The sequence below is a fragment of the Mustelus asterias genome, chromosome 15, assembly GCF_964213995.1.
Source record: "Mustelus asterias chromosome 15, sMusAst1.hap1.1, whole genome shotgun sequence".
NCBI lineage: Eukaryota > Metazoa > Chordata > Chondrichthyes > Carcharhiniformes > Triakidae > Mustelus > Mustelus asterias.
In genome coordinates, this window is record NC_135815.1 from 51852107 (window position 1) to 51996285 (window position 144179).

The following is a 144179-nucleotide window of genomic DNA, read 5'->3' on the forward strand; positions in this document are numbered from 1 at the left end:
GGTGTCCCTTCACCAAAACTGATTTATTTACAATGATTTGTAATACTCAGGCAGGTATTTCCCAGTACAGAGTGTTCACCCCGAGGGCCAGTGACCCAGACACTCCATATTATATGTCTCTGTAGAGCTCACTGATCTGGCAATCTTGATAGGCCTCAATTAGCAAGCTCATATTCCAGCAGCTCCAACTCATAGATCTCATTAAGTCTTTACAGTGCAAATATGCAGCCATCTTGGACTGTGATCCCAAGTTAATGGAATGTGATGTTAGCCTTCTTTACAGAAAAAAATCAATTAAGGTTTTCCAGCCAATAAATTAAGAAACCATTTTTAAGATAAAGCATGGTTTCACAACAAGGCAGAAAACTCAAGACAAGAAGTATTTCCCTTGCAGAGATCTCAGTTTTTCTTAAATCAAATTTTTGCCTCTCCGTGGTGGCAGAGAGCATTGAAAAGCATGATGCCTAGTTGCAATCAAACTGTTTGGGACAGGTTTGATGGACCAGCTTGTGTCCTCCTGTCCATCAGATTAACAAGAGTGCAAGCTATCTAATCAGTATGTAAGACTGAGTGCAAAGTGTAGCTCCAGCAGCTCTGGATTCTAAATAGTGAAGTAAGCTTTCGAAGGAATCGGCATTATCTACAGAATTAAGTAATAGTCATTTAGATGACTTTTAAATTACAACTTGGACTGATATGTTGCAGCAAGCTTGTGAAAAAAATAAACATTGCTTCCAGAATTAAATAATGGCCCTTTAGATAATATTTAAATTGCAAACTATTGTATATATTGCAACACACTTGTGAAAAATAGACATTATTTAAAGAATTAAATAATGGTGCTTCAGATAATGTCTAAGTTACAAACCATTATATATATTGCAACAAACTGGTGAAAAAATAGACGTTACTTACAGCAATAGATAATGGTGCTTTAGATCATACCCAAGTTATTTCCATAAAACCGTGATAATCATTACTGTCCAGAGTTAAACAGAAATTAATAGAACATAATTCATTAGAAAATATTGCAGATAATCCTGAAATGCCAGTGAGATCAATAACTTGAAGATGAAACGCTCCACATAAATGATTCGCTGAGTGGTTTTAACTATATTGACGCATCAATGGTAATGCTTGGTTGTATCCTTGCCTCCCCCATTAGTTTTGTCTGTTATCTTTTCTTTGCATCGCTGTAAGTAAAACTATGTTGCCTTGGTGGTGGTAACAGTGGCATCACTTTGATAGTAATTCTGCAGTTTAAAAACAGCTATTAAAATGTTTCCAGTTGCTTTGATGCCGCAGCAGCTTGGTGGGAGCAGCACCAAGGAGATTTCCAGCCTCTGTTTCTCTATCTATCAAAAATAATTGCTAGCCGTCTGCTGTCCATGTCTCAAGTTTCGTGCCACTTTTACAAGGAGGGATTAAGCGGCGCAACAAAGTTTGACTAACCTTCTCAGAAGAGTATTAGTATAATTTGTACCCACAATACTGCAAGTTTGCAAGAGAACATGTGCATGTTCAAGGAAGTTCCATTGCAGGTTACATGTAGCTTGTCTGCCACACTTCACCCTTTCTGAATGGGATGTCTCTTTTCTTGCCAGCCATCCTTGTAAAATCTGCCAATATTTTAACTTCAAAGATAAAAATGATCATAATATGAACATTCTCTAATTGCAGAAAGGATATTGCAATACATTGCAATCCTCTACCACTTAGTTAACTCAAATCGAGTTGGTTTACATGAAATTAAAATACTCCTGTACAATCCTCGCATTCATGCAGTGACATTTTGAGAAATAACTAATTCGGTAGCAATTTATGAAGGTCACTTCGTACTCGGTACTTACCTTGGAATTAAATTCCAAGAGAGGATGAGCTGCAGTGTTTGGTAGAATGTTGCATGTTATCTCCAATTAAGATTGTACTTCAAGTATTCTTGGGGAAAATTTACTTTGTGAAAGGAAAAGAAAACAGAATCAATTTATAACAATAATAATTGTGGGACAAATATTTTTTACCTCAAATACAATGTATGTGCCATTCATTTTAAATATGGTAGATAAAGTATGATTGTCAATAACATGCTAATGTTACTAGTAAGATTTTAAGATCCCTTTGCCCATCCTCAAAGAATCTGTGTCCATTGTGCAATGAGATAGGATTAATTAATGACCTCATGGTGAAGGGGCCCCGTTGTAGCAGCAATCATAATATGATTGAATTTTACATTCAGTTTGAGGGAGAGAAAAATAGGTCCAAGGCTAGTATTTTAAACATAAATAAGTGCAATTATAAGGGCATGGAAGTACAACTAGCTAAGGTGAACAGGAAAATTAGGCTCTTGGGGCGGAGTGCTCTTCTCCTGCTCCTAACACAGATGTAATTCAACAATAATCTATCAACAGAAAAATTGCCTGATGAAAGATTCATGAAAATCATGGAAATTTTAATTTTGCCGTTTTTGGGTGCTGTATGTGCCGTTTGGAGACTGCAATGATGTCTGCTGTGCACATACACATTTCTGCTGGACACCAATTGCGGAATTTTTCCATCTAAAACTAGGTCCTGTGGCAAGGGCAGGGATAGTGAATGTTTCCCACTGCGGAGGGCGACAGGAAACCACACCAGAACCTCTGACCCCATGTCATTTGCTCTGTCTTCCATGCTGGGGTGGGCTTGATGGTGCAAATCCTGCCACCATATCTGGGTGCCATAACTAAAAGGCGCATAGGCATTCTCAATGTCAGACCAAAATCAAAGAGATGTCTGCACAGTCATCCACAGCCCTGCTCCAAAGTTCAGTGACACCACCCTAGGCATCCTTCTTGCCTACTTTGAGGTGCGCAGTAATGTTCTATACCCACCTAATGGGAGGAGGAGGCCAAATAGTGAAACCAATGCTGCATTGACGCAGGTGCCAATGCCATAAATGCCCAGAGGGTGCACAGGAGGTCTGCAAAGCAGTGCCACAAGAGGATAAATGACCTTATTTGCTCCGACAGGGAAAGTCTATTTGATGGTCGCATAATTCACAAAGACTCCATTATGTCTGTGTCTAAGACCAATGGCAATGGCATCTCCTGCCTCACAGCCCCACTTAAGTATATCCACGCTCTGGTACAGTGACCACTTTGCTTCCTTCAGCCTTCAGCAGACATGGGACATTGCATTAAGTGGGGGTGTGAGTTGGTCAAGGGGGATGGGGGGGTCCCAGCGTTGGTGCCGAGGGAACCAGCAGCCTCCACATCACATGCATGTATGAGCCTGGTCCCTAATGTAGATGTGCTCAGTGCTCTGGAGGGAGCTGGTCCACAACCTCTGTCCAATTCCCTCCAGTGATGATGTGCCACACAGAGGTGGCCTATCTTACAAGGAGAGTTATGATCAATGAACCAAATTCCAATGCTGCAACCGATGCGATTCCTCTCAAGCATTCCCTTCTTCGAGTAGGAGGAGCTTTGTCACAATCTTGCTGAATGGGAGAAGACAGGGGTGGGGGAAGTAGACAGGGGGGACGGTAACCATTCCTGAGGGCTCCGACCGAAATTGAGGAGAGGGCATCAGAACTCTGGGCGTGGTACACGACAGAGCCATTGGAGGTGGGGAGCTTGGCCTTGCATGTCCACCCGCTGACATTATGGGGAATCAGGGTTGGGGGGGGCAGATTCCAGTCAGGCCTGCACTTACAGCCCATTAGCAGTATACAAGTTGGTTTCACACCAGCCTCCAGCAAAATTCCCAATTCACCGTGGTGGACATCAGCAGAAGATCCCGCTCTGAATTCACACTGATGTGAAACTGATATTTACTTTTCCCTCCCGCTCGCCATTGATCTCCCCAGTGGGGCCGTGGAAGAATTTCACTCCATGTTGCTGAAGATCATAGAAATCATAGAAACCCTGCAGTACAGAAAGAGGCCATTCGGCCCATCAAGTCTGCACCGACCACAATCCCACCCAGGCCCTACCCCCATATCCCTACATATTTTACCCGCTAATCCTTCTAATCTACGCATCCCAGGACAAGATGTTACTGTGCATACAGCTAAAGTCTACTGGAAGTATGCAGGTCAATCAACGTCAAATAAACATTCAGTGCTGACTTGGTGCTCGGATTGCCATTTCAGAGGTCAGGGCTCCAGCTAATGCACTCTCTGAATCTTTAGTTTAAGGTTTATTTTATTAGTGTCACAAGTAGGTTGATATTATCACTGCAATGAAATTACTGTGAAAATCCCCTAGTCACCACACTCCGGCGCCTGTTCGGGTACACTGAGGGAGAATTTAGAATGGCCAATGCACCTAAGGGAGGAAACCGGAGCACCCAGAGGAAGCACACACAAACACGGGGAGAACACGCAGGCTCTGCAGACAGTGACCCAAGCCAGGAATCGAACCCTGGTTCCTGGCGCTGTGAGGCAGTAGTGTTAACCACTGTGCTATCATACCTTGTATTGCTCTATTCAGCAGCAGGTAAGGTCCCTATTAACCCAAGCAGTATTTAAAATAGGTGGATAAAACATGTCCAGAAAATTATAGACCAATCGGCTTAATATCAGTGGTAGGAAAAATCATGGAAACCTTACTAAAGGAGAGAAGAGAAGAACAGCTTGAAACAAAATAAATGATAACAAATTGTCTGCATGGATTTCAAAACTGAAAATCTTACCTGACCAACTTTATAGTCTTTTGTGGAGATAGCATAGAGTGTAGATAATGGCTATGCAGCAGATATAATTTATCTGGATTCTCAAAAAGCCTTTGATAATATGCCTCATACTAGACGATGAATAAGAACACAGAGTCTGGGGACAAGTTGCAGAATGGATTGGTAGCTGGCTTCAAAATGAAAAGCAGAGTGGATGTTAAGGTCCATTATTCAGAGTGGCAGAAGTTGGGAAGTGGTGTTCCACATGGGTCACTGCTGTTCACAATTTACATCAGTAATTTGACTTAGAAATAAAAAACACAATCTCTAAATTTGGAAATGATGATTTTTTTGCTGGAGTGGGTAGATTGAAGAGACATTCAACAAGTTACAAGGATGTGAATAAACTTACAGAATGAACAAATAATTGACAAGTGAAGTTGAAAGGGATGAATGGCACAGATCATGTTGGGTGGAAAGAAAGGTGGAATGGGGCTGGGCAAAGATGGAGACAAGAGGCACCACAAAGCGCTCTGGAACAACATTTTGGGCATCACAAATTCATCCCTGGGTCGCCGCGGGATCGTCCTGTGTAATTCTGGGCTAATCTACGACAAAAGATCCTTTGAATTCCTTTCTTGTCTCCTGTTCCCTCAGAAATAAAAGGGTTTCTTCAGACTGTTTCAAATTCAATGGACATCCCTGGAGAAGTCTTTGCATTTTTAATGACTCTTGTAGCCATCTGTGAGTCTTGATGAGGTTTGAATAAACACTGGAAGGCGCCATATTGTCTGTCCATACTTCCATTTTGAAAAAGGTTTTTAGAACTCAATTTGAAGGTTTGAAAACAGAAATGTGACCTCAAAGCAGCTATCCCTGGAATCTGTAATCTGAAGATATGTTTGTGACACTTGGGGGGGAGGTGCAAATCTAGGTGGGAGAGAGGAACAAAGGGATGTCTGAATACAAATAAACCAGCTCCTCACTCCAGTACACCTTGATCCAAACATGGACAAAAGAGCTGAACTCAAGAAGTGAGGTGAGAGTGACTGTCATTGCATCAAGGCAGCATTTGACTGAATGTGGCATCAGGAAACCTCGATGTGGAGAAGCCGGCGTTGGACTGGGGTAAACACAGTAAGAAGTCTCACAACACTAGGTTAAAGTCCACCAGGTTTATTAACCTGTTGGACTTTAACCTGGTGTTGTGAGACTTCTTATCAGGAAACCTTAGCAAAGTCAATGAAAATCGGAGGGGAAAACTCTCCACTGGTTGAAATTATACCTGCCACAAAGGAATATGCTTATGCATGTTGGAGTTCAATCATTTCATTCCATAAGACCATAAGACATAGGAGCAGAATTAGACCACTCAGCCCATCGAGTCTGCTCTACCATTCAATCATGGCTGATATTTTTCTCATCCCCATTCTCCTGCCTTTTCCCCATAACCCCTGATCCCCTTATTAATCAAGAACTTATCTATCTCTGTCTTAAAGACACTCAATGACCTGGCCTCCACAGCCTTCTGCGGTAAAGAGTTCCACAGATTCACCACTCTCTGGCTGGAGAAATTGCTCCTCATCTCTGTTCTAAAGAATCATCCCTTTAGCCTGAGGTTGTGCCCTCTGGTTCTAGTTTTTCCTACTAGTGGAAACACCCTCTCCACATCCACTCTATCCAGGCCTTGCAGTATCCTGTAAGTTTCAATAAGATCCCCCCTCGTCCTTCTAAACTCCAACGAGTACAGACCCAGAGTCCTCAACCATTCCTCATACGACAAGCTCTTCATTTCAGGGATCATTCTTGTGAACCTCCTCTGGACCCTTTCCAAGGCCAACAGGTCCTTCCTTAGATATGGGGCCCAAAACTGCTCACAGTACTCCAAATGGGGTCTGACCAGAGCCTTATACAGCCTCAGAAGTATATCCCTGCTCTTGTATTCTAGCCCTCTCGGCATGAATGCTAACATTGCATTTACTTTCCTAACTGCCGACTGAACCTGCACGTTAACTTTAAGAGAATCTTGAACAATGACTCCCAAGCCCCTTTGTGTTTCTGATTTCCTAAGCATTTTCCCATTCAGAAAATAGTATTTGCCTCCATTCTTCCTTCCAAAGTGCATAACCTCACACTTTTCCTGGATCATCGCTGCAAGAGTTCCTCAGTGTAGCAACAATAGGTGTAGGGCCAACCATTTTCAGCTGCTTTATCAATGACCTTCCTTCTACCATAAGGCCAGAATTAGGGATATTCACTGATGATTGCATAATGTTCATCACCAATTGCATCACCTCAGGTACTGATGTAGTCTGTATCCAAATACAGCAAGACCTGGACAATGTTCCTGCATGGGCTGATAAGATGCAAGTAACATTTATGCCACAAATGTGCCAGGCAATGATCAGCTCCAACAAGAGAGAATTGAACCATTTACCCTTTACAATCAATGGCATTATCATCACTGAATCCTCCACTATCAACATCCTGGGGTATACCATTGACCAGAAACTGATCTGTACCAGCCATATAAATACTGTGGCTACAAGAGCAGGTCAGAGGCTGGAAGCTCTGCAGAGACTAACTCACTCCCTGACTCCCCAAGGGCTATCCATCATTCATAATGCACAAATTAGGGGTGTGATGGCATGCTGCCCACTTGCTTAGATTATTGCAGCTTCAACCACACTCTAGAAGCTCAACACCATCCAGGACAAAGCAGCCTGCTCGATTGGCACCCCATCCACCACCTTAATTAGAACTACCGAGATGTGATAAAGGTCCCAGCAGCTCTCCTCAACCATGTACCTCTGCACTGAAGAGTGTATGGAAATGGGTTTTTGAGTTGGGATACAGAAGACTATATGAGACAAAATATTTTGCAAATTATTTAAAGGATTATTAAAGAAAAAACATGCAATGCACTTTTGATGGTAATTCAATCACAACATTGACAGTTCTAGGAAAAGTAAATATCTTATTTCTATCCGAGTATTCAACTCTTATCAATGTCACAGAGAGAGATTTATGATATCTATCAATATTTAAAGTAGTATTTATCTTAAATCCCCATGTACAAAATATCAAGTTTAGCAAGATACCTCCATCCAAATGAAGGGGAGAATTATCATCACTACACTAAAGCAGTAACCTTTAACTTGAGAGAAACTGGAGTGAATCCAATGAATTTAAAAATCCTGCTCTGTAGTTCCAATACTTATACTGTAAAATAACTTATTATTTTATGCATTTACGGGATGTGGGCATTGCTGAGGAAACCAGCATTTGCTTCCCATTCTTAGTTGCTCCTCAAAAAGTGGTGGTGAGCTGCCTTCTTGAACTGCTGCAGTCCATGAGATGTAGGTACATCCACAGTGCCATTGGGAGGCAGTTCAAGGATTTTTACTCAGCGACAGTGAAGGAACAACAATATATCTCCAAGTCAGGGTGGTGAGTGGTTCAGAGGGGAACTTCCAGGTCGTGGTGTTCCTAGGTATCTGCTGCTGTTGCCCTTCTAGATGGTAGGGTTAAGGGTTTAGAAATTGCTGCCTAAGGAACCTTGGTGAGTTTCTGTAGTGCATCTTGTAGCTGGTACACATGGCTGCTACTATTTATCGGTGGTGGAAGGATTGAATGTTTGTGGAAGGGGTGCCAATCAAACAGGCTGCTTTGTCCTGGATGGTGTCAAGTTTCTTGAGTGCTGTTGGAGCAGCAAGTTTAGAATATCCCATTACACTCCTTAATGTGCGTTGTAGATGGTGGACAAGCTTTGAGGCGGTCAGGAGGTGAGTTACTTATCAAAGGATTCTGAGCCTTTGACCTGCTCTGGTAGTCACAGTATTTATGTTGCTAATCAAGTTGAGTTTCTGGTCAATGTAACCTCCAGGATGTTGATAGTCGGGGATTCAGCAATGGCAAAACCATTATCTGTCAGGGGTGATGGTTAGCTCCTCTCTGGTTGGAGATGGTCATTACCTGGCATTCGTGTGGCATAAATGCTACTTGCAACTTGTCAGCCCAAAATTGGATATTGTCCAGATCTTGCAATATTTGGACATGGACTGCTTCAATCATGAGGAGTCGTGAATGACACTGAGCATTGTGCAGTCATCAGCAAATATCCCCACTTCTGACCTTATGATGGAGGGAAGGTCATTGATGAAGCAGCTGAAGATGGTTTGGCCTAGGACACTTCCCTGGAGTTTAGATGACTGACCTCCAACAACCACAACCATCTTCCTTTGTACTAGGTATGGCCCCAACCAGTGGAGAGTTTTCTCCAGATTCCCATTTACTCGAGCTTTGCTAGGGGTCTTTGATGTCACACTCTGTCAAATGTGGCCTTGACATTAAGGGCAGTCACACTCGCATCACCACTGGAATTCAGCTCTTTTGTCCATGTTTGAACCAAGGCTGTAATGAGGTCAGGAGCTGAGTGACCCTGGCGGACCTCAAACTGGGGTCCTTAAACAGGTTATTGCTGAGTAAGTGCCACTTGATAGTACTGTTGATAACACCTTCCATCACTTTACTAATGATTGAGAATAAATAGACTGATGGGGCAGTAATTGGCTGGGTTGGATTTGTCCTGATTTTTGTGTGCAGGACATACCTGGGCAATTTTCCACATTGCAGGATAGATGCCAGTGTTGTATCTGTACTGGAAGAACTTGGTAAGGAGTGCAGCAAGTTCTGGTGCCCATGTCCTCAGTAATATTGCCAGAATACTGTCAGGGCCCAAAACCCAGCAGGAAGCATGTTGAGCACTCACGTTGAACAATGTCCATTTTCTAGAACTCACTAAAAAATGTACTTATAGTTATCCTCAAGGTTATCCATAGTTAGACTGTTGTACCTTACAATTTATTGATGCCATGTTGAGGCAATGTAAAGAGCAGTTCAGTTTTGTTTTAGGATTGCCTTGTGTTGTCGAATATGCAACAGGATGTTGTTGTCCTTGGATACACAATTATGCCCAGGCATGTCCCTAAGCTTTTAAACTTTTGTCCCTTTGTCCAGCAGATGAACTGTTTTTTTAAATTTCTAGATCCTACTTCATAGGAAAATCACTCGTTTTAATTTTATAGCTCATTATAGAATCATAGAATCCTACAGTGCAGAAGGAGGCCATTTGGCCCTTCGAGTTTGCACCGACCACAATCCCACCAGTACCTATCCCCATAACCCTAGTTAATCCCCCTGACACTGAGTGACAATTTAACATGGCCAATGCATCTGACATGCACATCTTTGGACTGTGGGAGGAAACCGGAGCACCCGGAGGAAACAACGCAGACACGGGAAGCAAGTGCAAACTCCGCACAGACAGTGACCCAAGCTGGGAATTGAACCGAGGTTCCTGATGCTGTTAGGCAGCAGTGCTAACCACTGTGCCACAATGCTGGATTATTTTAAAGCTCTGTATTGATAGCTGCATTCCTTCACATACCTTCCTAAAATCTTTACTGACTAAGACCAAGCTAAGGAGACTGTGGGTAAGCTGTGTTCTGATGATGGAGGTAAACAACTGGTCTCCGACTGCTCTAGCTCAAGGGGACTGGTCGTCAGACTGGAATTACCCTTTGGCTCCAGTACATGCAGTTCAGGATCTTCAAGCTCCCAGATCTCCTCGCCAAGGATGTCCAGGCTCATCCCTTCCTCCAAGATGAAATTTATGCAGTGGGCATTGAGTAGTTACTTTTTCCATGCTCTCTAACACATACTACAGGCTACCCTCATTTCTTCTAGCCTTTCGGAACCCTGAAAGTCTCTCCACGAGCTGTTTAGTTTGGTAAATGGCCAGGATTTTAATGCTGCTCTGCTGCACATGGTGTCAGGAGTCCTGGCAGCAAGGAGGTGACTTTGCCCCACAGGATTCAATCGTCAATGAACCTACATTCGTTGAATAATTGGGCAATGGCTGAATGCTGAAGGATGGAAGTATAATGGCAATCCCCTATATGCATCGACACACATTCTGCATGTTCAGTGGTAGCAACCCCCCCATCATTGATGTAAATCATGTGGGTTTTGTTAATTGCTTTCTGCATCCTGGGAAGCCAGTGAGCCTGAAGAGTATCTAGTGCTTGTGGCAAACCAGAGGATATGAATTGTGATGCCCTTTGAAAAAGGGCATCTGTCATCTGGTGAACGCAATCCCTAAGAGCTCTTTGTCTGATGATTTGTAAATCCCGCACGGCTGGTGGGAAGATTGTGAGCTGTAGAAAGTAAGGGCTGTGGTAACCTTTAATTCAATGGTTAATGCCAGCCCACTGGTAAATCCACTACAGTGTATTCTACTGACAGAAAGAGGGGAATGAGATGGAGGGGGTGAGGAAGGCTGCCTAGGCTGACAGTACTTCAGTTAAGATTAGTGTCGGTGGCAAATAAAAAGAATTGTTGCTTAGGTTATTTTGAGCGTAACTAATGCAAAATCACATTTACAAAGGTGATTTGAACATTAAGCAGATAAATAGTGTGCTCGCATTTTTAGTACCAGAATGAATTTAACTTTATTTGCATTTGACAGTGAAAATAATTGAAAAGAAATGTTTGTCGGCACAAACCTGTCTATATCGACTTGGTTTGAACTCTTGACTGGATAAATGTTGGATGGATGTTCTGTGGCATTCAACAAATTCACATGCTGAGGCTCAGACAAATGTTAGCTTTTGAACCTGATTTGACAGCAGGAGAAGTCACTGCCTGGCCGGAGGACCAGCAATGGGAATTCGAGCATCAGGAGGACACTGCTGGGGATTTCCTTTGGGATGAGGGTGAAGCTTGGAGCTGGAGTCGCTCAATAAACATAGGCCCAGATCTTCTGATCTCTGCATGATCAGGGACCAGATGCTGCCCCCCCCCCCCCCCGACCCCCCAAGGTGCACTAAGGGACCCCTCAGAATACCCAATGTACTGACTCTGTGGGAATTACCCGGGATGTTTGAACTTCTGATGGACAATTCCCCTAGGACCCACTGGAAAAGTATCCAATTCTGAGTTAGAATCAGAGACTTGAGACAGTTCTTATTTACTTAACTGGGTAGATACCCAGGAGATGTTAGACAGATTAAAATCTAACCTAACATTTGGTAACTATTTGACTCTCCAACTCTCCCTGACCCAACCTGACCCAACCTCAACACTCAAACTCTCCCAAACTTGACCTGATCTGACCTCACATGAGTGAGCCTAACATTGATACTGGGGAAGTTGCTAGAGTCCATCATCAAGGATTTCATAACTCAGCATTTGGAAGGCAGTGGTATAATCAGACAAAGTCAGCATGGATTTACAAAAGGGAAATCATGCTTGACGAATCTATTGGAATTCTTTGAGGATGTAACCTGTAGAGTTGACCAAGGAGAACCAGTGGATGTGGTTTGTTTATACTTTCAGAAGGCTTTTGACAAGGTCTCACATAACAGACTACTATGTCAAGTTAAAGCACATGGGATTGCAGGTAATGTCTTGAGATGGATAGAAAGCTGGTTAGCAGATAGAAAGCAAAGAGTTGGCATAAATGGGTTATTTTCTGATTTGCAGTCAGTGACTAGTGGGGGACCCCAACTGTTCACATTATATTTTAATGATTTGGAAGAGGGAACTGAATGTATTATCTCCAAATTTGCAAATGATACGAAGTTAGGTGGGAGGGTGAGTTGAGGAGGATGCAGAGACAGGCTGAGTGTGTGGGAATATGCATGACAGATGCAGGATAATGTGGATGAATGTGGGGTTATCCACTTTAGTAACAATAACAGGAAGACAGATTATTACATCAATGGGTGTAAATTGAGAGAGGTGAATACTCAGCGAGACCTTGGTGTCCTTGTGCATCAGTCACTGAAAGTAAGCGCACAGGTACAACAGGCATTAAAGAAAGCAAATGGTATGTTGGACTTCATAGCAAGAGGATTTGAGTATGGGGCGTTGGTGAGGCCACACCTAGAGTACTGTGTGCAGTTTTGGTCTCCCTATCTAAGGAAGGATGTGCTTGCTATTGAGGGAGTACAGTGAAGGTTTACCAGGCTGATTCCTGGGATGGCAAGTCTGTCATATGAGGAGAGACTAAATTGGTTAGGATTATATTCTCTGAAGTTTAGAAGAATGAAAGGGGATCTCACAGAAACTTATAAAATTCTAACAGGGTTAGACAGGATAGATTCAGAAAGAATGTTCCCAATGGTGGGGAAGTCCAGAACTAGGGGTCACAGTTTTAGAACTGAGGTGAGGAGAAATGTCTTCACCCAGAAGATGGTGAATGCGTGGAATTCACTAACACTGAATGTATTGAGGCCCAAATGTTGTCTGATTTCAAGAAGAAATTGGATATTGCTCTTGGGGCTAAAGGGATCAAGGGATATGGGGGGAAGGGGGGATCAGGATATTGAATTCGATGATCAGCCATGATCAAAATGAATGGTGAGCAAGCTCGAAAGGTCAACTGGCCTACTCCTGCTTCTAGTTCCTATGTTTCACACCTTATGCAGCTGCCTCCCTACCCTATGATCTATTCTACCCCCTTTCCCACTTACCTTACTGCTGTGAAGTTGAGTTTGTAAAGATATAAAGAATGTTTGTAAAGATGTAAGAGAGTTGTAAAAAAAACTGCTAGAGGGAAAAAAAACATTGCGTGATCCCTATATTACTGATTTTGTGTTCAGTGCTTGAATGTTTAAAACACAGGGTACACAGATTGCAACAATTATAACTAGGACCAAGCACCAGAGTTGCCTCGGTAACTGGCTTTGCCGACAGTTGCATTTTGATAGCATATCAGTTGAAGGAATACACTCAGCGATCAGGGCCCTATCAAATTTGAATTTGCTGTTGTTGACACCATCAGATCAATCATGGTATAGGAAAATGCATAGGTCATCAGGAATATAAAAATAGGAACTCAACTGTCTGCCTTCAGTGCAGTGAGTGCAGAGATTTCAGTGAGTTAAGTCAGTTCAGTTCAATGAAGTTGAACTGTAAAGCTGTCACCTCTCAAGACTCAGAGAGGACAACAACGGCTCTCTGCCAGCTAAAGAAATATCTCAAGATAACTCTCCATCTATTTACCAGAAGGGTACCAAATCAGAAAGAGTTTACTGACAGCGAGGTCGACAAAACAACGCCAAAAGTTTTTCCAAAGCCACAAAACCAGTTTATATGTTTTTTTGAGAGTGACTATGTTAGTGTTCATATTTTTTGGTAATGAATGATCCTTGCATTTATTTGGACAGCATTCTAGTCGAGCTTTATTTTAATTTGATATCTTCCTTGTTTAGTAAAAGTTCCCGGTTGGTGAAATGAATGACTTGTTAATTATTCACTTAAAGTGAGTGTCAGGTCTTTCCGTTAATGAACCTGTAAATGTTAATGAAGAACAGTTAACACCTTCCCAAACAAATTTAATGGGTTACAAAATGAGGTAAAGGAGATTAACCTCTGCATCGTAGCATTTACCCACCCTACACCCTTATCTGGCATATCAACTAACTCATTCTCCCCTCTTACCCACCATACCCTTGTAGCTCACCCACCTTACCTCCTTACCCACTTCTCCACCCCTTTGCTCCTGCAGTCATCGTCATTCCTCGGAAGATTTGGGTTATTTTATTTAAAGAAAACCCCATTGACTTGGGGTGGGGTCCTTACCGCATGCAATTTAAAATTGGAATGAGCTGAATTATGTTGAATAAGGAGCGGGTGAGTCCTCTGCTACATTTGAATTGCCATTGTCTGGTTTCTGCTCAATGTTGGGAGTGGGGATTGTAAATGTCCATGTAGGTGAAGTTAAAATCATGGCCTCTATGTTATTGCCGCCGACATGCTCAATGTACAGCCTTAAATTATAGATCAACAGCAATGATACAATAGGAATAACATAATGTAAGCATGTCTTTCAGAAATCTTGTTGCACCATTCAGGGAGACTTGTGACAAAGAACAATTAAAACAGATTGTGGATAACTTTCTACACTTGCCAATTCTGCATTATTCCGCATTAGCACATTATTAGTTTTAGCTTCAAATAGTTTAGATAAAACGAAGGAAGCATTTTTTTATCTCTTTTCGCTGAGTTAATAGAAAATCCATATTATCTGTCATCGGTTTTTTGACAAGATTACTTTAATTCAAATATTGGATTGATAACTCTGCAAATAATCCATGTGTTTGGCAGAGCATAGATTATCAATGTAACAAGTTCTCACGATAATTGAGAAAGCAAATTATTTCAGCACCATAAACAACAACCTGTAATTCCAATAATTATGGTAAGTATTGCAAAAGTAATTCTTGTCTTAAATATATTAAAATAATGTTATTTTAAAGGAACCGTGTCTGTTAATGATTATTATACACGGTATCAAACAGTTCATTTATTAGAATCAGAAGTTACAACTACAATAATAGAACTGCCAATTACATATTAATAAAATGTTAATATGCCTTTGCAATTTATACACTCCATCCATAACACTTAACTTATACTCCTGCATAGACTGTGCTTTATTACCTTTGTGCTTTACACTTATAAGAACATAAGAACCATATTGTTCCAATACCTCGGACTTTTTCTTTGGATTTCCAAGTTTCCTTTCATCTGAACTCTAAGCTCATTGAAACCTAGAACATTATAAAGGGATTTAATAGGGTGAGCGCTGAAGTTGTTTCTATTGGTTGGGGAATCAAAAACATGGGAACTTAGGATAGGAGGCCTACCAGTTAAGACTTAGATGAGAAGAAATTCCTTCACCCAAATGATAGTGAATTTTTGGAATTTTCTACTCTAGAGCATTGTAAATGCTCCACCGTTGAATACATTAAGGCTGAAATGGACAGATTTTTTGTCTCTCAGGAAATTAAGAGATATGGAGAACAGGCAGAAAAGTGCAGTTGAAGCCCAAGATTAGCCATGATTGTATTGAATGGTGGAGCAGGCTCAATGGGCAGCATGGTCTAAACCTAAGTATCATGTTTCTTATGTTTCTAAGAACATAATAAATAGGAGCAGCTGTGGGCTATATGGCCCACATGCCTGCTCCGCCATTTAATAAGATCATGGCTGATTTAATTCTGGCCTCAACTCCACTATTCTACCAAAACACTTGATTCTTTAAAGTTAAAAAAAATCTGTCTAACTCAGCCTTCAATATATTCAATGGCTGAGGGTGGAGTTTCCAATCTGGAGACTAAGGCTGGAATTGTCTGACCTTACCTGCAGCTATGGGTCTCCAGTCTCGCTGCAGTGAATGGAGATTTGGTTGAGCACCAAATTCTCCGTTCTCGCTGGCAGCAGCAGTGGAACGTGCAAGATTGGAGAATTCCGGTCTAAGGGGGAAATTTTACAATTTTGAGTCTAAGTGCCGGATCTGAACGTCAAAGAGATCCGCGCCTGGAATCCTCTTTGCAGCGCGCCCATACGCGTTTTGCTGGCTCCGGTCTGATTCGCGCTGCGTGCGGGGCTTAGCGCTGGCGGACCGATCGGAGATCTGAACTGCGCATGCGCAGTTCAAAAAAAATCTGACAGCGCGCCCGGGCGCGGAAAAAAAAGCAGAAAGCGGAGAGAGCGGCTCTCTGACGTTCATCCTTTGGTTCGGGGGGGTTCTGCTGCCTGTCTGCGGCCGATCCCTCCTGGCACCATCACTGGTACACTACCAGCCACAGCCATCTCTCCCGCTCTCTCGCACCTGCAGGGAAGAGTAATCTGTGGCTGGTAGTGTACCAGTGATGGTGCCAGGAGGGATCGGCCGCAGACAGGCAGCGGACCCCCCCCCCCCCCCCCCCCCGACCAGAGGATGAGACATCACACCCCCTCTCCTCCTCCCCCCCACCCAGGGGATGATTGGTCACACACCCTCTCCCCCCCCCCCCCAGGGGATGAGACGTCACATCCCCCCTCCTCCTCCCGCCCCGACCAGAGGATGACCTGGGTCTCTGACCCCGCTCTTCGGAGGCTGCAGCGGCGACTTCAGACTTTTATTTTGCAGGTCGGTAACAGCGCGGACGCGGATCGGGCCAGAAGACGGTAAAGTGGGATTTGGCGGTAGAGTTGGGCACGCGGTTCATTAAGTTTATTTAAATGCATTTAAATCATCGGGCCACCCGATTCTGGCGCGCACCGGACCCGCACCCAAATCAGGTGTCGGTAAAGCCGCGATCTGCTCAGAATTGGGTGCAGATCGCGGTATAGGCACGACGCCCAACTTTACCGCGATTTCACGCCCGAAAACGGGTGCGAAGTTTTAGTAAAATCAGGCCCGAAGTGTGGTGGTGGGCGGGAATATCAGTGTGAATCCACTGGACCGATTTTTCATTTTTCATCTCAGTAATTACGCATCATTGAATCACGTGGCCGAACAGGCAGGGATTTGTCTGTCCTGTCAGGACCTTACGGGGTTGAAGATCCGAATGCCATATTTAAATGGCACCGCACAGACACTCACTCACTGCAGGCCAGTTGTGGTCTGAACGTCTGCTTCACCATGGCTCCCAAACGTACAAAGCCCTCCGCTCCATAGTTCACCCGCCCTCCCTAGGGATTCTCCTCTAAGCCATCCAGGAAAGGTGGAAGGTCCTCTTTCCTCGGGATAGAGACAGGAAGCCCTCTCACCTGACCTCCCTGGCCTGGAAGGGGGTCATTAGGGAGATTAGCACCCATGGCCAGTAGAAAATAACTGCATTGCAGTGCAGGAAACAATGAATGATCTGAGGCGGCCAGGATGAGTGAAACTTCTACTCACTCCAAACTCACACTCTAACAAGGGCATCTGGCACGCTAAGTGTTAGAGTCCACAGGGATCTCACACATGACCAACAGATGGGACATTAGCACTGAATGTCTGCCAGCCATTTTAAGATCAACATAGAATAGAATAGAAGAATAGAAGCCCTACAGTGCAGAAAGAGGCCATTTGGCCCATCGAGTCTGCACCGACCACAATCCCACCCAGGCCCTACTCCCATATCTCTACATATTTACCCGCTAATCCCTCTAACCTACGCATCTCAGGACACTAAGGGGCAATTTTAGCATGGCCAATCAACCTAACCCGCACATCTTTGGACTGTGGGAGGAAACCGGAGCACCCGGAGGAAACCCATGCAGACACGAGGAGAATGTGCAAACTCCACACAGACAGTGACCCAAGCCGGGAATCAATCCCAGGTCCCTGGAGCTGTGAAGCAGCAGTGCTAACCACTGTGCTACCGTGCCGCCCATCTCATGAAAGATCCAGAAGAAATGGTGATTTAATCCTTTATTAGGGAGCGCTTAGTATACGGAACAGGCAAGAGTGCTTCTGAAATGCTCTTTTATCAATAATGCTCACTGTCAAACCATCTATCTTTATTAGTCATTTGGTAGCACAGAACTTGAGAAAAGCTCAAAGAGAAGCTTTTTGTCTTGCACCCATCAAGACATTTTGCAAGAATACCAGTAGAAAGGGAAACAACAATTCTTTGACATTGCTAACTTATTCCGCAATGGAAGGAAGCCATAGATATTTGTGCTGCAGCACTCTATCATGGTGTTCTAGACCCATCACCACTGTGTGAATCAGTACTCATTGAACTTATGAACACAGTAACTCATGCAGTTGAATTCAGTTTTAATGGTGCCATGTGTCAAAATAGATGGTGTTGCCATGGAATTCCCTACAGACCCAGCTCCTGCAAACATCTTTGTGAATTCCATGAGAAATGTGTCTTCAGTGGATTGTGGGAGGAAACCGCCTATCCCTCGCATATTTCCAATATATCAATGGTACGTCTGCTATATTGAAATCTGCAGCACGATATGATCATTTCCTTACATATTTTAATGGTCTCCATCCTGTGCTCAAATTTGCTTTTGAAATGGAGCAGTCAGATGAACTTGCTTTTCATACTAGTTGTGAAATCTGCAAGGGAGTTCTCTCCCACGATCTACTGCAAGCCTGCCTTCACTGGTCAGTGTTGGGATTCTTACCATTCCACACACTATAAGACTGGTCTTATCAGCAAACTTGTCAATTGGGCCTGAGCCATTTGCTCACAATGCAATGCTGAAATGGGGTCACCTCAAATACATTAGGGTGGCACGATGGCACAGTGGTTAGCATTGGCTATAACCTTGGGTGCATCCTGCAGAGTACTAGATCATTGCACCTTGATGTCTGATGGCATCTTGGGTTCAGTATCAAGATATGGTCACTGCATTAATTATACACGAGAGCTGGCATTTAGAGAGATAGTGCCATCTGGATGTAGCTCCCTCACGTGGTGATTATTGATGAATGTTTATTGCCTGAGAGCCCCTTGCTAAGCTGCTGTCATACTTGTCTGAATGCTTCAATGCGTGCAGTGACATTTCAGCCTCTTGAAGGATGTCATGCCCACTGACTTGTTGCCATGGCTGAAAGGACTGTACTATGTCTACTCACTTAAGGATGTGCATCAGTGATGTGCTTACCACATTCTACAGCGGCCACATGGTCCCTAAGCTACTTCGCCTTCCAAGGATGATCCTTCATTAGGGTTGAAGGTGGTTCATGCTTGCTCCATGATGAGATTGATGACCTCTCATGACATGTTGAGGTTTTTTTGTGTACCCTGTATTGAAGCCTGAAGAGAACCGTGCTAGTAACAGCTTGCTTTCACCTTTTCTTCTTTTACTAATCTTGTAGCTGTGAGATTTTAATGGGTGTATCTGCTGCCCCATGCTCAGGCAATGGCAATATTGTGGCTCATCTAAATCCATACCCTCTTCAAATTCATCCCCTTCCGAGTCCTCTTCATCCAAAGAGTCATCCAGCTCTTCCATGTTTCCCTTTGGCAACACATCCTCTCTTCGCAGCACTAGATTGTGCAGGGTGCAATAAACAGTGATGATGCAGGACACTCTCAGTGATGAGTATTAGAGAGCCCTGCCTGACTGCTCCAAACATCAGAAACACATCTTTCAAAGGCCAATAGTCTGCTCTATGAAGGAACTTGAGGCTGAATGTGCAGCATTGTATCTCTCCTCAGATGCACTCTGTGGTCAATGAATTCATACTGGTACAAAGTCAAAGCTAGAAGACACTCTTCATGTTCTCATGTCATTTGCTTTAGAAGTTTTACATCAACACAGACTACAAATTATAAATACCCTATAATGTTTCCAAATGAAATGTAAGATATATTGATGTAACTTCACCTGCCTTGCTTTCTTTGTTGGCCCTCAGTCTTATCCTTCAAAAGGCACAAGTGCAGTGGGTTCCCCATTTGGAACCCATTGTAGAAATAATAATATAGTTGGACAGAAAAATCACTGGTCCATTGTTGCCTCAGAGGCACCTGAATAATGAAGTAAAACCAACAGCAGATGAAAACACCTAAGAATGGCTCCTAAATCACATCCCCTTAATCTAAAATTTCTTGATAAAATACAGGTCAAACTTTACAGTGAACTATTTTGGTGCTTTATAAATGTAATCCCCAGATAGTTCAGCAGCTTTATTCAGTGAGTAATTGAGTCATGAATACCATGAAGTCCCAACTTTGATTTCCCCAGCTCTGCTCATTTTTACTCATTCCAATCAAGATGTTGGTAAGGATGGTGTAATTTCTCTCAGTATTCCAGAGCAAACAATACTCCTGGATCAGGCAGAGCAAAGATTAGTCATGCACCCCCTCCTGATCATTTTCATTGAATGAGAACTATGTAGTGTTCAGCTATGATGTCCTTGTTTCCAAGAAGATTATAATCATTCTTCACTACTGAGCTCAAGGTGATGGCCAAGTTGATGAGTTACTTAAGGGATCTGGGGAGCGGCGCCACAGAAAGGACTTAAATAATGCTGTCAAACATCCAACAGAAATCAAATTACTATTGTAAGTAATAAAGTACAGACATCATCTCTCACTCTCTTTTTTACCACATAGACTTCAAATGCTGGCAACCCTTTTCTAGGCTGTAGTATTTGCAATGTTGTAGAATTGAGGAGTATGGCCGATGACATGACCTTGAGCATTAAGGATATCATGACCTGTACCATATACAGAGAGTGTGGCTTCTTTTAAAAAATCCTTTCCACACTGTCAAGAGCTTTAGGATAATAATGTTCAGCATTTATGAAGGTTATGAGAAATAGCTTTGCCTTTCTGAACGACTTGATCATATTGAGAATGAAATCTTCAAAGCTTATACTTGTTATAGTCAGACTATGGGGACGATACTTTAAATTTTACCATTAGCATATCATTCTATTTCAAAAACCCCATGGTATATTTTATGAATAAGCGATCTTGATCTTCTGAAATATTTGCATCTGATTGTAGATGCTTTTAAGTGCCAATCAATGTATTATAATAGCGAAAAATGTAAGGATTTCTCTCTAAGCTCCATCTGTCGATATGTTAATGTATTATAACTGTGCTTGTATAATTGCAGACTAACTTTGAAAATACAGTAAACATTAATTTGGAGGTATATTTTACAGTATAAGATAAAGAACAAAGATCTCTGCTGCATTCTACAGCTGGCAATAGTTGATCTTCTGACAGGTTTTACTAGATCAAGAATTTCTTTAAACAGGAAAACGCCCACCTTGTAATTTAGTACGAGCTTCAGGTGAATTCGGAGTCGGAGGGCTCTGGTAGGAAGGAATGCCACAATGGGAGGGAAAATGCTTCGCTGAGATTGATGGGAGTCGGTGGCAATGTTCGAGGGGTGCAACATGATAAAAGAGATTACCTGCGTAACAGGGAGAAGTACTTCTGTCATTCTGAAGTACTGGGCAGACCATGTTGTGTGTGGTAAAGCAGAATTTTTCTCCAGGGTTGTTCCACCATAGATAATGTGATTCCGGTTAGAGCAGTTCATCTGCCTGCTAACCCAGTATAGTCATATCTCTGACCCATTTGCCTGCATGGGCTGAGGTTCATTACATGGGAAAGATTAGAATCCCAATGGTATCTGTTGCACAGAGGGATTGCCACAATATCAATGAATTAAATCCAACAGTGCTATGCTGAGACACTTAATGCAGATCAGAACTTGAAGGAGTTGTACTTAAGGACACAAGCTGCCCGGTTGGTGGAACTCGGGAAGAACCCACATGGAAGTGCTTGGTAAATTCAGCAAAGGTGAAATGGCCATCTTCTTTCCTTCAGTTCCTTCCGCAAAATTCATGCTGCTGCTTGAGCTTGTACTGCCACCCCTCTTCTGTTCTCGCTTGAACTTAGTGGTACAAGCAAGTTATGTCAGGGAAATCAGTGCTTATCAATATATAGGTGGTACAGTAAGGATATAGAAAAAATTTAGTCAATTGTGATTAAAATAGTTACTGAGATTATTTATGGTGGAACATAATCGTGGGAAATGGTTGATTGTTCTTCTTATATTCTGGAGGCGCTCCTTGTTGGCATGTCTTCCGCAATTGCTGTGCCACTCTTTCAAGTGTCCTACCTTGCTACCAGAATGGCTCTCCCAACTCCTGAGACACTTCTCCCTTGCTTGTGTTGCACACCACTTGTCTACCTAATCAGAATGATATAGGGCAATGCTTGAGTTTCAGCATGTAATTCAGCAAGTCTCCTTCTTAACTCAACCAAGAAGAACAAGCTTTATCTTACCCCATATATAGTATATTTCACTGAATAAGATCAATAAATTCACAAAACATTATGTACAAAATATTGTTAGATCATCTATAAGTCAGATGAACCCAAAGTTAAAATGGTTTAAATATATGGAATCTTATAACTAAGCTAACAATAATTATTATAAATTTCTATTGTATAATTCTTAAAAAGAATATTCATTTTTCTTTAATCAATGGTTTAGAATTCCAGCAATGCAGTGCACCTTGGCATTAAAGAAAATTGAATTGACTTGAATGCCGGTAAACTTTAACAAGCATTGCACAGGTATCTGGTATATTTAAACAGCCTGCATATATGATCTATCATTCATATTTGCATGAAATTGTCTTTCAAAGACCTTGCATAGAAGACGTTTGAAATTTGCAATTAGATAAAGAAGAAGAAGCAAATTTTCAAGAATGGTTAATCACACGATACCCCAAGAGACGCCATCAAGGTCAGTGTACACAGCACATGTCTTATTTTATAAATTATGTGGAGATGCCGGCGTTGGACTGGGGTGGGCACAGTAAGAAGTCTCACAACACTAGGTTAAAGTCCAACAAGTTTATTTGGTATCACAAGCTTTCGGAGCGCCGCTCCTTCATCAGGTGAGTGATTATTTTATAAAGGCAGCTTAACACAGCCAGTAAAGTGTTAGACCAGCAAGAACACTGAATGGAGTTATATGCTTTTGTGTCCTCCATTACTGAATGACCTATTTTGTGTTTTATTTGGCACAAAGTGCTTGTCGTAATTGTAACTCATAACTATATCTATCGCCAAGGTACTGCCTTGTTATCTCCATGCTGGCTCCTGCTAAACCTGACTGCACTCACAGTCTACTTTCATGTGACTCTCTGTATCACATTGTGGGTTGAACTGTTCTCCAGTCCACATTCACCCTTGCTCTGCCAAACACCCTTATACTACACCTGCCCCCCTCCCCCAAGTGCTTACCCAAAATTTTTAGAATACGATCTCCTTTACTTACTGCCCATTCTGTGCTGCTGTCTTCTGTCCATTCTCTGACTTTGTAAATCCATATAGTCTGGAGGCTTTACAATTTTTCCAGATCTTGTTCTGTTGTGTTTGGAGGAAAGTTTGTCTCAGTTGCTTTTGATTGACTTTTCATTTGGCATTGAAATTGTCCACACAGACTGTCACCCAAGGCTGGAATCAAAGCCGGATCCCTGGCACTGTGAGGCAGCAGTGCTAACTGCTGTGCCATTGAGTCGCCCAACTTGGGCTTCATCTGATTTCTTCCTTAATCCTGGTGTACTTCTGTAATATAACAGTTTATTCTCCATGATGCCCAAACTTGTATCTGGTTTGGCCCTTGCATGAGCTCAAATTGGTCTGGTACTTTTAATTTACTGTCCATTGCTGCTTTCCATAAGAATGGAGTACCTCCTAATTCTTTCCTTTGTTCTACGATGGCTCGACAGCAGCCATTTCTTTTCTCTTCTCTTTTTCTCTTCCATCGCCAAGTGGACCTTGGTGGACTCTCAGTGTTCATGGGCCAAGCTGTTCAAACATCTCTGCAGGAATTCTTCAAAACAAGTTGTTGGGCCAGCTACTTGCAATATTAAACCTGGGCATCAAATGGAAAGTCATTTTCTTTAGGTCTGCCTGCTTTTTTAATACTTCTGCTTTCATTCAGTCAAGCTCAGCTACCCTGTGTTATGATGTTTCTGTTGACCCGATGCTTCAAATTTCTTCCAGCTATGTTCGGAATGCCGGTATTGATCCTGTTGCTGCCTGTTTTAAAAGGTCATTCCTATCCTGTTACTATATTTTGCTCACCTTTTTAGTGATCCGGCTCGGTCCCTTGACTCTTCTTTTCATGTGCACAGTGGATTATTCAGTCTTTTTTCTTTTTGAATTACTTCTTAGCCTTTTATGATCTGGCAGTGGGGCTATTTTAGGTGATTTCCAGCTGTGTCTTCAATTTAGGCACTCTTCTCCCAGGCTTCAGTTTCTTTACCTTTTCTTGCTTTCAGCATTTTGGGATGAATCCTTCAGTGCTACTATGTTGTGAGGTTGTTTGGTCTCTCACTAAGTGGCCTGGAGGCTTGTCTGGTTGAACATAAACTGTTTATTTGTAGTGCATAACTATATATATCTCCATGATACAGCCTTGCTTGGGTGCTGTCTCCATGCTGGCTTCTGTTAGACTCTTCTGAACGCCCAGTCTATCATCATGTGAACCTGTACCACGCCACATTAACCCTTGCCCTGCCAAACACCCTTCTACTACAGGAATGGGATTGGTGGCCTGACTATTATTTTCCTTTCAGTATGTTACATATCAGACAGATGCACTTGCTTATTTAAGTGGAAGAAATAAGGAAATACTTGGGAAAATGAATTAAATCCTGTTCTCCAATTTTTACCATATAATATACATTAAAAATTATGCTCTACTATATCAGACTGTAAAAAGCTGCATAAGTTAGTGACAACTCAGAAAATAATTCCTTTCAAAAATGAAGAGAATTATTTTGACAGGTTGGAATTTTGACGAATCCGAGCTGGTCCGGCCCTACTTGTAGCATAGAGATTAAAACAGTGGTGAAGACGGGTACTTTTGTGGGGGAGCTGTTTTTAAGGCAAGGATAGATAAATTTTTGAACAGTGAAGGAATTAACGGTTATGGTGAGCGGGCAGGTAAATGGAGCTGAGTCCATGAAAAGATCAGCCATGATCTTATTGAATGGCGGAGCAGGCTCGAGGGGCCAGATGGCCTACTCCTGCTCCTAGTTCTTATGTTCCGATAAGTCATGCACATGCAGAATCAAAAGCTTGGGCCAGAATTCTCCGACCTCATCTGCAGCTGGGATTCTCTGGTCCCGCTATAGTGAATGGAGATTTAGCTTAGCGACAAATTCTCCGTTCTCACGGACAGCGGGGCTGGAGAATCCCAGCCCTTATTTAATACAATAAATGCTAAGTGTTTGACTAGTCCAATAAATATAATTCACCAATGAATGCACTGTTCTAGTGTGGTGTATCACGACGAGGAAGCCTTGAGTCACAACAGTGATTAATTGAAGGAAAAATAAAACTATATACAACAAGCTGAATGCGGGTACAGGTCTAGGTCTACTAACCCCTGGGTTCACACTGAAGGTTCCCTCCTACCAGAACCCATGCCCTAACACCTGATCCACAAACACCCGCCCCTTAAAAGGAACTTTTTGTGGAACAGTGCAACTCCACACCTGCGTTCTCTGAGCTCAGGGTAAGTGAGTCTTCAATAGTGGATGGTGAGTCAATACATTCAGACATTGAACTAGGGCCAGCAACCTCTTTCTGAGCTTCCGCTGACTGGTGCGGCACTTTGTCAAATGCCTTCTGGAAATCCAGATACACCACATCCACAGGTTCCGCATTGTCCACTGTGCATGTAATGCTCTCAAAGAATTCCACCAAATTAGTCAAACATGACCTGCCCTTCATGAACCCATGTTACGCCTTTCCAGTTAGACAATTTACATCCAGACGTCTTGCTATTTCTTCCTTGATGATAGATTCAAGCATTTTCCCTACTACAGAAGTTATGCTAACCAGCCTATAGTTACCTGCCTTTTGTCTACCTCCTTTTTAAAAAAATGGCGTCACATTGGCTGTTTTTCAAACTATGGGAACCACCCCAGAGTCCAGCGAATTTTGGTAAATTACCACTAGTGCATTTGCTATTTCCTCCGCCATCTCTTTTAATACCCTGGGATGCATTCCATCAGGGTCAGGAGACTTGTCTACCTTTAGCCCTATTAGCTTGCCCAACACTACCTCTTTAGTGATTATTCTTGCCTGCTTCACTCATGAGTTATTTGGCCCCTTTGCTTGTGAAGTATTTGCATGTTCACCTGCTAAAACTCCTCTCCAATTAGTTCATGTGGTAACATTTTAGGAATATTATGGCTGTAAGATGTGATCATTTTTGCTCATGATTTTGTCTCTGGTAAAGATCCCTTAACTGTGAACAACTTTTAATGGAAAGAAATCTACTTCTGATAAATTTTCAATGAAGTCGAAAAGACGTGCTGTCTTTTTGCCCGCATTCCTATTTTGTCGGCGAGTGTTGAATTCTATTTGGCTGATCTGACTTCACTTCCCAGAACATGATTGGTTGCTAATTGCCATATATATTTACGTTGCTGTTTAACTGCAAGCCAAAAAAGTATAAGGTTCTTCTTTGATTGACATCTGCAGGTGTCAACCTACCCGCTAATTGATTTATAAATAGCATTTTTAAATTGAGTTTGACTTAGAGCCTTTTCATAGTTAGTTGTCCTTTGATATTATTTTGCTGCGGAGATTTTTCTTTATCAAAGATGCGCTGTAGATTTTCCTTTATATTTTTGTTGCCTAGTTTCAGATTTCTTTTGTCCGTGTGACAATTTGTATATCAGTATTTCCCTGAATATTTCAATACCAATTTCTGCACTGCCCCAGGGCCATTCGAAGTCCCTCAGTTTCTTAGTGCCATTAGCCAATCATTTGCTGGAATGGCTTGTTTTGTTCAGCTCATTCCTTAGCAGACACCTAGGAGCATTTATCTCACTTGCGTCTCTGCCTATTTTACACAATTATTGATCTTATTTCCCAAATTGTATCTACGTCCAATTAGTTTCTCACAGAGCTGCGAACCTGTATCACTGCACTATAGATATTGTAAACATGTTGACTTGTTTGCTGACACAGTTTTCTTTTTGTAGCCTTTAAGACATGTTTTGCAGCAGACAGGCGCTGGACAGGTTCCAGGGCAGTATTAAAGTTGAAAATCCACGTCTTAATCTGAAAATGCCTTTTATTCGCTTTAGCTCTGCAGCCTTTTCCAACCTTGAATCCTCTCCCATGCCCTCCTGCCCTCTGTGCATCCCCTCCCACTGCTCCATTATTAATCGCAAAGCTTTTCACTGTCTCTGAAACTCCCTTAATAAATCCCTTCGGTTTTGAATTCCATTCTCAATACCCTGCTCATATTAATTTAGCCGTCTCCTCCAAAACCTCACACTCCATTTCCTCTGTGTAACACGTTGGGTGATTTATTTTCCATATTAGCAGTGCTTTATAAATGCAAGTTGTCGCTTCATTGTACAAATATATAATTCTGATCAAAAATAGATTGGAGCTATTGTTTTCACAACCTCTCCAGGCTGGCCAGAGTTTATACCGGTGAACACTTTGATGCTATGTTAATCAATGTTCTAATTACTTGCATTATTGTAATATGTCACAGGAGAAATTCGTAATCTATGTTTATTAGCATTGCAAATCACTCACCTTAGCATCTTGCATCTTTGCCAAAAGAATTAGCTCCAAGTGTTATGCCTGTCCATGTTAATGTAACATGATTGTTTTTAATCTGGCTTCATCAAATAATACAGACTATATTTACTTCTTTCCTGTGAGGGAAGAGATTTCGGCCACATTTTAAACAAGAAAGTTAATATATTTTGTTATCTTTTTAGTTGTCACTGGCAGTGTTACTGACAGCTGTTTTCCCAGGTTACAGATTTTACATGGTAGCGGAATGCAGGAGATAATTTCGTTGTCATTGATTGGTGAATATATTTATTGCTGCTGCTGTTCCTCAGTGAGGAGATGTCTGGCAAGTATTTTAATTCCCAAGAAGTGTCCAGGCCACTCAATCCTTTGGGTCTCTTTAAGCTTATCTTTGATTGACAGCTATATCTGAATGGGAGAGAAGTGAGGTGGATTTTCCAACAGAGTGGTATCTGGACAATGAAATCCCTACAAAATGCCCATTCTCTAATCTCACCATTTGGTTTGTTACTTCTCCCTAGTAATCCCATGTATATGTCTGGACAAGAACACAGCACAGGCGGAAGGAAAGATATTGATTATGTAGCAGTCCAGTGCACACTTGTTAAGCGGTTTTGTGATGTTTATGGAATTAAGTCTATATTATTAGGACTATTTACTTCAGAAGGATCAAACTGCTGTGTTTGCTGTCATGATGATAACTGATAGTTTGCACGTGGACTTGAGTATTAGATACCATACAGCACATGGATAAGATACAGAAAGTTACATATGGGGTCAACTGACCTGGGGGAGGGTGGAGGTCCGATAGCACATGTGAGGGAGTTGGCCAGTTTGGAAGATTAAATTATGTTGTTATTGCAGTTAAATTGCGGGCGGCACGGCAGCACAGTGGTTAGCACTGCTGCTTCACAGCTCCAGGGACCTGGGTTCGATTCCCGGCTTGGGCCACTGTCTGTGTGGAGTTTGCACATTCTCCTCGTGTCTGCGTGGGTTTCCTCCGGGTACTCCGGTTTCCTCCCACAGTCCAAAGATGTGTGGGTTAAGTTGATTGGCTATGCTAAACAATTGCCCCTTAGAGTCCCGAGATGCGTAGGTTAGAGGGATTAGCGGGTAAAATATGTAGGGATATGAGGGTAGGGCCTGGGTGGAATTGTGGTCGGTGCAGACTCGATGGGCCGAATGGCCTGTTTCTGCACTGTAGGGTTTCTATGATGATTCTATGAAATTTGTGACTTGGAGTGTTGCTCTTTCAGCCTGAGATGTGACATTGGTAATGAGGATAGATGCAGAGATATTCAGGATTGTGTCATGGTACTTGCTGGAGCTGAAACATCTGCAGTGTGGGATTGAGCTGGAGTGCAGCTGGAAGAGTTTGAGGTGTATGCTGACAGTCGCAGTCTGTTTTTGGACAGGGTGACAGTGACACAGAGAGCATGACAATGGGCCACACAGGGGCTTGGGTGACTTACAAGGCATTACCAGACACGGGAGAAAAGGCAGATTCTAAATGTGCAGTAAAGCTTTGAAAGGACCATTATATGGTGAGGTCAAGTGCCACATTCCAAAGGCATGCTTTCTGCCAGATAAGACAGAAAGAGGGGGTAACAGTAGCCCAATTTGTGACCCATTTGAAGCAGGCATTGGATCGATATAATTATGTTGCTACAGAGATGAATAACCAGGTAATGGATCAGGTGGTCCAATATTGCATATTAGTTAAGCTGGATAGAGGAGGTAAGTTGACGTTCGATTACACTTTGAAAATAGTAGCTGCATTGGAAGCAGTGGACGAACAATTTTGCAGCATGAAATCTGATCCCACCTCTACCATTAGCAAGATAAAAGTCGAGGTTAACCAAGTGGCACAACAGAATCCAGGTATGTGTGAATCGTAGAATCCCTACAGTGAAGAAGGAGGCCATTCAGCCCATCGAGTCTTCACTGACAACAATCCCATCCCAGCCCTGTCCCCGTAACCCAACGTATTTACCCTGCGAATCCCCCTGACACTAAGGGGCAATTTAACTTGGCCAATCCACCTAACCTGCACATCTTTGGAGTGTGGGAGGAAACCGGAGCACCTGGAGGACACCCACACAGACACGGGGAGAACGTGCAAACTCCGCACAGTCACCTGAGGCCGGAATTGAACCCGGGTCCCTGGCACTGTGAGACAGCCGTGCTCACCACTGTACCACCGTGCTGCCTTATGTAAATGTTAACCACAAAAGTCTGAGAGAGAGTGTTTCAGATGTGGCAATTCGGGGCACTGTGGAAAAGATTCTTGCTGCCCCAGCAAGGGGAAGATATATAGAAAGGGAGGGAGCAGAGATCATTTTGCCAAGAAATGCAGAAGCAAAGCTGAACAGAGAGGAAAGCAAAGCAAACCATGTCAAGGAGAGAGAGATAAAAGTAACCAAACTGTGAGAGCAGTTGAAGATGATGCAGAGTGAAGACACAGATAGCTACGGTGGATACATGTTTTCTGTCAATGGGAGTAACCAGGAGAAAGTTTCAGTGATTGTTGGTGGTGTTGATGTGAGCATTATTGCAGATTCAGGCAGTGACAGTAATGTCATCAACAGAGCATTGTGGGAGGAATTGAAGACAAAGAGAATCAAGTGTACATCTAGAAAATGTGTCAAAAAGTTCTCTGCTTACATCTAAAACTCCACTTCAAACTGCTGGATGCTTCACTGTGGATGTGAGAGCTGGGGAATGGAACGTAGAGGCAGAATTTGCAGTGATTGAGGAGGGTGATGAGTCTCTTCAGAGCAGAGAAACTGCACAAGCCTTGGGGGTGCTACATATTGGAGTGAAAGTGAAATCTGTGAGAGACTATCTTAGAGGAGCTTGTACCAAGGATTCAAGGAATCAGGAAGTTACACAACAGCCAAGTGTGATTAACCATTGAGAATGAAGCCTGTAGCTCAGCCTGTACACAGAACACCTTTTGGTCTGAGAGAGAAAGCCGAGGTGAAGATCAAGGAACTGATCGACCAAGGCACAATAGAGCCAGTTGAAGGGTCAGCTCCATGGGTGAACCCTGTTGTGGTTGTGCCTAAAGCAAATAGTGACTCAGACTCTGTGCTGATATGCAACAGCTGAATGAACAGTGAGAGAACTTCACCCAATTCCTACTGTGGACAACATCTTTCAGAAGTTGTCACATGGTGGCACAGTGGTTAGCACTGCTGCCTCTCAGTGCCAGGGACCCAGGTTCGATTCCTGGCTTGGGGTCACTGTCTGTGTGGAGTTTGCACGTTCTCCCTGTGTCTGCATGGGTTTCCTCTGGGTGCTCTGGTTTCCTCCCACAGTCCAAAGATGTGTGGGTTAGGTGGATTGGCCATGCTAAATTGCCCCTCAGTGTCAAGGGAACTAGCTAGGGTAAATGCATGGGGTTAAGGGGATAGAGGCTGGGTGGGATTGTGATCAGTGCAGACTCGATGGGCCGCATGGCCTCCTTCTGTACTGTAGGATTCTCTGATTCTATGATCTATGAAGTAAAATATTGATCAAATTAGACTTGAAGTGGGGATGCAATCAGCTTGAACTTCAGCCTGATTCAAGTAAGATGACAATTTTCACCACTCGTTATGGACTTTACAGAAACAAGAGATTGCTATTAGGCATCAATGTGGCACCAGAAATTTACCAACACAAAATCCATAAGATGATACAAGGAATCCCAGGAACAGCCAATATCTCAGGTGACATCAATATTTATGAAGCCAATAGAGAGGAATATGACGAGAGTCTGATATTAGTATCAGCTGATTGCAGTCAGCAGGACATATGGTAAATGCAGACAAGTGCTTGCTGGGAGTGTCAGAGCCAATGTTCATCGGGCAGAAATTCACAAATGGTTCAATCGGTCCAGCCAAAGACAAGATCAAAGCGCTAGCAGAGGCACGTCAACCACAAAATGCTGGTGAAGTGAGGAAGTTTCTGCAACAGATGAACCTCTGCGCGAGGTATATCCCAAATTTTGCTACCCTGCTAATCCATTGAGGAAGTTGACCACTCGAGCCAATGTAGAGTGGACAGGGATGGAGAAAGATGTGAAGCAGGTTGTCAAAACATGTCACGGATGTCAGCAGACCCAATCCACCAGAAACAGTAGTTGGCACACTGTTACTGGCTGGGCCAGGGGAGGATGTAGCAGTTGACCCCCACTTTGGCCCATTTCCATCAGGAGAGTCCACACAACCAGTGATTGACTACAACAACCGTTACTATGAATTTGCTGTAATGAAGTGTATAAAGGACAAAGAAAAGAGCTGAAGATTTTGCCCAGGTACCTTTGCGTGTGCAAACAAGAAATGGCGAAAGCTTTTTACCCAGAGAAGTTTGCATACACAAGGACATCTCTGAACTTAACTAAAGACAGATGGACATTACTTATTGCTTTAAAAATCCACTGGAATTTGTGAAAAGCCTTTTTGAATACAGGTACCAGGTACAGGCTATCCCAAAAAAACAGAATAAATAAACTCTGTCTATTTCATAATCCCTAATAGTACAGACGTGAGCAAGATGGAATGTTAAAAGGATGGTAACTTCCATTCGTATCAATTTAGTCTCATTGAAGTTTTTAAAATTTGAAGGAAAGAATTTTTTGAGCTTGGCACTAACCAACACCAGTGGCTTTCTGGACTCTTATCAAAGAAATTGAACACAGAAATGGAACATCTCATATCACTGACAAAAGGCAACCTTTGAATGAACTGTTAAAAAAATAGCTGTAGCTGCTGAATGACCTCATTGAAAACCTGATGCTGATCATTCTGTATAAAGTTTAGAAACCATTTTATAAAAATACAGATTTTGAAAGTAATAAACCTGTAAAAGATATAGAGGTTGTTATTGGAAGACATTACAAATATTTTTTGACCAGATAAAAACTCACTACGTAGAAAAGCAAACCTCAACAATTCAATAGCTGACCAATAATAAAGAATGATAAGAAGATAAAAAGGGGTGGATCTTACACAGACAGGCAACACCCATATTTGCCAAAGATGATCTGATTAGTTAAAACTGTAGAAAGATACATTGAAAACTCAGAAATATTGAAATCCTCAGATCAATGCTTCTCACAAGAGCTGTCTGAATAGTTGGACACTTCCATGTTGATTGAGAAGACCTGTCCTTCTAGGTGGGCAACCTACTGTCCGGGGCACTTAAGGTATCACTTTAGATTTTTGATGGATATTCTAAGATATTTTGGACTGTAACTTTCCATGTTTTTATAATCTTTAACGTTGCAGTGTACTTATCCACTTAAAGTGTATTGCATGCTTCGGTTCTTTAATACAATATAAGGGGGGAATGATTCTCCCAGCCTGCTGTACTGATCAAGCAGGGAAACATCAGCGGAAGTTTCAATATGCACTGAGGTCTCTGGCCCCGCCCGCGTCTCTTCCCCCCACACCTCCTCACTAGGAGTGGTTCACTCCAACAGGATTTACTCCTGCTCCCCACTAACGGGGGGACAGGTGGCCAACCCTGCCAGAAGGAAGAGAGGCCCCCCAGGAGTTTGGCGGTAGAGCCAGCATGGCACCCTGGCAATACCCAAGGGGCACACTGACACTGCCCACTGGGCATCGGGCAGTGCCAAGCAGGCGGGACCAGAGGGGGTGGGGCCTATTTGGGGGGCAGGGCTTACTGGAATGGGGCCTATTGGGTGGGCGATCAGTGAGGGAAGTCCCGCTGCCACTCTGCAATCAGGATCGCAGGCAGAGGGAGGGAAGACGGCGATTGGGGCTGGCCATCCGGGTTGGGGGTTTGCTGAGGGATCAGGGTTGCTGGAGGGGATGTCAAAAGTGCCGGGGGGCCGGTTGGGACTGCCTGGGGGGGATTGAGAGATCGGTGCTGGCCAGTTGGGGGCTCGGCAAGATTAGGACTGGCCGGAGGGGTGGGGTTACCAGCGATCGGGGGGGTGTGGGAGGTTCGCAGTGCCAGCCATGGGGGAGTTGCAGGATTGGCCAGTGATCAGGCTGGCCAGCGATCTGGAGGCCGGCAATGTGGGGCCACTGCGCATGTGTCGATCTCGTCACTGACAGATTGGCGCAGGCGCAGTGGCCCACTCAGTGCTAAGCTGCCGACCTCTCGGGCAAGAATAGGCCCCGCCCCCAGATTGTCAGAGCGAATCAGGTTGGGGCACTCTGTGATGCACAGATTGTCAGAGATTCATTCTGAAAATCCCACTGAAAACACCAGATGAACCAGATGTTGCGGCTCAGGTGAAGCTGACATCCAGACGTCCAAGCCAATGATGCTGATAGAATGCAGCCGGCTGCTATTCAGAGGGTAAGACATTGATTCCAGAGAAGGTGATGATACTTCTTAACCCTGATGTGGTGATCAAAGTTCCTGAGTCAGCAGACAGATCACAGCCTGTGAGTAGACCACCAAAAGCGATATGAAGATTTTGTGTGGATTTAGCAACGGAACATGAAATTGAAAATCAGTTTGGAGCAAGTTTGTGATTTAAAACAAGTCGATTTTAAGTTGAAAAACAGCCTAGATATGAAGTTTTATATGTTGTGGTTATGTTCAAAAGTAAGTAGTCTCACAACACCAGGTTAAAGTCCAACAGGTTTATTTGGAATCAGGAGCTTTTGGAGCACTGCTCCTTCATCAAGTGAGTGGAGAGGTAGGTTTCACAAATACAGCATATACAGACAAAGACGCAACTGCAAGATAATGGTTGGAATGCGAATCCAAAGACCTGTCCACTCACCTGATGAAGGAGCAGTCCTCCGAAAGCTCATGATTCCAAATAAACCTGTTGGACTTCAACCTGGTGTTGTGAGACTTCTTACTGTGCCCACCCCAGTCCAACGCCGGCATCTCCACATCATATTCAGAACAAAAAGGTTTATACACCGAATGTTGCTCTTGTGATTTGGAAGTTTCTGTTTGTGATGCTTGTAAGGACATGAGAAAGCAATTATATTAGATCAGTGAGCAGCAATGGTCACGCATTAATGGTGATCATAAGGGATGCCCCAGTTAAATAGTGAGAGAGAAATAACAATTCCAGAAAGAGAAATTCTGAACTATGAACTTATATGACATTTGTATTTCAAGAAGCTCATTTACTCAGCGAGTTAGGGAAATGCTGATTGTATGCAAAATTTATTTGCAACATTTATTGCAGAATGTGTGGGAAGGAATGGACTCAAACTACACACACCAAACAGAAATATCATGGACATGTTTTTGGTCTATTAAGGGAGGGATGTCATGATTATGCATTTGAATATGAGTATCAGATACTATTTGGAACTTGGATAAGATACTGTAAGATTGACTCTGTATGAGATATGTGGGGGTGGGGGGGGGAGGGGGGGGGACAGTGGCGGGTGATGGGGAGGCTGTTTGTCGGTCAGATAGCACATATTAGGGAGTTGGCCAGTTTGGTAGCTTAAATTATATTATTTAGCAACTAACTCCCCAGGGATCTGTTCTGGGACCCTTGCTGTTTGTCATTTTCATAAATGACCTGGATGAGGAAGTGGAGGGATGGGTTGGTAAGTTTGCTGACGACACCAAGGTAGGTGGTGTTGTGGATAGTTTGGAGGGATGTCAGAAGTTGCAGCGAGACATAGATAGAATGCAAGACTGGGTGGAGAAGTGGCAGATGGACTTCAACCCGGATAAGTGTGTGGTGATCCATTTTGGCAGATCCAATGGGATGAAGCAGCAGTATAATATGAAGGGTACCATTCTTAGCAGTGTAGAGGATCAGAAGGACCTTGGGGTCCGGGTCCATAGGACTCTTAAATCGGCCTCGCAAGTGGAGGATGCGGTCAAGAAGGCGTACGGCGTACTGGCCTTCATTAATCGAGGGATTGAGTTTAGGAGTCGGGAGATAATGCTGCAGCTTTATAGGACCCTGGTTAGACCCCACTTGGAGTACTGCGCGCAGTTCTGGTCACCTCATTACAGGAAAGATGTTGAAGCCATTGAAAGGGTGCAGAGGAGATTTACAAGGATGTTGCCTGGATTGGGGGGCATGCCTTATGAGGATAGGTTGAGGGAGCTTGGTCTCTTCTCCCTGGAGAGACGAAGGATGAGAGGTGACCTGATAGAGGTTTACAAGATGTTGAGAGGTCTGGATAGGGTAGACTCCCAGAGGCTATTTCCAAGGGCTGAAATGGTTGCTACGAGAGGACACAGGTTTAAGGTGCTGGGGGGTAGGTACAGAGGAGATGTCAGGGGTAGGTTTTTCACTCAGAGGGTGGTGGGTGAGTGGAATCGGCTGACGTCAGTGGTGGTGGAGGCAAACTCGTTGGGGTCTTTTAAGAGACTTCTGGATGAGTACATGGGATTTAATGGGATTGAGGGCTATAGATAGGCCTAGAGGTGGGGATGTGATCGGCGCAACTTGTGGGCCGAAGGGCCTGTTTGTGCTGTGGCTTTCTATGTTCTATGTTCTATGTTAACTCTTTGAATTCAAATGTTGTTCTTTCAGCCTAAGATGTAACCTATGTTACCTTTGATCTCTTGCTGCTGTCATTTACCTTCAATTCATCGAAAGAGGGACAGCTACTTACACACCAGAACTGACAGACAGCTGTTCACCCTTACTCGCCTGTAGATTCAATATAAAATAATGCTTCATCCTCATCAGAGAGTTGCCCTCTGCCAATGATGCCACATTAGCACCTTCAGCAACAAATAAACTCTCTCTAATGGCTGTTAAGAGTTTGGGTTTGATCATCAGCATCAAGAAGACAACTGATTCAGGACATCGCCATACTGCTATCTATCAGCATTGAAATATGAGGATGCTGATAGCTTCTCATATCTCGGCTGCACAATCACCAGTAATGTTACTTGATGCTAAAATCAACACAAGCATTGGAAAAGCTGCAGGAGAAAAGACTGAATAATTTCCACCTTTGCTGTTGAAGACATATGCTCAGCATCTCTTAGAGAATAAGATCACCAACCCCTGTATGTCCTAGAGCATGCTAATTCCATCAGCATGCACTCATAACTAAACCAACAAAATATGCACTGGCATCTGCATGTTCATTGGATGGGTGACAGCTCTCTACCTAAAGACCTTCTTCGATCTGAACTGGTCACTGGGTCACGGTCCACACCTCTGCAACAAAGACACCTGCAAATGAGCCAAGAAGGTGGCAGACATTGACACAAACAACTGAGAGACAGTTGCTGACGGACATGATCTCTGGAAGCTGACTGTCGGAGGGACACTGGAAGGAACGAGGAGAAACAAAAGCTTCAGCTGGCAGAGAGGGGGATCCAGTGAAAAACAGAAGCCAGCAAATCCTGCACCTTCTCAGCCCATTGTATTCATCTGCAGCAAATATGCCAGTGATTGGCCGTTGCAGAGTGCGGCTGCTGAGCCACACCAAGTGATATCTAACGCTGAGTGGACCACCATGGAACAATGCACTGTCTCAAAGCCTGGCAAAGAATACGTAAGAAGAATTGAATTGCTGAATGTGGTACCTTTAATTTGGGGGGGTAACAGTACAGTAGATCACAGTATATATTTACTCTGCCGATGAACAGCTTCCAGACCGGCTTTACCAGTGGATAAATGGAGCGTAGACTGTGAATTTGTACACTTGAAAGAAAATGATCTTGAGGAGCAGGACAGGAGCAGCTTCAGGTTGTTTGAGAACAGGTGTACAAGTTGTTACACAGGAGAAGATTTGGGTTCCCATGCTGGCCTCAAGCAGAGTCTTTTGTCTGATATGCTGTGCAGCTATTACATGCCATCTGTTAAACATACTGCTCGGTCCCTAATATCTGTCAATTAAACATTTCAGTTGACAGCAGACTTCACCAGTCCAAGAACAAGTGTTCAGCCAATGTCAGTGTTCCTGTTGTCCTCTACTGACACCGACAAGCTTTCACTTACTTGATTCATCTCCATGAAATATAGCCACAACAACTTGCATTAATGCAACAACTTTGATATTGAAAACATATCCCTATGTTTAACCATGGTGGCAGAGTACTTAGCACTGCTGCCTCACAGAAAGTGGCCTTTTGGCCCTTCTTGTCTGTGCCGAACCATTTTTTGCTACTCCCACTGACCTGCACTTGGACCATATCCCTCCACACCCCTCTCATCCATGAACCCGTCCAAGTTTTTCTTAAATGTTAAAAGTGATAAGCATTTACCACTTTATCCGGCAACTCATTCCACACTCCCACCACTCTCTGCGTGAAGAAGCCCCCCCTAATATTCCCTTTAAACTTTTCTCTTTTCACCCTTAACCCATGCCCTCTGGTTTTTTTCTCCCCTAGCCTCAGCGGAAAAAGCCTGCTTGCATTCACTCTATCTATACCCATCAAAATCTTATACACCTCTATCAAATCTCCCCTCAATCTTCTACGCTCCAGGGAATAAAGTCCCAACCTATTCAATCTCTCTCTGTAACTCAGCTTCTCAAGTCCCGGCAACATCCTTGTGAACCTTCTCTGCACTCTTTCAACCTTATTTACATCCTTCCTGTAACTAGGTGACCAAAACTGTACACAATACTCCAAATTCGGCCTCACCAATGCCTTATATAACCTTACCATAACACTCTAACTTCCGAGTTCAATTCCCGGCTTGGGTTACTGTCTGTGTGGAGTCTGCACATTCTCCCCGTGTCTGCGTGGGTTTCCTCCAGGTGCTCCGGTTTCCTCTCACAATCCAAAGACATGCTGGTTACGTGTATTGGCCATGATAAATTCTCCCTCAGTGCACCCGAACAGGTGCCGGCGGGGATTTTCACAGTAATTTCATTGCAGTGTTAATGTAAGCCTACTTGTGACACAAATAAATAAATTTAAGCTTAAACCATGGGCTTTAGAGAGGGAACATTACTCAATTATGATGGACTTTCCAAAATGTTCTGTATGGGGAGAGCCACACAGAGTGGTCCAATAATTCTATAAACAACAACATCAACTTGCAAAACATCCTGGAATGTTTCACAGACCATTAGCAAACACAATTTGATATGAAGTCACATAATTAGGATGTTTGAGAGGGAGCTTTGAAGAAGAGTCCTAAAGGAGAAGAGAGGTTGAGAAGCAGAGAAGTTTGGGGATGGAATTCCGGAGCTTAGGGTCGAGGCACCGAAATGATCAGCCACTGATGGTGGGGCAATTAAAATAGGGGATGCATAAGAGGTCAGAGTTGGAGGAACATAAATATCAAAGAGTTTTGTAGGGCTGGAGGAGCTTACAGAAATAAGGAGGGGCAAGATCATGAAGAAATTTGAAAACAAGAATTTTAGAATGGAGTTGTAGCCAGACTGTGAGCCAATAGGATGGGGTGATGAATAAACTGGGCTTGATGTTTAAATTTACTGTGTTGAGAAACAGATTTCCTCTTCCACGTCAACATAAGGAATGAGATTCCCACCTGCACACATCTGCTCCTGACATTTGTCTGTGAGTGGACTCCCGGCTGCGGAGGGAGCCTATCAATAAGAAAAAGAGGATCCCAATGGGGTTTCAGTGGGACTACCAAAAGCAGAAATTTTGAAAATGATTGCTTCCTTATGAAGGGTGGTTCAGGCAGGTTTGAGCAGGGCAGTGATGTGCTAGAGTTTCCAGCAGTGTGATAGAAATGTCCTTTCTTTTGAAGTGGGTGTCTGCCACCTCATGATTCTTGAGGGGGTCAGCCTTGGAAGGAGTTGGCCCGTGGATTTTTCAGTCTGAATTTCCTTTCTGTTCACTCTTTATAGATAACAATCATATGTAAAGATGCCAAACTTGACTCTGGGGGCCATTAACACTTCATTAAAAATTGGGTGGAATTCTCCCAAAAATGTCTAAGTGTCATAACAGTGAGAATAATGGAGTGATCCGCGCTGACCTCTCAAGCACGCACCGCACCGCAATCCACTCACACTCAGTCACTTTTTTGAAGAGCTAGGAGTTTTGTGCCGGTACTGGACAGGAGTAGGTGAGGCCAAAGCACGTTGGTGAGTCCAGCTTCAGAGCGCTTGGGCACCCCGATCTCAGAGTGCACTGAGAGACCCCCTCCCCCACAGACATCAGGAACCCCCACGCTCATCGGTGGCGTGTTTCCCCATCCCCTCCCTGACACAGCTCTTCGGCATTGGGGCATCGGGGGCCTCCCATGGGTCTCCTGCCTGACCCCTGGCATTACCCCCATCAAAAGCCCCGATATGACCCCCAGTCAGATCCCCCCCTGCATAGCCCGTGCCAACACTCCCCGCCCTGTCATGGCCCCCCACCCCTTTGGCACTGCCACTGGTACACTGGTGGTGTCCAACTGGCACCGCTGCTTTGTCCGCTGGCCACTGCCATGCCATCGACCATCAGGAGACTTCAATGGCTTCCAAGCACCTCAGCATGACCATTGTGCCAGGCCTCCGCTGATGGAGACGAGTAGTGATTCTTGCCATTATCACACCGTGCCCGAAGGCTGGTGAATTCCTTGCGCTGGGATTCAAATGGGCTCTGCATATTTAAATGCAACTTTAAATATGCTAATCGGCCTTGTGCCCTTTCTGGGTGCAATCCGGTTCGCACCATTAGGAAGAGGTCGGGAGAGTCACTATGGCACAGGGTGCGAGACTGGTCTTTCGGCCTGCAGGATCGGCATGATCTGCTAACAAGATGGCGAGGTCTGAGCATCGCCCTCGTTGTGTGCCCTGAAAAGCCTTTCAAATAGATGGAATCGAAATTCTTGTAAGGAGTTGCCTAGTGTAAAAAGTAAATTACTTTAAAATTCTTGCCTGATTATCTAAAATGAATTATATAATGAAATCCAAATTTTAATGTTTTAAGATTATTAATTGAAGGCATATTAGGTATTGCACCATGCTGGGATAATGAGAGATGACACACAATCGATTCATATTTGGGCAAAAGAGTATATCTACAAAGAAATTCAGCTTACAATGGCAGGAGTCAATGAGATGTCTTCTAATTTGGCTTTGCATTACCTGGAAAAACATGCAGGATGATACTGGTCTTGCTTCTTCAAATAAAATCCACCCAAATAGTTGCCTCTAATTAATGTTTTTGCTGAAGTGTGGTATTCATTTACAGCTGGCTTTAATAGGATCTGCAGCAAAATGGTAATTACTGCTGGTCTAGCACAGTACAGTTTGCAGTCAATAAATGCTAACATAACCCACACAGGATGAATTGCATTATTAGTTGAATGTATGCAGCCAGCAACTGAAAGTGACGTGAAGTCAAGCTCTTGTTTGTATTTATTCATTTTTATACTTCACAAATTTCATCAGAAGCCACTAATAATTTCAGCAGGGAAATTGCAATTATTAAAGTGTGGCTGAGAACATTGTGAAATAATCGTCATGCTAAGAATGTGGGAGACTCTAGTTTAGGTTGCCCTGATGGCAATAAATCACTTTTTTTCCCCTAGTCTCCGAGGCAAACACAGAACTTATTTATTTGCATGAATAATTACGGTTTGGGGTAGGAGGTTCAATGCGACGGCTTTTAATTAGAAAATATTACTGTGCTTGTTTTGGGGGAACTGTATTTTCATGCTAATGTTTCGAATTAGTGTCTATATTTTATTAGGACTGTTAGCGAGATTAGCTGAGTGGAGATCATATTAAGTCTCCATCCTCATTTGTCACATGACTAAAATCACTTCTTGCTTAATTGCTTATTATATTCTGTCTCTGCCTGCATCTGTGTGTGGATTTGAAGGAGACATTCATTTTGTTAATTTTATGCCTTTTGAAACTGGTGAAGTAGTTGCTTCTTTTGTCTTTAAGGTAGTTTTTTTTTTAAAGGGACACATCTTGATAAACAGGTTTTCTGGCCGTTGCCACCGGCGGGATTTTCCGGTCCCGCCGATGGTGACACCCCGCTATGGGTTCTCCAGCAGTGGAGGGTGCGAACAATGCTGACAGTGGCAGGACTGGAAGATCTTGCCACTGACCAATGGTGGGCTACTTCTGCTGCCACAGAACACGTCACTGGGGTGGGGGTGGGAGGGCATGGAAAATCCCACCCATGGCTCTGAAATTCTTTGGATCACAATCCCAGTGGATATGATAGGAATCTGACCGACAGTGCCCTGCAGTGGTGACTCCGAAAGAATTTGTAGGGTCTGAGAGTGGACACTTCAAGCTCAACTTCAGGCTTATTTTCTGCTGAAAAATCTGGTGTCTGCTATGCATGGTGGTGGAGATTATTTCTGCCCCTATTCCCCCAAACTGGCTATGTGCCTTTTGATGTATCTATCTCTTCAGTGGGGAACACATCTGCCTTGTGGAGGCTGACATGCCTCCACCCATTTGATATACTAGTTAATACAACTACACCAGGTTCCCACTGAACATCAGTGGCGTGGTGGTATAGGGTGGTTAGCATTGCTCCCTCACGGCGCCAGGGACCCAGGTTCAATTCTGGCCTCAGGTCTGTATGTGTGGAATCTGCATATTCTCCCCATGTTTGTACGAGTCTGCGTGCTCCAGTTTCCTCCCACACTCCAAAGATGTGGAGGTTGATTGGCCATGCTAAATTGCCTCTTAGTGTCGGGGGATTAGCGGGGTAAATGCATGGGGTTAGGGGGAAAGGGTGGGATTGTGGTCGGTGCAGACTTGATGGGCCAGATAGCCCCCTTCTACACTGTAGGGATTCTATGATCAGGTGGAGGAAGTCCTGGCTAGTCAATCTCTTGCCCCTGACTGCTAACTGACTTGTGAAAAGTAGGTAGAAGGCCATACCTTTCCAAGCAGCCTTGAAACTCTGGAAAGAAATGTGACCCGGCACAACTGGGTCTCCATTGTTTTCCTGGATGTTCTATCAGAGTTATCGGGGCAAGCTAATGGAACCTCTGAAGAATATTGAGGGTGAAGTGAAATTAAATAGAAATGAACAAGCTTTATGTGGATTTGGCCTTAGGCAGATTAATGCTTAATCCATTTCTATCACCGTATTTTACTATTTCAACACGGGTGCTAACTCACTTATTTTAAACTGGACAAAGCTTTTACCAATGCAGAAGAGAGGAATGCCTTCTGAATGCATTTAGCATTCGTCCATTCATATTACCAATAATACTTGCCTGGTATCTCTCTGTAACTTCAGAGAATGCCCATCCTTCCCAAGCAAATGTGCAGAATGATGGATGATTTCACTTAGCCTGTCTTTCCTCTGCTTAGGCTCCTCTTTATTACCATTTTCAGATGTTGCTCTAGAGGCAATTACATTGAACAGAAACAATTAATTAATACACAGGAATGTAAGTTAATGAACCCTGCAGCCAGACCACACCTTACACTGGGAGCAATTTAAATGCACCATAGTTGTGTCTGTTTCCTTGTCTGCATTCTGTATAAAGTAAGGTAAGTACCTTACCAGAATCAAGTAATTATTTGTGTTTCATACTCAGGTGTAAGTTACTGGCAGGCACTCTACCTGAATGTATCAGACTAGTTATACTGAATAATCTTTTTCCAAGTTGCCAATTAGATTGTGCAGCTGCGTCAGAGATGGTTTCTCATTAAAAATGTCTAAATTTGGAATGTTTATAATGGTAAGGAAGAAAATTAGCTGTTTTCAGGAAATTTGTTGCCTATCTACCATTATAATTGAGATGGAATGAGCTCAATTAGATTTTCTGTCAACATTAGAGTCAGCTATGATTGGCTGAATCTAAACCTAAACATTTTTGAGAGGGGTGCAGGTTGTGGGCTGGGCCAGGGAGATTATCACACCGATTTGAATTATTTAGTTTCTGGAAGTATTCTCTGTTGTTTTGCCAGTCTTTAACAGAGTTACACTAAATTCTTCCTTGTTACATACATCTGCTTCAGTTCAGACTCCTAGAACGATGAACTTTCACCTCAAATTTGAAAAAGAGTACATGGGGCGAATTTTCCCATCCCGCCCGCCATGGTATCGGAGCGAGCGAGGGGCAGACCATGGAAAGGTCCGTTGACCTCGGGTGGGATTTTCCTGCTTCGGGGCGAGCGTGGCAGGACAATCCTGCCCTATGTGTTTATTAGTTTAACATTTCTATTTCTTAGACAAGCATCCAAATTTTCTATATCTGTCCCATCATTATAATTGGGATTCTTAATGCACATCAGTGAAACAGCACTGATCTGTCCTCACTGCATCCAAATGTGACTCCTGCGGAGGAAACATTTGTACTGAAATCCATCCAAAAATCTAATGATGCTGACTGATTGAGATGTCTCGTTCTTCTGTTGTGTTGATTTAAAATACTATTTTACAATATGCAATAAAATTAATTTAATTAAATTTTGGATTGCTTAAAATCCCAGTCTACAGCTCATTAGAAGAGACGCTGGCTCGAATTTTAAAGAGCCAGCGTAGCCATGGTTCTCTCTAAGCAGATACATCGGCCTTGACAGCCTCCTGGAGTCTCATCATACTTTTCAGTCAATTTCCATATTTTTCTTCCATTGAAATCCTTTGGGATAGTGATGTCAAACAGAGAACAGAACTTGTCTCTGAAATGCATTTTACCATGCCTGAAGATTAAATTCATCACTGTAAGAAAATAAATGTTTATATGTATTGTTATGGTCAAGAGGGGGTTTAATTCAAAACAGCTTTGATTTCTCGCCTCACCACCACAGAGGTTTATAAAATCATGGGGGGCATAGATAAGGTAAATAATCAAGGCCTTTTCCCCAGGTTAGGGGAGTCCAAAACTAGAGGACATAGACTTAAGGTGAGAGGGGAAAGATTTAAATGGGACCTGAGGGGCAACTTTTTCACACAGAGGGTGATGCGTATATGGAATGAGCTGTCAGAGGAGGTGGTAGGGGCAGGTACAATTACATTTAAAATACATTTGGACAGATACATGGATAGAAAAGGTTTAGAGAGATATGGGCCAAAAGCAGGCAAATAGGATAGTTCAGTTTAGGAAACCTGGTCGGAATGGATGAGTTGGATGAAGGGCCTGCTTCCGTGCTGTATATCTCTATGAGTCTATGACCACCTGTAAACAGGTGATTTTTTGATTTTTGATTTCCCCTTTTATAGGTGGTGGCATATTTTCTCCAACCCTTCAGTTTTCGAGTGATCCAATCTTTTATTAGTAACCGCACAGCAAACTTGAGATAGGGTAAGCTCAGAGAGTTTCTTTATTTTACACACACTTAAAATACAGGAAGAGGATTCACAACATCCTCCTCTTTTTGTATCCATGCAATGAAAAGGAGATAAGGGAAGGAAAGCGGAACAGGGCAAAGACCACAGAGAGAAAAAGACATATAGGGCCCAACTTTACCATCGTGTTGCGCCCGTTTTTGGGTGCGAAAACTTGGTAAAGTTGGGCGCGAGGCGAGTAGTGCGATCCGTGCCCACCTCCACGCCGGTTCCCCCTTTACCAAGGCCAGAAAATGGCCGCGATTGACCATGACACCCCATGCATGCATTTAAATTGACTTAATGGGCTGCACGCCCAAACTTATTGGCACTTCCCCCTTTACCACCGCGTTCACCCATCCAGAATCGGCATGAAGCAGACATGTTCTACAAAAGTCTGATTCGGGCACTCCAGTTGGTGAGGAGGTAGGTGCCTAGTGTCAGATGGCTCTCTGCTTGAGATTGGTGGAGGAGGGGGAAGATGGGTCCGCTGCCACTCTGCCTTAGATGAATGGGGGGGGAGTGGCGGGGGGGGGGGGGGGGGCTGCGATTGGTCTGGGTGGTGGGTAGATAAGGGGGTCAGCAATGTTGTGGGGGGTGGGGCAATGTCTGTGGGGGCCAGTGGGAGGCTTTATCCGGCCCGGGAGGGATGTGGTAGGGAAGCAGCATTCTATCTTCTTTTTTGCACATGCGCAGTTGGAGGCGCTGATCGGAGCTACAAGGTTTTGGGCGCGTTAAGCCCCGCCCACAGGCTTGTGCAGCACGATTCGGATTCACTGATATTTTTTCAGGCAGAGTGCGTATGGGGGCACCTGAGAACGGGTCTAAAAGTCGGATCTGAAACACTCCCAATTTCAAGTCCGCCCAGCACTTAGAATTAAAATGGCAAAGTAGGACCCAATGTTTCACATGAATCCAGAGCCCAGAATCAAAGGTCCAATGGTGTATTCCTTCAGGGAGGTTAGCAGATTGCAGGGTAATCCATTTTTCCAGTACTGCTGATCTCCATAGTTGGAGAAGCATATAAAGATGAATTAGTCTTGTAGTAGACACTGGTACAGAAGTTCAGACATTTCTGTAGAAACAGTGTAGATGAGGATGAGGCAATTTAAACCTGGACAGAACTCTAGTTCTGCTTTTGTTCGGTTGATGGAAGATGGTGTATAGACTGTTTTAGCTTCACAAGGCAATATTACAGGTTCAAGCAGATTGGCATGTCATGTGACATAACTCTCACTTCTTCCCCTTGGTTTGGATAAAGGATGTATTTTCCTGGTCTGAATTCTTGAGATGGTTAATGTTTCACCCGTCATTGATACTGGAGGTTTCAAAGTCCTTTGTCCTCGCAGGCTCCATTGTCCAGAGCTTTGCCTTAGAAATGTGAAATGCATTTGTGGCATTTCCTTGGAATTTCCTTCCCTATTGATAACATTACAATTGTCTCCATACTCTTCATATCCTGTATAGAACTGATGCATTTGTACCTCTGATTTTGATTTGATTTGATGTATTATTGTCACATGTATTAACGTACAGTGAAAACTATTGTTTCTTGCACGCTATACAGACAAAACGTATCTGCACATACATGTATACAAATAAAGTATGAATTAAAGTGCATGGGGGATACATTTTCAGTTGGAAATGTTTTTGACAGTCTGAAATCACACAATTAAAATGAAGTTGCAACAAAACAGTAATTTATTGTCGCCGAAGGTGAAATGATTCCGACTTGTGTTTCAGTTTGTGGTGAACCATAGTTGGTTACCACTATGGATACTGAACCATAGATAGTCAGCACTGTGGGTGTTTGTAGATATGTTACTGCTGTCACTGTTGGTGTTAGGGTTGGGCTGTTCTACCTGTTGTTATTGTTCTGTGGTACACTCCAGTTGGCTCCGCCTACCTGGAGGAGTATAAAGGTCACTGCACTGCCTGGTGACCCTTTAGTCTGGGATTGTATTGTATATAGTGTGCTCCATTCTTGTTAGTAATAAAAGCCTTTATTTCCCGGGTACAATCCAGCCTCCCGAGTGATTTAATCGCGCATCACAGTTGTTGGATGCACTTTTCTGCAATTGTCACCCAGATTCTAATTAAGCTTATTAACTGACACCTGAATCCAATTAAAGAAACTGGATGTATAACTTTGCCCACGTTGCCCTAACCCAAACACAGATTACCTTGAGGTACAATGCAGAATTTTGGCTGATAAGGTGGAGAGTTTGTGTAACGGTGCATGATCTAAAAGCCTTGTGGACACTTTGTTCGTAGGTTAGAGAATTTTCTAAGCCCTGCACAGCATTACTTTTCTCACCCGTCATGGCTGCCAACATTCTGCCTGATGAGCAACAGGAGACGTGACTGTTGCGGACACAAAGGTTCAGAACTCTTGGAAAAAAATATCTTACTGCAGGTCGAAGGCACACAGGGCGAGACTTACTGATGATATTTTTAAAGAAAATTGTCTGTGGAGCCAAAGGTTTTCCAAGAAAGTAATCGTTGACATTTGCTAATGTGAATTGATAACTCAAGAGTATCCTTGGTAATTAGGATTGTATTCCCCAAAGCCTTAAATGTCACTCAGCTGCTGGCTGTTTTTATAGCACCTGTTCTAGATGTGAAACATAAAGCCAAAGGAGATTTCCACTTTTATAGTTAAAGCACCCAATGCGCTGCTTGAGAGGGTTTACAGCCTAATGTTTTGTTGAACGTGGAGAGAAAGCAAAGTGTGGAAATCGGGATGTTTAATCCATTTTTATTCAGTGATGTATGTCTGCAATAATCTGCCTTCTAGGTTGGTAAACACAAAATATTCAAGATGCTTAATGGAGTTATATTCTCACTTGAGAAAGCTGGATTGCAGAAGGATAAATGAAGATGAGCATATTAGCTTATTCTCAGCTTTGATTTGTTTTGTTCCATGTGTAGACATTGACCATAATGTGCCATTTTGAGCTTTGTACTACAAGGACTAAAGTCTGGCCTGGCCTTCATGGAAGTACAAAGAAGGGTCACTGCATTAATAAATCAGAGCTAGGGATAAATACAATTGAAAGAGTTGTTCATATCAGAAAAAAGTGCTTTGAGGTGATGTTACTGAAGTAAATCCCAGAAGTGAATCTCTGTCTGGCCACCATTTTTTTCCTTCTGGCCTTTTGCCTTTTCTGGCTGGGGGGACTGCGAGGTGGGGGCATTCACTCTGTCTAATGAAGTATTGATGGACCAGACATCCTTTTTGTAGATGTTTTTCATATGGTCTTATTTACTGTAATCAAGAATAACAAGCTCAACTGCATCCACTGTGACAATTTAAAGACCTTGTAATGTAGTTTCAACCCCATAATATTACAGTAGTAAGGAGGAGACTGTCAAAATTTGTACTCCCTGATTTAATCCCTCGAATATTTAACCTAATACTTAGGTTATGATTGCTGTTTCTAATATTTATTTTGTCACCTGTCGAATTTAAATCTCCCTGAAATGTTTATGTGTTACTTACATTAAGTCTTCAATATTTTGCCATAATACTCATACCACAAACTTGACAAACTTCTTGCTTGAAGGGGAAAACCAAATAGCCTTTATTTTCAATAAACCTGCTGCTCTAAAGGAAGAGGTAATAGAGAGATTTGATCAAAGAAAAATAGGAGATTTAAATTTTGCCATTGTTTAAAATTGAAATGTCACCCATCCCAGATAGAATGCTTCCAAAGTTGTTGAGGAAATGAAGAAATAGCAGAGACTCTGTCCACACTCTTCCAATGCTTCTTCGACATGGGAGTGGGGCCACAGGACTGGAAGATTGCAAATTTATAATGTTAGAGTTTCTTGATCTTTACCCTCTGGCAAGGTAAATATATTTGGTCAGTCTGTAGCCTCAAGGTGATGGCATACTGGTATTATCACTGGACTATTAATCCAGAAACTGAGCTAATGTCCTGGGGATCCAGGTTCGAATCCTGCCACAGCAGATGGTAGAATTTGAATTCAATAAAAAAAGTATCTGGATTTAAGAATCCACTGATGATCATGAAACCATTGTTGATTGTTGGAAAACCCCACCTCATTCATTAATGTCCTTTAGAAAAGGAAATCTGCCATCCTTACTTGGTCTGGCCTACATGTGACTCCAGAGCCACAGCAATGTGGTTGACTCTCAACTGCCCTCTGAACAAGGGTAACTAGGGGTGGACAACAAATGCTGGCCAGCCTGTGACACCCATGTCCTACGGATGAATAAAAGAAAACTGAGGGAAATTTCAAATCATTATAAGCGCTTAGTCAACTATGCTAGCTGTAGACTTGGTCTTAAAATAAAACATCCTTGCTGCCAGGAGTATGTAGACTAAACAATAATATCTCAGAATAAAATATACAAGGTATATTATAAGAGAAATAACTCTCCTGAAGAGTTAACATCTTTCAGAATACAGGATCCCTCAATGAAGAATTCTAGAGAATTTAGGGTCTTGAGGTTTTACAGATAGAGTCTACAGCTTTTTTATAATGGTTACTTAATAATACTTTATTATCAGCTTAAATATTGGAATACATTATATTAATGGTTGGAATATTACAAAGTGTAAATGCATGATAATCTAATCCAAAAATGAAAAGTACGACTCTACCCAAAAGTAAAGGCAAACTACAAATCCACTTAGAAATGCATGCAAAATATTCAAACAAATCATAAACTAGTTTATTCTTAAAATCAATGTATCAATTGTAGTTTATGCCTTTGTCTCAGCTATGGGGAGACCTCATTAGAACCTCGACCCTACTTCAGTCAACAGTTCTGACTTCCTTGTAGAGCTGAACTCTGTGCAAATCTAACAGTCAAATTTAAAGAAAATCTGTTGCTTTTAGAATAACTTAATCACTGTCTAACATATTTTAAGGCTCTTTGGTTGAGAGAATTATTGACAGATGAAAAATATGGGGGGCATTTCTCCCAGCCCGCTGCGCTGATCTAGTGGAGGCCGTGTTGCGAGCTTCCTGCTGAGCACCACAGCCTCTGTGCGACTCTGGAAATCAGCACGGAGCTGAATAAGCTAATGTGTGCCCCCCCCCCCCCACCCCACCAGGAGTGTTTCACTCCAGCTGGATATACAACAGCTCCCCACTAGCGGGGAGCTGGTGGCCCAACCCCGCTGGAGTGACGGGGGGGGGGGGGGGTTGGCGATGGAGGCCCCCCCAAGGAGGTCAGGGGTATGGGGGGGGGTGTGCCCCCTGGGCATTGCCAGCCTGGCCCTCCAGCACAGCCCAAGTGGCAAAGTGGCACTGTCCAACAGGCAGTGGGCAGTGCCAAGGGGGTGGGGCCAGAGGGGGCAAGTGGCCTATTGGGGGCAAGGCCTCTGGGGTGGGGGTGGGGGGTCCTGTTGCCACGCTGCACTGGGATCAGTGACAGAGGCAGGAAGGCCAGTGATCAGTGGTGGCCATCGGGGTTGGGGGGGTGGGGGTCGGCCTGCTTGGGGGGCGGGGGGCAGAGTTGCGGAGAGGGGGGGAGATCGGGAGATCAGGCCTGCGGGGGGAGGGGGGGTAAGATCGAGGCCAGTGATCCGGTGATGGCTGGGGGGGCGGGGGGGGGGGGGGGGGGTTGTGAGGGGGTGGAGGGGTGGGGTGGTTGAGGGTGGTGCCGCACGGCCGGTGATTGAGCTGGCCAGTGATTGGGAGGCTGACTATGCAGATCAGTGCATGTGCAGTGGCCCACTCAGCGCCATGCTGCCAGCCTCTCCAGTGGGAATAGGCCCCACCTCTGGATTTTTAGCATGATTCACGCTAGTGCACTCTATGGTACAGAGTGTGGGAGATTCATTTTGAAAATCCCACTGAGGAAACCAACAGGATTTACTCCAGTTTTTATGCGAATTTGGCACTTAGAATTTTTTTGGGAGAATCCTACCCATGTTCTTTTTCTCAAAGTAAGAAGTCTCACAACAAGCAGGCTTTTTATGAATTGTCTCAAGGTCCTTTCTGAAAAAAGCCTGGGAAAGCCTTTTCAAGGCCTTTGCATTCTGCATATGTTTTTGTCCGTTTCTGATAGTGGCAAAAAATTTTAGCTGAGTAAAAAGGAGTTAATTTTTAAAAATCTTTCATTAACTGGGTCAAGTCCTTAACAACAACCCTGTTCAAAGCCCAGCAACTACAGATCAGACAGTCCGATGGCCATGCTTCAGACTATTTAAAGACAATAGTCAAGAAAAAAAAAAATTGACACATGGAAAAATAATGGTCATTAAATGAAGGTCAACATGGATTTGTAAAAGGAAAGTTGTTTCTGACTAATTTTATGAAGTTCTTTGAGAAAGTTAAAGTTTATTTATTAGTGTCACAATTAAGCTTACATTAACGCTACAATGAAATTACTGTGAAAATCCCCTAGTTGCCACACTCCGGCACCTGTTTGGGTACACTGAGGGAGAATTTAGCATGGCCAATGCACCTAACCAGCACGTCTTTCAGACTGTGGAGGAAACCGAAGCACCCGGAAGAAACCCACGCAGACACGGGGAGAACATGCAGACTCTGCACAGACAGTGACCCAAGCCGGGAATCAAACCCAGGTCCCTGGCACTGTGAAGCGGCAGTGCTAATCACTGTGCCAAATGAAGAGGATTGATAAGGATGATATAGTTGGTGTTATATATATGAACTTTCAATGAGTGCCGCAATTAACTCATCTGGCTTGAAATCCGTGGGATTAAAGGGGTAGTGTCTGCATGAATACATAATTGGCTAAGGAGCAGAATGGTAGTGGTTGTTTTTCAGACAAACAGGGATATATTGTATTTGGTGTTAGTGTGAGGACCGCTCTTCTTTTTGATGTGTGGGTGAACTGATCTTAGTTACGCAGGGTAAAAACTAAAGACACAAAACTCAAGAATGTACAAAAAAGCGAGAATAGTAACAAACTTTAGGAGGATATAAGCAGATGGGCAAACACATAGCAGATCACATTTAAGACAGAGAAGTGTGAAGTGATACATTTTAGTGGGAAGAATAAGGAGAGGCAATATGAAGTAAATATTGCAATTGTAAGTGGGTGGGGATGGCAGAAAATTAGAAACTTGGTGGTGTACAAACACAAATCTTTGGAAGTGGCAGGATAACTTGAGAAGGCTGTTATAAAGCTCTGTTGATTTTATAAGTAACGGCATGGAGTACAAAATTAAGGTATAAAAATTGACTAAACCTTTAGAAATCAATGGTGAGACCCTGGCTAGAAAGTTCGGACCTGTAGAGAGAGAAAAACAATTAAAGTATTGAATTCACTTAGAAACATAGAAACTAGAAGCAGGAGTAGGCCATTCGGCCCTTCGGGCCTGCTCCGCCATTCATCTTGATCATTGCTGATCATTGAATTCAATATCCTGATCCCCCATTCCTCCCATGTCCCTCGATCCCTTTAGTCTCAAGAGCTATATCTAATTCCTTCCTGAAACCACACAATGTTTTGGCCTCAACTACGTCCTGTGTTAGTGAATTCCACACATTCACCATCCTCTGCGTGAAGAAATTTCTCCTGACCTCAGTTCTAAAAGGTTTACCCTTTATCTTATATGCTCTACAGTAATATGTATGCTTCTGCCATACAGGCTGCCCCTTTCCAAATGAATTGGTCACAATGATTCTCCTGTACGTAGTCTTCACAGAATCGCTGGATTGTTACAGAACAGGAGTCCATTCAGCCCCTCATATTGTGATTGAGTGATTTCCATCATTCAGACTGTCTCATGATTCACTGCACTTTATTGGGGAAGTTCTTAAATAATGTTTAATCGCAAATATTCACACTTCTAGATACGAAGCAGAGGGAGAAAGTTGTGCTTCCTTTGGGAATCAGAACTCATTTGAGATCCAATTTCAAACAGGGCGGCAGGGTGGAGCAGTGGTTAGCACTGCCGCCTCACAGCGCCGGGGTCCTGGGTTCGAACCCCAGCCCGAGTCACTGATCGCGCAGAACCTGCACGCTGTCCGCGCGGGCGCCCCGGCCTCCTTCCACAGTCTGAAAGATGCGCTGGCCAGTTGCTAAATTCTCCCCCAGTGCGCCCGAACAGGCTCCGGAGCGCGGCGACCAGGGGACTCCCACAGCAACCTCACCGCAGTTTCAGTGTCAACCTACTTGTGAGACTAATAAATAAATTTTAATAGGCCCAAGCAGTGACATTTAGATCTCCCTTGTGCTGTTAAATATCATCTAATAACAGCACCTACTTACCATACCAAACCCCTGAGCATTATCATCTAGAAGGACAAGGGCAGCAGATACATGGGAACACCACATTCTGCAAGTTCCCCTCCAAGCCACTCACCATCCTGACTCAGAAATATGTCGCTGCTCCTTCACTGTCAAATCCTGGAACTCCGATCCTGTGGGTGTTCCTGGGATGTCAGGTTGAGGAAAGAGACCTGTCTTCAGAACTGAGTTCCAGCTGTTACGAGCAGCATTTTTTGAAAACATTAATGAATACGGAGAGCTGAATTTCCTTATTTTTGTGCTGGTCAATTGATGTAGTCTGAGTGTGCACAAGGGGAGGAAAAGTCAGTTGGAAGCTGTTCTGCCACTTTCCTGACACCTGATCCCATGCCCAATATTTAGTACCAGAAATTAGACCAGCTGTATAGTGCATCCACCCATGTATGGACTTGTATATTAGTATAGGAAGCAAATTACAAAAAGATGTCAAAAGAAGGTCTTCTGTCTTTACCTCTCAGGTAAAGACTGCAATCCAAATGAAGACAAGTTGTGAGTGGATATCCTCTCCGGCCAAATATCCACCACCATTACAGAAAAGATGAGATTTGCCCCTTTGGAAATCTGTTAGAAGAGAACTGAGAAACTCATTGTAAGGAAAGCTGATCAGCCTTGCTTTCTTTTATGACTAATAAAATAAAGATTCACATTATATGGAGTGTACAGATTAGACCAGGGAGGACCAAGTTAAGAGGAGGTCTTAGCTTGGTGATTCTGTGGGGTATCCCTTTACACCTTGTCCTGGGACATGTTTGTGGGAGGATAGGAACTGTTGTAGGGCAATATCGGAAATTGTGTCTTTCATATTTTAATTTATATGTCCTTTCGTATTTTATTTAATTACAGTATAATACATCCAGGGCTACATAGAGCAAGCCCAGAGAGCCAGGCCTCACCAGAGGGAAGGCAGCTCGAGGCCTGCTCTGCCGGCAGATAACGATTAATGCATGCTATCAACTTCTGATGTGCAGGAGATTACTCTGAATTATCACAACAATGGAAGAACCGGCATGAAAACAGCCAGGCTCCATATAGTCTAGAGAGGGTATAGTCTTCTATAAAACACAATCATCTAGCAGAGGGGGATATCGATTAACACATCAGTGCAAATTGGTTGGACAAATACAATGCTTTGACATTATAATCGGATAAACAGAACTGCCCAAGAAACTGATTAACGAAGTTGTACTGAACAATGCAGTCTGCACAATGAGATTAAAAGAACCATTTTGTATCCAACTCAAGGAATTAAGATGCTAATATAAACCTTTGTGACTCAAAACAGTATATTAACCTGTACCAATCTATCAAGGGCAGAGAGGACTTGCAGGCAACCTGAGATTTCAGGCCCGAGTCCAGCTCTCCCTCATGCATGTGAAATAAAAACTTTTCTTGAAGGTCTCTAAGGCTTGACTCATTGTATTTCCCTCCTACAAGAACTCTTTAGGATTATTAATAGGAGAAATGATTGCACACAAGAAGTACATAAAAAGCTTGTTTGAAATGTCAAGCTGTCAAGGAGCTGTGAAAAAACTGTCAAGCTGTCAAGGATCTGTCAAAGATGTCAAGGAACTGTCAAATGATACCAGTGAGTTGGTATGGAGGGATTATGGGCAAAGGATGGATGGGTGGGGGTGGCATGAGTTGGCACTAAATTGGTCTGGGGCTAAAAATGACTATGAGGATATATTTCCAAATTGAGATGGTGAGTGGCGTGGAGTGGAATTTCCAGGTGATGGTGTTCCCATGTATCTACTACCCTTGTCTTTCTAGTTGCAGTTGTGAGTTTGGAAGGTGCTGTCTCAGGAGCCTGGTGAGTTACTGTAGTGCATCTTGTCAATGGTATACACGGCTACTACTTTGCGCCGGTGGTGCAGAGAATAAATATTTGTAGATGGGGCAGGTCCAGTTCAGTTTTGTTGTGTTTGTGGCTAGTCCAGTTCAGTTTCCAGTTAATGGTAACCCCCCAGGATGTTGATAGTTAGATAATTTAAAATGAGTAAACTAGGAGACAAAGGAATTTCCAAGCACTTTTCAACTTGAGTTTAGAGCAGACTGCACCTCCAGTGAACTAAAACCTGTATCACTGACTTGATTGGAATAGTGTCCCAAGGGACGGATAATTATGGTTTGTTGTACCAAGGATCTCATGGTATACCCATTCTGTTCTCTTCATTTCTGCTCTGAAAGACAACAATGAACATGTTATCACACGGTTCTCTTCACCCAGATTTATCAATCAGATGAGGTCATTCACAGCAGTACAAAAATATACAAATTGGTGATGGCACAATACTAGAAAGCACTAAAGATATAATTGCACCACAGGAATTCATAGAATCATAGAATTAACATGACTTTCCAGACCCTACCTCATACACAATCCAATAATTTGCAGGACATGTAGATAAAAATATTTCACAAGCCTGTGGATGCAATGCCATAGGTAGGTGACATGATTGCCAGGTCAACAACATAGAATTCAACTTCACAAACAATCTGAGCTGATAAATATTGTGAAAATCCTGCAATATTTATCCAAGTTCATAGGCCACTGAATAAAGAGCTATCAGTCAACCGAGATCATAGGTATAGCTGAGCATCCAGTGCTTGACCTCAAGTGATCAGCAATTCTTTTTTAAAGTTTGTATGGCTGGGGAAACAGTTATAGTTTGATAGCGAGGTTAACAATCCACTCAGCGGGCTTCAGCTGCAAAGTGTGAACAGTTGTGATTCCACTAGGGGGAATGGATCTCTCAGGGCAGAAGATCAGCACATAAGAACATAAGAAATAGGAGCAGGAGTAGGCCATCTAGCCCCTCGAGCCTGCCCCACCATTCAATAAGATCATGGCTGATCTGAAGTGGATCAGTTCCACTTACCCACCTGATCCCTATAACCCCTAACTCCCTTATCAGGACTCCATCTATCCGTGATTTAAACATATTCAACGAGGTAGCCTCCACCACTTCAGTGGGCAGAGAATTCCAGGGATTCACCACCCTCTGAGAGAAGAAGCTCCTCCTCAACTCTGTCCTAAACCGACCCCCCTTTATTTTGAGGCTGTGCCCTCTAGTTCTAGTTTCCTTTCTAAGTGGAAAGAATCTCTCCCTCTCTACCCTATCCAGCCCCTTCATTATCTTATAGGTCTCTATAAGATCCCCCCTCAGCCTTCTAAATTCCAACAAATACAAACCCAATCTGCTCAGTCTCTCCTCATAATCAACACAATGATTAGACTTCGTCCAGGATTTGAGCATCTGTTGCTGTTTTGACAATATATAATTTGATTAGTACACAGGACGATTTTATTGTACATCTTGTCTAATTTTCAATTGAAACAAAGTGTGGAATTTTCCCATCCCACAGGAATCATAGTGAGTGGGACGCGGGCCATGCAAAGGTTTGTTGACCTCGGGTGGCATTTTCCGACCTTGGGGTGATCGTGGCCAGAAAATCCTGTCTAAAGTGTTCCATTTGTCAATATACAAATATTGCAAGGATTCTCCACAAAACCAATCCCATCTACAGCCAAAGGAAATATTTTACAACTCATGTTTGCCATGCTTCCAAAGACTTAAAGATTACAACAAAGAATTATTATATGATTATTTTGCGAAATGTGTTTAGTGTTTCTGATCTAATATAGCTCTCATGCTTTATGCAGAATCTAGTCAAATCAACTGCAAATCTATTGAAAAACCCATGCAAAGCGTTTTAGTACTCGCTGGTGCATCCACTTGCTGTGATTGTCTGGACTCTTTCTCCCATAATTGACACTTGATTTTATCTTCCATGTTAGCTATAACAAATTACAGGCTCATTACCTTTGAATCTCAAGCATCTGGCCTCCTTCAACCGGTTTCACTGATGATGGTCTTGTCAATAAACATTTCTTCAGAGAGAAAACACCAGAATATTTGCATAGAAACAACTGCTTTTCTCTCTTTCCAGCCTTAGGAGCATAGTGCAGGCATAAATGTTTATGATGTGCTTTTGTGGCAGTTTTTAGGATAATCTTAAGAGTTTGTGTTCATGAGTGTCATGGGTGGAATTTTAAGGATAGTGAACACTCGGTACTTGCCACCCTGAGAATCAGCACGTAACGCGCTATCGTTCACTCTCCGAAGCCCACTGCCATCTAACACTTGCTTGAGCATTGATTGCCAGTGGGTGGGACTTCTGTCCATCTTTGGAAGGAGCACCCACCTGTGAGAGCTGTTGGCCAATCTGATAGGCCGACGGTTTCCAAGCCGGCCAGGTACAGCACTGCAGTGGCCATAAGAAGTACTGCAGCCCTCTGCCTGGAACTAAGTCCCAGGACCTTTTCAAGGCAAGTCCCGGAGATCCAGGGGAATGGAGGTATGAAATGCCCTGTGGCATGGGGGGGGGTGGGAGGAAATGGGCGGGAGCGTCGTAATTCCAAGATCCCAGAAGGGAGGGCACCCCAAATCTGAAGGGGCCTTCAGATTGAGGCACCCATCCTCTCCCTTCCCACCTTTGACGTTTCCCACCCTACTCATACCCACGCCCACCAGCCCATAAATTGAGGCTGGGCGAGTAAAGGCCCTGAAAGCCCGTGAAGTGCCCATTAAGTGTCCACTCAAAGGACTTAACAGATGAAAGGGCAGGTTTCCCACCCAACTGTGAAATTGTGTCTGGGTCGGGATGGGCAGAAACCTGGTTGGAATTCAGCCTGTGTAATTTTACATTCCGCCTCTGAATCCACTTTGGGGGGAGCGTAAAATTGTGCCCATGAAGTACTGCTGGCTGTTGTTGTTATCCTTTGCTTCACATGGACAGCTCCCAGACTTTTCTCCAAAGAAATTCCTTCATGACACTTTGTGACATCATCATAAATCCCTGATTAGATTGTAGCTTTGTAATTTGTTTACAGCTATATATATTCCATGTTATAGGTCACAATTCCAACTTATACAACTCAATTAGATCACCCCTTAGCCTCCTCTGCTCTAAGGAAAACGACCCTAGCTTATCCAGTCTCTCCTTATAGCTGCAATTTTCAAGCCCTGGCAACATTTGTTTGATGTAATATTTAACTGTGAGTTGTTGGTGTTCTGTATGAACTGTCCTATAGTCACTTTCTACCTCGGTTTTTGTGTTATACAGTATATGACTGCAGTTAGTTAATACCCAAGCAGACTTGAAAAATAGCTTATCAAAACCCCATTAACTGTAAATGTGATTTTTGTTTCAACATATTATACAAATAGTTGAATGAGGGAGTTATTTTTAGCGCCTACTATAAAGATTGAAAATTTATGCTAGTCATATAATCTCATTCAGGAATTGCTAAAGGACCTGGGACAGTTATTTAGTCATTTTCACGAATGATATTCTTAGTTGAGTTTCGCATTTTTATCCTCCTTCAGCCCACATTCTTTGGGCTGCCAGGGCTACAAAAAACATTTTACTATCCACATTATAGTAAACTTTACAATTATTATTTGATTCAATACTATCTCTGTGGGGAATCTTACCAAAAGTGCTAGGCTTAGACAGAAAATCTGTGTGAAACTCCCCAGCTCCACGGACCAGTTTCCTCTCCAGATCTTGAGCCTTTTAGTCCAAAAGAAAATGAGTGGGTGTCGTTTACACTTTCACCCTAGCAGGTTGGGGCCTCACAGAGCTGGCAAAGCCCACACTGCAGAGATTGGGGCGCCATCTTTAATGGGCGCCCCAATCGGAACTAAAAGTAAACTGGGGCTCTTCGCCTGCCCTCCACTCCCATCATCACCGGCATTAGCAACCCCTCTCAGTGCCACCACCACACAAGAATTGACTCCCCCCACCCCATGGGGCTCCCACTAGGGCCTGCTCCTGGCACTGCCTCCTGGCACAGGTTGGCACTGTTAGGTTGCAGTGCCAACCTGTGCCAGGGGACAGTGCCAGGGCAGTGACCAAGCATGTCCCTCTTCCCCCCCCAGGGGCTATGCTTACCTCTGCACCTGCGGAGGTAAGCATAGCCCCTGGGAGGGCTATTGTTTTAGCCAAACCTGCTGTGAACCTCGCCGACGTGTTATTAATATTTAGCCAGTGGGGCAGGGAGGGGGGAGGGTCATTTGGCGGGGAGGTAGTTAATATTTAAATGCATTAAGATCTATTTAAATGAGGTTCCCACCTTTTGTGGGCATGAACCTCATGATGTCACCGGCGAAGGGTGGGGAAAATCGGGAAACACCATGTTCCGGAGAGAATCACGTTTACTGAATCTCTCCGGATTTTGCCCCTGCGCTGGCGATCATACACATGGAGAATGCAGGCTCAAAACTCCCCCCATTCCAGCAACAGCGACTGCCCTGATGGTCAGGCAACTTATTAATGCTGCGTAATCTTAAAATTGTAATTTGTTTTTGAAGACGCTAAAAAGAAGCGTTTGACATCCAAATGCTCGATTGAATTAATGAAATGTGATGGTTTATTCTTTGTTTCAGAGCCAGCACTTACTTATGTCAAACAGCTGGAGACCAGGGTGAAACAACTTGAAGAAGAAAGCCGAATATTACCCCAGGTAGGTCCATGTCCTTGTTCATTCCAGCTAGGAAGTGACATGCTCTTAGCACTCCTGAACAACTGGAGGTGGTAAGTGATGGTATTCTTTACACACGGCCCCATTTAGGGGCATTCTTCAACACGAACAGGAACTCAGTGCCACAGAACAGTGACATCTTAGGGAATGTCTATGCATCGACTGTGTTGCTTTCAGAACCTGCTTCATGGTATATTCATGATCAAATCTAGACTATCTACTATGGTTGATTTTAGTACAAGTTTACATGACTTTGGTAAAAGTACCAGAAACAACATCGACATAAAAGTGCAGGGTGACACGACTGGAAAGAGCAGGAACATGCAAGCTGCAACCTTAAGGCCACCTGTGGACTTCCAGCTCTGCATAATTTGACTCTAGAAGCTAGGAAATTAAGAAAAGAACTTTTATTTATATAATGCCTTTCACAATATCAGGACATCCCAAAGTACTTCAGAGCCCAGGAAGTACATTTGAAGTGTAGTGACTGGTGTAATGTAAGGAACATGGCAGCCATTTTGCACACTGCAGTAAGACTGGCTGATTAAATGGCCCAGATTCTGTGGTGATAATGACAGCAAAAACTGATAGCATTCACCATCATTACTCCACTGAAACTGACAGCAACCTTTGGAGCCCACATAGAATATGGCAGAAATCCAGATGTTATTGTCAGTGGTTCTACCCGTCTCTGGAGAGTGCACTGCTGAGGCATGGACACTTTATGATCAATGGGAAGTCAATTGAGTTGATGAGAATTTCCTCTAGTCTTGTAACAACCCTTGAAAAAATCATGCATTGTTGAATGAGATGTAACTGGGATTTTGACAGCATACAATGCTCACAATTCCTGCTGAACACCCACAAAGCCCTGAGAAGCCAATTTTATAATTGTGGAATGTCAAATTTTGCCATGGTTATTTAAAAAAATGTATTTTGTTTATCTTCATTTTAGTTTCTATGCTGTGATAACCCCCATGTCTTGCATTGGGAATCACTGATTGATCTCCCTGTAGGACTTGTTGAAAATGAGCTCCCTGGGATTTGGTAATTAACTCACCAGGTGGAGCTTGTATACCGAGCCCTGTATAAAGCAGACCCCTGAGTAGGTCCATTACTGAATTGTTCTGGTTGGGACCTGTTGTGTTCGCCATAGGCTTTTGCTTTTGCTTTTGCTTTTGCTTTTGCTTTTGCTTTTGCTTTTGCTTTTGCTTTTGCTTTTGCTTTTGCTTTTGCTTTTGCTTTTGCTTTGCGCTGCGCAATAAAGCACTGTTCCTTTACAACTGACTCCTGGAGTTATTATATATGCTAATCCAATCATAAGTATTTATTTTGCTTTCTGAAAATTTAAATGAAAAGTGAAGGTTAGTAAGTGAATTTTACTTCTTGGTTTGCTATGTGTGAATACTTCAGTGGGATTGGCTGCTTACCTGTTTGCTGATATCACTGCTGCTGTACGCTAACACATCTCCCTGGTTTGTTGCCAGCTTCAAGCAGAAATAGAAAGATTGCTGAATCTTTGTGGGCGGCTTTCTTTGAGGTCAGCAGTGAGTCTTTTTTGCTGCTGACTGCAAAATCCAGCATAATTTGTTTGGTAATGTTGGTTGAAGAATAAATATTGAGTACAATAGGAAGAATTCCCTGGTGTTCTTTGCATAATGCCATGTGATATATTTTTTTTCTTAATGCCTACCTGACAGGGTAGTCAGAGCCTTGATTAATGGCCTAGATTTACAGTCAATGGCAATGGACAGAACTCATTGCTGGCCACAAAGACTTGATGGTCCCTGAGCAGGTCTTGTGGCACATTGAATGGTGTCCCTGCCTCTGAGCCAGAAGCTTCAGGTTCAAGACCTACTGAAGGACTTAGCAGCCAAGGAAGATGCATTTATAACACGGCAAAACAGGTTGATTAACAACTTGTAAATTCTTCTGATACAGCTGTGACAGATGGTAAGCGCAGGACAATTTCTTGCTGAACCTTGCTTTCTGTGGAGTGGTGCCCCTCAAGTTGTAGGCACTGGTGACAGGGTGGTGACCTGTTCTGGGGAAAAAATAGCCATGGAAACAGATATAAGCACTGTTTTGTGTGACTCATGTGCCAATAGGAAATAAATAAAGATAAAAAGTGTTAGTTCAAAACTGGAGCCAAGTCAAGGATCACCAGACATACAACAACTGTGATGACAGTGGATCAAGAACCTATTTGTTTCAGTAGTTGGCTTTGCCCTGACTTTTTAACTCAGCCATGGCATTACCATCCCTGGGCTTCCCGGGTACAGAGAGTATGTATGATAACAATCCCTACTTGTCAATGGAAGGCTCTGTGTATTTGAAAGGTTCTTGGTAAGGGCCAGAATGGCTGCAGCTCACATTCCTTGGGAAGGCAGAAAAAAGCAGAACATTGACAGGGAGTCATGGGGAGATTTCCCTCTAGTTCTTTGATTGTTCTCTGGTAGTCATGCTGGAGGGGATGAGGGACACAAGGAAGTTTTGTTTCCCATGGACTGGAGCAAGAGCCTAACTAACCAAGCAGGTGTGGCTGGAGGTGGGAAAGTAGTGAGCAGCAGAAGGGTAGACCCTCATTGAATGCAGTGCTGTAAAAAGGTCTAATGACCTAATAAGGTGAGTGGCGTAAAAAATTTAGGTGCCAATCCCTAAACTCTTCCTTCCCCAACACACACCTGCACAAAACTTCTCAGAATAACACACACATTTACAGCTCCACTCTTTTTCAATTCCCCATTTCACATTTCATCTGAATGGTCAACTCTCAGGCTGGAATTTTACTGACACGCCCGCCTGAGGCTTGTAAGATCGCGCCTGAGGCCCACAGAGAATGCTGTTCTGCAAGCCTCGCCCACCCCGAAATTGGGGCGGGTGTGTCTTCACGGCCTCAGTCTTCTTCATCTTGCTGACATCTCACACCCTTCCCTCAGTGTCACCCTCCACAAATATCATCATTCCATTTTTCTCCCTGATAACTGCTTCTCACTGCAGGAAAAGCAAGTGCACAACTCTGAGGGAAGGCATAGAACCTGCAGGGTGGATTGTAGTTGTATCCATGGTGCCAACTGTGGAGAAATAAGCTTGAGAAATTGGCATAGTTCTTGGGCACAAGTAGTGGAAAAATGGCAGACTCCTGGAAACTGGTGCCAGCATTAGGCATCACTCTACCACTTGGCACATAACACATGCTTGTGCTGAATTAATGATACTGTTAACTGAAATATTTGCAACACAGAGTTTGAACCCTTTCCCCATGTCAGTCATAATTTAAGCATTTCAGTTCCCACAGGTCCGTCAAGGATGACAAAGGAGCAGGACTATGTAGATGAAATGACTCCTAAAAATGTTGGGAACCGCTTAAAGTGGTAGCATGGCCGAATGGCCTAAGGCGCTGGATTTAGGCTGCGTCTCTATGCAGGCGTGGGTTCAAATCCCACCACTGCCAACGTTTCGGGCACAGTGGTTAGCATTGATGCCTCATAGCACCAGGGACCCGAGTTTGATTCTGGCCTTGGGTGACTGGAGTTTGCATGTTCTCCCCATGTCGGTTTCCTCCGGGTATTCTGGTTTCCTTGCACATGCCAATGGTGTACGGGTGAGGATGATTGGCCATGCTAAATTGCCTCTTAGTGTCAGGGTAAATTAGTGGGGTAAATACATGGGGTTACGGGGATGGGGCCTTGGGGGGGGGGGGGATTGTTGTCGGTGCAGAGTTGACAGGCCAAATGGCCGCCTTCTGCACTGTAGGGATTCTATGATTCTACGATTCCCAGGACAAGTGCTGTGATGACAAACCTTTCACATAGGCAGACTTAAAGCTGTGCAGTTTCAGTCTTCAAAGCTTTCAAACCTGTTAGTTTCATCCGTCAATCGCTCCATACTGTGCTCTCACTTTGTTAACCCTGGCAAGTTCCACACAGCTTGGCAAAACCGTGTGCTGGTTATTAACGCAGAATGCAGGGTTAAAGTCACAATTAATTGAAATAAGGATATGCTTTTACATCGCAGTAAGATGTCTCAAAACACTTTACAAGCAATGGAGTATTTCTGAAGCCGAGTCATTGTTTCAATGTAAGAAGCAAGGCAGACATTTTGTGCACAGCCCGCTCCCAGAAACAGCAATGCAATAATGACCAACTAATCTGTTTTGTGATGTGGATTGAGTGATTTATCTTGGTCAGGACACCAGGGATCACTCCTTTGCTCTCCTTGAAATAGTGCAATTGATTTTGTTTGCGTTCATTTGAGAGGATGGGTGTGGTCTCAGTTTAACATCTTATCCAAAATATTGCACTTCCAACAGTTCAGCACTCCCTCTGTACTGCACTAAGGTGTTAGCTTTGATATATGTGCTCAAGTCCTGGAGTGGAACATGAACCCTAGACTTTTTGGAGGTAAGAGTGCTACTAACTGAAACTCTAAAGAGTTTTTGCATATTTAAATAACTGACGTGATATGGGAGGTTTTCCACTTGCATCCAGAAGTACTCTGGAAAAACCAAAAGGTGAGTGGGATCATGTTGGCATTTTTCAGGAGAATGTTAAGTTCTAAATAGCTGTGCTCTCAGTTGTCCAGTCCAAACTAGAGTTAGAGTCTCAGGCTTAGCATTTCCACATGGATGCAAGGCCCATGTAATTCATGTTGCTGTGGAGAAGAGCTTTGAGAGGTCTAAGATATCACTTTGGTGCTCAGTACTTGATCTAACAAAGTTTCCCAACAATGTCCAGCTGATTTCAAGTGTGTTAACCAGGGTTCAGGGGAAGCACATTCCTCTTAGAGTGAAAGACAAGGCTGGCAGAAGTCGCGAACCATGGATGATTCGGGATATTGAGGCCCTGGTCAAGAAGAAGAAAGAGGCACATGATATGCATAGGCAGCTGGGATCAAGTGAATCCCTTGGAGTATAGGAGTAGAGTTAAGAGAGAAATCAGAGGGACAAAAAGGGGACACGAGATTGTTTTAACAGATAAGGCAAAGGAGAATCCAAAGAGCTTCTACAAATACATAAAGGGCAAAAGAGTAACAAGGGAGAGAGTAGGGCCTCTTAAGGAACAACACAGTCATCTATGTGCAGATCCACAAGGGATGGGTGAGATCCTAAATGAATATTTCTCATCAGTATTTACTGTTGAGAAAAGCATGGATGTTAGGGAACTTGGGGAAATAAATAGTGATGTCTTGAGGAGTGTATATATTACAGAGAAAGACTTGCTGGAAATCTTAAAGCTCATGAAGGCAGATAAATCCCCAGGATCTGATGAAGTGTATTCCAGGATATTGTGGGAGGCTAGGGAGGAAATTGTGGGTCCCCTAGCAGAGATATTTGAATCATCGATAGGGTGAGGTGCCTGAAGATTGGAGAGTAGCAAATGTTGTACCTTTGTTTAAAAAGGGCTGCAGGGAAAAGCCTGGGAACTACAGGCCAGTGAGCCTCACATCTGTGGTGAGTAAGTTGTTGGAAGGTATTTTGAGAGACAGGATCTACAGGCATTTAGAGACGCAAGGACTGATTAGGGACAGGCAGCATGGCCTTGTGAGTGGAAAATCATGTCTCACAAATTTGACTGAGACTTTTGAAGGGGTAGCCAAGAATGTAGATGAGGGCAGTGCAGTTGATGTTGTCTCCATGGATTTTAAGCAAGGCCTTTGACAAGGTACTGCATGGTAGGTTGTTGCGTAAGGTTAAATCTCACGGGATCCAGGGTGAGGTATCTAAATGGATACAAAATTGGCTCTTGACAGAAGCTAGAGGGTTGTTTTTCAAACTGGAGGCCTGTGACCAGCGGTGTGCCCCAGGGATCAGTGCTGGGTCCACTGTTATTTGTCATTTTATATTAATAATTTGGATGAGAATATAGGAGGCATGGTTAGTAAGTTTGCAGATGACACCAAGATTGGTGGCATAGTGGACAGTGAAGAAAGTTATCTCCGATTGCAATGGGATCTTGATCAATTGGACCAGTGGGCTGACGAATGGCAGATGGAGTTTAATTTAGATAAATGCGAGGTGATGCATTTTGGTAGATTGAACCAGGGCAGGACTTACTCAGTTAATGATAGGGCGTTGGGGAGAGTTACAGAGCAAAGAGATCTAGGGGTACATGTTCATAGCTCTTTGAAAGTGGAGTTGCAGGTGGACAGAGTGGTGAAGAAGGCATTCAGCATGCTTGGTTTCATTGGTCAGAATATTGAAAACAAGAGTTGGGACATCTTGTTGGAGTTGTACAGGACATTGGTAAGGCCACACTTGGAATACTGTGTGCAGTTCTGGTCACCCTATTATAGAAAGGATATTATTAAACTAGAAAAGATTTGCTAGGATGCTACCGGGACTTGATGGTTTGAGTTATAAGGAGAAGCTGGATAGACTGGGACTTTTTTCTCTGGAGCGTAGAAGGCTGAGGGGTGATCTTATAGAGGTCTATAAAATAATGAGAGGCACAGATCAGCTAGATTGTCAATATATTTTCTCAAAGATAGGTGAGTTTAAAACTAGAGGGCATAGGTTTAAGGTGAGAGGGGAGAGATACAAAAGTGTCCAGAGGGGCAATTTTTTCACACAGAGGGTGGTGGGTGTCTGGAACAAGCTGCCAGAGGTAGTAGTAGAGGTGGGTACAATTCTATCTTTTAAAAAGCATTTAGATAGTTACATGGATACGATGGATATAGAGGGATATGAGCCAAATGTGAGCAATTGGGATTAGCTTAGGGGTTTTAAAAAAAAAGGGTGGCGTGGACAAGCTTCCATGCTGTAAACCTCTATGACTCTATGATTTTGTTTATCCTTTCACTGAACCATCCTGAAACCTGCCAATGCTTGCCTGCCAACCCCCTCTACACCTTCAGTGGAAGTATGTGAATACAGCCCATGAGCTGAATTTATGCTTCACCCACAATAGGTTTGAAAGCAGGGGAACACGTAAAATCCAGTATTCTCAGCCATTCCCCCTCTACCACAATTTTACCACTGGAAGGGCTGCTGTTCAGTCTCATTCTTGGCTGAGAAGCCAGACATCCATCAGAGTGTTGAAATCGCAGCAGCCGAGAAAATATTGCTTGATCAACAGCTCTTGTTCTCTGATATATTCCATCAATTGCAGAATGCTTATTTACACAAGATAAAGAAATCATAGAAATCATAGAAACCCTACAGTGCAGAAGGAGGCCATTCGGCCCATCGAGTCTGCACCGACCACAATCCCACCCAGGCCCTACCCCCACATATTTTACCTGCTAATCCCTCTAACCTACGCATCTCAGGACTCTAAGGGGCAATTTTTAACCTGGCCAATCAACCTAACCTGCACATCTTTGGACTGTGGGAGGAAACCGGAGCACCCGGAGGAAACCCACGCAGACACGAGGAGAATGTGCAAACTCCACACAGACAGTGACCCGAGCCGGGAATCGAACCCGGGACCCTGGAGCTGTGAAGCAGCAGTGCTAACCACTGTGCTACCGTGCCGCCAAGAGATGTCAAGTGTCTGCAGTTTCTGCTATTGACACTTCAAATGGTCTGGATGATTGACATTTTTATTAGATCATAGCTAAGGGGATGGAAAAAAAGTAGAAAGTTATGATTGTCTCTTTTATCACATCCCAATGTCATTATTGGTTCTGTACAGTCATTGGTTCAATACAAAGGGTGGAATTGTCCTATCCCACCTGCCAAGGGAATCATAGCAAAGAAAAGTGGGCTGAAAAATGGCAAATGGAATTTAACGCAGACAAGTGTGAGATATTGCACTTTGGAAGGACAAACCAAAGAAGAACGTACAGGGTAAATGGTAGGACTCTGAAGAGTGCAGTTGAACAGAGGGATCTGGGAATACAGGTACAGAATTCCCTAAAAGTGACGTCACAGGTGGATAGGGTCGTAAAGAGTGCCTTTGGTACATTGGCCTTTATAAATTGGAGTATCGAGTATAAAAGTTGGAGTGTTATGATAAGGTTATATAAGGCATTGGTGAGGCCGAATTTGGAATATTGTGTACAGTTTTGGTCACCTAGTTACAGGAAGGATGTAAATAGGATTGAAAGAGTGCAGAGAAGGTTCACAAGGATGTTGCCGGGACTTGAGAAGCTGAGTTACAGAGAGAGATTGAATAGGTTGGGACTTTATTCCCTGGAGCGTAGAAGATTGAGGGGAGATTTGATAGAGGTGTATAAGATTTTGATGGGTATAGATAGAGTGAATGCAAGCAGGCTTTTTCCGCTGAGGCTAGGGGAGAAAAAAACCAGAGGGCATGGGTTAAGGGTGAAAGGAGAAAAGTTTAAAGGGAATATTAGGGGGGGCTTCTTCACGCAGAGAGTGGTGGGAGTATGGAATGAGCTGCCGGATAAAGTGGTAAATGCGGCGTCACTTTTAACATTTAAGAAAAACTTGGACGGGTTCATGGATGAGAGGGGTGTGGAGGGATATGGTCCAAGTGCAGGTCAGTGGGAGTAGCAAAAAATAGTTCGGCACAGACAAGAAGGGCCAAAAGGCCTGTTTCTGAGCTGTAATTTTCTATGGTTCTATAGCGGGCGGGAGATGAACAACGCAAAGGTCTGTTGACCTGGGGCGGAAAATCCCACCCAAAGTGCCTAGTGAGTGAATGGATATGTAAATGAAATAGTTAGGCATGGAAGGATGAGGGGCCATGCGGGTGGGTGGGGGTCAAGAGGTAGCGTGGAAGGTATTGGGCACCATGGGGGCTGGGTGGGAGGGGCGAGGATAAGACCATTTGAACTTCCTTTTCAAAAGGTTCCCTCATCCAGAGTATGGTTCACACCACCCTGAGGTCCTTTAAAAGCTGGCCTGACTGCATGAAAGTTGCAGAGGACATGCCTATTGCTGCAATGTAGCTGGCCAGGTTGGCAGTGCAGGATGTGGGCTTGCGATCCGCACCCTTAGCCCACACTGGCGAAAATTGGTAACACTGGGAATGGTATCGGGAATCCCGGATTTGGGTCCCGGTCACTATTTTCACACCTCTCCCAGACTCCATGAATACCCAACCCAACATCTCTATATAAAGTAAAACAGGCAAATTATGCACGCCGGAAATAGATTCTACTCACTTTGTTAAACCATGACTTTGATTTTATGCTCAGCGTTCTCATAGCAACTTCACACAGGCCTAAAAGGAAGTAATGGCTATTTTCATTACTGCCACTTCAAATTGCATTTGCTGTTTTAACATTTGGAAAAGAAAAATCACCAATCAATCTGACAACACAACTATTTTCAAGTATTCGTGTTGATCAGATACTGGATAGAACACAAGAAGAATGATATTTCCATATTCAGAATTCTGCTTACACCAACTGTAGATCTTGCTGCTAAGTCTGGTAAAAATATTCAAACATTAAGCAAAAACTGACAATTAAAATCAAAAGTTGAGACATTCAACCAGCAAAAAGCCCAGAGTTAAAGCACTGACACTCCACATTATCTGGCTTCATTAGATACATTAACTTCTTGTTATGCTAAATCATGCCAGAGCTGATTTCCATCTCTTTAACATTGATATTACTATTAAAATGAAACTCCTGCTCCTTTTATACAGCAGCAGTTTAGGCCGTAGAAATAGCTGCTCCAAGTGGGTGGAAGTGGAGACCACACAAAAGGAATTTCCACCCTATCCAAAGCCCGTAGTTAGCCAACCCACTCACGCAACACTGACAAAGGTGAGAACTGAATTAAGTTTCTGAATGGATAAGAAAAGGAGGCATTTCAGGTTTATTATATTGCAATTATCCTTCAATTGTAGTTTTTTCTGTGCACAAAGTTTCATTATGGATCAAGAACATTTGAGTGCAATTTGCTCTTGTGTGAGCGCTGAAGTTTTCCAATCTATGTTGCCATTGAGTGAGAATCTGTAGCTCAAAATAAATCTATCAGCATTTAATGGTAAAGTGACTGATAGAAGATCAGCATTGAACGCATGGGATAAATTTTCATCTTCATTGGTAATCTGGTGGAGATGATTGTAACTTTTGTGTTTCCACCGTATCATTTGTGACACTGTAATATGTCATTGTAATTGGGAACTATGGCAATAGAAACTGTACGCTTTAACTCGGCACCACTGCACATATTTTCAAGCAATATCTATGCCTTCTGAAGTCTGTAGGGATGAGCAGTTTTTGGTCTGTGATCAAGAAAAAGAGCAGTGATGTGCTTTCGGTGACCTGGTTGGGAGCCTGTGATGAATTCCAGTTTGATGTGCAGCACTGCAGAGGAAGCAAAGGAAGGAGCTCAGAAACCTTCAGAAATATTCCTCAAAATCAAAAACTCAAATTCAGTTTAATCTGAGCAGTTACTTAATGAGTGCTTGGCCCATTCATTTGCCTACATAATGGTGGGGGCAGCACATCAGAAGTAACTAATTTGATATTTTGAACTTTGAGATTTCCCAAGGACGAGATTTCAAGCTACATAAATGCAAATTAATTCTTTCCACCCCTGCTGACATAACACCGAGTGTAAAATCTCTCAAGGATACTTGTAGAAAAACTATTGGCCTCAGCAGGGAAGTTTTGAACATTTTTCACTGGGTAACCCTTAACCCCACAAACTAAATAATTGCTGTCTGGCGTTGCTTCCAGTAAAAGGAATATTTTTGTTTGACATCCTTTGTCTGCAACTTGACATTGACAATGTGTATAATTCGAGTCCAGGTCCAGTGTGCTATTTTGAGTGATAGGTTATGGTCAATGTGCACATTTTAACCCTTAACATCACACAACAGCCATGAAATAGTGTAGCATTCAACTCCCACTTCATTTTCATCAATATTCTTTGAGGTATTCATAGATTCATACACAAATGCTGAATATTTTAAGTATAAAATATAACAACATAATAACTGAATAAAAATGGATTCCACTAGGAGTTAATTGCTTGAGGTCTGCATTCATCATAGAATCATAGAAACCCTACAGTGCAGAAGGAGGCCATTCGGCCCATCGTGTCTGCACCGACCACAATCCCACCCAGGCCCTATCCCCATAACCCCATGTATTTACCCTAGCTAGTCTCCTGACACTAAAGGGCAATTTACCATGGCCAATCAACCTAACCCGCACATCTTTGGACTGTGGGAGGGAACCGGAGCACCCAGAGGAAACCCACACAGACACGGGGAGAATGTGCAAACTCCGCACAGACAGTCACCCAAGCCGGGAATCAAACCCAGGTCCCTGGCACTCTGAGGCAGCAGTGCTAACCACTGCATTGCACAGGGAAAAGAAATATCATTTAATAAACTGAGACTTATGATAAACCGACATAAAACAGAGTTGTCCTATTTGATTAGTTTCATTTCTATCAATTTAGTACTATGCTGTTGGTATTGATAAGTAGCATCCAACAGTCAGGCTTGTCAAAGCAAGCTCTTCCATTTTATTATTACTAAATTTAACCTATCCTCTCAAGCATTGTTGGCTCATATTTTGTGTTGGTTTCATACTGTATAAAAGATGTTTTGATGAAAATTCTCACATCATAGCTCCAGCTTTGCTTTTAAATAAAATCTCTATCCTAATTATTCTTATTGGCAAGTTAAATGTTGTACAAGAACATTAAATTTTATTTTAATTGAAATCCATTGTCCACTGCTTATTTTTGGCTATAAATAGAATGCTTGTGTGCTGGAAACTTGATGGTTGCACTCACCACTTGCCATTGCTTTATATCTCAATCAAAACACTTGCTTTTTGTCAGATGTACTCACTGAAATTCAGGCAACTACTTCGAGCTGTTAATCAGTGGCTGCTGCAAAATCATTGTCTTTAAGAAATGAGTCAAATTAGAATGAAGAACTTACTTATCTGATGCACCCTTAATTTGTATTTTTCCATCTCTTTCTCTATCCTGTCTCATAGATGTTGGTAATTAGAATCTTTGAAGGAAATTTTACCTCAAATTGCCAGACTCAATGGGCCAAATGGCGTATTTCTGCCCCTATGTCTTATGGACCTTTGGGCGACATTTTCCAGCTGCACTCATCCCAAGGCCTACCAACCACACAAATGTAATTTTAGATTTACCTTTCTTGCCTCTTCCAGACTCGCAGATTTTACTGAGCGGGCCATCCACAATGTGCCCCCTCTGCAGTAGGTGCTCTGAATTGCGTCAGAGTGCCATGCATGTCAAAAGAGCCTCATTCAGGGAAATTAATTAGGGACCCATTTGATTAAGGTGATATCTGGATTGTACAGGAAAGGGCCTACGTTAAAATGGTGGTACAGCCAGACTTCTCAATTCTAACTCTACTCACTATTTCTGTTGAGTGGAGCATGTTAAAATCACCACTGTTCTTTTTACCCTTCAAAACTTTTTCTCTGACCATCCATCCATCCATCTCTCTCTCTCCCTCTCCCTCTTTCTATCGCTCTCCCTGTCTCCCTCTCCGTCTCTTTCTCGCTCTATGTCTCCCTTTTGGATTTTCAGATAGAGATGTGACACCCTCTGCCCTCTTAAAAGTCCCTTCACCTCCAGATTGCCCACCCTGGCAGCAATAGATTCTGTCCATTGTATTCGGTTTCTGCCAGAAACTCCACTCCATCGGCACTGACTCCATTTCCCCCACTTCTCCAGCAAGTAGCCAATAACAGCAATTAATATTTATGAAGTGCCTTGAGACATTTCATCATGTTAAAGGTGCTTTACAAACATAATTGTTGTTGTAGAGTACTTCTGCCTGTCCCTGAGGTGGCCCTCTTATCTCAGCTGGGTTTCTGGCTTCGGGTACTCACCCTACCATGGCAAAGATTGTGTTTCCCTTTTTCTCTACAGTATTATCATTTACCTACCCACATATGGGCAGGTACAGGTTTTTGGACAGCAGGTGGCCCATTGAAAGAAGCAGAGATATAACAATGCAGTCATACCTTGCACAAAGGAAGATGGTTATGATTGTTAGAGATTAATCATCTTAGTTACCAGACATCGCTACAGGAGTACCTTAAGATATTCTTCTAAGCCATCTTCAGCTGTTTTATCAATGCTCTTCCCACCATAATCAGATCAGATGATTGTCAGTAAGTTCGCTGATGATTGCACAATATTCAGCTCATTCATGATCCCTCAGATACTCAAACTATCCATGTCCATATGCAGCAAGAACTGGACAACATTTAGCTTTCGACTGAAAGTGCCGAGTAACAGTCGCAATACACAAGTGCCAGGCAATAATAACCATCTCCAGCAAGAGAGAATCTAACCATCATTCCTTGACATTCAATGGTTTTACCATCATTGATTCGTCCATTATCAACATACTTGGGTCACTATTGACTAGAAACTGAGCTAGATCAGCTATATAAATACTCTGGCTACAAGATGCTGGAAATTCTCTGGAAAGTAGCCCACGTTCTGACTCTCCAAAGCCTATCCACCATCTTCAAACTGTGATGAAATACTCTCCACTTGTCTGGATAAGGGCAGCTCCATCAACACTGAAGCTTGAGACCGTGCAGAACATAGCAGACATTTCATTATGTTAAAGATGCTTCACAAACATTACTGTTGTTGTTGAGTACTTATATATTTAAAGGGTTGCAGGTTGCTTTAAGAGCTGATCACATGATTTGATAGTGATGTCATTCGGATGGTTCGCTGAGGCTGCTGTTTCACTTTCAGTTTGTACTCTATGCAGTGCAGAGAACATCTTTCAATAACATGTGTTGTGTGTTAGTTTGAATCTATGCATGCAAACTAAGTTATTTTCTTTCTGTTAAAACTCACAGCCCCAAACGTAGTTAGAACATTACAATTGGCACCACATCCACCACCTTAACCCTTCACTCCTATCACCGCTGACCCTCAATGGCAGCAGTGTGTACCATCTACAAGATGCTCTGCAGGAACTCACCAAGGCTCCTTAAACAACACCTTACAAATTCATGGCAATGAACATCTCAAAGGACAAGGGCAGCAGATGCATTGGAACACAACTGTAAGTTCCCCTTCAGCCACTCACCATCCTCACTTGGAACTATATCGCCGTTCCTTCACTGTTGTTGGGTCAAAATCCTGGAACACCCTAACAGCATTGTGGATGTACCTACACCACATGGATTGCAGTGTTCAAGAAGGCAGCTCACCACAATTTCCTGAAGGGCAGTTAGAGATGGGCAATTAATGCTGGCCCAGCCAGCGATGGCCATGGCCATGGTCCATGGAAGAATAAAATAAATGCCCAGTGCGCCACTGAGTTGCTTTCCATCTCCACTTTCCCCAAACGCACCAAAGAATTGGAAAAGATGATGAAAAATCTAACCAGTCAGATCTAAGTCTTTGGTTATCTTTTTAGATAATGCCACCATTCTCAGTCCCCACCCCAGGCCCTCCAATATCCCATCTCCCACAAACCCTTGTTGGGCACCATCTGTCAATTGATGGGTTTATATTAATGGTCTAATTCAAAACCATGAATATAATAGTCAAGAGCAATGATCCCTGGGGGTTTCATTCAACATCTTCCAGCTCTGACATTACTACCAATCTCCCAGCTCTGACATCACTACCATTCTCTTTATTATTAAGTTTGCATCTCTCAAAGTACAACCTTTGGAAGTCTACATATGTCAGGTGAGAAATTGGGTTTAGAAGCCCTCATATTTTGCCAGGTGAGTGCCCTTAACATTCCAAAATGGTTGCCTGTGGCTTGTGCCACACATTTCTGATGTGAAGCATGCCAGATGCCAACTTGTCAAAAACATGAATGCACACATACAGTACATACCCCCCCATGGAAATATGCAGCGCAGACAGATCACTCCAATGTGCAAAGCTGGTTTGGCACCAGTGTTTCCATATTGGAGCTTGATGCTCAGGTTAACACCCTCTCAGCACAGCTGAACACATTGTAAACAGCAGGAAGAAACCCACCATCAACACTCGTTAGTGGCATCATCATCACTTACAGGTTAGTTGCTCGTGGATTTCTTCTGGCTGTGGTTATAATTCTAAAGGGTTTGGGTGCTTTCTATTGACATTTCAAATTTATGTCTCGAGGGGATGGCGTGGCAGGGGTTGAAGTACTCTTGCACTAAAGAGGTTGTCACTGCAAACTGTCACCTGTTGTAGCCACAGCTGCTGCATCAGAGCAGGACGTGATCACCATCACCTATGGCTGTAAAGGTGAAATTGGAAATGAACTTAGCTCCTTCCGGCTACTGAAAGCAGTATCTCACAGTTTGCCACCTATAGGGTGGTCACTCAAGCTCTACTCACTTGGAGCTAACTCCATTTCCTTCTTCCTTGTAGACACAAGAGGGTTGAGTGAGCATAAGGGTTTGCTAGTTTGTAGCTACCCCATGGTGCAGGGTGCCATTGACTGCATGAACATTGCTTTATCACCATCAACTCTGCCATCGTTTGGAATTGAAAGGGATTCCATTCTCTCGCGCATCATGCAGGTCATGCCCAATATCCTGACAACAGTGCCTTCATTCTGCGGCAGTCCACTGTGGCACCTTTATTTCAGCCGCCAAGACAAAGCAAGGCTGTTTCTAGACAATGAGGGTGATCCACTGATGACATGGTCCAGAACTCTGTTTTGCAATCCACATTTACAATATGTACGCAATAGGAACCATGCTTCTGTAAGAAATGGGATCGAGCAGTCAGTGGGCTAAGGCAATGATTCTGCTGCCTGTGCTGCTCTGGAAGGATCTGGCACTACTCAACCGAGTAGGTCTTAAGGTTTGTGGTTGGAATGGTTCATTCTGTGTAATGTTTCTGAAATGAGGGCACAGCCCTTGCCACCACCTATCAGGTGAGAGGCTGACGAACAGGAGATGGGGAACCTGGAGGAGAAGAAGGCATTAACCCAGACAGCCCCTTTCTGACAGGCTGCATGTGAAGAACTAATGCAAGTGTGTAAATGGTCATTTCAAACCAATTTCCCATTCACCAACAAAGTCACCCTCTTTACCTTGGGGAGGTGGGGTGGGGGGGGGGGGGGGAGGGGGGGGGCAGGGAGGTGGGGGGGCGGGTGGGGGAGGGAGGTGGTGGGGGCGGGCGGGGGAGGGAGGTGGGCCACATCATACTCTGGTGGGAGGGGAGGGAGGAGGAGGCGGGTCAGATATATCTCTGGCGGGGGGGGAGGGAATGCCAGATGGTTCTCTGGTTGGGAAGGGGGAGGAGGGAGGGCCAGATCATTCTCTGGTGGGTGGGGGGGAGGGAGGCCAAATGTTCTCTGGTGGCGGGGGAGGGGGGGGGGGGGAGAGGAGGAGGCCAGATGGATCCCTGTTGGGAGGGGGGAGGAGGAGGAGGGAGGCGGGCCAGATTGTTCTCTGGTTGGGGGGGGAGGAGGGAGGCAGGTCAGATGGATCTCTGGTGGGGCAGGAGGGAGGAGGGAGGCCCGATCGTTCCCTGGTTGGGGAAGGGGGGGCGAGGACAAAGCCAGTTGGATTTCTCGTGGGGTGGGGGGAAGGAGGGAAGCCACATCATTCTCTGGTGGGGGGGGAGGGAGGCCAGATGGATCTCTGGTGGGGGTTGCGGGGGTGTAGGGGCAGGGGGGACCGCTGCCCCTCTGCGGGCGAACGGTGGGAGGGGAAAGGGGATCGTGATCGGTATGGGTAGTAGGGGGGTGGGTGGACAAGGGGGACAGTTATGTTGTGGGAGTGGGGTGATGTTTGTGGGGGCCATCGCTCCCGCTTTTCGCTCCCGGGCCGCTTTATCCACTTTTTGCGGCCTACGTGTGATGTGACAGGGATGCGTTTTTCAATATTTTTTTCACTGCACATGCGCAGTTCAGAGCTCCGATCGGAGCTGCAGCGTTTCGGGCGCGATAAGCCCCGCCCACAGCTCGATTCAGACTCGCGATTTTTTTTTCAGGCTGAGTACGTATGGGGGCGCCTGAGAGCAACAAGTCGGATCTGAATTGTGCCCAGATTCAGCCCAGATTGAAGGGATTGCAGATAGATTTGATTTGATTTATTGTTGTCACATCTATTCATATACAGTGAAAAGTATTGTTTCTTGCGCGCTATACAGACAAAGCATACCGTTCATAGAGAAGGAAAGGAGAGAATGCAGAATGTAGTGTTACAGAAAAGATCAACTTAGTGCAAGATAGGTCCATTCAAAAGTCTGATGGCAGCAGGGAAGAAGCTGAGGAAGGGCACTGGTGGAGTGCCAGTGTTGGGAGCATGGATGTTGTCATCCTGAGATAGGACAAGAGGTTAATGCTCCATGGATCCATTGCCATTCCCCCAGGGTGGCACCTAAGCAATCTTGATAATCTCTTGAAGACCAGATTGCTGGGTGACTGTGTTGCCCTTCAAGCCCCTTTGAAAACTGTTACCCAGAATTTGATAGCAGCAGTATGAGTTTGAATGATTTGAGTCTGAACCTCAGCTCAGATTTTGGAGGGGGGTGGCTGCTGCTTGTGCCGCAGTGGAGGCTGAGACATCAAACAACAAATGCTGCAGCACGGGTGGGTCGACAAATGTGCAAATGGAAATAGCTATCACTGGGAAGGTTGGGATCCAAGCTCTGCACAAAGGCCCTGTGCCAAGTAGGCACTGGATTGCTCCATGCTGCTTGCCATTGAAGACAGGCTTTCTGGCAGGCTTCCCAGAACACCAGGGATTTTGTTGCATACACGTATCAGCCCTGTTTGGAAGACTGCCCCATTTAACGCCTCAACTGAGCAACAGAATTAATGTGTGACCTGGCACCTGCGCTACTTCTCCCCCCTCCTTGGGCTGCAGTGCACTCAGGATTGGTTCTTCAACACGGGTCGATCCCACCTCTAATCTACTCTTTACCGTGTGTGCAGTGCCAGCCTTTGAGCTGGTGGCTGCCATTATTAAATCATTTGACAATATGCCTTCTTCAATCACTCTCTTCTTGGCTTTCCTCCACTGCTTGCCCTGCTGGCCCTTTTTAGGTACCTTAAAGAATAAGGCATAAGAGTGATGATGGGGTGAAGGGAGGAGTGAAATTAAGAGGTGCACTCTTACACCATCTGTAGCTGTAACTCAGTGGGGATTGTGGGAAAGGCAAGTGAGATTTGAGATGGAGGTTTAGTTCTGAGCACGTTGTCATTTTCAATGCAATCAGCCTCACTGCTGGCTATGGCCTCAGCAATAGCCCTTGCAATAATGATGAGCTCCATCTCTTCCATGGGAGGAGGACATCTGGGCATATCTGTCCCCCTCCAGTGAACTCCTGCTGCCTTTGGTGTGTCATCTTCTCCCTCATGAGAGGAGGAATTATGTGGTTTAACCTTGTCCAATGTGTTTGGGTGATGTGGCTGTCATGGTTGAATAGCTGGCAGTGTGTACAACTGTGAGATGTGAGTGTGAGGTTTGCAGTTTTGCTTAGTGTGTGAGGGTGAGATGAAATCTATATACATTAAGTATGAGTCATGATTGACAGCTGATAGGATATGGCATTTAAAGATACATTCTGAGCTAGATCACTCATGTGAAGTTATTAAACACTATGTAGTACTGCATCAAGACTCTTGGGGCTAAACAGCTGCAATTGATCCCCAATGGCTATTTACTGTAATTGTTTTCCACAGGAGGTGTGGGATAGAGGGAAAGTTGGCCGATTGGATAGGTAACTGGCTGTCTGATCGAAGACAGAGGGTGGTGGTCGATGGAAAATTTTCGGATTGGAGGCAGGTTGCTAGCGGAGTGCCGCAGGGATCAGTGCTTGGTCCTCTGCTCTTTGTGATTTTTATTAATGACTTAGAGGAGGGGGCTGAAGGGTGGATCAGTAAATTTGCTGATGACACCAAGATTGGTGGAGTAGTGGATGAGGTGGAGGGCTGTTGTAGGCTGCAAAGAGACATAAATAGGATGCAAAGCTGGGCTGAAAAATGGCAAATGGAGTTTAACCCTGATAAATGTGAGGTGATTCATTTTGGTAGGACTAATTTAAATGTGGATTACAGGGTCAAAGGTAGGGTTCTGAAGACTGTGGAGGAACAGAGAGATCTTGGGGTTCATATCCACAGATCTCTAAAGGTTGCCACTCAAGTGGATAGAGCTGTGAAGAAGGCCTATAGTGTGTTAGCTTTTATTAACAGGGAGTTGGAGTTTAAGAGCCATGGGGTTATGCTGCAACTGTGCAGGACCTTGGTGAGACCACATTTGGAATATTGTGTGCAGTTCTGGTCACCTCACTGTAAGAAGGATGTGGAAGCGCTGGAAAGAGTGCAGAGGAGATTTACCAGGATGCTGCCTGGTTTGGAGGGTAGGTCTTATGAGGAAAGGTTGAGGGAGCTAGGGCTGTTCTCTCTGGAGCGGAGGAGGCTGAGGGGAGACTTAATAGAGGTTTATAAAATGATGAAGGGGATAGATAGAGTGAACGTTCAAAGACTGTTTCCTTGGGTGGATGGAGCTATTACAAGGGGGCATAACTATAGGGTTCGTGGTGGGAGATACAGGAAGGATATCAGAGGTAGGTTCTTTATGCAGAGAGTGGTTGGGGTGTGGAATGGACTGCCTGCAGTGATAGTGGAGTCAGACACTTTAGGAACATTTAAGCGGTTATTGGATAGGCACATGGAGCACACCAGGATGATAGGGAATGGGATAGCTTGATCTTGGTTTCAGATAAAGCTCGGCACAACATCGTGCGCCGAAGGGCCTGTTCTGTGCTGTACTGTTCTATGTTCTATGTTCTAGTATGTTCAGGAGGTCTCTAGGCCCCTTTCAGATAAGCGATATAAACCTTTATTTCCACCACCTTCTTCACAAAGAATTCCAGCCTCAGAAAGCCTGGGTGTCTGTTTTTCCCCATGTTCAGCCATTCTCTCTCTCTCTCTCAGGCTACAAAGGATGGCCAGCGCCTGCTCCAGCCAGAAACGGACTACTTTTTGAGATGCAGTCTGGCTTTAAGCAATGCCGGCGAGCTTTAAATAATGCTGGAAAGTATCTGTATTGGATCCCCTGCTTATGTGGTCAGGCAGCCAACATCACAGTTAGTGCTGGCAAGCAGCACAAAGATGCCATGCTGCCAACATTACAGCAAGTGAACGTAGGTAATTGCAAGTCATTGATCCCCATGCCCTTTATCAGGGGCTTTCCAGTTTAGTGCCTAACTTAACAGTGTTTTCCCCAGTCCACTTCAGAGTTCACATTCACAAAAATGTCAAGGATAGGATAATATAGGATTTTCTGTTCTGCAAACTGTTTTGGCCACTGTTTGATGAGGTAAAAGGTTCTTTCCAGGGACCTAAACAGATATTGAAAGGGTGTAGCATTGTTGGAGGTTCCATCTTTTCGATGAGATGTTAGTCCAAGGTCTCATTTGCTTGTGCTGTTATACATAAACGATCCCATGGTTATTGCTGAAAGAACAAGGGAGTTCTCCTGGTTCAGCCATCACCGCAATTCTTCCTGACCTACACTGGCTCTCATCCTTGTTTTCAAATTCCTCCATGGCCTTGCCCCTCCCTTTCTCTCTAATCTCCTCCAGGCCTCAATCACCTGACACACCTGCACCCTTCTAATTTGAGCCCCTTGAACATCCCCCAATTTCAATCACTCAGGGGCGAATTTTACAGTTGCACCCGCCACGGGAATTATAGCGGACGGAGGGTGGACCATGCAAAGGACTGTTAACCTTCACCTGGATTTTCCGGTTTTGGGGCGAACGTGGCCAGAAAATCCCGCCCTCAGTCTTTGGTGGCTGCACCTGGAGCTGTCTGGACCTGAATGGTGTGTAAGCTAAAGTTGGGATCTCTGGGTGTGCATGTCTATGTCGATATGGCATTTGCTACCAAATAAACCTGTTGGTAACCTGGTGTTGTTAAAACTCTTACTGTGCATGTCTAACCAGCACAGCATTTCCAGAACTTACCACCATATTATCAAGGTAGATTACTCTTTTGTATAAAAAATAAACTCCACAATTTAAAAAACAAAGAAACTTTAAACGATTTTGAAAATACTTGTAATTTTTTTCTCCCTAAAGTGGGAAGAGATATTTCAGGATGCTTTCAGGAAAAGCAAAGGTCACCTCTTTATGAAGAAAGACCCAGAGACAGTGAGCAACCTCTGATACCAGCTGGTTTGCTTAGCCAAGCGCCATTAATAAAATCTGTGACAGCAAGTGATGGTCCAGATAGTACATTTTATTGGAAGATACAGGAGCTCCATGATTTTAACAAGCTTTGGAGGCAAATCTCTCAACACCATTATTTAATTGGACAAAAATAGATAGTGACCATCCCGATAAGTGACCTTTTAGCTCAACTACAGTGATTCTGTCTCACAAACCAATTTTCCAGCCCAATGAGCCTGCTCTGAAGTTGTTGGTGCAGCAGATATTTTGTGTTAAGACCGAATATTGTATAAATGGCTATAAATCTTAGATAGAGATTAATGCCATCCAAGATGCAGTTTCTTCAAACCTTTATCTAATATGGGTGCCTTTAAAATGGTTAAAATTGTTGCATGCACGTTCTAATGTTTCAGCTCAAATAGCTGTATGCATTCAAGCACATCACACTCACTTTCTCTCATCCTGGAACAGTTCATTGTTCTTGGATACAAGATGTGACAAATTTTACTGCATGATGCATTCAAATGTATACATTTTACTATTCTAGACATCAGGTATATTTTGGGTTTGTGCAATTAAAAGAATCAACATCTTGATTTTATGTGCAGTCCAATATTCCTGCTTCTACTGATTGATGATCTGTTTAGGATTAAGCTTTGTGTGTTATCATTTATTAATGACCAAACACTGAAGTTTAAATCCTCTCTTACAGTCCAAATCCTGTGATTCTTATCACAGCCTAAATCGATCCATTGTTTTCTCCTTCATTGATTTTGAAATGCCAAGGTCCAGCTAGAAGATGTAGCTGTTGAGGATAAAATAGATGTTTAAATGATTTCAAATGCCAGACGGCAGCATGTCCCACCCAGAGTCACTTTTAATCACTTGATTCAATCTTCATCCCGGAGACTAAGAATGAACAATAAAAGCAGATCAGAGCCACCAGTGACTTTACCAGTTTCAGGAAAACTTTTAGCTTTGCCTACACTGCAGCAAAATCTTAAAATTATTTTCCATGATCATCATTTAGTAGTTCAGTTAACACCATTTACACATCCAAACAGGACAAAAAGTGAGTCAGCGTAAACTATAAATCCATAATGATTTCTGTCACACGTTCTACCTTGAAAGGATATTGATGAGAGAAGCCTTTAAAAATGGCCGACAGGATATCATGTCCCCTGGATATCATGTCCCCATTTCCAACAGGTCCCATTTTGTCAATAGGTTGAAGGGGCGGGACATGCATCATTCAGGCTGGAAACCCAAACCCATCATGGCCATTTGAAATTAGTGCCGAATTCAAACAGCACCCCATTTTTGTCGTTCCTAAGGGGATAAACCCACAGTGTGGGAGTCACAAAATATGGAGGAAATGCAAACATGCTTGAAAGGTGGATAATACCTGTTTAGATGTCATGACCTGAAGTTATTTAAATCCCCAGACCTTTAAACATAAGACACAGACTGCAACTGTCATTTAAAGTAAAAAAAAACATCAGTTGTTGACTCTTTTGATTGACAGGCCATCTGGTGTGGCTTAGAAAAGCCTACTACCATATGTTCCTGCAGTTTAATGGCAATTGACAAGTACAGTTATCACAGCTGAGCCCATCATGATTAGTAAAATCTCAAAGACCTATCATCACAGCAACGGGGGAGGGAGGGTGCAGGGCGGTGGTGGGGTGGTGCTGATTTCACATTTTGGTTGACAGCTTTAAGAGGCTATTAAAGGATTAGCTGCCTTTGATATGGTTATTGAATATAAATCTGTTTGTTTTTATAACAAATTGACACTTCAGGGGATTTATGCACCTTGGTACCTTGGATGGATTTCATGAATAGGAGTTTTATTTCTGAATCAAGTGTATATGAGTGAGAATTCTCTTAGTTTATTAGACTTTTTTATCATCCCCATATGGCTCCCATGGTGGATACTAAATAAGTAGCTAAGGAGATGACATATTTGGAAATGGTGGCATGGAGGTGGCATGGTGAGTATGTGAGGAGTAAGGATGAGAGGACCTAACAGTTTTCTCTGGGAATCGTTCCAATTGTGATCCAAGACGGGTCTTTGAGCCAGCCCACTTTGGCACTCTCCCACCTTCGTGGCCACCTCAGATTTGCTTTACAGGACAGTGAGCCTGCCCATGTACCCAGAATGAAAACTGTGAATGACAGAGTCCTCATGTTGTGATTAGGATGAGGAGGCCTTTCATTCGAACGATACAGAATTTCCTTTTAACAACAGAACACCACATTATGACAGATTCATTCAATTTTCTTCAATGCTATGGATTCATAATTTATGGGAAAAAATCATACTCAACTACTGGCCATGGAGGAAGGGTGCAATTTGTGCTGAGGTTAAATGACCGCCGGAATCTAATTAGGTTGAAATTGTCTACTTGAAGGGATTTCCAAAGAGATTTCCGAACCTTACATTCAGCCATTGTTGCCCTCTCCTTGAAAGTGCACAAAGCTATCCTCGGGATGTAGACTCAGGTTCCAACAATGGATAAAATCCAATGTTTGCCATGAATATCTGACTTCATTGCCACATTCCTCTACACATAAAATCAGCTATAATTAGGATCACAACTTGAGGACCACTTCAGATTTCAGCAGTGCAGAGGGCTGAGACCCATGGATGGTTTTGTAGATGAGGATATAAAGTCAATATATTGGGAGCCAGTGGTGGTCAGAAAGGTTGATGTGTGCAGCAAGTTGTGAACTGCAGGTTTCCACATACGTTGGGGTTTGTGCAGTCTGCAGCTTGGAAGACAACTGAGAACAAGAGTTGGAAAAATAGGCTTGAAGATGAAGAAGATGCAGATGAACAACCAAGTAAGTGAAGTAGGAATGTGTCAGGAAGTGGAAGTGAAGTAGGAAGGTGTCAGGAAGTGGAAGTAAATGCTCTTGACCACGGGACTGATATAGATTTTGAAGTTTAGGTCAAAGTCGATCAGGACAAGAACGTGTGCCTACAGGCTCAGTCGGCCAGGGATATTCAGGGAATTGGCAGCTTTGGCACAAGGTTTCTGGTGGGAGGGTCTCCGCTTTGCGTATGTTGAAATGCAGCAAACTCTAATTTGTTTTACATTTAGTCAGTCTGCATGAAAATGCTCATGTTTTCAAGGGTGAAGTCTGAACTTACGGTTAGGCTTTGTCTTTGTGTGTGTGGAATGCTTTCAGAAACGGCAAGTAGTGAAGGAATAGGAGGAGCTGAATTCCTCGCCCTATGCCATGGCTTTGCAGACATTAGTGAAAAAGCCAAAAAATTACATGGAGACACATAGACCTGGGACTGTAGTAGAGGAAGATGAGAGATAAAGATGGATTTTAACTTGTTATATTAGAAACTTAATAAACAAATTTCAATTCAATATTAATGTTGCAAAACAGTCAAAGTAATTTTACATTGTTAACTGGATAAACATTGGAAAAAGTATCACCAAATTACTGTACTGTAAAAACAAGAAAAAATATCTGCTCCTCTGATAATTCTAGCAGTAAATTATTTTGTCTTAGCCTAGCTTCAAGTTCAGACCCACAGATAGTAAACAGTTTTCCCAAAGCAGGAGATGGTGAAAGATTTACAGAATGCCAGATATCCTCAAAGCATCTTTGAGGTGGCAATCAGACAGTCTTCAGCAACATTAATCATTCTGTTCGACCCCCATCTCGCACAGCTACACTCACAGATTGACAGTCAGGTCATAGGTCCACCGCAGTCTCCTGTGTTCTCAAATTCATTCCTATGTTCAGCTCTACATTTTCACATTGCTCCGCATTGTAGTCAGTTTGATTGTTGCTGGTTTCATCGTATCCTGAGTAATGATCAGCATGCAAAGTGCATCAAGGATGTTTGACCAGTTATGATTCTGTCCTCTTTTAGTCATCACAAATGGCACAAAAAATTGATTCACTATTATATTCCTGTTCAAGTTTTGAATTATATTTTGACCGATCAGCCATATCTACAAAGTGTTTGTGGAGAGAAAAATCAGTTAGACATTTGTCAAACTAAGATGTATAAACCTCCTGTGCAACTGCCTAGACTGATGAAGATTTTACAGTGCCTGTGGACTTCATTGATCCCTTTTGGTCACTCTGTCAAATTTACTTTCCATTGAAGTATATTTGCAGCAGATTATGAGGTTACTGTAGAAACAATTTTGGCAAGAAACAATAATTTGGAGTATTGTGAGCAGTTTTGGGCTCCATATCTAAGGAAGGATGTGCTGGCCTTGGAAAGGGTTCAGAGGAGGTTCACAAGAATGATCCCTGGAATGAAGAGCTTGTCGTATGAGGAACGGTTGAGGATTCTGGGACTGTACTCATTGGAGTTTAGAAGGATGAGGGGGGATCTTATTGAAACTTACAGGATACTGCGAGGCCTGAATAGAGTGGACGTGGAGAGGATGTTTCCTCGAGTAGGAAAAACTAGAACCAGAGGGCACAACCTCAGGCTAAAGGGACGATCCTTTAAAAGAGAGATGAGGAGGAATTTCTTCAGCCAGAGAGTGGTGAATCTGTGGAACTCTTTGCCGCAGAAGGCTGGAGAGGCCAGGTCATTGAATGTCTTTGAGACAGAGATAGATAGGTTCCTGATTAATGAGGGGGCCAGGGGTTATGGGGAAAAGGCAGGAGAATGGGGATGAGAAAAATATCAGCCATGATTGAATGACGGAGCAGACTCGATGGGCGGAGTGACCTAATTCTGCTCCTATGTCTTATGGTCTTATGGTCTTCATTTTGCCTGTGTCCGTCATATTGGCACGACTGGACTGAATCTTTAAATGGCCAGAGATATGGGGGCCACTGGCCTGTAATTTCCTGATTTTGGTCAGTTTCCTGGTCTCCCGCAATTGGACATGACACAGGTTATGATACATGGCAGCCAGTTCCACATTTACTACTGTTCTATATGAATTCAACAACAATGCCACTGCTCTTTAATTGCTCATTGTGTATGTCTATCACGCATGGGCACACATTCAATCTGCAATTTAAATTTGTCAACAGGGCCTACTCACATTTTCATCTGCTTCTCATTTAAAACTGTTCAAAACTATTGCAACTACTTGCTGAAAATAGCCTAAATGTACAGTAGGATCTATTGTAAAAGCTTCTGAAGCTGGAGAATTGCTTCAGCTCAGGAGGTAGCTTACCGGTTCTTCTATATTCTGTTGTGCCTTTAAGTTGGGGAGGGAAGGTATTTATTTCCATTGAGTGAAGGTTTGGCTATTTTTTTCTGTTTAAAAACTCCAGCAGTCCCCCTATTCATCCTGCAAAATTTCTCTGCCATCAATGCATAGATGCGTAGTTGTAATAGCTACTGTGGTAAGTACCAAGGGAGCAATGCTAAACACAGCACTGCCAGTAAATGGAGTAATACATCAAAAACTGCATCTTGCTGCCCAGATAAATCAACCAATGTTTAATCGATCTAACCGAGCGATGTGCAGAATTTGGAGATTTTGAGCCAGATTTTGCAGTCCTGATGCAGGGGTGGGGGAGAATGAACTGGGAAGGACCTCAGTGCAGGATTCATGATCCCATTCCCATCCTCTGCGATACTCAAGGGAGTGAGATGATGGTGCGGGTCACAATTGTGCACAGAGCAACCCCATGCAGCTAGTTCCAATGCAGGGTTTGTGATTTCAGACAATATTCATGGAGTTGGGAGGACTTTGGAAAGCTTTTGAAGGAAATCTGGTTCACATGAGAATCATAGAATCCCTACAGTTCAGAAGAAGACCATGCACCTAACCCGCACACCTTTGGACTGTGGGAGGAAACCGGAGCACCCGGAGGAAACCCATGCGGACACGGAGAGAACATGCAAACTCCACACAGACAGTGACCCGAGCCGGGAATCGAACCCGGATCACTGGCGCTGTGAGGCAGCAGTGCTAACCACTGTGCCACCGTGTCGTGAGGTTAAAGGAGTCGTGAACCATGGTGGAAGCCTGTGCTGAAGTTGAGAACTTTTGACAGGTACGCTTAAAAGTAAAAAACAAAGTACTGCTGATGCTGGAGATCTGAAATAAAGAAAAGTGCTGGAAAAACCCAGCAGGTCTGGTAACATCTATGGAGCATCTTTGGAGAGAGAGACAGAATGAATGTTTTAAGTCTAATATGACTCTTCTTTGGAACAAATTTAAAAGATGGTGGCAATTTCATATGTCATAATTCAATGTTCTTTGATAATTTAGATATGTTTTCAATGCAGTGATTGATGATAGGGTTTTGTTCTTAAAAGGTAAATGACTATTAAATTGACCAGCTTTGTGAAAGGGGTCAGATATATTAGAATACATTACCAGTGGATAAAATACTACCCGTCATTCAACAGCATTAGGATTCAGAATTGAATATGTCACTTGAACTCTGTTCTTTGATTTTTTAATCGATGAATAGGTCAGCCAACTGTTCAGCCTTTAAAACAATGGGACAGATGGCTGAGTTGTTTGATTGAGAGGTCAGTCACCTGTTCAGACTTTGAAACAGTGAGCGGGATTTTCCGCTCCCAAAACTAAGTGTGGTGGCAGGCAGGAAGAATGACACATTTCCCTCGGCCATTACGGTGGGTTTCCACAACAGATCGCCCAATGTTCAGCTCATTATTTGTGAAAGTGAAGCAAGCTGTATCTTGTTGTGAAATGGCCTGGGATCAGTCCGCCCCACCATTGCCTCGTCAGTCCTAACAGAGATGGTGGAGCTGCAAGGACAGACACAGGAATATCAGCAAGAGTTGTCAGATTCTGTCACTAGATTGCAATGGACAATTAGGAAATGCCAGTATACCAAGGTCAACATTGGTAGGGTGGCAAGTGCCATGGAGATATTGGACTTTGTGCCTGATCTGCACCAGGACTTCCACGCCAATGGCAGGATGCATCAGTAACCAGGTGAGAAGGGAACAGAGTACCTCAACTTGACAACAGTTGCCCTTTCTCCTCAAGTGTCAGGTAGAGATCTTTGGGCACCCTTTGGCAAAACCCCCCCGAGAGTGTGTTCAGCTGCACCCAATCCCCTTTGCTTTTGAGCCCATCAACTACAGCTCCACAGGCCGAGGAGGGTATACCGACTCCACAGCAGGAGACCCAAAGGAGGCCAGATCTCTCCAGGCCTTGGCCCTCCAGAGAATGCCTGCAAGTTACAGGGGACAGCAGTAAGCAGTCTGTTTCCTCCTGTACTCTGTGTGTCGGGGATGCACCGAGGCACAGCAGTGGGGGAAGAAAAGTTCAGAAATATTAAGTGCACAAAGGTAGCTCGGGTGTTTGGACTTAAATGTCACAATTGTAGATACAATTCGATTCAGTCTACTTCTCATCTGTCTCTAGTTTCCGATGATATCCTCCTTCATTAGTCAAGTGTAACAGATGCCCTCACCTTCTCTCAGATGTCCCATCGTCTGCCACTGCTGTCTGGTGTCTAGAACCATCACATGACAGTGCCTGACCGTGCTCTGCACAATGTCGACATGAGTGAAGCCTCTGGCTCTAAGAGCTTGGTGGTTGGGCAAGGCATCTCTGAGACCTGCTTCAGAGGTTCATATAATGTTCCAGGTGAGTTTAGAAGCTGTAAGCTGGTTTAGTCTGCACTGAAGAATGTTCAAGGTGAATCTTAGAGAACTGAATGTCAAGGTGCATTGCAGTCAATCCCAGTCAATCCCAGTAATTCCAGTCAGTCCAGTCCTGAGTGGGCTTTATATATGCAGCAAACATGGGGCTGTAATGCATTCCAAGCAGCCTGCAAGGTTTCTGTTTGTACATCCAAATAGCACCTCAATATTATTCCCCCCTTCCCATTTCCATGCGGCAGAGCTATGGACCTCACTGACACATGTTGAGCCTTGACTAATGTGCTAGGTGATTAAAACTGTGTGAGATAGGAAGGTTGTGTAAAGGCCCCAGATGCCAGACTTTGGCATGGAAGGGTGCTGCATTGGGCCAGAAGGTCTGTCTAGCATCTCTTGACATTAACCCTGTGTCAACTCTCAGATGGTCAGTCGAGATGGTTATATGCTAGTTACAATGACATGGTTATGTGTTAGTCACAATGGCATCAGTGTGACTAGTTTCTTTGTGGACATGTCAAACTGGTGGAATAAAAATGTGGAGATCTCAAATGGGATTGGAATGAAGGTCCAATACATCTGATGTCTGCTCTTTGTTATCAAGGATTAGAGTATTTAATGCCTAGATAGAATGCCAACATTTTTGGGCCTGCAGATGTCTAGGCTAAACTCTATGATAACCTGGGAGACTCCAAATGGAGCCATGGTCATGAGTGTTTGACAAGAGCAGGCTCTGCTGCTGTAGCTGAAGCTTTCACAGTCCACTGAAGTGTAAGCTTGCATTTATCACTAAAAGTTGTAGATGACTGCCCTGAATTTAGATCCTATGACTGGGTACTGAATATGATGATGAGGCCTGAAGACTTGTCTCGTATGACCAAATGGCTGTGCAGAAATGCCACAGTGTGGATTGAGAGTAGACCTCAGAAATCAGGGTGAGGACCACTGAGTGATGATTGTCCTCCTTGAGGCACCTTGCTACACTGCAGGCATGCTGCCATGAGTGCACTGAGGATTGCAGTGCTGCTCCTGTCCCTTGGCAATGGAACCTTAGTGAACTGCTCGAAGAGTCTTCACCATTTCCTCTTGGCTCACAACATGTGCTGATGCCATAATCATCTCAGGACAGAAAAGCCACATGCTCCAGAGGCTATCTTACCTTCCAGGGATGAGGACATTGTGATGCAAGAGAATAATTACTCATTCAGAGATTGGTGTGCTTCGTTGAGATGATGAGGATCACATTAAAGACAGTAAGGGCTCAGGGTGGAGGACACTGGTGTTAGAGGTTTGTATGAGCCAGTTGTCATCATCCTCCTGGAAACTTGTGGCTACAAGCATTTCACATGTATACCTGTCTCATTTGGCCTAGTGTTACGATGCGAAGGTTGACCCCCTTTTGAGAAGTAATGCCGAATCCTCCAAATAGGAATACCTTACCTCGTAATCTGTTAAAAGTATGGGAAGGTGTGAACTGTTCTTCAGTAACGTTTAGTGGTTAACCAACAGAAATACCTGACACTCACTTTAAAATGAACAGTTAACAATTTATTTATTTAACTAATGGAACTTTAACTAAACAAGTAACGTACTGAATAAAATAAGATTCTAATGGAATGTTGTTCAAATAAATACAATGCCCATTCATTAAGGAAAAAAAGTAATAATAGAATTTAGTCAGTCTCAAAAATATACAACCAGGTTTTGTGTCTTTCAGAATCTTCTGGAGTTTCTTGTTGATTTCTCTGTCTGTAAGTTCTTTCTGATTTGGTACTTTTTGCTGGTTAGATGGTGTGTTCTCTTAAGACATATATAAAGCTGACAGAGTAGAGTGCTGAGAACTCCTATCTCTTGGCAACTGGCATTTGCTCCCTCCCTCTCGAGACTTGAAAGGTGGCAGTTGCTAACTGCTGTTCACTTCTGTTTCCCCCCCCCTGCACTCTCTTTTATACCTGTGATGACCTATCAATTTTCCTATAACAGGATTGGTCTGATGTTGTTAGCACCATCAAATTCAAATTTTATAGGTTCCTGGTAGCTGAGTGCTTGCTTTAAATTGATTGGGCTAAATTTAAAAAAAAAACAAGTTGCCTTTGTCAAGACTACTGTTTGACTTTTTGATACAGATGTTTCAGCTTGGACTCTGTATGTACTTTGCATTTTAAATCTCTAAGCACTGAAACAAAATACCCGCTTTTAAAAGGATTTTGCAATGTTTTTTTTCCCTCTCGCATTTTTACATTCTTTACATCTTTACAAACTCAACTTTGCAACATTATGCTCTGGCCACTTCTTCTGGGCCTCAGCTCTGTCACCCTCATTGAGCTCAGCCCTCTGGAGATCATCCCAATCAGAGGAGATATGCAGCTCCTCCATTTCTTGTTCAGGGCAGACATCTCCCCATTGTAGTGCCAGGTTGTGTAGAGTACAGCAAACGACAATCAAGTGGGAGACCCTCTGGGTAGAGTACTGGAAAGTTGTGCCTGACCTGTCTAGACATCAAAAAACACATCTTCAAGATGCCAGTCAATCAATAAGTGTCTTGTAGAATGAACAGTGTTATACCTTTTCTCTGAGGCACTTTGTGGCCTCCGAGCAGGCACCATCAGCCATGCCTTCTTTTGAGTAGCCTTTGTCACCGAGGAGCCAACCCTGATTGCATTGAGGGCCCTTGAAAATCTGTGGCACCTGCAAGTGACTCAAGATGTTGGGGATTGCAGGGTATCTCACACACCTGCATTATCTGCTTCTGGTGGTTACACATCAGCTGCACGTTGAGAGAGTGGAGCACTTTCCTGTTGAACTGTAGTTCCCAGCTGCTGCCAGGAAGCTTTTAAAGCCACACAAGTGCAGTCGATGACACCCTACACTTGCGAGAAATGGAAGATCGCTGCTCTGGCAGGCTGACCAGCTTCACCTAGGGAGAACTGGATGTAATTGTGCACCCTCATCAATAGGATGTTGGTAACCTTTCAGATGCACTTCTAAACAGATGCTTGAGAAATCCTGCCGAAGTCCGCAGTGGAGCCCTGGAAGAGAGCCTTATAAAGAAATTCAGAGAGTCACTTAGAGAGCCACTAGCAATGAATTTGGCCCCTCGAGTCTTGGACTCACCCACAAGAGGAAACATCCTTTCCATGTCCACTTTGTCAAGGCCATTCATCATCTTATATACTTCAATATATTTCAGCATCATATATACTTTTATATACTGAAGCATCTTATATACTTCAATCAAACCCAGCCTGTACAACCTTTCCTCAAAAGGCAACCTGCTAATTCCAGGTATACTTCCTGTGAATCACCTCCAATGTACTTACATCCTTCCTTAAATAAGGAGACTAAAACTGCACACAGTATTCGAGGTGCAGTCTCACCAATGCCCTGTATAACTGAAGTAGAGCATCTTACTTTTATGTCCAATCCCTATCGTAGTAAAGGATAGCATTCCATTTGCCTTCTTAATTACTTGTATTTGCATACCAGTCTTTTGTGACATGTACTAGAACACCTAGATCCCTCTACACCTCGGAATTCTGCAGTGGTGTTCCTTTGAAGTGAAGCTCCGAATATTACTCTCGGCAACATGAGTTAAGGTGTCTCAAATTCTCAAGTGACATTTGAATGCACTTAACATGTCTCAGCTGTTCCGTACCCCATTGGTTACAGTGGAACTTAGTTGGGTATCTTTTCAGTCAGACCAATCGTGCAGACTCCTTCCACAAATCCTGAGAGCTCCACCCTACCCTGGTGATTCTTTTCATAGCTTGCTTCTCAACTGTATTATTGGAGGAGATTGATGTGGTTTTATTAAAATCATGTGGTTTTATTACAAGACCAGCTCCTAACCCCTGCCTGTGACTATGGAAGTCCCTCCCATTGTACGGGAAGCATAATGTGCAGGCTTCCCTCCCTCCAATCACTCTCCTTCTTCCCCTTCTAATCCTTGATCCTACTATGATTGTCATTGATATCCCAGTCCTCCCTCCTGAACTGTTAATGTAGATATCCCATGCCTCATGTAGACCTGAGCCCTCCCCATTTTGAGGCACGTTGCACTGTAGCTCACCGAGATCCCCCCCCCCCCCCCGCCCCCCCCTCCCCCCCGCAAATCTGACCATTGAGTGCCCTCCTCACCATCAGCCCTCCCCGCAACATTATCTGTTCCCCATCCCCAGGCAGCTGATTCTTGCCCTGACTGTGCCATTTGCAGTCACACGATCAAACCACCAACCCCCATGACTGACGGTTATGAGGGGCTGACCTTGCCCTGTGCACCATGCTGGGCACGACTGATACAGGACTGACAGACCCTCTCCCTCCTTGGACTGGGACCAGGACAGGCATGCCAAGTACAGCTTTATGTGGTGGCACGGTGGCATAATGGTTAGCACTGCTGCCTCACAGTGCCAGAGACCCGAGTTCGATTCCCAGCTTGGGTCACTGTCTGTGTGGAGTTTGCATGTTCTCCCCGTGTTTGCGTAGGTTTCCCCCGGGTGCTCCGGTTTCCTCCCACAGTCCAAAGGTGTGCGGGTTAGGTGGATTGGCCATGCTAAATTGCTCCTTAGTATCAGAGGGACTAGCTAGGGTAAATGCAGGGGGTTATGGGGATAGGGCCGGGTGGGATTGTGGTCAGTGCAGACTCGATGGGCCGATTGGCCTCCTTCTGCACTATAGGACTCTATGATTCTATAAACATGGTACATGCTTGTCCAGCATTGGCTCTGCTTTCTGGCTTCGACTACATTGCACTCACCCCACATCCCCCTGCCCCCACAGTCATGTGTCTCCATGTTCTCTTCCCCAGTTATTCCAATTATTCCCCCCAAATCATGTGTCTTTGTGCACTCTTTCCCCCAGCTTCCATTCCCCCCACCCCCCAGTCAAGCCACGCCTTCCAACCCATTCCCTTGCCTCTGTCTTGTCTCCTCCTCCCTCCCCCCCACCCACTCTGTTGAGATTCTCTATTGCCCTCCCCCGCCAATACTAAGGTTGAAAAGCAAAACCCAATGATTTTATAGTTATGTACCTTTGCAATTGAAAGGAGTTGTGTTTTTTTTTGGTGGAAATCTGCCTTTGGGTTCACACTGAGAAACTAATCTAATGAATGCAGCCAAGTTTCAATGAAAGGCAAGGCTGGCATTGAACAATGCAGTGATCTAGTACAGACTATGGGGTCACCTTTCGAATGGGCTGTAAACTCTGCAATCTCAGTTTGTAGCATGATCTCTGAGGTTAGGCACTTCCAGAGCAGCTGCCAGACTGCTTTGATATTTTATCCTGGCACATCTCAGATATTTATCAGTAAGAAGTAACGGAGAAACAAGGGACCGCTGACTCCTGAGTCATCATGTTGTGAAGAAAGTGACTGAAAAATTGCCAATGCGATTTACGATTGGCTTATTTTCTTCCTTAAAAAATGGGAAGTGATAGTCTTCAAAGAAAAATCGCACCTTGGGGACTTATTTCTCCTTTAAATCAAAATTTTGAACGACTAGTACAGTAGCAGGAAATTGTGGAGCTCAGCAGAGATGGGTTAATCTGCTGCTTCAGTGCTTCAATTGACCTCGATTTTCTGTTACAGTACAAGCAGAGACCATTATTATTACCTTGATCACAGTGTCTGCTGCTGTTTCAGGTATAACTGTGGTTTTCTGGCAGTCAGGAACTTTGAAGAATTGCTGCTTGGGTTCAGTCACACAGAACCAGCGCTGACGTACTGAATCGGGTAATGGATCGACCTGTTGCGAATGTATTTTCAATGAGAGCTGACTGTCCTTTGTTAATAACTCAGCTCCATAGTGACTCTTGTGAACCATTTTATGAGCACACATAATCATGAATCAGTTATGAATGTATAGTCTCAAACTCAAGACAAACAAATATTATGGGAGCAGTTCTCCCACCCTGCCAGGAGTATTTCACTCCAGCGGGGTTCAGACTAGCTCCCCACTTTTGGGGAACTAGTGGTCTGACCCCGCTGGAGTGAGGGGGGGGCAATCGGGACATCCCAGGGGGTCAGGCGGTGGGGTTGGTGCCCCCTGGGCATGGGCACCCTGGCAGTGCCAGCCTGTGCCCCCGGCATTGCCCAAGGGACAAAGTGCCCATGTCCAGGGGACACCCTGGCACTGCCTACTGGGCATCGGGCAATGCCAAGGGGATGGGGCCAATAGAAGATTTGGGCGGCACAGTAGCACAGTGGTTAGCACTGCTGCTTCACAGCTCCAGCGACCTGGGTTCGAATCCCGGCTCGGGTCACTGTCTGTGTGGAGTTTGCACATTCTCCCTGTGTCTGCGTGGATTTTCTCCGGGTGCTCCGGTTTCCTCCCACAGTTCAAAGATGTGCGGGTTAGGTTGATTGGCCATTCTAAATTGCCCCTTAGTGTCCTGGGATGCATAGGTTAGAGGGATTAGTGGGTAAATATGTAGGGATATGTGGATAGGGCCTGGGTGTGATTATGGTTGGTGCAGACTCGATGGGCCAAATGGCCTCTTTCTGCACTGTAGGATTCTAAGGCGTGGCCTAGGGGAAGATCGGGGCATGCTGGGGGGGGGGGGGCAATCGGGACTGCTGGGGGGGGGGGGGTGAATCTGTTTTGGAGGGGCTGAAGATCGGGGTAGGCTAGGGGGGTGGTCGGGACTGCTGGGGGGGTGAATCTGTTTTTGGGGGGCGGGGGCTGAAGATTGGAGCAGGCTGCGGGGGGGTGCCGGCTGGGAGTGCAGGATCTGCTGGAGGAAGGGGGTGGGGGGCAGCACTGCGGGGGTCCTGGGATGGCCAGAGATTGAGCTGACCAGCAAACGGGGAGGCTGCCAGTTTGGAGCTATTTGCATGTGCAGAGGCGCGCTGGTTTCAGCCTCCCCAGTGGGAATAGGCCCCACCCCCTGAAATCTAATGATAATCATGCTGGTGGCCTCTGTATTGCACAGAGTGTGGGAGATTCTAGTGTGAACTCGCACTGAAAATAACTGTGTGAATTATTCCAGTTTTCCTGTGAATTCCTGTGAATTAGAACATTTTTGGACGAATTCCACCCTCAATCTATTAGACGGTTATGTTTCAAACTGTTGATTTTGTGAGTACTTATGTTATTGATATCTCATTTATCAAAGTTTTTGTTTTTGCTACACTGTCCCCGGTGGCACAGTGATTAGAACTGCTGCCTCAGAGTGCCAAGGACCCGGGTTCGATTCCCAGCTTGGGTCACTGTCTGTGTGGAGTCTGCACGTTCTCCCTGTGTCAACATGGATTTCCTCCAGCTTCCCCTCACAGTCTGAAAGACGTGCTGATTGGGTGCAGTGACCATGCTAAATTCTCCTTCAGTTTACCCGAACAGGCACCGGATTGTGGTGACTAGGGGATTTTCACAGTAACTTCATTGCAGTGTTAATGTAAACCGTCTTGTAACACTAACAAATAAACTTTAAAGTGGAAAAAATATGACATGATATAACCTCTATGTATTTCTAATACAGAAATGGGCCTATCCAGCATATATTGTTCAGCCTCCACACAAACAAATAATCATAGTCACATTTATCCACCTAGTTCCCTTATACTGTTATCACTGCTTCTTTTATCCACCTGGTCAATCATCCTTTTATGTTGATACTGTTTCTGCCTAGTGTTACGGATCAGATCAGAAACCCCAAAGTATGTTATGAAGCCCAACTAGATTCCGACTATATTTTATTTTGGCATTAATGTGATGGTAAGGTGTTTCGCTCCAGGTGTGATTCTAATGACACACTAGGATGCTTTTATCAAAACAAACTTTATTTTTAACAATACAGATTTAATATAATAAATGTATCAGCATAATTTTTAACACTTGAAATATTTAAGCATGACAAGATACAATTCTTAACTGTTAACCTATCTCTATTAGTTCCAATTTAAGCAATATTCCTCAGAGACTTAAACTCCCATTCAAAATCATTTACTAAACAACACAGGCTTTTGTGCTGGTACATGGGCTGCCAGTCCTCAAGCCTCCAGAACACCTCTGAAGTGACAGACCTATTTTCAAGCAGGTCCCAAACAGCAGACTCCAGAGAGAGAGAAAGAGAGAAAGAAAACGATCTTCTGTTCCTTGCAGACCCAAGCAGAATCTAACTTGTTTTGCCCTGTGAGCTTAACCCCTCCCATTAGCACATGACTTTGTCTCTTGTCAATCAGCCTAATTAAACCCTATTCTGAAACGTCAGGGGAAAAACCAAAAATGCATTAGCTCAGATTAAAACAATTATCCCATTATCTAGGATCAATTGTGCTTCTGCATTCTCAGCATGTAGCAGCCTAGTTTGCAGACAGATTAGCACCAGCTAAACCAGAGCTGAATTTTAAACACTACCCCTCACAAGAAACATAATATAAATGCATTTCTTAAAGGCACAGTATTGTCACACAAGACCACTACCCCAAAAATGAACCCTGCAAACTTACAACTCATTAAAAAAAAATGTCTCTTGCATTCAGAATCTGCAACTTTTACCATTACTTCACCTCACAATGTCCAGCCACATAATAGTGATATTGTTAATATTTAACCATTTTTGTAATGCTAGTTAGCATGCAGCTTTTTTCATATTTTGTGTCATTATACAAATGTTGATATGCAGTGAATTATTTGACACTGGAAAATGTGTGTTACAGTAGCCATATTGCTAAATGCGTTAAATGACTAGTTAAATAAATTAATTGCGATAAAGACCCTGTTCCCCCATTGCTGCTCAACCAAGGAACTACGCCATCTACATGCACACCAAGAACAGAAAACTTGAGAACCTTGGCATCACCACCAGCAGCAACCAAGCCTCCCCCGGTACCACAGTAGAAAACAGTACCACTGCAGGGAAGTCCATTGTCAACTTGTCGGACTACACACTTCAACCAGATGAAATCGAAGTTCTCAGCCATAGGCTCAATTTCTGCCCCACCACCAAAATAGATCCCATCAGTCTCGCAGCAGACACCGAGGAATTCATCAGGCGAATGAGGCTGCGGGAGTTCTTCCACAAATCCCAAGAGGCCAACATCGAACACAATGAGACAGCCAATGAACCGGAACAGCCGACAGAGAGAGCCGCAGTGCAGCAACCGACGAGGAAAGAGTCAAATTGGACTCCTCCGGAAGGCCACTGCCCTCGACTTGACATGTATGTCCAAGCTGTTAGGAGGTGCGTCAATGCCAAATTCATCAGCCGCACTCACAAGACAGCCTCAAACATCACCCAAGCACAACGCAATGCCATCTGCTCTCTCAAGACCAACCGCAACATTGTCACATCAAACTAGCAGACAAAGGAGGGGCCATCGTCATACTGAACAGAACAGATTACTGCAAAGAAGTGTACCGACAACTGAACAACGAGGAACACTACAGACAGTTACCCGCAGATTCAACCAAAGAACACACCCGTCAGCTCAACAGACTGATCAAGACATTCGATCCGGACCTTCAGAGCACCCTCTGTACTCTCATACTACGTACTCCCCGCGTTGGAGATCTCTACTGCCTCTCGAAGATACACAAGGCAAACACACTCGGCTGTCCCATCGTATCGGGCAATGGGACCCTGTGCGAGAACCTCTCCGGCTACGTCAAGGGCATCCTGAAACCCATTGTACAAAGAACCCTCAGCTTTTGTTGCGACACTATGGACTTCCTAGAGAAACTCAGCACACATGGAGCAGTTGAACAGGAGCACTCCTTGACACAATGGATGTCTCGGCACTCTACACCAGCATCCCCCACGATGATGGCGTTGCTGCAACAGCCTCAGTACTCAATGTCGACAAATGCCAATCTCCAGATGCAATTTTACAACTCATCCGCTTCATCCTGGACCACAATGTCTTCACCTTCAACAACCAGTTCTTCATCCAGACACATGGAACAGCCATGGAGACCAAATTCGCACCTCAATATGCCAACATCTTCATGCACAGGTTCAAACAAGACCTCTTCACCGCACAGGACCTTCAACCGATGCTATACACTAGATACATCGGTGACATTTTCTTCCTTTGGACTCATGGTGAACAATCACTGAAGCAACTATATGATGACATCAACAAGTTCCATCCCACCATCAGACTCACCATGGACTACTCTCCGGAATCGGTTGCACTCTTGGACACACGCATCTCCATTAAGGACAGTCACCTCAGCACTTCACTGTACCGCAAGCCCACGGATAACCTCACGATGCTCCACTTCTCCAGCTTCCATCCTAAACACGTTGAAGAAACCATCCCCTACGGACAAGCCCTCCGTGTACACAGGATCTGCTCGGATGAGGAGGATCGCGACAGACACCTCCAGACACTGAAAGATGACCGCATAAATACAGGATATGGCGCTCGACTCATCGATCGAAAGTTCCGATGCGCCACAGTGAAAAACCACACCGACCTCCTCAGAAGACAAACACGGGACACAGCGGGCAGAGTACCCTTCGTCGTCCAGTACTTCTCCGGAGCGGAAAAGCAATGACATCTTCTCCGGAGCCTTCAATATGTCATTGATGAAGACGAATATCTCACCAAGGCCATCCCCACACCCCCACTTCTTGCCTTCAAACAACCGCACAACCTCAAACAGACCATTGTCCGCAGCAAACTACCCAGCCTTCAGGAGAACAGTGACCACGACACCACACAACCCTGCCAGAGCAACCTCTGCAAGATGTGCTGGATCATCGACACAGAAGCCATCATCTCATGTGAGAACACCATCCACCAGGTACACAGTGCATACTCTTGCAACTCGGCCAACTTTGTCTACCTGATACGCTGCAGGAAAGGATGTCCTGAGGCATGGTACATTGGGGAGATCATGCAGACACTACGACAACGAATGAATGAACACCACTCGACAATCACCAGGCAAGAGTGTTCTCTGCCTGTTGGGGAACACTTTAGCGGTCACGGGCATTCGGCCTCTGATCTTCGGGTAAGCGTTCTCCAAGGCGGCCTTCACGACACACGACAGCACAGAGTCACTGAGCAGAGACTGACAGCCAAGTTCCGCACACATGAGGACGGCCTCAACTGGGATATTGGGTTCATGTCACACTATCTGTAACCCCCACGACTTGCCTGGGCTTGCAAAATCTCACTAACTGTCCTGTCTGGAGACAATACACATCTCTTTAACCTGTGCTTAACGCTCTCTCCACTCACATTGTCTGTACCTTTAAGACTTGATTACCTGTAAAGACTCACATTCCAACCATTATTTTGTTAATTGAGTTTGTGTCTTTATAAGCCCTGTTTGTGAACTGAAATCCCACTCACTTGACGAAGGAGCAGCGCTTCGAAAGCTAGTGGCCTGTGCTACCAAATAAACCTGTTGGATTTTAACCTGGTGTTGTGAGACTTCTTACTGTGTTTACCCCAGTCCATTGCCGGCATTTCCACATCATGGCAACCATGGATATCCAGTGTTCATATGGTTTCCCCTTTTTGTTCATTTCAATAAAAAAGTAGACATGCAGACAAAGATTTACTTAAATTTGCTGTTTGAGGGAGAGCTTCATAACAGAGGAGCTATTATTTTCCAATATTTACAGGTCAATTTTCCATTACCTGAAGAGACTTGTGATAAAGGTCTATTCTTGTGTTTAAATAATCATATTCTATCATATTAATGAAAAGAAAGTTAAAATTTTCCATTTTCAGGGCACAGTATTAATGGTGGCACAGTAGTTAGCACTGCTGCCTCACAGCGCTAGGGACCTAGATTCAATTCTGGCCTTGAGTCACTGTCTGTGTGGGTTAGGTGGATTGGCCATGCTAATTTGCCCCTTAGTGTCAGGGGGATTAGCAGGGTAAATAAGTGGGGTTATGGAGATAGGGCCTGGGTGGGATTGTTGTGGGATTGTTGTCAGTGCAGACTTGATGGGCCAAATGGCGGCCTCCTGCACTGTAGGGATTCTGTGATTCTATGATAAACATCATAAAACAAAGGGCCACACATCATAGAAAAACCTTAGAGCAACCGTATTGAATAAATTTCATTGAATGTGAGAAAAAGGTAAAGGGGACACATTTGTTCATATCATGGTGGTCTTCATTAATATTACTGAAGAACGCCAAGTAGTCCACACAGATAGTGACACGTGGCTGCCTGTTCTCATGGAATCAATTGTCTAAATCTTGCTGCCGTTCACGCCGGCAGGATCTAATGGTCCCGCTGATAGTGCATCCGCGCTGAGCGTTTCACGTGATGTGGGGTGTGTTCAATGGAAAACCCAATTGACGATGGTGGGACCATAAGATCCTGCCACCAGCGAACAATGCACCTCCTCCTGCTGTCGCAAAACACACCGTGGAGCGAGAGAAAAATCCCACCCAATGTATGTCCTCCATGAACAGTTATGGGGAGAAAGATGGCAAGTGGATTTAAGTCCACAACAGATCAGCCATGATTTTATTGACTGGTGCAGCAGGCTCAAGGGGCTGAATGGCCTACTCCTGCTCCTAATATGTTTTTCTATCCCACTCTTTAACTCCTGAACTTTCTTAACAGAAAGGGATATAATCTTTGAATGCCCATATTGTGTGTCATCACATGTGAAAAATCCTTCACAAAAACGTACTCTCTCGGAGCTCTTCAAAGAAGATAGTTGAGTGAACAGATAGCTATGGGTGATAAAGCATGTTGCTTGCTGCCATTGCCTAAAGCCCCTCTCACAGTTGCAGGAGCAACAACTGAGCATTGCTGTAATGAATTAAATACCTGCATTAGAGTAAATAAAAACAGAAACAAGAACAGGAATACGGGAAAAACACAGCAGATCTGGCAGCATCTGTGGAGACAGAAACAGAGTTAATGTTTAAGCCTGTATGACTCTTCTTCAGAGCTTGTATGAGAATAATTATTGAGAGAAACATCAGGGTCATTAAGGAACACTTTTTTTGCCTTGATACATAAAAAAGGGGCTTTGAAAAATATTTCAGGGACTGTGTGCACAAAGTTGCTGTTGTCTGTGCTCTGTACAACTTTTGCATCCAACAAGAGAGAATCTAACCATCACTCCTTGACATTCAATGGCATTACCATTGCTGAATCCTCCACTTCAAAATCCTGGTAGTTACCATTGACCAGAAACTGAACTAGACTAGCCATATAATTATTGTGGCTACGGTTTTAAGTTTATTTATTAGTCACAAGTAGGCTTACATTAACACTGCAATTAACTTACTGTGAAAATCCCTTAGTCGCCACACTCCAGTGCCTGTCCAAGGACACTGAGGGGGAATTTATGGCCAATGCACCTAACCAGCATGTCTTTCGGACTGTGGGAAGAAACCAGAGCACCTGGAGGAAACCCATGCAGACACGAATAGAACGTGCAGACTCGGCACAGACAGTGACCCAAAGCAGGAATCGAACCCAGGTCCCTGGCACTGTGAGGCTGCAGTGCTAACCACTGTGCCACCGTGCTGCCGATTCTCGAAGAATATCAAGATATTTAACCGAGTTTAAGTTAAGGTAGCTGTTAACTGAACAAATTCACAAACTAGTCATTAGAATGGTACGTTAAAGCAAAAGAAAAACATGCTTTGACTAAATCTATAGCTCTGTGACTCACGTGTACATTTTGGGAGGAAGATGTGCAGCATTTAGAGCTACCTTCCTACCATCTGTAATCTGTGAGCTCTGGCTGCAATGCAAGTGGAATGAAGTGAAATGAAGAACAGCCATGGGAGCACGGGTCTTGATACAAGTCCTTAAGATTAATGTACCGATCAATAGCGCTGTTACCAGTGTCATATTCTGGCAGCGGTTCAACAGTTGGCCCTAGTGAGTGGCAATGTGCAGTCCAACAGCTAATGATAAGTACAAGCAACCAACAGCTTGCAATCGGCCAGCAGAATCAAATGCTTCATTGAAAAAAGGACATGTTCATTTTGACTCAAACTTTGGGGACCAGCCAGTTGACATTTATTTAGAAAGTAGTAGTTCGGGGAAGTTATCTGATTTCATTATTAAAAGAATAGACTTTGTAAATTAAGATATTTTGTCATTGGGTTTTTAACATGGTAATTTTAACTTCATTAAATATATTTGATATTAAATCAAAACAAAAATATCACAATACTTATCGTTCCCTCTTCCAAAACTGGTTGCATCAGCCTTTGTTTGCTTTACACCTAAGGCCACTCCTACCCCCTGGTATCAGGTGGTATCCTGGTGAACAGTACGTTCCCAACAGGTTTTTGTGACAGATGATGGGCTAAAGTATCCACAATTAAAAGAAGGCGGAATGGAGGTTAAATAGTTCAGTAGACAATTCCTCCATGTTTGGAGGGATGGCCATCTGTCCTACCCTTCTGAAAAACAAAACAATGAACATTAACAAGACCCAATTGGTCCCTCAAGCCAGGCGTTCCGCTTCTGCTGTGTTGTCTTTAAAAAGATAATTACCACAATCACCATGGTTACATAGTTTCCTGTTAAAAGGCACATTGCCAACAGTCCTTTGAAATTCCAAACATGCAATACCAACTGGGTCTTCATTCATCAACCTAGTAATCACCATGAATAATTCAATCAGCATGGTAAGACGTGACCTTTTTGATCAGAAGATGTGGGCAGTATTCTAAAACTCCTTCTCTATCGAGATGGTTGTGCAGAGCATCCCTAGTGACCCATTCTAACAACTGCCCAGCACTGATTTCAAGCTAATTGATTTAATTTCCCAGGGATCTGGGTGTGCAGGTCCACAGTTCCCTAAAAATGGCAACACAGGTGGCTGAGGTGATTAAGAAGCATATGACATACTTGCCTTCATCAGTCAGGGCATTGAGTACAAGAATTGGGAAATCATGTTGCAGCTATATGAAACCTTGGTTAGGCTGCATTTGGAGTATTGCGTGCAGTTCTGGTCACCACACTATCAGAAGGATGTGGAACCTTTGGAGAGAGTGCAAAGAAGGTTCACCAGGATATTGCCTGGTCTCGAGGGTGTGGACTATGAGGAGAGGTTGAATAAACTAGGATTGTTTTCACTGGAAAGACGGAGGCTGATGGGAGACCTGACAGAGGTCTACAAAGTTATGAGAGGCATAGACAGTGTGGATAGTCAGAGGCTTTTTCCCAGGGTGGAAGTATCAATTACAAAGGGGCCCAGGTTCAAGGTGAGAGGGGGAAAATTTAAGGGAGATGTGCAGGGTAGGTTTTTTATGCAGAGAGTGGTAGGTGCCTGGAAAGCGCTGCCAGAGGAGGTGGTGGAAGCAGGCACATTAACAACATTTAAGAGGTATCTGGATGGGTACATGAATAGGGAGGGAACAGAGGGATGAGGACCGAGTAAAGGCAGAAGGTTTTTTTTGTAGTTTATTTTGGGCATCATGATGGGCACAGGCTTGGAGAGCCAAAGGGCCTGTTTCTATGCTGTACTTTTATTTGTTCTTTGTTCTGTTTGTTCAATAATCTCCTGACTCCAGTTGCATCCTTTTGAATATCAGACCAAGATTGGCCTCCCTCTGGTTGATTCCAGCCTCCAGCTTACGACTGAGTGACTCACATAGCATCTCTTCCATTTCTTGAGACAACTTTGAGTAAGTTCTGTCTGGGCCAACAGCTCAATCTGACTTTGCCTCACTTATTCTCTCTGAGGTTAGTTCTGCAGTTACTATAACGTTCACAACTCCATTGCTAAGTTAGCACCAGTGGTAACTGAATGCTATTTACAGAAGCAAATGTTTTATACGGAGTTGAAATTTTAAAACCTTCACCACACCCTAGATTCTGCCTGAAGGAAGCATTTAGTGATCCCAAAGGGTCCTTTATTGTCCTTGAACTAAACATATTTTACTCTCGCTGCCTCAGTTATCCAAAGCCTTCTCTTCCTTTTGGCCATATTGGTAGTAGCTTTTGTTACCCAAGGCTGGACATAATGTTAGCTCTATTCTGCTGAGAGCTGTTTTCCTTTGTAACATTTATTCCTTCTTGGGATGTGGGCAACACTGACAAGGCCAGCATTTTTTGCCCATCCATAATTGCCCTTGAACTGAGAGGCTTGCTAGGAAGCCATTGCAGGGGACGGTTAAAAGTCAACCGTATTGCTGTGGACCTGGAGTCATATACAGGCCAGACCAGGGTAAGACTAAGCCAGCTCTGACGAAGGGTCATCCAGACTCGAAACGTTGGCTCTATTCTCTCTCCACAGATGCTGTCAGACCTGCTGAGATTTTCCAGCATTTCCTGTTTTTGTTTCAGATTCCAGGATCCGCAGTATTTTGCCTTTACTTTAGGGTAAGAGTGACTGATTTCCTTCCTTAGGAGACATTAGTGAACTAGTGATTGTTTCATGACCAGCATTACTGTGACTAGCTTTCAATTCCAGATTTTATTCACCGAATTTACATTCCACCAGCTGCCCTAATGGGATTTGAACACATCACCCCAGAACATTCCTCTTGGCCTCTGGACTATTCGTCCAGTCACATTACTATTATGCCACCATCTCCCCTTATAAAATGTGGAATTATTTATGATTAACTTTGATTAGTCCTTGGGCATAAAGTAGCTACTCTTTACTGCACATGGAAAAGCCATTGTTAATTAAGTATTCTCCTGCAATAGTCCATGGACATTTTATATATCTCTTTTGGAGAAGCTGGAGGTTAATCAGTGCACAGCAACTGAAAAGATTCTGCTACAGTTCAGGAAACTTCCCTATGGGGAAAAAATGAATTTCAGTAACACAACTAGAAATGATCGGAGATTCTAAAGTGGATGGACATATCAATGCTGGGGGTTAATTCTTCTCCCCCCCCCCCGAAACCCCCCCAGTCCTGACTAACGTGTCTGTTAATGTTAACTTTTAGGGCCTTGCTCTTGAGATAAGAGTACTGTTATTTCTCATGAATACTCATTCACAAATTATTACTCTACAGTGTTCCACTGGCTTGTTCTTTTAAGTGTTCAGCAATTTGAGACATCATCCTGTTTGTGATAATTACAGAATTGCAAGTTGATATTGTGGCCTTCCTAGTTCTCAATAACTTCTCATACTCCCCTATGTGCAATTGCAACAAATTGCTGACTTGATTTGTGTAGTAAAGTCGAAGGCAACTTGTTGTGGCTTCAACAATGGATGATTCATTATTAATTTCATGTGTACAAGATAAGTGTCTGACAGAACTGCAATACACGTCTCCCCACTTCTCCTTCCTGGTTCCAACTGAGGTTCCTCCCCATCCCAAAATGCATGCCCTTGCTCCTGATTGGCTCAGCTTCCCAAACAGCCCCTCCATAGTGTCCGGCCGATCATATGGCCCTCAAAGGATTGCCACCTCAAAGGGGTCACGTTACCACAATTTGGATTAATTGTGTCATGCTACTGAAACAAACTACGTGATGCTGTAAACTGATTCACATTTGTATTATTCTGTGTATTTGCAGCCTATATTTAGCTTTGGATTTTTGTTTTGCTTGGGTGCTTCACTTGAGGCCAGATATCTCCATGTGGTTATCTGTTGTTTCCTCCAGATATATGACTTTGCATTCAGTTTCAAAGAGATAAGCTCTGATACCTGTTTTACCCTCAGCTTATCAGCATTTCGTTACAAAAAGCACTTTTCCATGCTGCATGCGATCTGCCAGGAGCTGCAGATCTTCATCAGTAAATCCAGGTTCACCTCATCCAGCATTTAAAACTCAGCAGCGGTCAGTTTTGAGGGTGGGGAGTACGGTGGGTTTGACTAAAGCTGGGAGAGCTGGGAAATCTGAGGGTTGTGCAAAAAGTCGTGAGAAGGATGGAATGCAGGAGAGTTAAAGTGAAAATTAGTTTTAAGCCAAACAAAATGATATTATCATATTAATTATTTTTGTATCATTGCCCTGCTGCTGCATTGCTAGAAATACGTGAGCCTGACCATAACAGTCTCTCTTTCATTTTCAATGTCCTGTGAAGTAAAGCAGCTTAATGATTTTTATCACGCCTTGCCTCATCTCAAAATAACTCAGACCCACGGTCATACAGATGGAAGAAATACACATATGAAAGACATAAGAACCCAGTCCAAGTCACAAGGGGATGCTAATATGCTATGATATCACTCACATAGCTACAGGGCAGTGGGAGTCAACTCCCACAAAATTAAGACAGTGATATGTGTGGAGTTTGCACATTCTCCCCGTGTCTGCTTGGGTTTACTCCGGGTGCTCCGGTTTCCTCCCACAGGGTCCAAAGATGTGTGGGTTAGGTTGATTGGCCATGCTAAATTGACCCTAAAGTCAGTGGGATTAAGAGGATAATATGATATTATCATATTAATTATTGTTGTATCATTGCCCTGCTGCTGCATTGCTAGAAATAAATGAGCCTGACCATAACAGTCTCTCTTCATGTTCAATGCCCTGTGAAGTTAAGCAGCTTAATGATTTTTATCACGCCTTGCCTCATCTCAAAATAACATGGAGATACCTGGCCTCAAGTGAAGCACCCAAGCAGCAATAGGGCCTGGGTGGGTTTTCTGGTTGGTGCAGACTCGATGGGCCAAATGGCCTCCTTCTGCACTGCAGGGATTCTATGATTCTATATGGCCTGAGAGAGTGACAAACACCAGCGAATCTGAGAATGTGTATGCTGGAAACCTGAATTCACATGAATACATTATGTCACTTCCCTTTAATTGTTAGAGGTTTTGAAGCTGTGGTAACATTTGTTCATTTTCTAAACTCAATACTGTTCTAAATTTATTCTGACTACTTCTACTAATTGTATCGGCCACTGATAACAATAAAGAATTGCCCCTTCATCATTGGGTGATAATCACTCTTTTTCTTGATTTGCAGGATGTGAGCGTCGCTGGCTAGGCCAGCAATTATTGTCCATCCCTAATTACCCTTGAGAAGGTGGTGGTGAGCTGCCTTCTTGAACCACTGCAGCCCCTGTATTATAGGAACACCCACAATGCTATTAGGGAGTTCCAGGATTTTCAATCAGCGTTGATGAAGGAATGGTGATATATTTCCAAGCCAGGATGCTGTGTAACTTGGATTGGAACTTGTAGATAATGGTGTTGTAAATTCAAGTCAATGTTTGGGACCTTCAGTTTGAGCATTCCGAGTATGAAGCCTTTGGTGTAAGCAGTAGTTTATTGAGCAGAAGCACAGGTAGTATAACAAAATAGTATTTAGCAAGGCAGTCGTCGCAATCTGTTCTTATGAACATCAGCTCCAGATTCTATACTTTATTGAGGCACTGACTCCTGGTCTGTTTCTGCTGTGTTCCTGTTCACCATAGTCTATTTCCTCTTCTCTTGGCTGTGTATTGAGGGTCACAAAACTCTTCTTAAACCCGTTTTGAGTTTAGCTTTGTGCCATATTAAGTGATTGATTAGTTTACCCTTGAGTAGGGTGAAACCTTATCTTAGCCAACCTGACTGCTATTATTTTATTATTGATCTATTATCATAGAATCCCATAGAATCCCTACAGTGCAGAAGGAGCCCATTCAGCCCATCGAGTCTGCACCAACCACAATCCCACACAGGCCCTATTTCCATAACCCCACATATTTATCCTACTCATCCCCTGACACTAAGGTCAATTTAGCATGGCCAATCAACCTAACCCGCATATCTCTGGACTGTGGGAGGAAACCGGAGCACTCGGAGGAAACCCACTCATTAGTTTATTTCATTATCGTGCACTACTATATTTTAAACCTACACGTCCCTCATGCATAGCATTTTTGTTTATTTCGCGTGAGACCCTTTAGCTAACATATTTAACATACTTTTTTGCTTTTGTCTTATTATAGAGCTCGCAGACAAAAATGCTTCTCCAAGCTGCCATTCAGCCAAAGGTCAGAATAGTACCTGACCTAAACTTTCATAACAGTCTGACATTTCATTTCACCATCCTCCATACATTGGAATCTTCCATTCACTAAATTACTACAAAACTATGCTTTCTTCTCAACATTTTCCAAATTCATGCTTCCATACTAACCTAGTGTGTCCCCATGCACTTGCTGTCCTTGTTCTTCTAAGTGGTGGAAGTGCTTTCAATGAAGTCTTGTCTAGTTACAGCAGTGCATCTTCCAGGTGGCACACACTGCAGCCATGGTGAGCAAATGGTGGAGGAGGTGAATGCGGCAGATGGACTTCTATCAAGTGGGTCGATTTGTCTTGACTGTTGAGGCTATTGAGTGTTGATGAAGTGGCACTCATCCAGGCAAATGGAGAGTATTCCATCATTCTGCTGACATGTGCCTTGTGGAAGATGGACAGGCTTTGGGAGTCAGAATATGAATTAGTCGCTGCAGAATTCCCTGCCTCTGACCTACTCTTGTAATCACAGTAAGAAGTCTCACAAAACCAGGTTAAAGTCCAACATGTTTATTTGGTAGCACAAGCCATAAGCTTTCGGAGCGCTGCTCCTTCATCAGGTGAGTGGGAGTCGTGTTCACAAACAGGGCATATATAGACACAAACTCAATTTACAAGGTAATCGTTGAAATGTGAGTCTTTACAGGTAATCAAGTCTTAAAGGTACAGACAATGTGAGTGGAGAGGGGGTTAAGCACAGGTTAAAGAGATGTGTATTGTCTCCAGCCAGGACAGTTAGTGAGATTTTGCAAGCCCAGGCAAGTTGTGGGGGTTGCAGATAGTGTGACATGAACCCAAGAATCTGATTGAGGCCGTCCTCATGTGTGTGGAACTTGGCTATCAGTTTCTGCTCAGCGATTCTGCGTTGTCGTGTGTCGTGAAGGCCATCTTGGAGAACGCTTACCCGAAGATCAGAGGTTGAATGCCCATGACTGCTGAAGTGTTCCCCAACAGGAAGAGAAGACTCCTGCCTGGTGATTGTCGAGCGGTGTTCATTCATCCATTGTCGTAGCGTCTGCATGGTCTTCTCAATATACCATGTCTCGGGACATCCTTTCCTGCAGCGTACCAGGTAGACAACGTTGGCCGAGTTGCAAGAGTATGTACCGTGTACCTGGTGGATGGTGTTCTCACATGAGATGACGGCATCTGTGTCGATGATCTGGCACATCTTGCAGAGGTTGCTGTGGCAGGGTTGTGTGGTGTCGTGGTCACTGTTCTCCTGAAGGCTGGGTAGTTTGCTGCGGACAATGGTCTGTTTGAGGTTGTGCAGTTGTTTGAAGGCAAGAAGTGGGGGTGTGGGGATGGCCTTGGCAAGATGTTTGTCTTCATCGATGACTTGTTGAAGGCTCTGAAAAAGATGTCGTAGCTTCTCCGCTCTGGGTCCAGTACTTCCTGCCACAGCAACCTCTGCAAGACGTGCCGGATCATCGACATGGATGCCATCATCTCACGTGAGAACACCATCCACCAGGTATACGGTACATACTCTTGCAACTCGGCCAACGTTGTCTACCTGATACGCTGCAGGAAAGGATGTCCCGAGGCATGGTATATTGGGGAGACCATGCAGATGCTACGACAATGGATGAATGAACACCGCTCGACAATCACCAGGCAAGAGTGTTCTCTGCCTGTTGGGGAACACTTCAGCAGTCACGGGCATTCAGCCTCTGATCTTTGGGTAAGCGTTCTCCAAGGCGGCCTTCATGACACAGGACAACACAGAATCGCTGAGCAGAAACTGATAGCCAAGTTCCACACACGAGGACGGCCTCAACCGGGATCTTGGGTTCATGTCACACTATCTGTAACCCCCACGACTTGCCTGGGCTTGCAAAATCTCACTAACTGTCCTGGCTGGAGACAATACACATCTCTTTAACCTGTGCTAACCCTCTCTCCACTCACATTGTCTGTACCTTTAAGACTTGATTACCTGTAAAGACTCCCATTCTAACCATTATTTTGTAAATTGAATTTGTGTCCATATGTGCCCTGTTTGTGAACATGACTCCCACTCACCTGATGAAGGAGCAGCGCTCCGAAAGCATGTGGCTTGTGCTACCAAATAAACCTGTTGGACTTTAACCTGGTGTTGTGAGACTTCTTACTGTGTTTACCCCAGTCCAACGCCGGCATCTCCACATCATGGCTACTCTTGTAATGACAGTATTAATAAGGCAGGTTCAGTTTGGTTTCTGATCAATGGTAACTCGTAGGATGTTGATGGTGCGGAAATTTAACAATGATAATGCCATTGAATGTCAAGGGGAGATTGTTGGATTGACATGTGTTGGAGATGGTCATTACCTTGTACTTGAGTGTTGCAAATGATACTTGTTGCTTATTGGCCCAAGCCTGAATGTTATCCAGGTCTTCCACACAACATGGATGGTATCCTTCGTGTGAGGACAGGACTTCATCTCCACAAGGACTGTGTGGTGATCCCTCCTACCAATACACTTATGGACTGATGCATTTTGATTTGTTTTGATTTCATTTATTATTGTCACATGTATTAGTATCCTGTGAAAAGTATTATTTCTTGCGCGCTCTGCAAACAAAGCATACCGTTCATAGAGAAGGAAAGGAGAGAATGTAGAATCCAGTGTTACAGTCACAGCTAGGGTATAGAGAAAGATCAACTTAGTGCGAGGTAGGTCCATTCAAAAGTCTGATGGCAGCAGGGAAGAGGTCAAGTAGGTTTATCCTGCTTGATAACTTTCTCAACACCTGCTGCATGCCCAGTCTGACAGATACATCCTTATGCTCAGTCAGTCGTGGAGGGTATTCCATCATCTTCCAGTTTTGTGCCTTAGGATGCTAGAGGTGAGGGGAGGATTAACATACCATAGGATACTCAGTACCTCACCTGCTCTTATATCCACAGTATTTACTTTGTTGCTCTAGTTAGGTTGCTGGTCATTGGTGATCCACTAGGATGTTGTTAGGGAATGGACAATGGTACTGTCATTGAATTTCAAGGGGGGGTTGTTGAGTGCTCTCTTGTTGGAGATGGTTATTACCTGCCATTTGTATGGTGTGAATGTTACTTGCCACTTATTAGGCCAAGCCAGGGTCTGGCACAGTGGCTGCATGGGGCAGCACAGTGGCACAGTGGTTGCCACTGCTGCCTCACAACGCCAGGGACCCAGGTTCAATTCCAGCCTCGGGTCGCTCTCTGTGCAGAGTTTGCACTTTCTCCCTGTATCTGCATGAGTTTCCTCCGGATGCTCCGGTTTCCTCCCACAGTCGAAAGATGTATGGGTTAGGTTGATTGGCCATGCTAAATTGACCCTAATGTTAGGGGGTTAGCAGGGTAAATGTGTAGGGTTACTGGAATGGGGCCTGAGTGGGATGTGGTCGGTACAGACTTGATGGGCCGAATGGCCTCCTTCTGTACTGTAGAGATTCTATGATTTTAAAGGGGTTAGGAATGGAACTGAACACTGTGCACAGCAAACATCCACACATATGACCTTATGTTGGAGAAAAGGTCATTGATGAAGTTGCCGAAGATGGTTGGGCCGAGGATACTGCCCTTGTATCCTGCCGCGATGTCCTGGGGCTGAGATGATTGGCCTCCAACAACCAGAACCATTTTCTTTACCTAGGTTTGAATCCAACCAGTGGAGAGTTCAACTCCGATTTCCATTGACCCTGGGAAAAACCTTTTCTCATGTCGGGGGTCCCGATTGTGGGTCCAGAAGTGCGTGATACTCGTGCTCAGAGGTGGAGTGACTGGCCATGCAGAATCACATGGTGGCCAACCAGTTAGATATGCAGAAGCGAAGGTCCTGGCCAATCATGTAGCAGGATTAGGCAAGAGGCTGATGGCCCATTGTTACCTCATGGGATTAAATGTCCAGTTGCCTTTTAAATGGCACCTGATCTTCCCTGTACAGCCCTCGATCTCCCTGCAATTATGCTTTACCTACCATTTCTAGACATTGATCTTTCTTTTTGGTTCTGATTCCACTCTATAGTCTTTCTTAAGTAAGGAGAACAAAACTGTAAACTGTACTCATGATCTCACTAAATGTAGTTCATCTTTCCTACTTTTACATTCTATTCCCCTTACAATAAGGGCGGCACGGTAGCACAGTGGTTAGCACTGCTGCTTCACAGCTCCAGGGTCCTGGGTTCGATTCCCGGCTCGGGTCACTGTCTGTGTGGAGTTTGCACATTCTCCTCGTGTCTGCGTGGGTTTCCTCCGGGTGCTCCGGTTTCCTCCCACAGTCCAAAGATGTGCGGGTTAGGTTGATTGGCCAGGTTAAAAATTGCCCCTTAGAGTCCTGAGATGCGTAGGTTAGAGGGATTAGCGGGTAAATATGTGGGGGTAGGGCCTGGGTGGGATTGTGGTCGGTGCAGACTCGATGGGCCGAATGGCCTCCTTCTGCACTGTAGGGTTTCTATGATTTCTATGAATAAATGACAACATTCCATTTGTCTTCCGATTCATTTGCTGTATCTGCATAGTAACTTCATGTGATTCATATACCAGGGTACTCAGATCCCTCTGTACCTCAGAATATTGCAATCTATCTCCATTTAAATAATATACTGCTTTTCTATTCTTCCTGCTGAAATTGACATGTTCACATTTTCTCACATTATACTCCATCTGCCAAAGTTTGCCCACTCACAATCGATCTAGCACCCCTTGTAGACTCTTTGACCTCTTACTTACTTTTCTACCTATTTTTCTGACCTAAAAAAAATTGGCAACTATATATGGGGTCCCCTCATCCAAGTCATTGATATAGGTTGTAAATAGTTGAGGCCTTAGTATTAATTACTGTAGCACTCCACTGGTTACAGCTTGCCAACTCAAAATGTGACCCATTTATTCCTACTCTCTGCTCTCTGTTACACAAATAATCTTCTATCCATAAATACTACCCCCCAGACTATGAACTCTTATTTTGTGTGACACCTTATCAAATGCCTTTTGGAAATTCAATGCACCACATCTACAAGTTTGCCTTTTATCTATGTTACTTGTTACTTCATCAAAGAGCTCCAATCAATTAGCCAAACATCATTTTCCTTTCACAAAACCATGTTAACTCTGCCTAATTGCATTAAGATTCCCTGCTATGACCTCCTTAACAATGAAGTCAAGCATTTTCCTTATGACAGATGTTAGACCAGCTGGCCTGTAGTTTCCTGCTTTCTGCTTCCCTCCTTTCTTGAATAGAGAAGTTTAATTTACTGTTATTCAATCTGATGGGGCTTTTCCTGAATCCAAGGAATTGCAAGGGTTAATTGCCCTAGAGAATATATTTTTATACTCACATGCTGAGCTCCATCACTGAGGATGGGGATGTTCAGGGAGCTTCCCCCTCACATTCTGTGGCCTTCCTACTATCAGTGCTTCTCCCAAATAGTGTTGAATGTGAAGAAATACTGACTCATCAGGCCAGCGAGGGCAGTAGATGACAAGGAGGTTTCTGTCGCATGTTTGACTTGATGCCATGAAACTTCACAAGGTCCAGAGCTGTAGGATAACTCTGTCCTGGCCGTAAATCACTATGCTACTATGAGATAGGACGTTGTAAGCTTCTCATTGAAAAACATTGAAAAAGATCTGGATAGAGTGCACGTGGGAAAGATGTTTCCATTGGTAGGCAAGACTAGGATCTGAGGGCACAGCCTCAGAATAAAGGACGACCCTTCAGAACCGAGATGAGGAGGAATTTCGTCAGCCAGAGGGTGGTGAATTCATGGAATTCATTGCCACAAAAGGCTGTGGAGACCAGGTCATTGAGTACATTTAAGACAGAGCTAGATAGGCTCTTGATTGGTAAAGGGATTAAAGGTTACAAGAAAAGGCGAGAGAATGGGGTTGAGAAACATATCAGCCATGATTGAATGGTGGAGCAGACTCGATGGGCTGAATGGTCTGATTCTGCTCCGATATCTTATGGTCTTATAAACCAGGAATGGTGATGGGGGAGTCTGGGACTTTGGCTGAAAGGTAAAATTTTGTGAGGACGACTGTTGCTGACTAGTCTGTGGATGAGCTTTCCCAATGTTGGTGCAGGTCTCCAGTTGTTGGTGAGCACGATGGTACAGTAGTTAGCACTGCTGCCTTACAGCGCCAGGGACCCGGGTTCAATTCCTGGCTTGGGTCACTGTCTGTGTGGAGTTTGCACATTCTCCCGGTGTCTATGTGGGTTTCCTCCGGGTGCTCAGGTTTCCTCCCGCAGTCCAAAGTGGGTTTGGTGGATTGGCCATGCTAAATTGCTCCTTAGTGTCAGGGGTATTAGTAGGTTAAATACGTGAGATCACGGTGATAGGGCCTGGGTGGGATTGGTGTTGGTGCAGGCTTGACTGGCCAAATGGCCTTTTCAGCACTGTAGGGATTCTATGATTCTGTTCTATGATTCTGAAGCATTGCACACCCATTTTGATCCCTCCCAATGTTTACTGCAATGAGATGGAAATGGGCAGGTTGTAGTGCAGGTGATCTGCTGCACTAGATTGCAGACACAAGAATTATCCCTTAATTGTTTCATGTAAGTGACAATCCACGGTAAGTTTAACATTTTCCACAGCAAGTGATCTTTGCCTCAGGCTAACTATAATCCAAAGAAATGCATTCTTCTTTATTTCCTGCTTGTTTTAGATATTACCCTTTTTTAACAACGTTGCCAGAAGTCATGCAATAATTTTTAAACAACAACGGCATATATTTATGCAGTATCTTCAAAGTAATGAAGTGCCTCAAGGCACTTGCTGTGAGCGAGAATGGAACATTTGGCATTCCAGCTAAAACTCCATTAACTTTCAGCGGCATTGGAAAATCCCAGCTGTGAATGGAGACCAAAGATTTCAGCCATTAGGCCAGCTAACCAGAAGCTAGTTAAAGTTTTAAAGTTTATTTATTAGTGTCATAAGTAGGCTTACATTAACACTGCAATGAAGTTACTGTGAAAATCCCTCTGGCGCCTGTTTGGGTACACTGAGGGAGAATTTAGCATGGCCAATGCACCTAACCAGCACGTCTTTCAGACTGTGGAGGAAACTGGAGCACCCAGAGGAAACCCACACAGACGCGGGGAGAGTGTGCAGACTCCACACAGTCAGTGACCCAAGCTGGGGATCGAACCTGGGTCCCTGGCGCTGTGAGGCAGCAGTGCTAACCACTGTGCCACCGTGCCACCCCTGAAATAGGCATATTTTACAAATTGTCTTAAAGGAGGAAAGCGAGGTGCAGATGCAGATAATTATAGGGAGAAAATTCCAGAACTTGGAGCACAGGCCACTGAAGACATAGCCACCAACTTTGGAGCAATTAATATTGGGGATGAAAAGAGACCAGAATTAGAGGAGCACAGGTATCGCAGTAGTTTGTGGGACTGGAGGAAATTACAAAAATAGAGAGGGGCAAGGCCACAGAGGGATTTGAAAACAAGGATGGGAATTTTAACATTATGAGGTTGCTTGACTTTGAGCCAGTGTAGATCAATGAGCACAGGGGTAAAAGGGGAACAAGACTTGCTAAAGACATGGGCAGCAGAGTTTTGGATGACCTCAAGTTCACAAAGGAAAGGTTGTGGGAGAGCAGCCAGGAGTGGACAGGAATAGTCAAGTCTAGAAGTAATGGAAACATGGATGAGGGTTTCACCAACAACCTGTCCAGGTGCTCGAGTTAAGAAAACCCACCAATGCCTCTACTTTCTCAGGAGGCTAAGGAAATTGGGCATGTCTGCTACCACTCTCACTAATGTTTACAGATGCACCACAGAAAGCATCCTTTCTGGATGTGTCTCAGCTTGGTATGGCTCCTGATCTGATCAAAAGCGCAAGAAACTACACAAGATTGTGAACGTAGCCCAGTTCATCACGCAAACCAGTCTCCCTCCCACTGACTGCGCCATCATTTCCCGCTGCCTCAGAAAAGCAGCCAGCAGAATTGAGAACTCTACACCCCCCCTGGACATTCTCTCTTCCACCTTCTTCCGTCGGGAAAAAGATACAAAAGTCTGAGACCACGTACTAACCGACTCAAGAACAGCTTCTTCCCTGCTGCCATCAGACTTTTGAATGGACCTACCTTAAATTAAGTTGATCTTTCTCTATACCCTAGCTATAATACTATATTCTGCACCCTCTCCACTCCTTCTCCCATGTGTACTCTATGAACGGTATGCTTTGTCAGTATAGCGCAAAAAACAATACTTTTCACTGTATCCCAATAACAATAATAATTCAAATCAAATCAACAGGAGATGACCTGAATCATGGGGCAAAGGCAGGTGATGTTATGAAAGTCTTAGGCAGTATAGTGCCAAAGAACCAAAGAAAAATGCATAGGCAGTCTTAGTACCAAAGAAAAATCTTGCTACAGATTCCACTTCTTGTTTTTTAAGTGTGTGATAAAGGAAAGATTGCTTGCAATTTCTTTTCCGTTGGAGGAAATCTGAGTAACATATTGAGTGCTCTAAAGTAGATGTTTTGACATTTCAAAATGAAGTAGAAATTGATGGAAATAGGGAAAATTATTCCACAGAACTGTCTCCACACACATTAAGTTGTCCCTTTGTTTAGATGCTGTCTAATGTACTGTATATTTCCAGTATTTTTTATTTCTTTTTCAGACATGCAGCATTAGCAGAAATATTTCTTTGCGATCTCTATTATTTTATATTCCTTTTCTTTTCCTTTTAAGCCTGTTCTAAGTAGGAATAATTTAACTGTTACATGAGCAATATCTGGTCAACCGCCAATCAAAGAAAATGGGTTACAGATGTGGCTGCTTGTTACTTCAATATCCTTAATTTATTTTAGTTGCCTCAATTCATGGATGACAATAACATTGTTCCACTCTATAATGTTATTTTGCACCAGTATTCTACCTGGCTGTCCTTGAACTCTCTACTTAGTCTTTGATCACTAGATGTTTAGACTATCAGTAGAAAAGAGGAAAAAATGATATGGAAAGAAAGGGGGAATAAAACATACATTTGTCTAACACCTTGTATAACCACTCGCTGTATCAGAACAATTCACAGCCAATGATTTTTGAAGTGCCTTTACTATTATTATGTAGGGAAATATGTTAATCAAATTCTCATAGCAAACTTCGAGCAATGAGATAAATGACTAGATATAAAAATGGAATATGTTGGATACTCTGAACAGGTTAGGCAGCATCTGTGAGATGAGAAACAGAGTTAACGGTGGAATGTACATCCAGGACTCAAGAGGGGGCCCTCAGGGACCAACAAGGAGATTGAACATCAGCTGCACATCCTGGAGGCCTCCTCTCATGGCTTGTGACTCAATCCACTCCAGCTGCTCAGGCCACCAAGGGCATCTCGGCCCCCGAGCAGGAGACCCTTATTAGTCCGGGGCCCTCCAGGCCACGGGCCACTAGAAGATGTTTTCTGAGATCATCACAGATATCAGGACATAACAGCCAGCATGGCGAGTCCACCTCTGTTGCAGATGTCATGCCTGCACCTAGACATAGTGGTAGGATTAGGAAAGTTAACAAATTTTGATGATACTGTTGGGTCACAGGTGTGCTATCGCTGTAAAATAAATTGCACTTTTGTGAATATATTTGATAGTTATGTGAATGTTTTGAAGGAGATGTGAATTTGTACATTGGAATGCTCTTTTGTCGAGATTTAGCCATCTTCCCATTCAGTAGTCGTGTCCCACTGTGATATGGTCAATCTCAGCTGAATTCATCTCCACACCCTTGTGTGATGTCAGCGAGTTGTGTCTGAATCTTTACTTGTAGTGTCTGATATAAACGTTCCCAACCCTTCCACAAGCAACACCATTTGAGTCTCTACAGTGGTAATGGCAGAACATACGATATGCACAGGAGGAGAAGATCCCTCGGCATGTCTTCATCTCAGGCGCAGCAGCGTTTGCATCATTAGATAGCGGTGAAAGCTTCAAGGCTTCTTTCACATTGCTCTAGCCTGGCTATCTTCATCCAGAGCAAACCGGACATCATGATAGGCCTTCCTGTAAAGGGTATCTGTGACCTCCTTTATGCATCAATGTTTTACGGACAGAGAGTTGCCACACAGGTCCCCTGTTGATCCCTGGAAAGAGCCAGAGATAAAGGAATTGAGAGCTGTGATCACCTTCAAAGCCACTGGCAGGGGATAGCCTCCAACCCCACGTTGCATCACATCTTACAAAGATTGTGGCATTTGTGATATACTAAACCTTGGACAAGAGCAGATGTGCCCAGCACTGCCTCTCACTCTTTTGTTAGATGATAAACCCTAGGTAAGCCGAGTTACCTCCATTGCCTGGGTCTCTTTTCTTGACCCTCCTGCTCATTCTCTGGCTCGTCTTGACCATGTCCCTCAGGTGGGGCTTCTTGTTGGAGCTGCGCTCAGCACCACCTCCCCTTGCTTCACCTCCTCTGTTGAACTAGGACTCTGACAAAGGCGGCATTGAGCCCTGGATCCATTTGTCCTTCTGCCTTCTCGCTGAAATAAAACATAGACGACAAGAATGATTAAAGGGTCAAGAATGTGAAGATCTGAATATGAAACCTCTGGAAAATGTAAGGGTCTGCAGCCTTTCCTGCCTTACTTGCATGGTGACCGATACAGCCTTGCCCCTGAGACACTAGCACACACATTGAGGTGATCAGGATGGCATCCCAGAAATGCGAAATCTGGAACCTTGCTTGGTATAAATGAGGTGAATGACCCCAACTTGCTGTGTTCCATGATGTGACATATTAATGACCAAATGAGATGCTCGTGGCCAATGCCTGGATGCCCTTTGGCCCATTAGGAATGCTAATTCTGAACAATGACTGACCGTCATTGATGGAATGCCACGATGCATCTGTGCCTCCTTCACTATTGCCTGCATTCACAAAGGTGTTATTCTTAAGATGCAGCAATTGTGATGTGAAGCCATTGAGTTCTGATATCCCTTCAACAACACTAATAGGCCTCCAGTGGCTTTCTTGCCAAAGGAGGTCTTCTTCCTTTCTAACTAAGCGGACTGATGTTCACTCCTGCATCCCCAAGAAGTGGCCCCTTAGCCCAGCAGTGCACTTCTCCCACACTGTCTCAGACCTCTCCTGATCAGATTCACTGTTATGTTTGTTTGAGCCAGTGCCACTCCTGTATTGCAGCGAGATGGTGATTCTTTCATTTCCAAACAGAATTCAACTCTTCCTCTCTCACTGTCCATATGCCCGATATATAACTATACTCTCACAATGTGAAGATGGAGATCCCTCTTGTTGTTCATCAGCCTCCCCCAATAATATTGGATGCCATAGTTGTTGTTGTGGACATTCCTTTCCTCCACACCTCGAGCCTGTGAAGTGCTCGTGCCCCATGTGGACCTTTACCCATCTCATCTAGAGGCTGTGTGTACAGTCATCTACTGCGGTGAACCCCTTTTGGGCTGAGCACACCAGTGGATGAACTTACATCCAGATCCCCCTCAAGAAAGCTTCACATACCCTTTATTGTGTTTCCCAATCTACAGGCTGCAGATGCCACCAGTCACCATTACCATTCCCTTTGCAGTCTAATACAGAACCTGGCAAGCCCCAGAGACAGTGGCTGTGACACAGCCCTGCACACCAAGCTGTGTTCTTTCCCTCTGCAGCACACAATCTTTGCCCTCCCCGCAGCTGAAGGACACCATGCTCCCAATGATCCTGCTGCATGCCCACTGCACCCCTGGACTGTCTCCTATCTCTGACTTCTGACTCTGATGTCTGCATCGCCCCTGAATTGCCAGTAATCTGTGACTCCTTCGCCAGGAGTGTCTGTATTCCAAGATTCCGGTCTGTAAGTGACAGACCAAGGAATTGGACTTTCACAGAGATCTCCATTGTCATGAAGACTTAAGGACTATAGTGTCTTCTCCCAAACCACACCCCCTACCTTCTGAATCTCCATGTGACCCATTCCTCATGTGCCACACTCACAATACCACCCCATCCCACCCCTCCCCACCCCCAAATCTGGAATCTGCATGCGTCTCCTTCCAGTCAAAAATGTGTTGTCACTTTGGCTCCCTTGTCTGGTCAGCATTTCACGTACACTTGTCAGGCTCCAGTTTCCCACCCCTTAGTCTGCCCTCTGCCTGCCATTGTGCCCCCTTTCCCCCCTAACAACTTTTGCACAGCCTTCCTTCCCCTTTGACCCCATTGGGTTCTTGAGCCCCACCCTCCCCTCACACCCCATCCTCCCGATTGAAATGCTCATTTCTGAAAGTAGAATTCTTCTCGAAATCATTGCACGGTGGTGTCCTTGTGGACAATGGTGTCAGCCACCAGGAGTAGAAGATCCCTGAACTCTCCAACCCCGGCCGCAGTACTGGTCAGTGCCTGAAGGTGGAGGCCTGCATCAGTACCGCAGCACAGTGGTGTCCTTCTGGACAACGTGGGTGAAAAGCAGGAGCAGACCAACCCTACAGCCCAGCATTTCACCGCAATACTATGGTACATAGACTGTACAGGTTGCACTTACCTCCAAGACACGAGCGAACTAACGTCCAATTTGTGCATGTCACTTCTTTTCTAACGGATTTGAGACTGAAGTAATTTCCTGCTGGCATGACGCAGGATTGGAAGGCATGAGGAGACTTCCATGAGCAGTTGTTCTAAAGAACATTCATGAGATTTAACTGAATGTAAGTTGTGCTCATGCCGCTTGGCATTGGGCTACAGACCACCATTAACTCGCCATCGGAAGAATTACAAACTGCTTTTACATTGGCGGGTTTCCGACCTTTTGCCTGCCGTTGCATTCTCTGCCGTTGCCCACCACCGAGCCTGTCATAGAAATCATAGAAATCATAGAAACCCTACAGTGCAGAAGGAGGCCATTCGGCCCATCGAGTCTGCACCGACCACAATCCCACCCAGGTCCTACCCCGCATATTTACCCACTAATTCCTCTAACCTATGCATCTCAGGACTCTAAGGGGCAATTTTTAACCTGGCCAATCAACCTAACCCGCACATCATGGTCGAAATGGGAGAATTCCACCCAACATGCCAAATTGATGACCTTTCATTTTCCATGTTTTATTTCGGTGTTTGAGTAATTTACTTCAATAATTTGTTTTTATTTAAATCTCTAGATTATCTGTTTTAGGTGTTAGCTGAAGGATAGGTATTGGCTGAGGAATGAGGAAGAACTCCCCTCCTCTTCTTTGAATTTTACGTCCATCTAAGAGGGCAAGCAGGGCCTAGAGGTCAACCTGGATTTGCAGTGAAGCTTGAATCACCACCTTCTCTTCTCGCCACTCGAGAGCCAAGTTTGATCTCATCAATTTTTTAATTAATTAACTAAACATGTTAAAATTGAATTCCAATGATGCTTCTTTTGTCTAACAAGTGGTAAGCTGGTGTGAAGGGTTCAATATGGTCGGTGGCATGCATGTGATCATTCCATGCTGCAAGTGCTGTTCATTGGTAGAAGCTTCTGTCTGTACAAATAGGGGCTAATTGTCTGTTTGAAGATACTCAGCAAAATTTGTTAAGAAATAACCCAGGCTTAAGTGGAAGGGTTACAGTCAAGTGTTGACAAACCTCAGGATTTCTCCCTACATCTTAGAGAGGTGTATAAGATCATGAGAGGCATGGATAGGGTGAATGCACTCAGTCTTTTTCCTAGTGTTGGAGAATCGAGAACTGGAGGACATAGGTTTAAGTTAAGAGGGGAAAGAATTAATGGGAACCTGAGGAGCAACCTTTTTACACAAAGGGTGGTATGTATGTGGAATGAGCTGCCGGAGGAAGTGGTTGAGGCAGGGACATTGACATCATTGAAAAGGCATTTGGACAGATACATGGATAGGAAAGGTTTAGCGGGATATGGGCCAAATGCAGGCAAATGGGGTTAACTTAGATGGGCTTTTTGGTCAGCATGGACCAGTTTGAGCCAAATGGCCTGTCTCCGTGCCATAGATTCTATGATTCTATGATCTGCCACATGTTAATATGCTTCCCAATGCAGCAGAATCAAGGACCCACCCCAGTATTACCAGCCCCCAGGGCAAGCCCTCTCAGTACTCGTAAGGCTTGGAGCCCCTCACCAATGAGATCATACTGCGAGACCAAATGTTGCACCCTTGTTCAAAAAAGGGAGGAAAGATAAGCCTTGCAGTTTCAGACCAGTCAGTTTAACCTGGGTGGTGGAGAAGCTTTTACAAACGATAGTTTGGGACAAAATGAATAGTTGCTTGGGCAAATGCAGGTTAATTAAGGAAAGCCATGTGGATTTGATAAGAACAAGTTGTGTTTGACTAACCTGCTGAAGTTTTCTGATGAAGTAACCCTGATGACGGCAATGCAGTTGATGTGGTCAGCCCTTGAGAAAATTGTTCTGGAGGATGGTGGTTGGGTAGAACACTGCTGCAGTCCGGGAAAGAGGGAGGTGGTGAGATGGGTAAAGGGGAGTGCTGCATAAGTTATAGGTTATGAAGAAAAACATAAAACTAGCTTGTCAAACCTCCATATATGTTGAAATAGAGTCTGATATTTCTACAGTTAGCTCTGCCTTAGGATGTTTGAAACTAAAGAAATTCAGAAACATGGAGAACAAACTATATGATTGTTTTTGGTGTCAGAATGCTTAAGGTAAGTATAATTTTGCTCATCAAAAATGTTTGAATGCTGCAGTTTGATGGTAGTTGATGACAATAATGCCAGTTGCACTACTTACAATGTCACATGAAAGCTAAATGATCAATTTAAGTGCAAATGTTATGAAATGATACTAATGATTGCTTTTGAGCAAAATTTTGTTTATTCATTCATGGGACATGGCGTCGCTGGCTGACCAGCATTTATTCCCCATTCCTAGTTGCCCTTAGAGGGCAGTTGAGAGCCAACCACTTTGCGGTGGCTCTGGAGTCACATGTAGGCCAGACCAGATAAGGATGGCAGTTTTCCTTCCTTGAAGGACATTACCGAACCAGATGGGTTTTTTCAACAATCGACAGTGGTTTCATGGTCATCAGTAGATTTTTAATGCTGGATATTTTAAATGATATCAAATTGTAGGTAAATGATTGGTTTGAATGCAAATTATATCAAATAATGGCTAAATGATTACTGAGTACAATTGATGTCAAAATTAGCACAACTGAATACCATTGGAAGCAAATAATATCACCATTTTCTAGTAAGGACAATATGTACACGGATAAGACTAATAATAAGTAAGATATTTTTCTTAGCATCCATAATCAACGTCTTGAAGCCCAGCGCGTAGATAATATTTTAATATACTTCATTATTTCTCGGCATTGAGTTAGTGGAGAATTGGGATTTATATTGCTGAGAAGCAGGCCCAGATTAGATGTCTGTAATTGGACACTTTGGGACTAAACCATAAGACATTAGTATCATCTCAATGCTGAATATTGCTGACAAGAGAGACAAGCAAAACATGTTTGTCCTGATGTGTGTAAGACAAAATAACATAAGCAATATATCTGTCTTTTCAGCAATATTCAAGTTCTGTACTCCTGACTGTTTGAATACAGTGGAGGTTAATTTAATTTTCTATTCATATAATTAAAAATTAAGCCCATCTGAAAGGGCCTTTCAACTCCTCATTTCAGGAGAATGTTAGGTAAGCCTACACATCATATTCCAGAAGTACTTCATTAACAAATGGTCTCTGTTCATTCCATAAAAAAATTACTTAATGAAAGCTATCAAATGCAATGGCTATCCCTTGTTATTCAATTGAATGCTATTACAATTTAATATCTTTGACCTATCGCTGATCTAAATTAATAGCTGCACAGTTTCCCCCGCTATACTTTATTAACATCCTCAGCGCCAGGTTGATAGAAAGATCATTGCAAGTCTTGGACTATGCCAATACTGTAATCGTTCTGCAAATATCATCCTAGTAGAATGCTACATCACCGTACCTTTCATTCTCAGACGGTCTGGATGGGACTTTCCCATCCTGCCCGCCGCAGGAATTATAGAGGGCAGGACAGAATACTTGGTGGGACCAGTTAAAGGTCTGTTGACCTCGGTCAGGAATTTCCATTCACGGGGTGCATGCAGACGGAAAACCCCGCCCTATGAGACAAATAATGTAATGAAAAAATATCCTACTTCATCTTGAAATTGTATTATTCTGAAATTTCCTGACAAGATGTTACTATAACAACAGCAACTTTTCATTTAAATAGTGCCTTTACTATGTCTCAAAGCCCTTCAAAGAAGCACAATCAACTAGAATACTGAGATTTAAACAGTTGGTTTCAACCTGAGTTAGTGGTTGAGGAGCGCAGATAGGATCAGCATCAAGGTATGGAATATACAGCCTGTGCCAGGGCTGATGGCATCAGTCCTGTGGAAGGCTTGAGAAAGGGGGAGGAAGTGGAGAGCTGAGACTTGTCATGACCCCCCCCCTTGGACCAGATTTTCCCTTTCTGATCGGAATCATGAGTCATGGGAACATGATTAGACCATTCGGACCATTGAGCCTACTCCACCGTTCAGTGTAGCCGTGGCTGATCATGTGCCACTTTCCTGCACTTTCCCCATATCCCCTGAAGTCATTGCCCTCCAGAAATCTACTGATTGAGCATGTTCAAAATAGCAATGATTGAGCTTCAACAGTCCTCTGGGATAGAAAGTACTAAAGTTTCACCACTCTCTGAGTAACATGATTTCTTCTCATCTCAGTCTTAAGTGGCCTGCCGCTTACTTTAAGATCATGTCCATTGGTTTTAGACAGGGCAAACGTCTTATTTACATCCACCCTCTCATGCCCTGCAAGAATTTTGTAATTTTTAGTGAGGTCATCCCTCATTCTTCGAATTTCTAGGGAATACTGACCCAGTCTCTTCAATCTCTCCTCGTAAGACAATCCCGCCATCCCAGGGATTAACCTGCTGAACCTCCTTTGCACTCCTTCTATGAAAAGTATATCCTTTATTGGATAAGGTGACTAAAACTGATCATAATACTCCAGGTGCAGTCGCACCAAGGCTAACTGCAGCAACAGATTTTTACTCCTGTACGCAAATCCCCTTGTGATGGAGGCCAACATATCATTTGCTTTCCTAATTGCTTGTTGCACCTGCCTGCTAACTTGTGATGACTACTGATCAAAGATATCCAGGTCACTTTGGACACCTGCTTTTCCAAAATTCTCACCATTTAAGGAACACTCTGCCTTCTTGTTTTCTTTTCTACCAAAGTTAATAATTTCACACTTCTTTGCATTATATTCCATCTGCCATATTCTGGCCCATTCACTTAGCCTGTCCAAATCCTTTTGAAGCATCTTTGCATCCCCCTCACAACTTACATCCTCCCCGCGGCTTGGTGTCATCAGCAAATTTGGAAATACAGTGCGGCCCCGTTATAACGTGATGGTTGGGGTCCATAAAATGTTATCGCGGAAAAAACGGGGTCGCACTAAATTTGCCAATCATGAGCGGAAAAAAAGGGTCCAATGATTCATCGCGTTATATCCGAATTTGCGCTAAATCGGGTCGCGTTAAATCGGGGTTCCACTGTATTACAATCGGTTCCAACATCCAAATCATTTATATAAATTGTGGACAGCAATGGATCTAGCACTGATCCTCACAATACCTCACTGGTAACAACGTTCCGACCCGAGGGTGAATCATTTATTCCTACTCTCTGCTTTCTATCTGTTTCTCAAATCCATACTTGTATGTTTCTTTAAATTCCATGTGCTCTAATTTTATTTACGAACCACCTGTGTGGAACCTTATCACAAACCTTCTGAAAACCCAGAGACACCACATCCACTGGTTCACCTTTATCTAAGCGACAAGTAACATTCTCAAAAAGCTCCAACAAGTTTGTCAAACATGATGGGTGGGATTTTCTGGTCCTGCTGCCATGGGACCGGAAATTCCTGCTCGAGGTGAATGGACCTTTGGTTTGTCGGTCATATTTACTGTCCCACCTTTGGCGATTCCCATGGTGGACAGGATTGGAAGATTTAGGCTGATTTCCCTTTCATAAATCCATGTTGATTCTGCCCAATTTTACCATTCTCTTCTAAATGTCCAGTTATCACATCCTTAATAACAGATTCTAACATTTTCCCTATTACTGATATCAAACTAACAGGTCTGTAGGTCTCCATTTCCCCTCTTCCACCCTTCTTAAATAGTGAGGTTACATTTGCTACCTTCAAGTCCGGAGGAACATTTCCAGAATCCAAAGAGTTTTGAAAGATTACCATCCGCTCTCTAGCCATCTCCTTCAAAACCCTGGGATGAAACACAACTGGTCCAGTGAATTAGTTAACCTTCAATCCAGTCAAGTAATACCTCTTCACTGATACTAGATTCTTTTAGGTCCTCAGTTCCAGAACTCCCTTGGTTGCTTAGTAGTTCTGGGAGATTTTTCTCTATCTTCTTCCGTGAAAGAAGGCACAAAGAAGCAGTTTTAGTTTCTCTGCTATTTCTCTGTCCTCCACGATAAATGCTCCTATTTCCCGTAAAGAGTGCACATTTGTCCCAGCAAATCTTTTTCTTTTCACATATGTAAAGAAACTTTGGCAGTCCATCTTTAAGTTGCTCACTAGTTTGTGTTCATATTCTATTTTCCATTCCTTAATTGGCTCCTTTCTATTTCCTCTTTCTTAAACACTTTCTTAGGTTAATAGAAATTTCCTGATGTTGCAATCCTGCTTCATGTTGGGTAGTGCCTCCCACACTATTTTCACACTGGCGGGGCAAGCTAAATTTGGGGCTGCTGCCTTCCAGAGCAGACCCAAGGTGGGTGGATTCTTAGGCAGGCTAGAAGGCCTGTCTCCATTCACTGGGACATTGATCCAATTCTATTCATGATTCTTAGATACCCAAGCCCTCACCCTCCCTATACCCCACTAACCCCTTTGACCCTAGCCAGCCCCCTGCATCCATAACCCCCCACTTGCTTCATAACCCCCCCCCCCTTTGCCCCATATGCCCCATACCCACTCCATATCCCTAATATCCTTCCATACTCAGTCATCCAGTATCCACTATGGACAGAACTCATGAACCCCTTTGAAATGCTCATGATACAAATAGCCAATCAAAATCAACCTGTAAAAAGCTTTAATCCTATTCAGCGGTTTCCTCACTGCTCACTGCTGCCTCACAGTGCCAATGACCCGGGTTCGATTCCCAGGTTGGGTCACTGTCTGTACGGAGTCTGCATGTTCTCCCCATAGCTGCATGGGTTTTCTCTGGGTACTCTGGTTTCCTCCCACAGTCTGGAAGACGTGCTGGTTAGGTGCATTGGCCATGCTAAATTCTCCCTCAGTGTTCCTGAACGGGTGCTGGAGTGTGGCGACTAGAGGTTTTCACAGTAACATCATTGCAGTGTTAATGTAAGCCTACTTGTGACACTAATAAGTAAACTTTAAACTGGTTCAGTCTTTGAGAATATGAGAGGCTATGTTTACCAGGGACACATGAAGACCATGAGCAGATGAAATACACGCTGGCATGCAGCCAGCTGAAGCTGCATTGTCTATAAGTGTAAGTAACAGTTTTTAATCCAGTGATAGATGATAGGGTTTTGTTTAAAAAAGATAAGTAACCAGTAAACTGACCAGCATTGTGAAAGTGTAAAAGTCTTCGGGTGCATTAGCTTACTAATGCTAAGTTAGCACAGTGGTTAGCACTGCTGCCTCACAGCACCAGGGACCCGGGTTCAATTTTAGCCTTGAGTTACTGTCTGTGTGGAGTCTTCCTATTCTCCCTGTGTCTGCGTGGGTTTCCTCTGAGTGCTCCGATTTCCTCCCACAGCCTGGGAGACGTGCAGGTCAGGATTGGCCATGCTAAATTGCCCCTTAGTGTCCAAGATGTGTAGGTTAGGGGGATTAATGGAGTAAATACATGGGTTTACAGGAATAGTAAGAAGTTTAACAACACCAGATTAAAGTCCAACAGGTTTATTTGGTAGCAAAAGCCACACAAGCTTTCGGAGCTTCTGTGGCTCTTGACTTGTGTGGCTTTTGCTACCAAATAAACCTGTTGGACTTTAACCTGGTGTTGTTAAACTTCTTACTGTGTTTACCCCAGTCCAACGCCGGCATCTCCACATCTTTACAGGAATAGGGCAGGGGTGGGCCTTGGTAAGGTGCTCTGTCAGAGAGTCAGTGCTGACCCGATATGCTGAATGGTCTATATCTGCACTATAGGGAATCTATATGTATCTGGCCAGACTCCATCAAAATTGCAGTGTCTGAAATTAGAACCTTGCGATGGACCCACCAGCATTGGGATTTTTGCCACCAAGGTACAGCATGAGAATGAGGAAGAGTTGGGAGGTATTGATATATTTGTAGCAGTCAGAGCGAAAGACCCTGAAGGCAATGGAACAGGGACAACAGACCAACACAGAGATAAAACCTATCGTTCTTATGTTACCTATTTCTCCCTTTGTATGATTATAAGGCAGCCTAACAGACAAGTAGATTCTCTGCATGCTCCCATTTTTCCAGGAAAATAAAGGTTCGGATTATAATAAAACCCAAAATTGGAGCTACTGTATGTTGCAAATATTTTCGTGATGGATGTATCCTTACGCTTTTTCAAAACATTCATTTTTTCAGTCAAGAAATATTGCAATGTGGCACATATTTTAATTTTTTTTTACATTTATTGTGATATTGCTGTTACTGATGGGAAGTGTGTGTTTCCATACTAAATATCTATAGCCATTTCGAAGATTTATGATGCTTTTTCATTATGAAGTGGCCCCTTCATTTACCACCATGATGTATGGGGATGTGATTTAGTGCAGTTCAATTTTCCCTCTTCATGGAAAGATATAGCTAACTGAGCTGGAATTCCCCTGGTAGCTACATTTTAATGAATAGGTATTTGATGAACTAGGTCTCAGTGGTAATTTTGACCTAAGCGTTTGACAAAAAATGATTAAACCTCTCTAATTAATTTCCAATCTGATGTAAATTTTAGTGGCAGTGAGCTGAAAAACTGCTACACATTTTAAATGCTAGAAATGTCATCACATGATATGAAACTTCACAATGGTAATTAACCTACAGCCTGCAGGACCCTGTGCCATTGTATTTGCTTGACTGCGTTCCACTTTGAATTTCTTGGCTTGCGAGTGAAACCCGTGACTGAATAACTCAGTTCCTCTGAGCCTTGGAATAAACTGATTCCATTTTGAGTAATAATAAAACAAAGAAATCACAAATTGTCACTTTGCAGAACAATCCAATTAAGGAAAATTCTCTGTGTGTATTAAGTGGTGGTAATTGTAATTGAAGTGTCTGTATTGATCATGGAATGCAATCTTGTGCTTCTGTTAGGCACGTGGCACATTTCTCTAGACTAAAATACAGCTCTAGACTACCGTTCATGTGAAAACAATCAGAATTGATCAGATCCATGAAGTCGAGAGAGTGAGAGACTTGAGCATCCAATGTGGTACCGTTTATCTGAGATAGGTACAAACAGTTTGCCTGGTATTGTGATGGCATGATTTGGTCATTGAAGAAGGGATGGCATTTTATAAAGATAATTTTATTACTGATATTATTGATATATATTCAAAGACCAAAGGCAAACAAATCTATGAAAGTACAAGAATCCACTTCAGGGTAAACAATAAGTTGTGAAGGTGTTGGAAAATTTAGAGGACGAAGCGCAGCCCACATTTTTGTGTCGGCCCCTGTCATATTCTGTAGGGCTCATTGGTTAAGTGACAACAAAAAATGAGGTAGGTCCATAAATCTGGGTGTTTGTTCATTCCAACTCCCGTCCCATCTTCCATCATCTATCATTAGGAACCAATTACTCTACTTCTCAGAACAGTGGCAGCAGGGATGCTATTTAACAACATTAGTGCCAGTTTTGCAGGAATTTATTTTGTGATCAGATAACCCTACATGATCTCACAGCCCTAAAGTAGCCAATGAGAAGGAAAACTGTTCTGCACCCCATGAAGTGCTTTCACAGTTTTCATAACTGGAATAAATCGGAATAAATTGAATTGGTCAGAAAATGATAAGCCCATGCGATCCGTGGGAAAGTGGAGCCTTAATTGGCTCAATGGCAGGTGGTAAAAGATAACAGTGGATGGATGTCTTGGGGATTGGACAGATGTTTCCATTGGTGTTCCACAGGACTCAATACTTGGTCCTTGCTATTTGTAGCATACGTCAATGATTTAGAATTAAATGTTGGGAGCATTACTTAGATGTTTGCAGATAAAACAATAATTGGCTGTGTAGTTGATAGTAAGGAATAAAGCAACACACTGCAGGACTATGGGAAGATATCAATGGACTGGTCAGGTGGACAGAAAGGTGGCAAATGGAATTCACTCTGGGAAAGTGAGAGCTAATGTATTTGGGGAGGGCAATCAAGGAAGGGAATGCACAATAAATGGTACAATGCTGAGAAGTGTAGAGGAACAGAGGAACCTTGGGGTGCATGTCCACAGATCCCTGAAGGCAACAGGATGGGTTGATAAGGTAGTTAACAAGGCATATGGAATACCTTCCTATATTTACTGAGGCATTGAATATAAGAGCAAAGAAGTTACACTGGAACTGTAAAAAACACTTGTTAAACTCCAGCTAGAATACTGTGTATAGTTCTGGTCATCGTATTACAGGAAGGATGTGACCACATCAGAGGATACAAAACAGATGTATGCCAGGAATTGAAAATTTTAGTTATGGGAAAAGATTGAGTAGGTTGGGATTGTTTTTTGTTTTAGAACACAGGGGGTTGAAGAGAGATTTAATTGAGGTGTATAAAATTAGATTGGTGGGATAGGTAGGACCAATGATCAGGGACATAAATTTAATATAATTGTTAGAAGGATTAGTGGGGAGTTGCGGTGAAATGTTTTCACTCAGAGGATGATGGAGTTGGAAGACACCTTCTGAAAGGTTGATAGAAACCGTGTTTGAAAAGCTACTTTGATTTAAGTTAAGTGATGGGGCTATGGACCAAGAGCTGAAAAACAGGATGAGGTTGCATATCTCTTTTTTGCCTGGCACAGACACGGTGAGATAAATAACCTCTTTTTGTGCCATAAATTTTATATTTTGACATTTCTGTGGAAAGTGGCAGTTGCTACTATAACAATCAAAGGAAGCAGAGGCACCTTTTAGCAACATTATCTCTGAAATACAAAGGAGAAAGGTTTGCGACAGCAGAAATGTCTTGAGGTGAAGTCTGGCTTCTTGATAATGGGAGGAGATAGTACAATAAGTGCTGTGTCACAAGTCAAATTGACAGTTATGGAATCACTGGCATCACAAAGGTTCCGAGAATAAATGGATTTTACTTAAACTTGTAACGTGTGATATTATACATCAGATATTGGCAATCTTTTTGCATGCCATCAATAGACTTAGAAAAGTCACATCCTCATAGCTACAGATGACAAATATGGTACTTCAGTGGGAGAAAGGATGGTCTCATGGGAAAAATTATGATATATTTGGTAAAAGCATTTAAATTTTAAGTGCAATTACTGCCACTGGTAGTGGCAGCCCGTTGGTGCATGTGAGTTATATAGATGTCTTTAGATAGTTCTACTTATCCAGAACCTGTACAGTTAATTCCCCATAGTCAATGCCAGGAAGCTGTGCCAGAGACTGCAGATGGGATTAATAGCAACATGTTGATCTAGGACCAATCAGGTTCCAGTAGCTATTGATCACCCTGTCGAGTCTTTTTTTATACAGACTGGAATTCGCTGACCATTTACGGCCCGCTGCTGCTGCCAGCGGGAGCGGGGATTTTGGCGCTGAGCCAAATCTCTATTCACTGCAGCGGGTCTGGAGAATCCCAGCTCCAGGCAAGGTTGGAGAATGCGGCTCATAAATGAAAACATGAAATTGTATGAATAAGATGCTTCTGAAGAAGCCTCCATCATTAAACTTTGGAATGGCTTCACATATTTAATTTCTTCCATTGGCCCCACTAGCATACGTAAGCTGCCTTGTTAACTGGATGTTCTGGATCCTCCATTTGCTGGACGATCTAAGATCTGTGCACCTCTGCTTGTAGGTTTATTTTTGAGGGTGAGTGCAAAATGCCGATAACATAGCCTCACCTACCTTGCATTTCTTTGTTGGCGATGCTCCTCAACCACCCAGAACCTCTCTGTCATTATCGTTCTTCTATCTTGGGACATTTTACTTGGGATTACCACAGTGCTAGTGATTACCCTTCTCCATTTCCTCCTGTCAGGCACCCATTTTCCTTCCAATTCCACTGGTTTAACTCTCTACTGCACCCTTCCATCTGCTCTTAGGCCTGATTTTACCAAATTGGTAACATTAACATATTGGGCCTGATTTAAAATTGGGCGTCGGGCCTATACCGCGATCTGCACCCGAATCCAAGCAGATCGCGCTTTTACCGACACCCAATTCGGGCGCGGGTCCGGCCGGCGCCCGAATCGGGCGGCCTGACAATTTAAATGCATTTGCATGCATTTAAATCGACTTAATGAACCGCGCGCCCAACTCTACCGCCAAATCCCACTTTACTGTCTTCTGGCCTGATCCGCGTCCGCGCTGTAACCGACCTGCAAAATAAAAGTCTGAAGTCGCCGCTGCAGCCTCCGAAGAGCGGGGTCAGAGACTGCAACGGCTCTCTGACCCAGGTCATCCTCTGGTCGGGGTGGGAGGAGGAGAGGGGTGTGACGTCTCATCCCCTGGGGGGGTGGGGGGAAGGGGGTGTGACGTCTCATCCCCGGGGGGGGGGCGGGGAGGGGGTGTGACGTATCATCCCCTGGGGGGAGGGGGGGGTGTGGGAGGGGAGGGGGTGTGATGTCTCATTTTTGGGGCGGTGGGGGGAGAGGGGGTGTGACATATCATCACCTGTGGGGGGGGGGGGGCGATCGGCTGCCAGCCTGTGGCCGATCCCTCCTGGCACCATCACTGGTACACTACCAGCCACAGATTACTCTTCCCTGCAGGGGCAAGAGAGCGGGAGAGATGGCTGTGGCTGGTAGTGTACCAGAGATGGTGTATCCCTTTACAGGCCCAGCTTAGTCCTTCTCCAGTGTCTACTCTTGGACTTGTACTGATCTTGTAGCCGGTTTTCATGCGGATCCACTGTGGAATCGGCCGGTTCTGCTTCATTTTCTTAGCGAGGAATCACTTCATCCTGAAGGTTTTGTGGAATGGCATGGCCGCACGTCCACTCCGGCAGGAGGCATCGGCTGCAGACTGGCAGCCAACCCCCGCCGCCCCCCCCACCCCCGACCAGAGGATGAGATGTCACACCCCCTCCACCGCCCCCTCCCCCGGGGATGATCGGTCACGGCGAGGATCGGGCCGGAGCCGGCAAAACGCGTATGGGCGCGGTGCAAAGCGGATTCCAGGCGCAGATCTATTTGACGCCCAGATTCGGCACTTAGACTCAAAATGGTAAAATTCCCTCCATTGGTTCACTTTTATTGTTACTATCCCTGGCAAAAAAAAAGCTCAGTAAGAAGTCTCACAACACCAGGTTAAAGTCCAACAGGTTTATTTGGTAGCAAATACCATAGCAAATAAACCTGTTGGACTTTAACCTGGTGTTGTGAGACTTCTTACTGTGCTTACCCCAGTCCAACGTTGGCATCTCCACATCAAAAAAAAAGCTGGCAGTGTGGCATCAATGCAATTTAATTTATAAGAGCAAGCAAACAGAAACAAAACAATAAAAACATCCAGAAATGATTTGAGAATCCATAAAATTTACATCCATTTTCTGTGGCGAACAATCCTTTATTTCCATTGGGCAAGAAATGAATCAGTGATATGGGCAGGATGAGCAAAAAAGAGTTTACACATCTCAATGATATCAGTAATAATGGGCGGGATTTTCCAGCCGTGCTTGCCCCAAAACCAGAAAATCCCGCCCAAGGTCAACAGACCTTTGCATGATCCGCCCCCTCCTGCCTGTGGCGGGCGAGACGGGAAAATTCCCCCAAATGTTTCGTATTGGTCTGGAAAAGATCAATGGAAGATAAATTGCCATTCTGCAGCAGGGAACAGCAGCATTGACATAAATTCCAAAAGAGAAAACTGGTGCTGAGCAATTAGCTATATTTGTACCTCATTTGCAACAGTTAGAGGAGTGTCTGAGACAGAAAAAGATTTTGTAATTAGGCAATTCAGTCCCTGACTTCTCCTTGATGTTATAAATAACCAAACAAATTAAATGAGCATGTAATCCGTTTCAATGCAGATTAACTGCTATAATGCTGTGTCTAAATTCATAGAATCATAGAACCCTACAGTGCAGAAGGAGGCCATTTGGCCCATTGAACCTGCACCAACTACAATCTCACCAAGGCCCCATCCCTGTCACCCCATGTATTTACTCCACTAATCCCACTGACACTAAGGGGCAATTTAGCATGGCCAAACAACCTAACCCACACATCTTTGGACTCTGGGAAGAAACAGACATGGGAACATAGAACATAGAACAGTACAGCACAGAACAGGCCCTTCGGCCCACGATGTTGTGCCGAGCTTTATCTGAAACCAAGATCAAGCTATCCCACTCCCTATCATCCTGGTGTGCTCCATGTTCCTATCCAATAACCGCTTAAATGTTCCTAAAGTGTCTGACTCCACTATCACTGCAGGCAGTCCATTCCACACCCCAACCACTCTCTGCGTAAAGAACCTACCTCTGATATCCTTCCTGTATCTCCTACCACGAACCCTATAGTTATGCCCCCTTGTAATAGCTCCATCCACCCGAGGAAACAGTCTTTGAACGTTCACTCTATCTATCCCCTTCATCATTTTATAAACCTCTATTAAGTCTCTCCTCAGCCTCCTCCGCTCCAGAGAGAACAGCCCTAGCTCCCTCAACCTTTCCTCATAAGACCTACCCTCCAAACCAGGCAGCATCCTGGTAAATCTCCTCTGCACTCTTTCCACCGCTTCCACATCCTTCTTATAGTGAGGTGACCAGAACTGCACATAATATTCCAAATATGGTCTCACCAAGGTCCTGTACAGTTGCAGCATAACCCCACGGCTCTTAAACTCCAACCCCCTGTTAATAAAAGCTAACACACGATAGGCCTTCTTCACAGCTCTATCCACTTGAGTGGCAACCTTTAGAGATCTGTGGATATGAACCCCAAGATCTCTCTGTTCCTCCACAGTCTTCAGAACCCTACCTTTGACCCTGTAATCCACATTTAAATTAGTCCTACCAAAATGAATCACCTCACATTTATCAGGGTTAAACTCCATTTGCCATTTTTCAGCCCAGCTTTGCATCCTATCTATGTCTCTTTGCAGCCTACAACAGCCCTCCACCTCATCCACTACTCCACCAATCTTGGTGTCATCAGCAAATTTACTGATCCACCCTTCAGCCCCCTCCTCTAAGTCATTAATAAAAATCACAAAAAGCAGAGGACCAAGCACTGATCCCTGTGGCACTCCACTAGCAACCTGCCTCCAATCCGAAAATTTTCCATCGACCACCACCCTCTGTCTTCGATCAGACAGCCAGTTGCCTATCCAATCGGCCAACTTTCCCTCTATCCCACACCTCCTCACTTTCATCATAAGCCGACCATGGGGGACCTTATCAAACGCCTTACTAAAATCCATGTATATGACATCAACTGCCCTACCTTCATCAACACACTTAGTTACCTCCTCAAAAAATTCTATCAAATTTGTGAGGCACGACTTGCCCTTCACGAATCCGTGCTGACTATCCCGGATTAATCCGCATTTTCTAAATGGTCGTAAATCCCATCTCTAAGGACCTTTTCCATCAATTTACCAACCACCGAAGTAAGACTATCTGGTCTATAATTACCAGGGTCATTTCTATTCCCTTTCTTAAACAGAGGAAAACATTCGCCATTCTCCAGTCCTCTGGCACCATCCCCGTGGACAGCGAGGACCCAAAGATCAAAGCCAAAGGCTCTGCAATCTCATCCCTTGCCTCCCAAAGAATCCTAGGATACATTTCATCAGGCCCAAGGGACTTATCGACCTTCAGTTTATTCAAAACTGCCAGTACATCCTCCCTCCGAACATCTATTTCCTCCAGCCTATTAGCCTGTAACACCTTCTCTTCCTCAAAAACATGGCCCCTCTCCTTGGTGAACACTGAAGAAAAGTATTCATTCATCACCTCGCCTATCTCTACTGACTCCATACACAAGTTCCCACTACTGTCCTTGACCGGCCCTAACCACACCCTGGTCATTCTTTTATTCCTCACATAAGAGTAAAAAGCCTTGGGGTTTTCCTTGATCCGACCCGCCAAGCACTTCTCATGTCCCCTCCTAGCTCTCCTAAGCCCCTTTTTCAGCTCATTCCTTGCTAACTTGTAACCCTCAATCGAGCCATCTGAACCTTGTTTCCTCATCCCTACATAAGCTTCCCTCTTCCTTTTCACAAGACATTCCACCTCTTTCGTGAACCATGGTTCCCTCACTCGGCCATTTCCTCCCTGCCTGACAGGGACATACCTATCAAGGACATCCAGTATTTGTTCCTTGAAAAAGTTCCACTTTTCATTAGTTTCTTTCCCTGACAGTTTCTGTTCCCAACTTATGGCCCCTAATTCTTGCCTAATCGCATCATAATTACCTCTCCCCCAATTGTAAACCTTGCCCTGCCGTACGGCCCTATCCCTCTCCATTGCAATAACAAAAGACACCGAATTGTGGTCACCATCTCCAAAGTGCTCTCCCACAACCAAATCTAACACTTGGCCCGGTTCATTTCCCAGTACCAAATCCAATGTGCCTCACCTCTTGTCGGCCTATCCACATATTGTGTCAGGAAACCCTCCTGCACACACTGCACAAAAACTGCCCCATCCGAACTATTTGACCTACAAAGGTTCCAATCAATATTTGGAAAGTTAAAGTCCCCCATGACAACTACCCTGTGACCCCTACACATATCTATAATCTGCTTAGCAATTTCTTCCTCCACATCTCTATTACTATTTGGGGGCCTATAGTAAACTCCTAACAATGTGACCACATGAAGAATGTGCAAACTCCACACCCAAGTCCGGAATTGAACCCGGGTCCCTGGCGCTATGAGGCAACAGCGCAAACCACTGTGCCATGGTTATTATGGAGCAATTTTACTTCCTTCACAATGCGGGAGTGCAACGAGTAGGAAGTTAAAATGAAGCTGCTTCATTTCTTGTTCTGTTCCTGTTGCCTTTCCATTTTATTGCCACCAGTGTGGCAGTGGCATTTAAATAAGGCCAGGTGTTATAATACTCTGGGTCCGAAATGTTGTCAGCTAATGCATTTTCACTCTCCACACCTGCTCCCTCCACATGGCCAAACCCACTCCACATTGTAATGTACCCCCATAGTGGAGATTTACTTGGGCCTGAATCCAAAAGCAATGAATCACCTGGACACAGTGGGCTGGAATTTTGACACTGTGGATGGTATCTTAAGTTGGGTAATTTTCCGACTCAGCAAACCTGCCACAATGATAGAGGCCCTGTTAGGCCCAGAGTTTACTCCAGGGAGGCATAGGGTGGGATCTAGTCAGCTGTTTAATGGACAATTGGCCATTAAGAGTCTGGAGGCGGGATTTCCACTCCTCAGGGACAGCAAATTCCACTTCAACAATTTGAGCATGTGGTTGTCATGACCAGAACAAGGCCCATGAGGTTGACCTCTTGGAGTATGAGCTCCCCGATTAAGGTAATGAATGCCTGTCCAATCAGAGAGTCTCGCCTGTATACATATTGAGGAGTGTCACTCTGGATTCTGACTTTGTTCCTGAAGCACTCTTAGGGCTGGAATTTAGTTCGTGAATAAAGGGAATCTGGTGAAGGGACACCGGCCTCTGAGATGTTATTTCAGTGGTGCTAAATCATTTAACTAAGTTTGACGAACTCGCTGGATGCCAAACTGACAGGTCCTGATGAGAGGGGCAAAGGGGGACAGAGCAGGAAGGGGGCAGGATGGGATGGGGTGGTGGCTGGGGTCTGAGAGGCTTTGGGGCGTAAACTGGTGGGGCAAATTCTAGGGGAGGGGTCTTCCAATGAGCCCAGGATACCCATTAAGGATGGATGGACTACTCCACCTGTCAGCAGTCCTTGCTGGGAAACAGGCCGTGCTGGCCAATTAGCATAGACCTCTCCCGCCGGATGGACTACGCCCCAGGGTTCTAAAAGAGATAGCTGAGGAAATTGTGGAGGCATTGGTGGTGATCTTTCAGGAATCACTGCAGGCGGGGAGGGTCTCAGAGGACTGGAAAGTAGCTAATGTAACACCACTGTTTAAGAACGAAAGAGGCAGCAGACGGGAAATTATAGGTTGGTTAGCCTGACTTTAGTCATTGGTAAGATTTTAGAGTCCATTATTAAAGATGAGATCGCTGAGTGCTTGGAAGTGCATGATAAAATAGGACTGAGTCAGCACGGCTTCGTCTAGGGGAGATCACGTCTGACAAATCTGTTAGAGTTCTTTGAAAAGGTGGGGGTGGGGTTGTGAATAGTCTGCAGGGATGTCAGAAGTTACAGAGGGACATAGATAGGATGCAAGACTGGGCGGACAAGTGGCAGATGGACTTCAACCCAGATAAATGCGTTGTGGTCCATTTTGGTAGGTCAAATGGGATGAAGGAGTACAATATAAAGGGAAAGACTCTTAGTACTGTAGAGGATCAGAAGGACCTCGGGGTCCGGGTTCATAGGACTCTAAAATCGGCCCTGCAGGTGGAGGAGTGGTTAAGAAGGCGTATGGTGTGCTGGCCTTTATCAATCGAGGGATTGAGTTTAGGAGTCCAGGGGTAATGATGCAGCTATATAAGACCCTCGTCAGACCCCACTTGGAGTGCTGTGCTCAGTTCTGGTCGCCTCACTATAGGAAGAATGTGGAAAAGATTGAAAGGGTGCAGAGGAGATTTACAAGGATGTTGCCTGGATTGAGTGGCATGCCTTATGAGGATAGGCTGAGGGAGCTCGGTCTTTTCTCCTTGGAGAGACGAAGGATGAGAGGAGACCTAATAGAGGTGTATAAGATGTTGAGAGGCATAGATCGGGTGGACTCTCAGAGGCTTTTTCCCAGGGTGGAAATGTCTGCTATGAGAGGACACAGGTTTAGGGTGCTGGGGGGTAGATACAGGGGTGATGTTAGGGGTAAGTTTTTCACACAGAGGGTGGTGGGCGAGTGGAATCGGCTGCCGTCAGTGGTGGTGGAGGCGAACTCAATAGGGTCTTTTAAGAGACTCCTGGATGAGTGCATGGTGCTTAATAGGATGGAGGGTTATAGGTAGGTCTAGAAGGTAGGGATGTGTTCGGCACAACTTGTGGGGCCGAAGGGCCTGTTTTGTGCAGTAGTTTTTCTATGTTTCTATGTTTCTAAGGTAACAAGGAAGTTAGATAAAGGAGAATCAGTGGACATGATTTATTTAGATTTCCAGAAGGCCTTTGACAAGATGCTGAATAGGAGTCTGTTACATAAGTTAAGAGCCCATGGTGTTAAGGCTAAGATCCTGGCATGGATAAAGGATTGGCTGACTGGCAGAAGGCAGACAGTGGGGATAAAGTGGTCTTTTTCAGGATGGCAGCCGGTGACTAGTGGTGTGCCTCAGGGGTCAGTGCTGGGACCACAACTTTTCACAATATACATTAACGATTTGGAAGGAGGAACTGAAGGCACTGTTGTTAAGTTTGCAGATGATAGAAAGATATGTAGAGGGACAGGTAGTATTGAGGAAGCAGGGGGGGCTGTAGAAGGACTTGGACAGGTTAGGAGAGTGGGCAAAGAAGTGGCAGATGGAATACAATGTGGAAAAGCGTGAGGCTATGCACTTTGGAAGGAGGAATGGAGGCATAGAGTATTTTCTAAATGGGGAAATGCTTAGGAAATCAGAAGCACAAAGGGACTTGGGAATTCTTGTTCAAGATTCTCTTAAGGTTAATGTGCAGGTTTAGTCGGTGGTTAGGAAGGCAAATGCAATATTAGCATTCATGTCGAGAAGGCTAGAATACAAGAGCATGGTTTTACTTCTGAGGCTGTATAAGGCTTTGGCCAGACCCCATTTGGAGTATTGTGAGCAATTTTTCCTCTGGACGGAAAAGGTCCAGAGGAAGTTCACAAGAATGATCCCTAGAATGAAGAGCTTGTTAAATGAGGAATGGTTGAGGACTCTGGGTCTGTACTCGTTGGAATTTAGAAGGATGAGGGGGGATCTTATTGAAGCTTATAGGATACTGCAAGGCTTGAATAGAGTGGACGTGGAGGGCATGTTTCCACTAATAGGAAAAACTAGAACCGGAGGGCACAACCTTAGGCTAAAGGGACGATCCTTTAACACTGAGATGAGGAGGAATTTCTTCAGCCAGAGAATGGTGAATCTGTGGAACTCTTTGCCGTGGAGGTCAGGCCATTGAGTGTCTTTAAGACAGAGATAGATAGATTCTTGTTAATAAGGGGATCAGAGGTTATGGGGAAAAGGCAGGAGAATGGGGATGAGAAAAATATCAGCCATGATTGAATGGCAAAGCAGACACGATGGGCCGAATGGCCTACTTCTGCTCCTATACCTTATGGTCTTATGATTTCCCACTGCTGGTTTAATCTTGGTGATGGGAGGGTGAGGCCCTTATTCCCTCAGTGCCTCAATTGGCTGATGCCACCCTGTTAGTGGTATAATAGCAGTGGGGGCAGGGGTGAGTGGAAAGGCAGCAGCAGGCAGTTTGCCAGCTGGATTTATGCTGTCCCCCACCCCTCCCCTGTCTTCAAAACTGCCGGTGGGGGAGCATTAAATCCAGCCTGTAGCATCATTGGAAAATTGCAGAGGGAGTTAGTGCTGTAATGTAATTTCCAGGGAGCCAGAGTTGCAGCTGCCTCAACACAGAACACATCGTTCTGAGTTAGCTCACTGCTGCACTGTTCGTACAGCTGCCTGAAAGTTGTTAAGTGGTATCACAGACAGATTTTATGGGCTTCCTTACTGCCCATGATCAGTGGGTTTTGTATGCGAGCAGTGTCTGTTGTCTTGCCCTCAGAGTGATTGTCCCAATTTAAATAATTCCTGCAGCAAGCTTTTTTATGAATTTAAAAATAAAGAAGGTTATTTATTATGACACACTTGCCCTGGAGTTTTAAACTTACCTGACTCGTCAACATTATAACTCACACAGAGGTTAGATACAGATGAAAGTAAAATGAGGCAATTACAATTTATGTTTGCCTCAGTCTCTTTTGTGACAGGTTTTAGTTTCTTAGATCAGTTGATGCTTTAAAGTGAAGGCTTTATAAAGCAGAGGATTTTCAGAAGCAGCGACGCTTCATGTAGTTGAATATCCAGGATGTTGGTTCTCAGGTGAAATTGAATTTAGAACATGTTTGGCAGGGGATCATTGTTTTCCCATTTTCAGCCCTTGGCTGCTTAGATAGCTGGTTCAGTGGTTGCCTGATGGATTTAGTCTGCACAGCAGTTTCTTACTGCTTTAAAAGCAGGCAACAAACATGGCTGTAACATTTGTCCAACACTAGTGCCAGGCCATGATCATCTCTAACAAGAGGGAATCGAGCCATCACTCCTTGGCATTCAATGACATTACCATCGCTGAATCTCCTACTATCAACATCCTGGAGTTACCATTGTCCAGAAACTGAACTGGACTAACCATATGAATACTATGGCTACCAGAGCAGGTCAGAGGATAGGAATCCTGTGACAACTATCTCACCTACTGACTCCCCAAAGCCTGCTCGCTGTCTGCAAAGCACAAGTCAGGAGTGTGATGGAATACTCTCCACTTGCCTGGATGAATGCAGCATCAACAACACTGAAGAAGCTCAGTACCACCCAGGGCAAACCAGTCCACTTGAATGCTACCCCTTCCACAAACATTCACTCCCTCCATCACCAATGAACAGTGGTAGCAATGTGTACCATCTACAAGATGCACTGCAGGAACTCACCAAGGCTCCTTAAGCAGCACCTCCCAAACCATAACTGTTACGATGTAGAAGGACAAGGGACAAGTAGATACCTGGGATCACCACCTCCTGAAGGTTCCTCTCCAAGCAACTCACCACCCTGACTTGGAAATATATTGCTATTCCTTCACTGTCTCTGGGTCAAAACTCTGTAACTACCTCCCTAACAGCACTGTGGGTGTACCTACACCTTGGGGACTGCAGCGGTTTAAGAAGTCAGCTCACCACCACCTTCTCAAGAATTAGCAGGGATGGGCAATAAATGCTGGTCTATCCAGCGATGCCCACATCCCGTAAATGAATGAAAAAAACCATGGGGTGATTCTCCGGCCCTGCTCATACAGGTGCAAATCCCATTATGGCCGGAGACTCTCGTGAAAGGGGCCATAACGGGAATTGTTCCTGGGAAGATCTCATTTTGAGATTCTCCCCTCCCCCGGCTGGTGATATAATCACGCCCAGCACTGCGTTTCCCGCCGGAATCTTCCTGTCCTCCCCCCGGGAATGGGAATCGTCGTGGGTGGGACACGGACCATGCAAAAGTCTGTTGACCCCGGGCAGGATTTTCTGGCCTTGGGGCGAGCGCGGCCGGAAAATCCCGCCCTTTGTCATATTTTGGAGAATTGCGCCTCGCGACCTGTTACAAGTCCAAAGTCATTTTCCAAATAAAATGGTTAGCCAGGTCAATTATAGATCCAGTGTGTTGACTATGTGTTGAGTTTGATACAGCTAGTGTCTTTGTATCTGAATGGCCCATTCAATTTGAAATGAGAGTTTTTCAATCCATAATAGAAGTGATCCTCAGGTAGTTATCTTGCTATAGACTTCTGTGGTTTCTAAAAATATCAACTGAAAGTTCATAATATACTGGAACATAACAGTGGTCATAGGGAAAGACTTCAGGAGATAGGCTCATTTGTGTTGGAAAAGAGCCTTGAACTGGCTGAGAGCTCCTCAGAAAGATCAAGGCAATGGTGGTTTTAATATAGGCTTATCTTTCACACTGTTAAAGTTAAATAACACAATTACAAAGTAGAAAATCATGGGTGTTATCGTTGGAATGTAGCAGAATTATTTCAAGTAAAAGCTAATAATGGAAACATAGGGACAGGAGTAGGCCAATTAGCCCCTAAAGCCTTTTTCCACTTTTCAGTGAGATCAAGGGTGATCTGTGACCTAACTCCATATTCTGCCACATTCTCCCATATCCCTTAATTCCTTGGCCACACAAACCATTCAATTTTAAAATTACACTGATCTAGTATCAATCACCATTCACAGAAGATACATCCAGACGTCTAACATCCTTTGTTTTAGGATATATTCACTAATTTCACCCTTGATATGTCTGTCTCTAATTTTTAGAAGATTGGATGTTACAGGGCACCATGGTCTCTGTCTGCTCTGAGCTAAAAGGTCAGTGGGGATTCCTCCCAGGGAAAGAATGGCTGTCCCACTGCCTTTTAACAGTCAAGTGGCCATTAATATGGTGGAATCAGGATTCTTCCCCCATAGGGTCTGCAACTGCAACCTCAGAAAGCTACTGGCCAGGTGGCGAGGCAGGTAAGACGGTGGGGGGCAAGGTATTAGAGGGCATGTTGGGGGCGGGTAAAGGGAGATGCGCGATCCACATAGGAGGTCCCCTCTCCCTTCCCAACACCAGGTTGTGCAGCTAACACTGCCAGGCTTGTAGGCCTCCCCCGGCTGTGGGTAAAATAGCAGCAGGGTCAGAATGAGGCTCTTGAATGTCCATTAACAAGTTACTGGCAGGAGCCAATGTGGATCTAAAGAAGGTAGTTGAGATAGCTCTATCATTGGAGAATGCAGAGAAAAGAGCGCAGGAATTACAGCAGTGGGGGGGGGAGGTGGGGGTGAAGAACCTCATGTAACCTCAAGCCCTCAGCTGAGCGCAATGGTACCAGTAAAATATCACAACCCCTTACAGCGGTGGAGCCCAAGTTGCATCACCAGGCAGTCAAAGAAGGTCAGGGCAGCCTTCAGATTTCCAGGGAGCATATTCTGGAGGGTTGTGGATTGCAGATGGTGGGCTATTACAAGTGCTGCAGAAGACCACAACCAAGGCTAAGATATAGGGACAGTCAAAACATGTGCTGTTTCGAAAAGAGATCAAGGCCAGTACCAGACCGTACCTTGCAGGTTTGCCCCTTACCAGGAACAGGGAAAATGTGATTAAATCACAACTCCATGACAAAGGTCGCCCCATAATGGTGGAGTTGTTCGTAAATGGTCGCCCTTTGAAAATGGAAGTGCATATGG